This window comes from Eptatretus burgeri, chromosome 6, assembly GCF_056783735.1.
Source record: "Eptatretus burgeri isolate ZD-2024b chromosome 6, Ebu_testis_v1, whole genome shotgun sequence".
Classification (NCBI taxonomy): domain Eukaryota; kingdom Metazoa; phylum Chordata; class Myxini; order Myxiniformes; family Myxinidae; genus Eptatretus; species Eptatretus burgeri.
In genome coordinates this window covers 104,047,006-104,191,184 of record NC_140966.1, presented here as the reverse complement: position 1 = coordinate 104,191,184, position 144,179 = coordinate 104,047,006, and the positions used below count along the sequence as shown (strand labels likewise).

At 43.4% G+C, this 144,179-nt stretch overlaps 3 protein-coding genes and 1 long non-coding RNA gene across 9 annotated transcripts in view; 1 reads left to right on the top strand and 3 right to left on the bottom strand.

Annotated features, from left to right (window-relative positions):
• The window catches only part of ACTR6 (actin related protein 6), a 59,763-nt gene extending 35,548 nt beyond the window's left edge, over positions 1–24,215 (bottom strand). For both annotated transcript variants that reach the window (XM_085886530.1, XM_085886531.1), the window contains exons 1-5: positions 24,051–24,215; positions 11,756–11,873; positions 11,505–11,573; positions 4,879–5,002; positions 3,904–4,039 (exon numbers count right to left, since the gene is read on the bottom strand). In XM_085886530.1, the coding sequence (XP_085742656.1) occupies positions 3,904–4,039; positions 4,879–5,002; positions 11,505–11,573; positions 11,756–11,873; positions 24,051–24,118 (515 nt within the window). In that variant the 5' untranslated portion in view covers positions 24,119–24,215. The remainder of the gene's footprint in view (positions 1–3,903; positions 4,040–4,878; positions 5,003–11,504; positions 11,574–11,755; positions 11,874–24,050) is intronic.
• A 7,809-nt stretch (positions 24,216–32,024) lies between these two features.
• SULT4A1 (sulfotransferase family 4A member 1) lies at positions 32,025–92,580 on the bottom strand. 5 transcript variants are annotated; one of them, XM_085887016.1, is made up of 9 exons: positions 92,256–92,552; positions 74,445–74,618; positions 54,033–54,163; positions 41,928–42,008; positions 41,501–41,627; positions 40,478–40,572; positions 39,893–40,031; positions 33,456–33,473; positions 32,025–33,168 (listed from the first exon to the last, which is right to left on the bottom strand). In XM_085887016.1, the coding sequence occupies exons 1-9, from the start codon at positions 92,296–92,298 to the stop codon at positions 33,056–33,058; spliced, it is 921 nt and encodes a 306-aa protein (XP_085743142.1). In that variant the 5' UTR covers positions 92,299–92,552; the 3' UTR covers positions 32,025–33,055. The 5 variants fall into 5 exon arrangements, with proteins under 5 accessions (XP_085743142.1, XP_085743144.1, XP_085743145.1 ...); XM_085887018.1 differs by having other exon boundaries at positions 92,260–92,551; XM_085887019.1 differs by lacking the exon at positions 54,033–54,163 and having other exon boundaries at positions 92,260–92,580.
• LOC147025516 (uncharacterized) lies at positions 42,034–48,541 on the bottom strand. Its single transcript, XR_015059651.1, has 3 exons — positions 46,570–48,541; positions 46,374–46,442; positions 42,034–46,248 (listed from the first exon to the last, which is right to left on the bottom strand). It is a non-coding gene; the product is annotated as an uncharacterized LOC147025516 (long non-coding RNA).
• Positions 92,581–92,982: 402 nt separating the features above from the next.
• On the top strand, positions 92,983–122,124 carry TTLL12 (tubulin tyrosine ligase like 12). The gene is made up of 14 exons (XM_085886966.1): positions 92,983–93,202; positions 93,340–93,701; positions 94,406–94,604; positions 95,965–96,124; positions 98,409–98,542; positions 98,789–98,865; positions 100,666–100,782; positions 106,238–106,438; positions 106,777–106,888; positions 117,905–118,056; positions 118,144–118,225; positions 118,418–118,486; positions 118,592–118,730; positions 121,329–122,124. Exons 1-14 carry the CDS (start codon positions 93,014–93,016, stop codon positions 121,478–121,480), a joined length of 2,145 nt encoding a protein of 714 aa, XP_085743092.1. The 5' UTR covers positions 92,983–93,013; the 3' UTR covers positions 121,481–122,124.
• Positions 122,125–144,179: the final 22,055 nt, after the last annotated feature.

Sequence of the window (144,179 nt, the reverse complement as noted above, 5' to 3'; positions counted from 1 at the left end):
ATGAAGAATTCAAAAGGGCACGTGGTCAGGGAAGAGTATTGATTATGGGGGATTTTAACTTGCCAGGGATAGATTGGGTCCAGCAACAGGGAAAGGGCAGAGTAGGTGAGGATTTCCTAGTTTTAGTCCAGGATTGCTTTTTAACCCAGTTTGTAGATAAGCCCACGAGGGGGAGTGCAGCGTTAGACCTCCTTTTAAGTAACGATCCCAATATGGTGGAGGAAGCAGAGGTTGGGGAGCATTTCAGAGCAAGTGACCATAACATTGTGTGCGCAAAGATTCTGTTGAGGGTTAGAGTTCAGGATAGTAGGGTGAGGCTATTAGATTTCAGGAAGGCAAACTTTGAGGGTATGAGGAGAGAATTGGGTGATGTAGATTGGGTGACTCCAACAACAGGACAATCAGCATCAGAGAAATGGGAAACCTTCAAGGAGCAAATGTGTCGAGTGCAGATCAAGTACATTCCAATGAGGTGTAAAACTAGAAACAGACAGACATCAAGGTGGTTGAGCAGTGAGATAAGGAATACTATAAAAGGAGAAGCAAAAGGCATTTATTAGGTTTAAAATAACAGGACTGGAGTTAGATATATATCACTATCGAAGTAAACAGGCAAGTGAAGAAAATAACTCAGCAAGCCAAAAGAGAGTACGAGGACATGGCTAAGAATATTAAACATAATAGCAAGGCTTTCTTTAAGTATATCAGGGGGAACGAAAAGGTTAGGACCAGTGTGGGCCCATTGAGGAATTAGCACCGGGAGAGTGGTTCGTGATGAAAGTGAGATGGCAGGCTTCTTAAACAGGTATTTTTCTTCAACTTTTACCCAAGAAGTCAGGAGAATTGCCAATAGCTGAGAGTATCTATCAAGGTGAGGAAGGGCTTTTACAGAAGATCCATTGTTGGAGTGGAGGAAGTAAAGGAACAGTTAGGTAATCTAAGAGTAGATGAGGCTCCGGGTCCAGATAATGTGCACCCAAGAGTATTGAGGGAGGTGGCTGTGCAGGAAAGCGAGATGTTAACGGATATTTTCAATAGCTCACTGGAGTCAGGACAGGTACTGGAGGATTGAAGAGTAGCAAATGTGACACCATTATTTAAGAAAGGATCCAGAGAAGAATTGAGAAACTTTAGACCTGTTAGTTTGACTTCAGTTGTGGGGAAGGTGTTGGAGACATTAATTAAAGACCGGATGAGGAACCATTTAGACAAATACAAACTAATTAAAGGTAGTCACTGCATGGGTTTACCAAATCTTTTAGATTTCTATGAAGCCGTGTCTGATTGGGTGGATGAGGGAAAGGCAGTGGACATAGTATATCGAGACTTGAAGAAGGCATTTGATAAGGTACCACATTGGAAGTTGTTAGCCAAAGTGAGGGCTTGTGGAGTGTCTGGTCAGGTAGCTAATTGGATTGCAAACTTGCTTCGTGGTAGGAAGTGAAGAGTGGCTGTGAGTGGGAGGATGTCTTGCTGGGAGACTGTAAGTAGCGATCAGGTACCTCAGGGATCAGTACTCGGACCATTACTATTCATTATTTACATCAACAATTTGGACAGCGGGGTGAAGAGTAAACTTTCCAAATTTGCGGATGAGACAAAGCTTGGAGGTAAGGTGGATAGCAAAGGGGGTGGTGATCAGATTCAGGAAAGTATTGATACTTGCACAGATTGGGAAAAAGATTGGCAGATGGAATTTAACCTGAGCAAGTGTAAAGTGTTGGGGATGGGAAAGAACCATGAAATTAGAGATTACAGGATGCAAGGGGTAATTTTGGAGCGTGTCACACAGGAGAAGGATCTGGAGGTGGCAATAGATACGGGAGGTAAGCAGGTAGCACAGTGACAGGCAGCTATAGGTAAAGTAAATCGGGTTGTTGGTTACATTCGGAAGGGGATAAATTATAAATCAAAAGAGGAGGTGTTAACATTGTACAGGAGTTTAGTGAGGGCCACATCTAGAATAGTGTGTGCAGTTTTGGTCACCACAACTCAGGAAAGCCATCGATGCCATAGAGAAGGTTCAGCGCAGGGCTACTAGATTGATTCTGGGCCGAGCTAGACTCAGCTATGAGGAGCGGCTGAAGGAGACGGCTTTATTCACGAGAAAGGAGGCGGTTACGAGGAGATATGATGGAGATGTTTAAGATAATCAAAGGTGGAGATAAAATAAGTGCAGATGAATTATTCAACAGAGTGGACAGTGATAGGACCAGGGGCCATTGCCTGAGAGTAAAGAGGAGGAGAGTTAAGACGGTGGTAAGACAGGGGACTTTCACTCAGAGAGTAGTTAATACATGGAATGGTCTCCCGAGAAAGGCAGTGGATACAGAAAAAGTAGATAAGTTTAGATAGGTATCTGGAAGTTATGGAGATAGAGAGGTATAGGGATGTTGATCAGACTTCTCGGTAGTTTCAGTATTGATGGGTGATTGTGTACGGAGTGCTGATGGTGGGGGTCTTGTTAAGGGGGTTGTGTGGAAGATGTGTGTTTTTAACCAAGCCCATGCCCCCTCCCTGAGGGGAAGAAAAGGCAAAGAAAAAAAATTCCAGATATTTACTTTCTTCTCGATTACATATTTTGTGGGTCATCCACGCCACCCAGTGGTTCCCCGGTTATCTTGTCCGGCCGCCACCAGGTGAGCACCCAGGGGTATTGCCCTTATGTTTTTCAAAAAGCGTGGGGATAAAAATTATCTCGCTCCTCTCTGCGCATGTGTGATCGGGACGAATTCAGAGGCAAAGTACTCCGAACCTCCAGGTTCTTTTTGAGAGTCATGTTCAAATGAAATCAAGGTGTTCCTCAATCATAACGTGATGTTTGTAAACAGACAGAGACAGACAGACAGACACAGACAAAGTGAACCAACTGCTTAATCCCGCTTTTTGCATCGTGCACACGAGGTAATAACTGAGATGTTGGCAGTAGGTGGCAATGGCGGAAATGGAGATGGAGAAAATTAAAGACGAAGTGACCTGTTCCGTACCGTCAACGCCAGTGAAAAAAAAAATGTTCAGATTCCTCCTTCAGCCATGACATCTCAGTTGCTTCAATCATTTCCTTGTCATCGGCGAATTGGCAGCCAAGCAGGTGGGACTTGAAATGTCAAAATGAATTAATGTCACCGTAGGCTAGATTTTAGGTGTATTGGGGGTGGGGGGGGTGGAGGGTGTGGGGCACGATGGTGAGAGGGGTGTTGATTCAGCTGTTCGAGGCCACAAGCATGAATGGCGTTCAGCTGCGCAACAAGGGCCTTGCATAAATCGGGAGCACGCCTTTGTTCAACGTCCCTCAGCAGACTCAATACCCGTCACGTCTGTCACGTGTGAAGGCAGCTGTGGCCAATTACTCCCACTACCTAATCTACCCACTACTGTTTTGTGGCTGGGAACAATTGTATGAAATATTCCTTGGCAGAAGAGCACGGGACAAGAGAAATAGCCTTCAGGCCGCACCACCGGGGGGTGGTTTTAAAGGATAAAAACAAATTCGCCAACAACAACTACAAATGGAAGCTGTCTGGACGATCATCGAGAGAACCTTTGGAGTAAAGATGCAATGCGAAACATCTTAAACATGTTCAGCTGCTCAAGCTCGAAAACGCCGCAAACAACAAAATGGAAGAAGCAACAAACATGGATAACTTGTGCTCTGGTGGGACTTTGTCGAACCTTCGGACACCAAAACCCACACGATAAACACCATATTAGTCCTTCCCCGCACTGATGCAATGTTTCTTTCTCTCAAGTTATCTACAAGCGATCGTTGAAAGCGTCGCTCCGAACGTTGTCGTCCAGGATCGCACAAACTCCTTACGCTTCTTGTGAGGAAACCATCGTAGTTTGGTGATAATTTGATACAAACAGAGAATTCGACATTCTCTGATCATTGGAATAGCTTACCTCCTGATGCCACTCTTGATCGCCCGGCCCTTGTAAAAGGGCACGATGTGTGTGAAGGAGAAACCAGAATCTACGACCAGGCAGCACAGCTCCGATGGGTGTTCATGTAGGTACTTGTGCGCACTTAATGTTCCGCCTGTAAATGGCAGAGAGCACCGATAACATTGCCGCCGCGACAACCGCCAAAAGGCATACAACGAGCATGACCTCTGCCCTCTCAAAATAAAAATAAAAATTAAATAAATAAAAATTCCAAACAAATGGAGTAAACGCACCACATGCTAAACAAACCGACCAAATAAGCTCACCGGGGATCCCGAAAGGCTATCGCCCATCGTCGCCAAACATTGAAAATGTACCGACGAGAATTCACAGGCTCAAAATACACGTCATTACAAGTTTGGTCAACACTCACCGACGTAAATTATTCAGCTAGTAGTGGGGGCGGGAGGAGGTGTGAATGGCAGTAAAAGAAAGGTGTCTACTGGGCTGGCAGGACGGCTGGAGGTATGCACGTTCACCTCTGATCTGTCTCGCATGGGTTCGAATGAAACGGACACCCCGCTGAAAAACCGTCATCCTGGTATTTCACGGGGAGGTCGAGGGTGTGTGTGCGCCGGACCTCTGGAGCGACGTTAAACGAGGCGTCCCGTTTGCCGGCATTCAATGATGCACGTTAAAGAAACCATGATGTCTCTCAAGAAGAGTAGGCGAGCTATCTCAGGCACTCTGAACACCAAAAAAAAAAAATCCTGTTCTAATCTATAGGGGGCATTAGATCAGCAGTAGAGTTGCACCCCAAGCAAATAACGTTCCCCACAGCAATGTGCTGCTTATGAAAAGAAACAGGGGAGAAAGAAAGGGACAAAGAAAGTGAGAGAGAGAGAGAGAGAGAGAGAGAGAGAGAGAGAGAAGAATAATAATACTAATAATAATAATAATAATAATAATACTAATAATAAGATTTCTACCCACCATTGATTCGACAAATAGCATGAAATTGATATTCCTCGAACAAGATCTCGTTCATCGACTCTTGGATGGAGCGAAAATTAAAATATGGTTCAGTCATGATGATGTTGGTCTCCGCAAAGTCCACCTACACGCACACGTCAATCGCAGCTTGCTTGAGACATCTCCAAGACTAACAGGATCAGAAAAAGGATCGATGATCCGCGGATATTAGCAAAAAAAAAAAATATATATATATATATATATATATATATATATATATATATATATATATATATATATATATATATATATATATATATATATATATATACATATATATTAAACATTTTGAGTTTGTCCGTCCAAAACGCTTTATTCTAAACACTTTCTACCATCATACGATAATACAAATTGTACCATTGGAAAGGAAATAATACATTTGCTGGAAACAAAAATTTGTTCCTTCACAAACTTGCTCATTTTAAAAGGCCGCGCTTCCACGATTGAGGACGAAGAAGCGGAAACTCGAGCGTTAATGAAGCCCGTTCCAATGGTAACATTTATTACAAGTGTTATACCACAGCAGGAACCCCTTCACAAAGAGGAGCACACAAAACACGATCATAGTAATACTTCTCAAAGCAATAGAAGATTATATGAAAGTACGCAGAAGGAGCACACAAACAACAACAGCAACCACAATTACGTGTTGGAAAAGATGCTCTGCCACACGTTTCACTTGATTTCAGATCCTCATTGGCACTCGCAGGTAAACATGCAATACGTTTGTCAAGCACAACATGCCGTCTTTTGATCATTTGAAAACATGAGCCGCCATTGGTCGTTTAGCCCGAAGATATGGTCCTGGAGATAAGCATACGTCCCTTTGCTGCTCCAAACACAACAGCCCAAGATGTGACCGCGATGTAGTTTGCCATCTGTCATGTCAAGTCAAATTGCAACTTTACAATCACAGGCACTGTCGTCAATTTAAAAATCAACAGACGGATGTACTCAGATGATTTGCAAGCATGGAGAATTCTAATTTCCCATCATCGATAAGGCACTAAGCACTCGACATTATAAACTAGAAGGGCACTCGGTCGAGAGTGCATACCTCCGCCACGCAACGCATGATCCACGAGAACATATCGGGCCAAATACATTTTTGACGCATCGCGCTACATATCGTTATTGGCCCTTTCTCTCAATGGTGAAGAATCAGTTTAAAAATTAAATAATTCTCATGTCTGGATCCAGCTATGAGGATCTTCAACAAAATCGAATCAACTTGTCAATGTCACACACCCAACCTGTACACCAAGTTTCAACCGAATCCACCCACAACTTTTTGTGACATCGTGCTATAAATCGTTTTTGGCCCGATCTCTCAATGATAAAGAATCACTTGAAAAATTCCGGTCGCCAGATCTGGATCCGGATCCAGATCTTCAGCAAAATCGCATCAGTTTGTCCTCGTCACACACCCAACCTGTCCACAACATTTTGGATATCCTGCACGCAAACAGACAAACAAGAAGAAAACGTCGTGTCGAGCATGAAACTTGCAAAATCCATAAAACAATTGGTGGTTCTATTCAGTGACCTGAAATATATAAATCCTTTTCAAATTTCGAGTCAATCAGAAGAAAACTGAGGATTTCAGAAATTGGACAAATTTGTTGTCCTTTTGGTCAATGTTGACCTCAAAAAAATAATTGGTGGTTGAATTCGGTGATCTGATCGGCAAATCCTCTTCAAATTTCGAGTCAAATCGGATGAAAATTGAGGATTTTAGAAATCCCACGTTAGTTGTTGACCTTCGGCCGAAGTTGACCTCAAAAATAATTGGTGGTTGAATTCGGTGACCTGATCTGCAAATTGAGTCAAATCGGATGAAAATTGAGGATTTTAGAAATCCCACCTTAGTTGTTGACCTTTGGCCGAAGTTGACCTCAAAAAAATAATTGGTGCTTCAATTCAATGACGTGAAATGAAAATCCTGTTCAAATTTCGAGTCAATCGGATGAAAATTGAGGATTTTAGAAATCCCACCTAAGTTGTTGATCCTTCCGCCGAAGTTGACCTCAAAAAAATAATTGGTGCTTGAATTCAGTGACGTGAAATAAAAATCAATCGGATGAAAATTGAGGATTTTAGAAATCCCACGTTAGTTGTTGACCTTCGGCCGAAGTTGACCTCAAAAAATAATTGGTGGTTGAATTCGGTGACCTGATCTGCAAATTGAGTCAAATCGGATGAAAATTGAGGATTTTAGAAATCCCACCTTAGTTGTTGACCTTTGGCCGAAGTTGACCTCAAAAAAATAATTGGTGCTTGAATTCAATGACGTGAAATGAAAATCCTGTTCAAATTTCGAGTCAAATCGGATGAAAATTGAGGATTTTAGAAATCCCACCTTAGTTGTTGACCTTCGGCCGAAGATGACCTCAAAAACATAATTAGTGCTTGAATTCAATGACGTGAAATGAAAATCCTGCTCAAATTTCGAGTCAAATCGGATGAAAATCGAGGATTTTAGAAATCCCACCTAAGTTGTTGACCCTTCCGCCGAAGTTGACCTCAAAAAAATAATTGGTGCTTGAATTCAGTGACGTGAAATAAAAATCAATCGGATGAAAATTGAGGATTTTAGAAACCCCACCTTAGTTGTTGATCTTCGGCCGAAGTTGACCTCAAAAAATAATTGGTGGTTGAATTTGGTGACCTGATCTGCAAATCCTGTTCAAATTGAGTCAAATCGGATGAAAATTGAGGATTTTAGAAATCCCACCTTTGTTGTTGACCTTCGGCCGAAGTTGACCTCAAAAAATAATTGGTGGTTGAATTTGGTGACCTGATCTGCAAATCCTGTTCAAATTGAGTCAAATCGGATGAAAATTGAGGATTTTAGAAATCCCACCTTAGTTGTTGACCTTCGGCCTAAGTTGACCTCAAAAAAATAATTGGTGCTTGAATTCAATGACGTGAAATGAAAATCCTGTTCAAATTTCGAGTCAATCGGATGAAAATTGAGGATTTTAGAAATCCCACCTAAGTTGTTGACCCTTCCGCCGAAGTTGACCTCAAAAAAATAAATGGTGCTTGAATTCAGTGACGTGAAATAAAAATCAATCGGATGAAAATTGAGGATTTTAGAAATCCCACCTTAGTTGTTGACCTTCGGCCTAAGTTGACCTCAAAAAAATAATTGGTGGATGAATTCGGTGACCTGATCTGCAAATCCTCTTCAAATTGAGTCAAATCGGATGAAAATTGAGGATTTTAGAAATCCCACCTTAGTTGTTGACCTTTGGCTGAAGTTGCCTCAAAAAAATAATTGGTGCTTGAATTCAGTGACGTGAAATGAAAATACTGTTCAAATTTCGAGTCAATCGGATGCAAATTGAAGATTTTAGAAATCCCACCTTAGTTGTTGACCTTCGGCCTCAGTTGACCTCAAAAAAAATAATTGGTGGATGAATTTGGTGACCTGATCTGCAGATCCTCTTCAAATTGAGTCAAATCGGATGAAAATTGAGGATTTTAGAAATCCCACCTTAGTTGTTGACCTTCGGCCGAAGTTGACCTCAAAAAAATAATTGGTGGTTGAATTCGGTGACCTGATCTGCAAATCCTCTTCAAATTGAGGCAAATCCGATGAAAATTGAAGATTTTAGAAATCCCACCTTAGTTGTTGACCTTCGGCCGAAGTTGACCTCAAAAAACAATTGGTGGTTCAATTTGGTGACCTGATCTGCAAATCCTGTTCAAATTTCGAGTCAAATCGGATGAAAATTGAGGATTTTAGAAATTCCACCTTAGTTGTTGACCTTTGGCCGAAGTTGACCTCAAACAAATAATTGGTGCTTGAATTCAGTGATGTGAAATGAAAATCCTGTTCAAATTTGAGTCAATCGGATGAAAATTGAAGATTTTAGAAATCCCACCTTAGTTGTTGACCTTCGGTCTAAGTTGACCTCAAAAAAATAATTGGTGCTTGAATTCAGTGACGTGAAATGTAAATCAATCGGATGAAAACTGAGGATTTTAGAAATCCCATCTTAGTTGTTGACCTTCGGCCTAAGTTGACCTCAAAAAAATAATTGGTGGATGAATTCGGTGAACTGATCTGTAAATCCTCTTCAAATTGAGTCAAATCGGATGAAAATTGAGGATTTTAGAAATCCCACCTTAGTTGTTGACCTTTGGCCGAAGTTGACCTGAAACAAATAATTGGTGCTTGAATTCAGTGATGTGAAATGAAAATCCTATTCAAATTGAGTCAATCGGATGAAAACTGAGGATTTTAGAAATCCCATCTTAGTTGTTGACCTTCGGCCGAAGTTGACCTCAAAAAATAATTGGTGGTTGAATTCGGTGACCTGATCTGAAAATCCTGTTCAAATTTCGAGTCAAATCGGATGAAAATTGAGGATTTTAGAAATCCCACCTTAGTTGTTGACCTTCAGCCTAAGTTGACCTCAAAAAAATAATTGGCGGTTGAATTCGGTGACCTGATCTGCAAATTTCAAGTCAAATCGGATGAAAATTGAGGATTTTAGAAATCCCACCTTAGTTGTTGACCTTCGGCCGAAGATGACCTCAAAAACATAATTAGTGCTTGAATTCAATGACGTGAAATGAAAATCCTGCTCAAATTTCGAGTCAAATCGGATGAAAATCGAGGATTTTAGAAATCCCACCTAAGTTGTTGACCCTTCCGCCGAAGTTGACCTCAAAAAAATAATTGGTGCTTGAATTCAGTGACGTGAAATAAAAATCAATCGGATGAAAATTGAGGATTTTAGAAATCCCACCTTAGTTGTTGATCTTCGGCCTAAGTTGACCTCAAAAAAATAATTGGTGGTTGAATTTGGTGACCTGATCTGCAAACCCTCTTGAAATTGAGTCAAATCGGATGAAAATTGAGGATTTTAGAAATCCCACCTTTGTTGTTGACCTTCGGCCGAAGTTGACCTCAAAAAATAATTGGTGGTTGAATTTGGTGACCTGATCTGCAAATCCTGCTCAAATCGAGTCAAATCGGATGAAAATTGAGGATTTTAGAAATCCCACCTTAGTTGTTGACCTTCGGCCGAAGTTGACCTCAAAAAAATAATTGGTGCTTGAATTCAGTGATGTGAAATGAAAATCAATCGGATGAAAATTGAGGATTTTAGAAATCCCGCCTTAGTTGTTGACCTTCGGCCGAAGTTGACCTCAAAAAATAATTGGTGGTTGAATTCGGTGACCTGATCTGCAAATCCTGTTCAAATTTCGAGTCAAATCAGATGAAAATTGAGGATTTTAGAAATCCCACCTTAGTTGTTGACCTTCAGCCTAAGTTGACCTCAAAAAAATAATTGGCGGTTGAATTCGGTGACCTGATCTGCAAATTGAGTCAGATCGGATGAAAATTGAGGATTTTAGAAATCCCACCTTAGTTGTTGACCTTCAGCCTAAGTTGACCTCAAAAAAATAATTGGTGGTTGAATTCGGTGACCTGATCTGCAAATCCTCTTCAAATTTCGAGTCAAATCGGATGAAAATTGAGGATTTTAGAAATCCCACCTTCGTTGTTGACCTTCGGCCGAAGTTGACCTCAAAAAAATAATTGGTGCTTGAATTCGGTGATGTGAAATGAAAATCAATCGGATGAAAATTGAAGATTTTAGAAATCCCACCTTAGTTGTTAACCTTCGGCCGAAGTTGACCTCAAAAAATAATTGGTGGTTGAATTCGGTGACCTGATCTGCAAATCCTCTTCAAATTGAGTCAAATCAGATGAAAATTGAGGATTTTAAAAATCCCACTTTAGTTGTTGACCTTCAGCCTAAGTTGACCTCAAAAAAATAATTGGCGATTGAATTCGGTGACCTGATCTGTAAATCCTCTTCAAATTGAGTCAAATCGGATAAAAATTGAGGATTTTATAAATCCCACCTTAGTTGTTGACCTTCGGCCAAAGTTGACCTCAAAAAAATAATTGGTGGTTGAATTTGGTGACCTGATCTGCAAATCCTCTTCAAATTTCGAGTCAAACCGGATGAAAATTGAGGATTTTAGAAATCCCACCTTAGTTGTTAACCTCAAAAAAATAATTGGTGCTTGAATTCAGTGACGTGAAATGAAAATCAATTGGATGAAAATTGAGGATTTTTGAAATTTGATAAATTTGTTGACTTATAGCCTATGTCGACCTCAAAAACAATTGGCTTCTTGTTTATGACAAACTCTGCCATGGCGTGAAGATTCGTGAAGATCGGTTTTAAATTGTGACCTGCAGGCGATTGACAAACACAATAACAGAATCGACTGACCAATGTGCTTGAAAAAACAATCCTCGATTTTGTAAGTAACAAACAGATAGAAAGGGGCGAAAACATAACCTCCTTCACCTTTGGTGGTGGACGTAACAACAATAATTAAATAAATCAACTCAACCCAAGTCAAAGCAACAACAGATACATAAACGTGTACAGATACACACACACAGACAGACAGACAGACAGACAGGACAGACAGACAGGACAGACAGACAGACAGACAGACAGACAGACAGACAGACAGACAGACAGACAGACAGACAGACAGACAGACAGACAGAGAGAGAGAGAGAGAGAGATCAAGACAAGTCGACGTACCTTAAACATTTCCTTGCCAAATAAGTGATCCCAAACTTGCCGTTGCACATCCCAATTCACCAAATAGCCCTGAAAGATAAGAAAATTAACAAGGGTGGGCTCTCGCTCCATCGGCGCATGCAAGCAACGTCCGTCGTCGAAATCACACGGGTCAGTTACATCAGGAGCACCTCAACAACAATACGGTCGAACGTTCTTCCGGCATTTTTAACCTTTTCATCAACTTACCTGTGCAAGCTTCACATTCATACCTTTTGAAACGGAAGGATGTAGTATAGACCCGACGGGTCTTTAACCTCGTCCACCTGGCTTGCCGTGAACGTTTTCAGTCTGGCCGTTTTGGAACGGAACTGGCAGTTGGGAATGATACTGTGAAGACAAAAAGAAAAGAGCAGTTGTCTTTGTTGTTGGAAGTCCAAACACCACAATGGTCTTCGAGCTGGAGAGTACTTTGAGGATTACAAAACAGAATTTGCCAAATAAAAATATACTGCTTTCTTTTTATCCCCCATTTACCCACAGAAGAGTTTTTTTTTTGTATACCTTGTCGAGGCTTGTGTGAGAGCTAACACACAACGCACAGCAAGGGGGGCATGAGACGAGGGGGGAGGGAGTGGGAGGGACAAAACAGCGAGGAACAGAGACATTAGGAGATCTGTGGAAGGGAGAGGGATGGGGGCGGGGAACACGGGATATACAAGATGGACATTACAGGGACTTTCAGGAAGGAAAGCAGGGAATTTGAAGGAGGTGGGTTTGGGGTGGATTAACGGGGGTAGAAAATATCGAGGATTTGGATGGGGGATGATAAGAGGTGGTGGTGAACAGCTGTTTTCAAGGCCTGGAGGGAAGAATGCGATTGAACAGAGTGAGGGAGTTTATTCCAAAGGCAGGAAAAAAGAGGAATAAAAGAGTGAAGGTGAGCAGTGGTTCGTGATTTTGGTACTTTTACCAGAAAAGGGGTTGTTGGCGGACCTTGAGCGCCCTGCAGAAATATGGTGGGGACATATTGCAGACAGCAGGGGAGGGGGGAGGGGGGCGAGGGTGGAAAGGAGACGGTAGAAGACAGAAAGACCACCAACCTACCTGCGGTGAGAGAGTGAGAGGCTCAAAGATTCAGCCTCATTGCGGAACATGCCAATGATCCGAAATGCCTTGGTTTACACAGTGTGAAGCCGAGAAAGGTGGGAGGCAGGAGCACCAGCCCAGAGGGGAGAGCAGTACTCCATCAGGCTGCGGCCAAAAGCTTTGTAAGTGGTCAGGAGCTCAGGTGAGTCGGGCAAGGACTTTGCACGATGGAGGATTCCCAGTCGGCAACTGGCTTTGGAAGTGAGGTTTGAAATGTGACTTTCCCAGGAAAGGTCATGGCAGATCGAGACACCCAGAAGCTTGAAGGAAAGGACTTCTTCCAGAGGATTCTTGCGAAAGTGGATGGGGGGGGGGGGTTCCAAACGGTCCTTTCAGAGAGACATAGTGAGAGTGTGAGATTTGTCCGGATCGAAAGACATGTTCCACGTGTTGGACCAGTTTGTGATTTTATCCAGATCTGCAGTGAGCGAAGAAGCTGCTGCTTGCCGGTCTGAAGGATGACAGATGGTACGGCAGAGGGTGGAGTCATCAGCAATGGGATATAGAGGATTTTCCAGAGAGTCAGAGAGATCATTGATGAAAACCAGAAAAAGAACAGGGCCCAGAACGCTACCTTGAGGAACTCCAGCCTGCACAGGAAGAGGGGATGAAAGAACTCCATTTAGGGCCACACGTTGACTGCGACAGGAGAGGAAGTCTGCGAGCCATGAGAGGAGATGGCCTTGAATACCATGGGAAGAGAGTTTGGTGAGTAGGGCAGGGTGCCAGACTGTGTCAAAAGCACGTGATATGTCCAGGGATACGGCTCGGATTTCATGTCGCGCATTGAGGACCTCCATCCATTGATGGGAGAGCAGAAGCAGCATATCCAGGGTGGAGTGAGCTGGTCTGAAACCAAATTGATGATTGGAAATCAAGCCATTGGAGAAGAGGAAGGATTTAATTCCTGAAGCGATGATGGATTCCATAACCTTGCTGATGATTGGGAGAAGGCTGATTGGTCTGCAGTTTCAGGGATCTATTGTTGGCTGCTCTTACAGCACTCTTATTGTGGACATTTCCATCTGTCTGTCTGTCTGTCCGCGAAACTTTGGTCAAGCCTAGGGACTAAACCACTCAACCGATTCCAATGAAATTCGGTAGGTTGGACCAATATTTCTGGGAATCGTGTGCTTTCGAATATGGGACCCCGGGCCCGAGCAACGACCCCTTAAAGTGGTCAAAAAATCGAAAGAAAAAAAAAATTGAACAATCGAAGCTGAGAGTTCTGTGTGCAATCTATCTGGCTCCCTTCATGCCAATTTGCAGCCGCAACAAAAAATATTTGTAGGAGGAGATAGGTTTTGGGCGAGTACACGTCGAACATTTCAGAAACGGTTAATCGCGAATATCTCTAAGAGAAAGAGTGTGATTTTGATGAAACTTGGGTGAAATGTGTACAATGTGGCGAGCATGTACACAAAAATGAATGGTTGCTATGCACACCTCCGTTGCTTAGCAACAGCTAAAATACTTTATCGTACATCGTACACTTATTGTGGACTGTACAAAACAATCAATACCTCTGAGGGGCCTGTTTTTTTTTTTTGTGCCCAAGGAGAATGTCTTACAGCATCATGTAAAAAAATAAAATCTTTAGCGAATAGATAAATGGAATTACCAGGGCTGCCATTTGTTAGAGTCTCTTTAGAAGCATGCCTGAAATTCCACAAGGCGGTTTCTGGGCGCAAACCAAGAGGGCTGCGATAATCATATTTATTGTGCTAAATTGATTGATAGCATGTACATGAATATCGGCGAGTCGCGTCGGCCAGCTTTCCGTCTAGAGGGAGCAGCCATGTCGCCTACCGGCTTGTTGCACCTTTTTTGTGCAGGGCAGTAATGTTTGCTGATTTCCAAGCAGATGGCAGATGACCTTGAGCAAATGAGAAGGTGACTAGAACAGAGAGAGGGTGAGCAAGAGCAGAGGAGCAGGTTTTTAGGACACGTGGGCTGATGCCGTCTGGACCGGTTGCAGAATCCGAGTCGAGGTTTAGCAGCAAGCTCTCCACTTTGTCACTTTCATGTTATTTTCCATAATAAATGCTTTTGATTTATATTACTAAGCTTACTGATAGCATTGATGCAGTATTTCATTCAGGTTGTCATTTATGGACAATTTTGGGTTTTTGACCCTTCGAATGACAGTCATCGATGAGCTGACAGTCATTTTAAACAATGGTTCACATAGCATTATGAAACGATGGTACAAGCTATAAAACCCCGAAACTACAATGTTTTTGTCCTGGACCAATCATTAGAGCTGACTTTGCTGTTGTTCGAGCTGAAAACTTGCGTGTCAGCCTGACCAAATCAAAAAATCCTCCCCTAATTTGAAAATGATGACATTTTGTGATGACCGATCCTTTTTATAAACTTTTTTTTTTGCAAAATGTTCAGTGAATCTTGGATTTTTTTTTATGCTGCAACAACTTCATTGTGCATGAAAATCGATTTTTTTTTTCACGACTTCTGAAACAATTGGGCGCACACTTCGCTGCTTTGACCCTAACGACAAATCAGTTGATAAAAAAAAAAAATAATGGCTACCATCGAGTACAGGGTTTAGGAATTCGAAAACAAGACGTTGGTCTCCAAACCTCGAAGACTTCTTGCAACGGTCTCAATGAATCACACCTTACCGTGGGGTCGGTCAGGAAAGTTTTTGGCCAAAGGGTTTTGCCTCACAAAACAATGATAGAGTGTGAGCTTTGACGGGAACTTACAATTTGTACAGGGTGCCGGCGATAAATCACCTGCTCTTCGTGAAGGACACCGTGGGATCTTCAATGTCGACAAACCAATGCTAACCAGCCTCGCGGCCATCTGCCTGATTGTGATGGAACACCCTGCCTTTGAAGTACCAATCCGACACTTTATAGTCGGTGGAGCCGGGAATCAAACCCAGACCAGACACCTGTGTACCAGCCTGTCAGAACTTCCCTCCCACATCGAAACATGAATAACTGGAACGGCACTCGGTCGAGCGCGTCCCTCCGCCACGCAATGCCTCATCCACAGCAACATATCGGGCGCTATACATTTTTGAAATATCATGCTATGCAGGACTGTATCATTTTTGGCCCTATTTCTCAATGGTGAAGAATCACTTCAAAAATTAAATAATTCTTCTATCCAGATCTGGATCTAAACCAAAATCGAATCGATTTGTTCTCGCCACACACCCAACGTGTCCACCACTTTTTGAGATATCGTGCTATATATCGTTTTTAAGCTTGGTGTTGGCTGAATGGTGACGGGTGGTGGGCTTGAGATCTGAGGATCCCGAGTTCAAATCTCACTCGGCTGTTGAATTAATACCAGGTGGGGTTGACTCTGCCTGTCGTCCTTCCGAGGTCGGCAAAATGAGTGCCGGCATGATGGCATACTGCGTCGGAGTGGCGACCCGTCCAGGATTGTGCCCAATAGCCAAGGAGACTGTTTAGGCAGCACCAACGCTCTGTGCGGAGAATGGTCCCAATGGATGGATGGATGAATATCGTTTTTGAGCACAATCTCTCAACGGTGAAGAATCACTTTAAAAATTCTAGTACAGTCGTCAGACCAAATCCGGATCTTCACCAAAATCTAATCAGTTCGTCCTCGTCACACACTGAACCTGTACACAGAATTTCATCTGGATCCAGACAACTTTTTGAGATATCCTGCACACAAACGGACAGAAAGGGATGAAAACATAACCTCTTTCATCTTATGTGGTGGAGGTAGAAAGAAAGAAAATGAAAGAGTGGTTTCGGTACTTTAAAGTTAAACCCAAACAGAGTGTTGGCCACCAGTTGGAAAAAGAAAGTGAAAGGCTGCATTCGGGCCGATCTACTTATTACCTCCACCACCAAAGGTGAAGGAGGTGACGTTTCCACCCCTCTACGTCTGTCTGTGTGCAGGATATCTCAAAAAGTTGTGAACAGATTCGGATGAATCTTTTGTGAACACGTCGACTCGATTTTGGAGAAGATCCAAATCCGGATCTGGATAGGATATTTATTTAATTCTTAAAAAGTGATTCTTCACCGTTGAGAGGGACAAAAACGATATAGGACTGTATGGCATGATATTTCAGAAATATATTGGACCCGACATGTTCTCGTGGATCAGGCGGTATGCGCTCCACCGAGTGCCCGTTTAGTTATATACTGTATGCACCATGGGATGGAGCATTTAAAGAGAGGTGTGGGTCATGGGGGGAAGGGCCAAATTCCCCCCCCCCCTATTTAAATCTCCCCCACTTCCCCTCATGCCACCTTCCCCTCCCACTTACACTGCCTTACCTTCCCCTCCCCTCCCACCGCCCCCCCCCAGGCTATCCTCCTCCCAAGCTGGCTCCACACCCATACATCTCTCTAGAGGTCGAGGAGAGGAAGGTGTGTCAAAAATTATGCGAATTGGACAAATGAAAACTTTTTTTTTAGCAGTCACAACTGCTGCTAGCATCAATTCCGCAACTCGTCTCAGGTTAAGAAGTTCTGGAGCTTATCATACAATGTGGAAATTAAATAAAAGCACGAACAGTGGCACGGCATTTTTCACCGATTCAAGGAAAATGTCCTTCCTTCCTCCTCTTCCCTCATGCTTACCTCCTCCCTCCATCGTAATATTACCATCAGCGAAGCTACGGGTTGTATTTGCCAGTGCATAATGGAGACCATTATGACGATTCTCACAAACAATGACACAATGGAAGACAAATCTACAAGACGGTGCAACATCGTACACAAGGAAATCAAAGGCCTTTCCACGGATTGCTTCGACTCCACAACCCTCACCCTCCGGTCTGGACCTTCTTCGAGCCGAGAGTCTTGAACTTCATTCGCTTTGCTCTTTGAAGGACGTTCTTCGTGGACATCTTGCCGACCGACGCTGATCACACACGCTGCAGTGCATGATGTGAATACATCTTGGATTTTCACAACCCAACCATGGCGGCGGAGCGCCTTGTAACACGCTGGTGTCAGTGGAGAGAGTAAAATACAAAAGAACATGTTTGTGTATCAAAGGCTGCAGGTTCCTGAAAAATAGTTAATTAAAAGGTAATTGCTGAAAAAAAAAACATATATATATATATTGTTACGGTTGTGGAAATTCACAGAGCACCATATAGGTCCTGAGATCAGTTATGTCCATAAGTCTGTGTTCAGATAGATTTCCCCACCGATGTCTAAGGGTTTTATTCGTGTGCCGGGCTGTGATCTTTGAGGTAGCCGGTTTTCTTTTGCTATCGTTATTTGGGACCAACCCCATTTCAACCACCACAACCACCTTCTCCACAATCGCCAACATCCCCATAGACAATGTACAACCACCTTCTCCACAGCCGCCTTCACAACAACCACCTTCTCCACAACCGCCTTCACACAACCACCTTCTCTACAACACCAACGAACAACTACATTCTCCACAGCCGCCTTCACAACAAACAACCACCTTCTCCACAATGCCAACCACAGCCACCATCTCCTAAACCACATCTCCTCGGATAACCAACAACGAACACCAACACCTCACCTTCAACCCTGCAAACGCCGCCATCTTTGGTCTGGGTTTGGGTGGTGTTAAGATCAAGGTTCAAGTCCAGTGGAGGGCAGTGGAGGTCTGGGTTCGCCGAGGAGACGGGAGCTGGGAGCGCAGCCAAGCCTGCCGTGCAGAACTGCGCGTTCGTGTGCGGGACGTGAGGAGAGCCGGAGAGAGGTCGCCAGCCAGCACCGAACGGTCAAGGTGATCGGGCTTCGGGACAGTCCGAGCGGTGCTGAGGGACGGACGAGCTCTTAAAGAGAGCATCAACTCTAAGAGAGCAAAAGACCCGTTCGTTCCTCTGAGGCGTTGCCGGCTGGGCCCGAATCAGCAGGCCGCCCGAGGAGGCCTGGGCCGAACCGCGGTCACGCCAGCTGCCGTGAGGACGGGATGTCGAGGGTCGCCCCAGCGAGGCACCATGAAGGTGAAGGTAACCAGCCCGACCTCTCGGAGCTTCTGCGGTCATCACAGCTCCGTGCTCATAAAGACCCAAGAGGTCCAGTCTACCCCTCGTCTTTCCTGGGGTTTTTCCTTGTTTCTTTGCATGAACGTTGTGGCGCCATGTCCGTAGGTAGAACTGTATAAGTGTACGTAATTAATAGAATGGTGGTAGTTCTTCTTCTTGCTCACGTCTTGTCCCTACCCCCATTCATTCAGGTCAGGTATGGGAGCATGTGTCAGAACAGCACGTCGCTGCGTCCACTTTCCGCCGGTACTCCAGGGGCCTCCGTCTGGCCATCCCCCAGGCAGATGCCAAGCCCATCCCCATCTCCTTGAGATGATGGTCAACCTGCTGCAACCACGAGGCACGTGGTCGGCCCACTGGCCTCCTCCACTCATGAGAATCCCTCGCTGAGAGAATCTGGTGAGCAGGATCAGCGTCAGGAAAACGAGCCACATGTCCATACAGCCACAACTGATGCTCACGGACTATGCAGGTAACAAATCTCATCCGAGTCTCTCTCAGCAACCGCTCGTTGGACACAAAATCCGACCAGCGATAGCCAAGGATTCTCCGAAGAGACCTGGTACCAAAGGAATTAAGTCTCCGTCTCAGATCCTTGGTCAGAGTCCAAGTCTCGCATCCATAGAGCAAGACTGGAAGTACCAAGGACCTGAAGACTCGGACTTTCGTCCTCCCACACAGGTACCGGTAGCGCCACACCCCATGATCCAGTGAATCCATGACTCCCCAGGCCCGACCCAGACGACTATTGACCTCTGACTCGCAGCCAGCAGAGACATGAATATCACTGCCAAGGTAAGTGAATCTCTCCACGACCTCAACATCCTCACCACAAACAGACACAGACAGGACAGCAGCATCCAAGATGTCACCGAAAGCCTGGATCTTAGTTTTGACCCAAGAAACCCGTAATCCCAACGGCTCAGACTCCTCATTCAGCACCTCGAGGGCCCCCAAGAGGATGTCTAAAGTCTCCGCAAAGATGACTGCATCATCTGCAAAATCAAGGTCCGAGATCTTGACATTCCCAAACGATGCACCGCAACTTGATCTCTCCGACATCCTCCCTAAAATCCAGTCCACACAAGTGCTGAAAAGTGTGGGGGCAAGTACACATCCCTGACGAACTCCAGTAACAACTGGAAATAAGTCAGAGATGGTACCACCACACTTCACAGCACTCTCAGTACCAGAGTAGAGTTCAGACATCAGATCGATCAGTTTTGGTGGCACCCCACGAAGACCAAGAATCCTCCAGAGGACATCCCGATTCACTGAATCGAACACTTTACAGAGATCAACATAGGCTGCAAGCAGCCCCTGCCGAAACTCTCGTCTGCGTTCAGTGAGGACACGAAGTGCAAGGATACGGTCAATCGTTGACCTCTTTGGTGTAAAGCCTGACTGCTCTGGACGCTGGTGCTCAAGCAGATGGTGGCGAACCCTATCAAGAATTATCCGAGCAAAGACCTTGCCCGGCACTGAGAGCAGCGTCACCCCTCGGTAGTTGTTGCAGTCTTGGCGATCACCCTTCCCTTTCCAGAGAGGGACAACAAGGCCCCTCTTCCAGTCAGTTGGGATGATGCCTGTGTTCCAGGCAGAGCACAAAACTGCATGCAACGACACGAGTGCAGCATTTCCACCAGCCTTGAGAAGTTCAGCATGGATGCCACAGATCCCTGGAGCTTTGCCCCGTTTCAACTGGTTCACCGCAGCCCGTGTTTCCACAAGCGAAGGTGGACCAGAGTTGATTCGAGGGTCAGCAACAGGGATTGTAACACCCTTGACGTCCAACTCGACAGTTGGGGGATCAGCCTGGAACAACCGCTCAAAGTAGCCGGCCCAGCGGGCCTTCACTTCAGACTCCTCTTTCAAGAGCCTACCACTCTCTGCTCGAACTGCAGTGCTCCGAGGGATGGGCTTGGATGAACGTAACGCGCGAATTCCCCTGTAAGCGGGACGAGAATCACCTGTCCACAGGGGATGCTCTACCCCTTCACAGATTCCTCGCACATAGGCCTCCTTGTCCACCCTCAGTGCACATGCAGTTTTACGCCTCAGCTCCCTGAACAGCTCAGCTCTGCCATTCAGCCTGGCCCTGCGACTCTGGTCAATGGTATCCAGTGTCCCTTGAGAGACAAAATTCTTCTTTGCCCTGCGGTGAGCTCCAAGGCATCCACTGGCAACATCAAGGACGGTGGTCTTGAAGGCGCTCCACAACTCTTCAGGACCCCCCAAAGCACCCAGACCCCCCCAAGTGTCCACTCAGCCTGTTCGCAAACTCCTCAGCTCCACTCTCATCCCTGAGCTTGGCAACATCTAGCCTCGGCTGGGATGGTACCATTCTCCAGGATTTAAGGTTCAGCTTTAGAGTTGCTACAACAAGCCTGTGGTCAGTATTGAGGAACTGAGCACTCCGGTAGACCCTGCAGTTCTGGATCATCCTCCAATGACCATCAATGAGGACATGGTCAATCTCCTTTGCCACACCGCCAGCGTTGGAATACCAAGTCCAGCGATGAGCTTGTGGGCGCTGAAACCATGAACCAGCCACCCTAAGTCCATGACTTCTTGCAAAGTCAAGGAACTTAGTGCCATTCTGGTTCATAGTTCCTGACCCATGGGGACCAACACACACCTCATAACCGTCCCTATCAGTTCCAGTCGATGCATTGAAATCCCCCAAGACTAGAAGTGTATCTCGTCTGGGGCACTGATCAACCACAGACTCGAGTGTGGCGTAGAATGCATCCTTCACGGTGAGATCACTCGCCTCAGTCGGAGCATAAACAGAGACCAGGGAAATGACATCTAAGGAGTGGCGAATCCTTAATCTCATAATACGCTCGTTGACCGGTGTTACCTCAATTATCATTGGGGTCAGCTTATTGGACACAGCTACAGCAACTCCTTGGGTATGGTAACCATCAGAGCGACCAGACCAATAGTAGGTGTAACCACCCACCATTATCTCGCCGCAATCCGGTCTCCGAACCTCAGAGAGAGCTGCAATCCCAATGTCCAAACGCTTGAGCTCAGATGATAACAGAGACAGGTGATCATCCTCTCTTAGGGATAGGACATTCCAGGCACCCACCCGAAGGGACAGCCTCAGGTTAACCCAAGGAGACCGCCGTCTGGTGGACGACATCTCAGCACCACTCCGACACACTCTCCCGCAATCTGACCCAGGGATGTTACCCCATGGTTTCCCTCCTATCAAAGATTGGGGGTCCCGAAGGCTTTGCCCCAATCCTGTCATCCGGTGAGCTGCCCTGCGAAGGGAAGCTGCGCAGGAGGTACTCCCACGGAGTGGGTTTTCAGATTTTTTTGCGTTTTGCGGAATGAAGGGTTTTACGGTAGCCGGAGTGCAAATCCTGTCACCAACCTCCTAATAAGAAGTGACCCAACTGCAGGAGGACGTCCGCAGACACAGTTGGGCACTAGATATGGATGGCCGTTGGCTCACAAGGAGCTCCTCCGCCCTTTGGCAGGTTTTGTTTTTAATCCTGCTGGGTGTCCATATCCAAACACCCCCCTCACCAGAAAACCTGGTGGGGGAGACGGTTTAGTCGCCGCCAACCCGACCATGGAACAGGTTAGTACAGGTTTACATGGTACCTGTAGCAGGTCACAGATCGAACCTGACCTGACATAAGGTCACCTGACCTGACCATTCATTGCATGCTTGTATATCCCTGCATTGCTGCAATGACCGTATATGTGTGCAAATAAATGTGCTTGTGTGAATGTTAACCCGTTTGTCGCGTCCTTTTCCTTCATTGAACTGCCTTATTGAGTTCGGAGTAATAGCCGATAAAGTGATCTGGTCCCACGGGGCTTCACGATAATACTCCACTCGGTTATCCCAAAACGAAGCAAGCTGCTTAAGCGGCTCGTTTCAAGCGGGCCCCGTTGAGGTACAGTCTCTCCATAGTCTGCCCGCGCGATTAATCAGGTAAATCGACAATTCGGCGATTGACCCTGTAGCGCGGGTAGAGTGTTGACTAGGCTGTAGTGTGCTTTAAAAAATACACCTGTAGCTGGTTTCCGGCGTTTGATCCAGAAGGCTGCAACTGGATTGCTCGTCCGGTGGGCGTACGGCCGCGATTCGGCTAAAAGCGGCTGTCCGCACGCAGGCGGGCGGAAATCCACAACAATATACACACACACACACACACACACACACACACACACACACACACACACACACACACACACACACACACACACACACACACACACACACACACACACACACACACACACACACACTAGTGCGTGCCTGTACGCGCGTGGCCATACATGCAAAAAAAAAAAATTATGAAAAAACCCCCCAAAAAAACAGCGTCAATTGTGACGTCATATCAAACGAAGAAGTATTGTGACGTCAATCGTGACGTCATAGTACCGTGTCCTGTCATTGGTTTGGTAAATAAATGGCCATAACTTGGGAACCACTTGTCCGATTGATATCAAACCTTGAAAAGGCACATCCTCAGGTCCCCAGCAATATATCTGGCAAGTTTCAATTAGATCGGACCAGTGGTTATCGAGAAACAGCGGACACACACACACACACACACACACACACACACACACACACACACACACACACACACACACCTGGAATTATATATTTGTTTTTGAAGTATACCGGGCGTAGTGGCGTGCGCCTGTAATCCAGCTACTCAGAGGCTTGGGTTGGAGGATCGCTTGAGGACGGGAGCCCTGCACTGTGCTGCGTTATGAGAGGGTGTAGGGCAGCCCAGAATCATGGTGAAACTCAATCCTTATCCCTGTGTCGTAAGAGGCGACCAGGGTTGCGTCAGGAAGGGCATCCGGCGTAAACCCTGTGCCAAATCAGTATGCGGATCATAACGGATGATCCGCTGTGGCGACCCCTCACGGGAGCAGCCGAAAGAAGATATTGTTTTTGAAGTAACAATTGGGAATGACATGAGGGTACGAGCACACAGGCTTACTTAAAATTACTGGTGGCAAATGCAAGACAACCGGCTTAACATAACTCCGCCCACAATGCTTTACCACGCCCCTTTATAAAAGTGGCTCCTCCTCCTTCTCCTCCTCCGCCATTTAATATTCAAAACAACAACAGAACACTCCAATCACCAAATCGTAAGCTTTAAATTCATGGCGTCGCATTGACGAAGGAAAACACGTGCACTTAGTAAATCGTACACCAGATCGAGGGAACAAGCCTCCTTAAAAATAAGACGATTCGAACGTATACACCGCCCAGAACACTGAATAGCAAGGATTCAAGTCAAACAAACACCAGACAATCCCTACACGTGTCTTGCGACTCGTTAACACGGACAGAACCTGTCGAGTGTCGATGACACGTCAAGACAAGCTCTGTACGACTCAACAGACGATAATTATAGAAAACAACCGCAAACCTGACATCGTTGCCAACGTATCCAATCTTGGCGGTGTATGCACCGTTGTCCAACATCAAAACAACCATGACTGAGTCTCACAAGCTCGAAGCTACATGGCAAACAAATAAAATAAACTGAACGCACGAGAACGTGAAAAGGCAAGATATCGCGATATTTCGTCCTTCCTTCTTCTTCTTCTTCTATTGGGTTTTCAGAGCAGTGACGCTCTATATACGCCACCCACTTGATATTTCGTATTCTTCCTTCATCGTTCTATATCTCGTAGTAATTTAAAATATTCCTTGGAAAAATTTCACCAATGAAATGCAAACCCAGCCAGGTAAACATTGTTAAATATCAACATATCGTGATTACAGCGGATAAAGCTCTTTGGTACCTATACACCGCTTTAAATGTCACCTCTTTTTTTTTCTTTTTTCCCAACCAGATGACGGATGATCTTGAGCAAATGAGAGGGTGAATAGAACAGAGAGAGTGTGGGCAAGAGCAGAGGAGCAGGTTTTTAGGACACGTGGGCTGATGAATACCTTAACCAAACCTCAACCAGCCCTCATGCCCGACGTGGATTCCACCCTTCGCCGAATCACACAATGGAAGTACATTATTACCACGGATCTCACCAGCGAATTTTATCACATCCCGCTGTCACAAGAATCCATGAAATGCTGTGACGTCGCAACCCCGTTCTGTGGGGTACGAGTGTATATATATATATATATATATATATATATATATATATATATATATATATATATATATATATATATATATACATATATATATATACATATATATATATACATATATATATATACATATATATATACATATATATACATATATATATATACATATATATATATACATATATATATATACATATATATATATACATATATATATATATACATACATATATATATACAAGATCATCCACAAAACAATTAATGTCGCGTCCTCGGCGATCGCGTTGAAGGAGCAGTTGCCAAATTGGCTGATGACCGACATTGTGGAGGAAACACTCTTGATGAACTCTGTTTAATTGGCGAAGGTAGTGTAGTAGATATAGTAAAACAAGGACAAATGTGTTCAAGAGCCGCGTCCTAAAGGTTTTGTCTTCACCAGAAGAAGAACAAGAAGAGGAAAAAGAAAAAGAAAGGAAAAATATTTAAAAAACAACAACAACTTCCGATATTTCGTCACGTGCCTTGATTGAGCCAATAGCGAGACCCGTCGTGGACGATCGTCGTTCATGACGAGAAAATCGTGTATTTACGAAATTACAAGACATTAAATGGAATAATCTTTAAATAGTAACGTGAACTTTTCGAAACATTAAAGCAAATGTCCGAATATATTTAAAAGTTCATGATAGACGCTTTTAAAGGCACCGTCTATGTGAGGATGTGTACATGTGCTCAGTATTTAAGGAGATCCGGATATTGTATATAAAAGAGCCGAGTCCGAAAGGTAGAACAACAACAAGAAGAACAACAAGAACACCTCTGCCGCCAATACTGCTCGGTTCACTCAAGTGAACCTGATATCCTATTTATTCAATTTGACGTCAACAGTGCTCACAGAGTTATAGTTTGCAACTTTCCCTTTTACTTTTAACTTTTACATACTCAATTCATCCATCATAACTAGATTCCTTGAGAGAGAAATTGATTTTACGTGGGTATATCCACCTGAAGTTCCAAAATCAGCCGCAATTATAGTTTTGGCATGTTGTTTGTTGGAAATCACTTATAACATGTAGAAATGTAAAAAAAAAAAATCTAAATTTTGTTGAAAAAAAAGTTGCAAAATTTTCTTGTTTTTATTTTCTTTTTTTTCTCTAACAATTTTCTGATTTTTTTTTGGTTAGAAATCACTTAAAACATGTAGAAATGCAAAAACAAAAATTCAAATATTTTTTCAAAATGGCCGCCATAGCAGCCACATTGGACTTTGGACCAAGTCCAAAATCGAATGGCATGATCCTTGGACCATACCTAATCCCCCCACCAAGTTTCGTCGAAATCCGTCGAGGAGTTTTTTCCGTAATACTGTTCACAAACAAACAAACAAACAAACAAACAGACAGGGGTGAAAACAGTAACCTCCGTCCATCTTCGATGACAGAGGTTAACAAGAACAACAACAACAACGCCAAGCTCTCTTAGAACCACGTTCGCTATGTGAGACTCAGCTAAAAATCGTGCAAATTACGATACAAGCATCAAATTTGGCATTTCTGATCAAATCTGCCCGATTGGCCATTGGCCAAAGAAATTCCAACATTGGCCGAGATTCCAACACCGGAGGTTGCAAGACTCCACTCAATATCTACATCCCATCATTGAAATGTTTCCCAAACCTGAACCCAGAAGCATCCATCTTGCTGATAATTGGGCGAGATGCTCCTCGGCTGCTTAAGGTCGGATACTCTCAGAATGGACCACCTAATGCACAGACGACAAGCACAGTCATTGTCACAAAAGGAGAAGATGATTCCATTAGCAACACAAGGAAGTCACTGGATGCTGTGTCTCCATGTTGTCACGAAGAAGCTGACACTCGAATATTTGTACACGTCAAGGATGCAGCAACAATTGAAAGCTACGCAGCAGCAGATATACTTAGAACAGCTGAAGCGGTTGGAAGAGGCGACTGTGGCTAAGGCCGGTTTGGAAGCGATGTCTGACGCTCTGTGTTGGGGTGGATTCAGCAACATTTCAGCAACCAAGTTACCTAAACCTGCTGAGAATGTGGGAATGCTCTTGTCCAGGGACGCCACGTCGTTGCCGCCATCCATTCTATATGAAGACTGTATTGAAGGTATTCCACTGGATACCTGGGTACGTGCTGACACTGCTACGTCATTTCAGACAGGTCCCCTTTCACCAGCCGTTAACGCTGCAGCACCAACTTCCATGAAGAACTCGTCGACATTAAACGTGTCCAACAGGAAAGTTCTGTCTGCTCAGTATAACACGATGCCAGCTCCTGGTCTATCGTTCGCAACTCACCGGACAGCAACTATTGCCTTACGCACAGCCATTGTGTCATCCTTCTCCAATGCTACGTGTCACGGCTGCACACCAATCCCCACTGTTTTGACATGCCCCAATATGAGCTCGTGGGTCACTCGGTATCTCACGGTGTATACTAACCTTACGTCGCCGTCCAGTGGGATTACAACCGACAACCAATCATCCGGCAACAACATTACTAGTGGCTTGCCATTCACTCTTGGGTCGAGAAGTCAAGCCATCAATCATGCCAACAGTGATTGATGCCTGCCATGCAGTCATGGGATTTGGATGAAATTTGGTGGGCAGGTTGGGTGTGCCCCTAGTAAGAATTGATTCACTTTTGGTGAAGATCCGAATCCAGATCTGGATACAAGAATTATTTAATTATTTAGCTGATTCTTCACCATTGAGAGATGGGGCGAAAAACGATATTGCATGAAATCTCAAAAAGTTGTGGACGGATTTGGATTAAGCTTGGTGGACATGTTGGGTTTGTGATAATGATAAATTGATTCGATTTTTGTGAAGATCCGGATGCAAGCATTTTTCAAGTGATTCTTCACCACTGAGTGATGGAGCCAAAAACTGTATCGCATGAAATCTCGAAAAGTTGTGGACGAGTTATGACAAAAATAGGTGGAAAAGTTGGTTCGGTGACAAGAACAAGCCAATTCAATTTTTGTTGAAGGTCCAGATTCATATCCGACCTATCGGTGGGATACAAAATGTAAACTGTTCAGCCTGGCGGAGGTACGTGCTCCATGGGGCGCCGTTCCGTTTCGCCAAGTGACATGTCACTCAGTGATTTTTTTCATTTGTTTGTCTGTCTGTCTGTTTGTTTGTTTGTTTGTCCACACAAAACTTTCATGATTTTTTCCCCAACCACCAGTTGGATTGAGACTACATTTTCACCATCGGTGCGCCTACTCAAGTAGAATATTTTAATGATGATTATGACATCATAGGTCACATGGTGTGGCAGCCATTTTGGAAAACCGGAAAACTTTGGACCTCTGTTTCTCTGAAACCGCACCAAGGAAATAATTGAAACTTGGTACACGGCAAGGACTCCTCATGGGGAATAAGTGATTGTTTTATGATGTCATTGGTGCCTTCGTTATGACGTCAGAATTGCATATGTAGAACGCTACATCTGATCAATATGAAAAAAATTTGAGGGTTATCTCGGTATAAAATGGTCCACAGAAAAAAAAAATTGATGACGTTATCAGTCATGTGATTTGGCAACCATATTGTTTCTTTAAAAAAAAAATAACCTTCAAAAACCTTCTTCTCTGCAAAGGCTGAACAGATCAAGGTGAAACTTTAGATGTATGACCGCCTATCCATGAGGAACAAAAGGTTCACACAGATGATGTCATAGGTCACATGGTTTGGCAGTCATATTGGATTGAAGAAAAATATTAAATAATGTTTTTTCTGGAATCAATCAACCACTTAATCCACTTAAGTGGAAACAAACAAACCACTTAATCAATCAACATGAAACTTCACAATTATGATGTAATTGTTTTGGGGAATACATGCTTTAAATTTCAATTTGATCAGACACATGTTCTGGCAGTCAGAAATACATATATATTTTTTTATCTGGGTAAAAAAAAAAAATAACATTCACTTGGCTGTGCCTGGATGGGTTTGATGCGTGAGGAGTTGCAGCTGAAATGCAAATCCTATCCAGGTTCCTCCTGATGACTTCATCCTTGCTTTTTGCTTGTTCGGGTTCCTTCTGATTACTCCAATGCAGGACTGTACCTATTTGGTCTTCCATTTGATTTGATTTGAATTTATTTTAATCCTGTTCTAAACTCAATTGAATAAAAATGAAAAACGTCATGGATCAGGGTCAGATGTCCAATCAAAGCTGGGTTGCATAAAAGTGGGACGTCTTGGTACCCGGTCATCACTGCCAGCAGTTATCAAGTGGCAGTTCTAATTATGTCTCATTAATTACATAACACACCAGTACACAAATGCCACACAAAATGCACCACACAAAACAAGTCCTGGCGAGGGTCTGCAATCTCCGATTGTTCTTTTTCTTGTTTTCAAATAAAATTTCCGTGTTTCACGGTAAACCTGAGAAATTCAGGACATGGCATGCGGCCTTCCAGAACATGATCAGATGAATACCGCTATCATCTGATGAACAGGTTCAACTGTCATCCTGATGGTTCAACATACGACTGACGGTTCGGAATCCAAAGCACTTGCAGAGCATCTTAACCGAGTCGATATTTCTAACCATGACGCCGATTTGGAGGAGGTCTGGAATTGCCTTCATGAAAGATTTGGCAGCAGTGAAGCACTCACACAATCATTGCTAAACAAGCTGGAACTTTTGCCTCGAGTCTCTACTCATGACCGCAAAACTTTGAAGAAGTTTAGTGACACTGTCAAGGAAATAGAGGCCACTAAAAGCGATGGTTCCCTTCCCGGACTTGCAGCTTTGGATATATCTCTGTTCCTCAAACCAATCATAGCGAAGCTTCCACCTGACCTCGTGGATCGTTGGAGGATGCAGGCCTTCAAGTATAAAGAAACCCACAATGTCACCTTTCCACCATTTTCGATGCTCGCATCTTTCATTTGGTGCAATGCAATGATTCAAAATGACCTCAGTGTCATGGTTTCCTCGGGATATGATGACAGATCACGTTCTTCAGCTACTAAGGTGAAAGCTCCACTCACCATGAAGAAAAGAATGTCTGCCTTCACAAGTACCAATCATCCAAGGGTCAGAGTAAGCATAACCGAGGTCACAGGTAAATTGCCTTTGAAAGCATGGCGAGGAGCGATCCTCGGTGATTAACAGGTGTACAGACATTTGTGGTATTAGTGGATTCAGAGGAAGGTCTTGTTCCAAAATCTGTCTTGTGAAAAAGTATTCATCGCTAGTAATCCTGAAAACATTCTGAAAATATGTCGTGTTGGATGACTCGTCAAATCGCTCTCTGGGCTGCAGCGAACACTTTGACTACTTCAACGTGCCAAATAATCGAGTCAACTATGAACTCAAAACCTGCTTTTTTGGCAGTGGCAGTCAGTGGTAGGAATGTCAGGAATCTAGTCATCAAATCTTTCGATGGAATTGTCCACCTGCCTCTCCCGGAGCTAACCAAGTATAATGCTATTCCTTGTAGTTCCTCCGAGATTCCAACACTGGAGATTGCAAGACTCCACTCATATCTATATCCCATCACTGAAATGTTTCCCAAACCTGAACCCAGAAGCATCCATCTTGCTGTTAATTGGACGAGATGCTCCTCGGCTGCTTAAGGTCGGATAATCTCAGAATGGACCACCTAATGCTCAGCACAGCAAATGGACCTTGGATGAGTGATAATTGGCGATGTATGTCTGTTCGACGTTCATAGCCCTGAGCAAGTGAAGGCCTATCATACCTACATTCTCAACAATGGAGGACCATGAGTCTGTGCTCGCCATGCCCTAATCTTTTCACCGTCAAGGACGTCATCCTGCCACATCATCACGTACCTTCAGGTCAGCTCGTCGGGAGATCCTGCAACCACAGTGCCTACGACGACGGGGTCGGCAGTAACGTCTTTCAGCGAACAAGGAATGATGACAAGCCGGGTCGCTGCATAGAAGACAATTGTTTTCCCACGATCATGGAGGACGGATTCATCAGGAATGACAATGGCAATTGGGTGGCTCTGTTACCCTTCAGAGACGATGCAAAAAAACTTCCAGGCAATCGACCTCTTGCAATCAACCACTTAAAGTCCCTTTGCAAGCTTCTGGATCAGAAACCAGCCCTTAAACAGCAGTATGTGGACTTCATGGTTAAGCTCTTCCACAGGACATGCTGAGCCTCTTGAACCAGGAACAGAGGCAAAACGACCATGATGATATCTTCCTCATTTTTCTGTATTACATCCATGCAAATCTGAAAATATTTGTGTGGTGTTTGACAGCAGTGCTGCCTACCGTGATGTCTCGCTAAATAAGGTACTACTTCCTGGTCCAGACCTCGTCGATAGTCTCCTCGGGGTATTGGTATGCTTCAGACAGGAACGCATTGCTTTCATGGCCGACAAAGAACAAAGGATCCATGAGTACACCACCTTAATGGAACTACCTGACAACTGACATTAACCCGGCAGACCTGGCCACTCGCTCCGTAAAAGCAAATGACCTGATGGAGTCATTATGGCTGTCTGGGCCAATATTTATTTGGGTTAAACCCACAAACTCCTTATTACCTTCCTGGTGGAGGTGTCCACTTTTATCAACACTCGTTCACTTGTACCGGTGTCTGCAGATCCAAACGTGCCAGAAATCCTGACTCCGGCAGCACTACTTACCATGAAGACAATGCCTCTTCATGCACCACCAGGCGATTTCGGTCATCCTCCAGATATCTTTGGCTATCTTCGGCGAATACCTTCTGGTTACGATGGCGCAAAGAATATCTCCAGACTATGCAGCCCCGTACGCAGTGGAAAGTCGAGAAACACAACCTTTGTGTCTGATATCGTTCTGCTGAACGCGAATGCACATAGGAACGATTGGCCCAATGGACGCGTGATTAAGACATTGCCCAGCGCAGAAGGTCGCTTCTGAAAAGTGCAAATCCACACCATGAAGGACGGAAAACCCCATATCTACCTGCGACCCGTAACTGAAGTCGTCCTGCTTTTCCAGCAGGGGATGAGTGAATTCTTTCATTGTTTCTGTTGACTGTGAATTTCATATTGTCGTGTTATTTTACACTATCTCCCAATCCGTTAGCTGTTCTAGTTCTAAGAGTTCTAATAAACTCTGTGGTATCATTAAATATTGTGGGTGGCAGTTGCAGAAACAAATCCGACAACGTCAATAAGCCTTCCCCAATGCTATAGGGGGAGGCTTAAATAGTTGATCAGTTCACCATGACAACCACAAGAACAAACAGCCAGAGCACGTGACAAGTGAACAATAGTTTTATACCTCCGACCACAAGGCTCAGTGTTAATTCCCAGGAACTCCGCACAAAATCTGTCAAACACTGAACATGTTACAGAATAATATCACAAATCATTTACAAATTCAGAACCTCCTGCATGTTTTACTGCTTTTGTAATTACTTTATAATGATTATTAGCAGCAAAACAAAAAACAAACGCAGTGTTTGGAACATGTCCCTGAAACGGTATCAACACAAAAATGGAAACTAAAACCAGAAGGAACACGTTGACAAGAAAGCATACTGGAAAGATCTGTTCACCTTTTGAGGAATTCACTAAAACTCAGGTTACACATGTGCTGCATGTCGCCGGCATCAAACCTTTGACTCCGTGTTTGACATGTGTCCTCAATTGCCCAAGTAAGCGAGGTGCGTGGCCCTAATTTGACGACGCACATGTAAATACAGTGACCAACACCTTTGTTGGCGAATTGGTAACATCTGCGGGATGACGAGTTGTGGACAGACATGGTAACAGTGCAGTTCAAAAAGCCACATTTCCAAGCCGAAGGGAAACCGTGAAGACCGCACATTACTCGGCAGCATGTCCGTCACTATGTGAGCATAACTAGCTTGAACCATACAAACAGCAACTTTATGGGCATTTAAAATCACCAAAAAATAAAACCCTGCCCGGATCGTACTGCGAGCAAAAAACTCAATCTAGAGCCATGACACCTCAAACATAACAAGACCGTGGTGGTGAAAGAATCTCGCAAAAAAAATCTCTGAATCCACCATCTTAGCATCGACTGAAATGCCGAAATGCAACCGAACGGTCAAAACCAACGAAGAAACATTTTGTGCATTGAATGAGCTCCTACATGTGTTCCTATAATGGTGGCATTGCTTGTGATGGAGGATGAGTGCTGGAGACGATCTGTGTACAAGGCGGATTGCAGCTCGAGCGAGTGCTGACCAAGGGGTCTTTGTAAGACCCCGGTGATTGACCTCGATGGTCGTCACCACAGGGTTTTGTTGAGGAAACCAACTTAGGCCTGAAAGTCAAAACTGATATCGCACTTTCCCATTTTCTGTTTGTAGACACTGTCAAAGCGCTCGTTCATCGACACGGTGAAAATGTCCTTCCAGAGCCCGATGCGTCCTGTGGGTGAGATCCAGTGTGTGCGCGCATGAGAAACTTTGCACAATGATGGACTATATACCGTTGAGTGATGCACTGTACATACATTGTACACTATTTGCAGAAATGCAAATTATTTCATAATAACTCCATTGTATGTAAATATTAAGCATTGCCTTTAAATACACTAGCTTGTACTGTATGCGCTGTACACAGGTGCTGCACTGTAACACTGCACAATGTACACATTGTAATGCACAGTGGACCGTGTGTGGTCAAACTCAATTGATCAGTCATAGGAAGCGTACCCTGTTGCAGACTCCCAGCTACGCAAGAAGCAAGGCACGAAAAAGGAAAACATGAATCAAAAAAAAGATAACAACAACAGGAACAACATGAGCCAGAGAGTTCATAGAACACCTTACCTCGTGCATTGTTCAAGTACGTAGTTCAATTTAAATACAATAATGATTGTAAAGTTCGTATAAATGAATTAATTCCCAAAGTTTACCACCATTCATGCAGTGGCTATTACACCACCCTATCGAACAATTACATGAGGTCTTCGTGCCTGTTGTATGTGTTCTTTATGACATCCTTAAACTATGACAGCAAGTTTCCTGTTTGAAATTCAACCTTGTGTAACTTCCAGGCAGGCAGACAGAGTAAAAAAAGATTATCTTACTCTTCACTGTGCGTGTGCGAGCTTTTTTGCGAACATGTGTGAATGAATTCAGAAATAAAGTACTGCTAAACTGCAGGCTTGTTTTCTGATTCATGTTCAATTTAAATTATGTTGTTCCTCGATCATAAACTCGATCATCAATCATAAACTGACAAGCAGGTAGGCGGACATGGGTAGTCGACTACCCAATAGAACCTGACGCGATGGGCCCGTTCGATGGGGAATGTCCTGAGGATTAAGCACAAGAAAATTAATTATTCTAGCTTCAAGGGTTAATGCTGCAGATTGTTTTTTCGTTAAAATACCCCACATTTAGAGGTTTTTCGGCCGTTTCTAGGCAACAGAGGGGTCCATAGCAACGGTTCTTTCTCACACATAACTAGGACATACCATGAACTTACCATACCAGTTTCATGTATATCTGACTCATAGTCTCTGAGATATTATGAACTTCGTTTTTTTATTGTTTTCAACTAGGGTTCATTCAAAGTCTGTCTTCTCCGACAGTTTTCATAGGATCCGGCTGGAAATTTTTGACAATATGGCTGAATGGACTGCCCACAGTTGCTCGTGGCCCGATTTTTGATTTTCGAAAAAATTAATTTTTTATGATTTTTAAAAATTTCAAAGTCCCGTTGCTCGGCAATGGATGGGTCCATAGCAACGGTTCTCATTTGCACACAACTAGGTCATGGTATGAACCTACCAACCAAGTTTCATCGAAATCGCCATTGTATTAACGGAGCACTGGACCGAACAGAGGGACAGAGGGACAGACAAACATATCGAAGGAAATACTGATAATAAGGGTAGGAAAAAAAAATCTCAAAAATTTTTTTTTTTCGACTACATCGACTACCCAACATTTGTCGACAGAAGGACAGACAGACTGACAGACGTGAACCAATTGCTTAACTCTGCTTTTCGCTTCACGTGTGTGGGGTAAAAAGCAAGCCAATATGTTTTCTCAATAATGTGAGAGTAAAACCATGTGAAGCACCTAATTATTTTATGGGAACTCCATTTTATTTAAACACTACTAAATACAACCCATCACTTCGCTGACGGGAATATTAAGGGTAAGGGGGGAGTAAGATGAAGGGACAGAGGAGGGAGGGGGAGCAAGAAGGGACGGAGATCGAGGTGAGGTGGGGGAGTGAGGAAGGAGGGGGGAGTAAGGAGGGTTGCAGAAAGAGGAGGCAGCGTGAGGGGAGGGCAAGGGAAGGCAGCATAAGGGGAGGGCAAGGGAAGACAGCATGAGGGAAGGGTAAGGAAAGGCAGTGTGAGGGGAGGATCCGTCCAGACATAACCACCATCCAGACACATCCTGAGATAACCACTGTCCGGATACGTGCGGAGATAACCACCATCCAGATACATTTGGAGACAGAGAGAGGGAGGTGCTGGAGGATGCTGCACTGTATTCAGAGGGGGTGGAGCGAGGATGGGACAAAGACAGAGAGGGGTGTGATGGTAGGGGTAGGGGAGTTAGCAGAGAATATGTTATACTTTATGAACAACAACACACACACACACACACACACACACACACACACACACACACACACACACACACACACACACACACACACACACACACGCACACACACACAATCCTCATGTGACAGGTGGAAAAATTATGGTTCTGTAATTGAGAAAACACGTTCATATGGCAAACGGCTCGGAAATCGGATGTTATCACATGCATTTTGCTTTGAAACTTACAAAGAGAAACCATATAACCATTGTAAAGCACACCAAGTTATATAAAATAACCAATTGCTTTAGAAAAAGTCAGATGGACAAAGGAAAACATGATCGCTCATACGCTGCTGTGGTTAAAAATTAAAACCTCCAAGATACGGCATGAAACTTTGCTACCACGGCACCCGTGTAACCAAGAATGCAGGCATACACACAGTCCCTAAATTATAGATCCAAATAGACCCATATATGTACCTCGACCTTGAAGCAACTGCACATCCTCATTGGGACATGAACTGTACCGCCGTTCACTGTGGAGTGTTCGGCAAGCGGCTTAAGCACTCAAGCAAGTACACCAATTAAATGGTTGGCAAGCGATAGCCATTCTGAATGTCCAAACTATTTCCGAATGAGACAAGCTAGTACGTGCCTGTAAATAAATAAATAAATAAATAAATAAATAAATATTAAAACCGCGAGCAACAAACAACAACCACACAGGCCGTTTCTTTGCTCTCGCGTACCCACGCGTGCGTGGCCCGGAGGTTCGCATATTATTCACAGTTTTGATTATTCACAATGTAGTTTTAATACCCAATTATTCAATTAGCGCCAACGTATTTTACCTTATCGGAATGTCGTGGCAAGGAAAAACAAAAAGAGAAGAGAAGAGAGAGAGAGAAAAAAATTTACTTCCTGGTTCGGAGCATACCATCACTCTGATGTTACCGAAATTTATACCACCGTCTAATATGAAAACGATCATAACTTGTGGCATTGTGTTTATCTATAAATGCGCATAAGAAATCGAGAAATTATTAGAATACACGAAGTCATCACTATCCGGAAGTCCGTACGTTGTAACCCGTAATGGCGAACGCGGCTGAGCCTCCCTTCCCCATCGGCCATGCCCACGCAACAACGTGTCTTGCCATTGGTTTGGTAAATAAATGGCCATAACTTGGGAAGCACTTGTCCAATTAATATCAAACCTTGAAAAGGCACATCCTCAGGTCCCCAGCAATATACCTGGCAAGTTTCAATTAGATCGGGCCAGTGATTGTCGAGAAACAGCAGTCACACACACACACACACACACACACACACACACACACACACACACACACACACACACACACACACACACACACACACACACACACACACACACACACACACACATTGCTGGAATTATAGATAGATGAACACTTTTTTAGGAGTCGGAATTGCTTGTAAGTTTGATTCTGGAGCTTAAATTGTGTAATTCAGCTTAGTTTAAGAGATTCTCGAGGTTATGGCATGTGCAGAAATGAAATAAAGCCACAAATGCTGGCGTCTCCGTGTGTTTATAATCATTGCAATGTACCCAGTAATTCATAGCTATGACGAACAGGCATTCGATAATGAGTGAGGAAAATGGAAGAAAAAAAACTATCGTAAAGAAAAATCGTTGCGGCCTGTTCCAAGTCAAGACATGGTTGAGCAGGCTAAAAAACATGGCCGTTTCAGACCCCATCGAGGTAACCCAGGAAACGCCTTCAGACCCCATAGAGACCGAGGTGGCTGAGGATGCGCCTGATAAAGGATGTAATTAAATAAGGCCGTTAATTATCTTCAAAAGGGGTGTTTTAATTAACCCAAACACCCAATTTTTACTCATGCACTTCCTTGGAGTTCCCTTATTATGCATGCAAAGTTTTAGGCTGCTATGTTTCATGGTTGTGGAGTTATGAACTATGGAGGACACACACCCACTGACATTTATTCATATAGATGGAGGATTGTTTTGAAATAGTAAATCATTGTTGTGTAATGGTACAATATAGTTGTTTATTCGGATGAAAAATATTACTTTCTGTACACATTTTTTTACTAACAAACCTCATCTTATTGAATTAATACTACACACCACACTATCACCTTACGGAATAAGTACTACATACCACCCATAATTAGGACTACACCCCAACATTACCTCGTGAAATTAGTACTCCGCACTACCCGTCATCTTACGGAATTAGTACTGCACACGACCCATCATCTTTCGATAGACTGTACCACCGAAGCTCAAGAAAGAAAGAAACAAACCAAAATAAATAAATAAATTGTACATTTATATAAAATAGAATATAAGACCCGTCGCTTCGCTGATGGAGACACCAATCTTTGCTGTGATGGCTAATCAATAGGGCAAGAAGAAAAAGGATTCCTGGGAGTGCGGGGAGAACCGGCACCACAAGTTGTCATTTGCAGTTTTGCCACGTGTGCCCATGTACCCATCAAAAAATATATATATTTTATTATTTCGTCACAAACATTCCCAGGAGTTCCCCGAATCTGCCGTTGCTGGATTTATTGAAATCCGTTAATCTGTTCTCCAGATGTAACACGACAAACAAACAGACAGACACACACTGCTCGTTTTATAACATATACAGTGGGGAGAACAAGTATTTGATACACTGCCGATTTTGCAGGTTTTCCCACTTACAAAGCACGTAGAGGTCTGTAGTTTTCATCATAGGTACACTTCAACTGTGAAAGACGGAATCTTAAACAAAAATCCTGAAAATCACATTGTATGATTTTTAAATAATTAATTTGCATTTTATTGCATGAAATAAGTATTTGATACATCAGAAAAACAGAACTTAATATTTGATACAGAAACCTTTGTTTGCAATTACAGAGATCAGATGTTTCCTGTAGTTCTTAACCAGGTTTGCACAGACTGCAGCAGGGATTGTGGCCCACTCTTCTATACATATCTTCTCCAGATCCTTCAGGTTTCGGGGCTGTCGCTGGGCAACACAGACTTTCAGCTCCCTCCAAAGATTTTCCATTGGGTTCAGGTCTGGCGACTGGCTCGGCCACTCCAGGAGCTTGAGATGCTTCTTACGGAGCCACTCCTTAGTTGCCCTGGCTGTGTGTTTCGGGTCGTTGTCATGCTGGAAGACCCAGCCACGACCCATCCTCAATGCTCTTGTTGAGGGAAGGAGGTTGTTGGCCAAGATCTCGCGATACATGGCCCCATCCATCCTTCCCTCAATACGGTGCAGTTGTCCTGTCCCCTTTGCAGAAAAGCATCCCCAAAGAATGATGTTTCCACCTCCATGCTTCACGGTTGGGATGGTGTTCTTGGGGTTGTACTCATCCTTCTTCTTCCTCCAAACACGGCGAGTGGAGTTTAAACCAAAAACCTCTATTTTGGTCTCATCAGACCACATGACCTTCTCCCATTCCTACTCTGGATCATCCAGATGGTCATTGGCAAACTTCAGACGGGCCTGGACATTCGCTGGCTTGAGCAGAGGGACCTTGCGTGCGCTGCAGGATTTTAATCCATGACGGCGTAGTGCGTTAATTATGGTTTTCTTTGATACTGTGATCCCAGCTCTCTTCAGGTCATTGACCAGGTCCTGCCATGTAGTTCTGGGCTGATCCCTCACCTTTCTCATGATCATTGAGGCTCCACGAGGTGAGATCTTGCATGGAGCCCCAGACTGAGGGAGATTGACTGTTATCTTGAACTTTTTCCATTTTCTAATAATTGCGCCAACAGTTGTTGCCTTCTCACCAAGCTGCTTACCTATTGTCCTGTAGCCCATCCCAGCCTTGTGCAAGTCTACAATTTTGGCCCTGATGTCCTTAGACAGCTCTCTGGTCTTGCCCATTTTGGTGAGGTTGGAGTCTGATTGATTGAGTGCGGACAGCTGTCTTTTATGCAGATAACGAGTTCAAACAGGTGCAGTTAATGCAGGTAATGAGTGGAGAATGGGAGGGCTTCTTTAAGACAAAACTAGCAGGTCTGTGAGAGCCGGAATTCTTACTGGTTGGGAGGTGATCAAATACTTATTTCATGCAATAAAATGAAAATTAATTATTTAAAAATCATGCAATGTGATTTTCAGGATTTTTGTTTTAGATTCCGTCTTTCACAGTTGAAGTGTACCTATGATAAAAATTACAGACCTCTACGTGCTTTGTAAGTGGGAAAACCTGCAAAAAACGGCAGTGTATCAAATACTTGTTCTCCCCACTGTATATAAATATATATATATATATATATATATATATATATATATATATATATATATATATATATATATATATATATATATATATATATATATATATATATATATATTTGCAATTAAGAAAGACAGAAACAAAAATAAACATGCAACGTTATATTGTGCTTGAGACTGGCAAAAACGACATCACAACGGTGTCTGTTAATGGTTGCAAAATTGAGCTTTTAGACATGCTGTGATCTCCCGGCATTGTGCAAGAACTCGTAATTATTTCTACACTTATTTTGGATACAAATGCTATCAGGGAATTGCGAGAACGTGCCTCGACCGATGGGCAAAGCATCGGTGTTGCAGCGTTGATCGATGAGCTGTTGGCAGAATCCGTGAAGACCATCCATTTGCTCCTTGTTGTATTTGACCCCCAAGAAGGCCACTAAGTTTCCCAAGGCACCAGAAAGGTCCTGATGAGACAACAGGGTGGTATTAGGAAGAACAATTTTATTTTGTTTGTTTGTTTTTGCTTCTTCTCAAAAGGGGATTTTCATCCTTCTGAAAATGAACAGCATCAATGTTTGCTGTTGATCATCATCATCATCATCATCATCAACAGCATCATCAATCAATAAAAGTCGCTGTTGATCGTTTGGAGGTTGGTGTCATCTGTCGACCATGGTGGTCAGATATTAGTCAAACTTCCAGTTATATTTACATCTAACAAAGGCAATGGTTTAGTCGGATCCAATCCACAACGAGGCCTGCAATCCAATGAGCTATCCTAGTATCTTGATGATCAGCTTCAGATGCATTCCATTTACCGGTAACTCGTGTGCCAGCACATGATGGTCACAGTCGTGGGAGGTATCATGGGATGTTTTGCACATGTAATAAATAAACAGTGTAAGTATACCTTATGGAGGTCTTCATATTTGAGGAAGAGGACATTGTCATCTTTCCGGTGTGACCAGAACGCCTGAACATGTCCAAACCAGGATCCGTATCCCACTGTCAAGTTAAAAGAGAAATAGATCGTCACCGAAGTGTCAAATGGACTCGGTGTTTGTGCGGATACAGTTGTGGGATGAAAGGATGTATTCAGACCTTGGGTTTCATCGTGCTAATGCAGTGCCCTGCCAGAATAAAATGAATATACTGCTGGTCGTGAGCTCTGGTGTTTCGCATGCAGGGCGATTCACCAATCTGTGCGCCATCAGGACTCAGGGAAGGACCGGGGCTGGCAGGACAGCCTCGATGAGAGGCGTGTGCACTCGTCTCCGAGCTGTCTAGCCTGGGTTAAAATCCCGACCGAGCTATAAACTTTCATCCTGGTGTTTCGCAGGCAGGGCGATTCATCATCCTTTGGACGGATGTTAAACCGGGCGACCCATCTTCCTGCATTAGTTGCATGCTAAGCATCCCACGGTGTCCTTCGTGAAGAGTAGGCGAGCTACTGCCGGCACCCTGAACAAATTACAATTTCCTGCGCAAGTCATCTTCAGTCGAACATCAGGACTGGACAGCCGGTTGGTGAAAGACTTTGGCCAAAAACTTTGCTTGGCTGACCCCACAAGAGAGTAAAAAATAATTGGGGCCACTAAATAAGTACTAGTAATCGAAACAGTAACTATCATTGTGGACCACTAAAGTAGTAGTGGTAATGCTAGGTTAATTGCCTTGCCTCAAAATGTGGTTACATTGAAGGGGAGAAGGATAATTATGAAATGTATTTTTGAATTACACGCAGGAATGTGTCTGTGAAACGCAGCAACACAATAGTAGACATTTATAGACCACACACTTTCCCAGTGATTGCAGCAATTTGAGCCTGTTCTTACAGCTCTTCTATTATCCTCTACTTTGTAAATCGGATGACAAAAGGTGTGGAGCATCATAACGAATGAATCTCAGGTTTGCAGTTACAAGTGATACTCACATTTGTCGTATATGAAACGGCGGCAAAACTCTTGGAAGGTCCCGCGGTAGCTCATGGAGCGCAACGAGCGGTGAAACTGGTAATATGACACGACCAGATCTTTGGGGTTTCGTGCCATATAAATGACCTGTTGTTTGCGACATCACGTTAATGTGCAAAGTTTACAATTGGAAATAAAACAACAGCTGTATTCGCATTCAAAATACCAGGAGCGCTCGAAGATACTCTTACGAACGAGATACTCAGGGTGGTCCAAGTCATGCCGACTGAGAACATTTTTTTCATTGATCATTTATACTCGTCTAACGGAACATTTGAAAAAAAAAAAGGGGGACTGTCGGCATTTCTTGAACAACTGCGCGTAAATCGTTCGCCGAAGTCTTTCGAACACCTCTTTTGTATGATTTCAAACAGAGTCCTTCCTCACCCGTGCTTTACCGGCATGAAGGTCTTGCGGGAGGAACTGGAAAGGCAAATGGCTTTTGATAATTCGAGGCGATGGCATTTCCTGCACGAGGGAAACAGGAGAAACGTCAGCGTAATGGGTAAAGATTTTTGGGTTTAAATAATTCAGGAACACCAGGGAATGTTAGGATGTGCTCGCTGCTTCTGCGATCGATTGCGGTTCGCTCAGCAGATATTTGGGGGGGGGGGGGATTTGTGACTTTAACAAATACGAGCATGAAATTTGGCAGGCTTGTAGAGCATGCCTAAAGAAAACTTTTCAGCTGTAGGGCCATCACTGATTTCCCCTATAACAACAGTAGAAGCCATTTTCCAAGATGGCTGCCACCTAGTTTTATGGAGATTAAAGACACATAATATGCATTTTTTCATCAATAATTAGTCTATTCAGGCCTAATATGGCTTGAAATGCTTGTACAGATGTGAGCAATATGACGAAGTTTGTCTAATGGTAAGGGAAAGAGTTCCAAAAATGAGCAAACAGCACCGCACGACGCTGTTTTCATCAACATTTTGGTCTTTCATTTTCCAGGTTATTCGTCCAGATACTTACAAACCTCTCGAAAACTGCTCTGATGTCTCCGGAGTGGAATTATATACAACATTATCAAATAAAATGTTTCCATATTGACCTTTTTGCCACTTAACCAATCTCACCCACTGCGTTCATGAAAAGTCACAAAATGGCATGGAAGGTCATAAAAATGAGACAGTTAAGTCTCACAATATTCCTCAATTTACATGATATCTTCGAAATATTTTCAAGTGTTTGTGTGTTTGTTTGTGAATTTGTACATTATTCTTTCACGGCCATACTGTAGCACCTCGAGGCCCCGAATTTTGGGAGTATGTACTTCAGTATCTGGGTAAGGTTTTAAGCTACCACATGTTGGCCTTGACCAGTGTTCTGAGGCCACTATAAAGTGTATATTGGGATGTGGGGTCAGGCAGTGCTGCCAAAGGCAAAAGGAAACCACCATTAGGCCAATAACTCCACAGCATTTCAATGTCCAACACATCCAGAAACCACCGCAAGGAAAAGATCAACCAGCCGCGCAGCGCTGGCTATCCTCCTCTCTACCCCCTTATGTACAGGAGGAGGAGGAGGAGATTGGGACCATAATCTGTGCAGAGCGTTGGTGCTGCTTAAGCAGTCTCCTTGGCTATTGGGCACAATCTTGGACACAGTCGCCACTCCAACAATGTAGGCCACTCACAATGTCGCCACTCCGACACAGTATAGCAGCATGCTGGCACTCTTTTTACTGACCTCGGAAGGCTGACAGGTCGAGTTAACCCCACCTGGTATTAATTCAACAGCTGAGCGGGATTTGAACTCAGGACCCTCGGATCCAAAGCCCACTGCCTCAACCATTAAGCCAACACCAGGCATTATGTAGAGTGTGTTCCAAAAACACCTGGACAACTTTGGTTGTTAATATATGTAGTATCACAAATGATATAACGATACCCTTTGTTGGATATTTTACAGAAACTCATAAAGTTTTCTTTACTTCAAGGTCTGGTGGGTTAATGGAAAAGGAAATGGAGACTCCGCAGGAGAAAGCTCAGTGCGTCGAATGGTTCAGAGTCAAGATCCGACACGCAAGTTCAGCATAATTTCCGTACAAGGTATGGAAGGAATCCGCCATTGCGGACACGTATCAGAGAGTGGTACAAGACGTTTAAGGAGACTTAAAGTTATCACAAACAGAAAAGTACCGGTCAACCAAGCACAAGGGAAGAAAACGTTGAACGAGTGCATGAATTATTTCAACAAAGTCCCAGAAAATCAATTTGACATGCATCTCGAGAGAACTGGGACTCCCAACCACTACTGTACACAGGATTTTGCAGAAAAGATTGAAGCTTTATGCGCATAATGTGCAGATTCTGCAGGCACTCAAACCAAATGACTGACCCAAGCTCCATCGCATCGCATCGACAATGACTAAGATTACTTGAAAATGGTCATGTTCACAGACGAAGCTTGCTTTCTTGCATAGGGGAAGGTCAACCGGCACAATGTGAAGATCTGAGGCTCTGAAAACTCCCACCTGGTAATTGAACACATACGTGACAGTCCAAAGGTCAATGCGCGGTCGTGGCCTTCTCCATGACCACTTGGTGAGTCCGTTTTTCTTTGCGGAGGATACAGTGACCTCAGAAATTTAGATGAACATGTTGGAAGGATTCGCCTTCCCACAGATTGAAGACCTGCCACCCAATATCATTTTTCAACAGGACGGTGCTCCCCCTCATGCGCCTTAGTCGTTTGAACCGTACTGAATGAAAAATTTCCAGCTTGCTGGATTAGCCGAGAAGGACCACTCGCCTGGCCTCCACAATTATCAGACATAATCCCCCTTGATATTTTTTTCTGTGGTGTTTTGTCAAAGATGGCTGTAACATCAAGGTGGCAAACCCACTGGATCTACATTCTCGGATCGCAGCTGCATGCGCCACTAGTGGACGCAATAACTCATGTACCGCCTTGATGTCCTGCGCCGGACAAACGAAGCTCCCTTCGAAGTGTATTGATGGTGTGCACAAAACTTTATGAGTTTCTGTATCATATAAACCAAAGGGTATCACATCATTTGTGTTTCTAAACATATTAATCACCAAAGTTGTCCGAGTCTTTTTGGAACACCCTGTATAATCGTGCCAACTAAGCATGTGGTTCAGAAAAAAAAAACTACGTAATGACTTTGATATCGTCATCTTGACCTGTTAATAACATTGTTTGTCCCAGTTACATGAATGGTGATAACACAGTGCTATTAAAACCATATTTTTGTTCCATGCATGCAGTGTTCTAATATTCTTCATTTCCTTTAGTCCAGGTTTTAAGCTCCTCATATTGGAGGAATTGTTCACATTGTGATACAAGCACCAAATTTGGTGGAGTGGTAGAGTATCACTCTCTGGTCAATATAAGCTAGGGAGACATTTCCAATATTGTCTCTGGTTGCTATGGCAACCATTTTTCTCTTTTCAGCAAATCTGGCCGAAAAGCCCGGTTTGGGATTTATGTTATTGTGCTCTATACATGTTCAAAATGATCTGATATGCAAGTGTTTGGTAACAAAATGACCAGAATTACAAGGGCTACTAGATGCTAATAATCAAGTCATTTCACGAAGGTTTGTGTGAAAATATATTGAAAAACGTGATTTTTTCGTACAAAATTTGCTTCGTTTTTGCAGCGGACGTGACATTAAAAATGTAATTACTCAAAAAAGTTATTGCTTATTTTCCAATTTAAGCACATCATACTCACCCATATTATTAGTGCTAAATGAGGATGTATAAAACATTAAATTTAGCTGAGATCTCCCAATGAGATTTATCATAATGTAACATTACCCCCCAATGATGTAATTATTGTCTGCGACTGCGTATTTTTATTGGGTTTTTGCTTGTAGGTATTAGTGCACATTTATATGTGGCTTATGCATGTTATATTACATCCACAGATCATTCGTATTCACTATTTCAATTCTGTTTCAGGAAAAAGGGGACATGAATGGCGTTTTATTGTGATAGATTGCATTTTAATTTCAGGTATTATTTGAACATACATGACCTTCACGAAATTGCTTGCAAAATTGTGCACTTCTGTTTTCTGTTACACACAGCCTGGTGTTGGCTTAGTGGTTAGGGTGGCGGCTTGGGATCCCAGGGTCCTGAGTTCAAGCCCCGTTGGCTGCTGAATTAACACCAGGGGGTTGACTCAGCCTGTCATCCTTCCGAGGTCGGCGAAATGAGTGCCAGTGTACTGGTCCCGGTGTATGCCCCGGTTAGAATAGGTGTACCATATCCCTGTGTGTCGTAAGAGGCGACCAGGGTTGGCGTCAGGAAGGGCATCCGGCCATAAAACATTGCCTCAAGAAAAAGCCAAACCCCTGCACAGCAGGGAAAAATGGCTGTAAAAACGGTCATTTTTTATTTTGTTTTCTGTTACACACAGGTGACAAGTCATGCATATGGTGATGGAGGTATTTCCACAACAACTGTTGTCTTCTCGTTCTTCAGTCGTCCATCTTCGAGCTTTGTGGTGTGTGTACTAACAACTGTAGAATTCTTCGAGAACTTCTTTAACTGTAGTCAATTTTCTGCTCAGCAAATACTGTGTGCTTATATGCTTGGTTGTGGTACCAAACCTGACTATTAAACATGTCTAAGCGGTGTAAACTCATGGAGGCACACGTGGCCACGCCAACAGCAAGTACCTCTGTAGAATCTCATCACGTCGTTTCAAACTGGAAACTCTGTGTTATCTGCCAGGATGACACAAGTGGTGAATCCCTCATATGTCCCGCTACGTCTAAGCACCCAGGTGCCGGTCGAGGGTGTTCATCATTGGCCAAAAATATCGAACAATTTGCTGAAATTGGTGCGCTACCTGAGACCATCAATGTTGCGAGACTGGATGAAGGTAGCGGCATCGAGGCAACCATCAAGGAACACCAAGCTGTATGGCACAAATCTTGTGTGCTAAAGTACAACAACACCCAACTGACACGTGTGCAGAAAAGGAAATATTCTGAAGGCGACATGTTTCACTCTTCCAGCCCAGTCAAAACAAGATCAAACTTTACCAAACATGATGCTTCCAAGGGAGATGTATGCTTTTTCTGTGACCATGCTTTGAGTGCCAAAGATCTACGGAAGGTGATGACAGACGTGGACAATCGTATTCGAAGATGTGCCACAGAACTTAATGACACCTTACTTCTCGCTAAGCTAGCTGATGGTGATATGTTTGCTTGAGATGCACTTTACCACCCAAAATGCTTGGCAGCATTGTACAACCGCACCAGAGCTCATGGTAGTGGTTCCTGTGATCAACAACCGGATAATGCAGTTGAATCAATTGCACTGGCTGAGTTCGTTGCATACATAGAAGACTGCCGATCAACTGGGCTAACGTCACCAGTCTTCAAGCTGGCAGACCTTGGAAAGATGTTCAGCGCACGTCTGCAGCAGTTCGACCCAAGCCCCCGCGGCCGCGTCAACACCACTCGACTCAAAAACAGATTACTGAACCATATTCCAGATCTACGAACCCATACCCAAGGCCGAGACATTTTTGATGATGTTCGATCAGGACATAGGTAGGTACATGAAACCAAAAACATAGGTAATTATTAAATTCAAGCTCTACATACCCACGTATGTTGTAATTGAAATGTATCATTCCTTTGTTCTACTTTCCCTTTAGGTGATGCTATCAAGCAAGCCTGTATGACTGACTCCGACAATGACGCCATTCATTCAATGAGGGCTGCACAAGTGGTTCGTCGACACTTGTGTAACATGTCTAGTACGTTTGATGGATCATTCGACGCTGATTGCCAGGAGAAGTCCATTCCCAACACATTACTAGCGTTAGTGAAGATGGTTCTGGAGGGTTCTAGCATCGAAGATCAGTCGCAATGTTGTAGGAACACAGCTGCCTTAACAATTTCTCAATTGTTGGCATTCAACTTTGTAAAACGTGATCGCAAAACTTCAACATCATCTGTTCGACACAACACTGACCGTGAAACCCCACTCCCAATATACCTTGGACTGTTAATCCATGCACACACAAGAAAAAGGGAGCTCGTAGAAACACTGCATGACAGGGGCCTCAGTATCTCCTACAAGCGAATTCTTGGCATCTCAACAGCACTTGCAAACAGTGTGTGTAGAGTGTTCGAAAAAGATCATGTCGTATATCCACCAAAGCTAAGGAGCAACCTATTTACAACTGGAGCAGGAGACAACGTTGATCACAACCCTAGTTCAACAACAGCAACCGATTCATTCCATGGAACGGCAATCTCCCTCATGCAGCACCCAAGTGAATCTGAATCTGGTGGTGATCGTGGGAAACTGCTGTTAGCTGAAGACCACAAATCATCGATGAGGGTGCCTCCACTACCGTCTTTCTACACAGACATTCCACCAGCCATACTGAGGACCAATGAACCCACAGCAACCCCTGATCTCCAAGTCGCACCCATTGATCCCAATGTTGATCTAGAAGCACACCAGGATAACTATACGTGGCTCGACAACGTAGAAGAACTCGTAGTGACAGATGATGTGGACGATACAGCTAACGCTTCCTGGGCCGCACAACATGCATCAGAGTTGCCCGACAAACACCAGCCACACACCCTTATTGCCTTGCTGCCATTGTTTTGCGAAAATGCAAACTCCACAGCAATGATTCTGCATGCTATGAATGTCGTCAAGTCAGCCACAGAGCATCTCAACCCTGGACAAACACCAGTCCTCACTATGGATCAACCCCTCTATGCGAGAGCTAAACAAATCCAGTGGAACTGGCTTGATACTCATGGCGAGGACCACTATATTGTGATGTTTGGAGGACTTCACATTGAGATTGCAGCACTAAGGGCACTGGGCTGTTGGCTGGACAAAAGTGGATGGACGGCAGCTATAGTGCAAGCAAACATCACATCTTCTGGAAAGGCCAACTCATTCCTGACTGCATCTAATGTGAAGCGAACACGTGTGGCGCATGAAATCACAGCTGCTAGTCTGTACATCCTTCAAAGAATGGCGAACAATAATATGTTCGGTCGCTTGATGGGGCTGACACTCCAACAGATTTCAACACCTGGTGCTCTGAAAACTACGACCAATACCCACAGTTCAGATTTTGGGCCATGACGTTACAATTTGAACTGAAGTTGCTGCAGTTCATTAGGTCACTTCGGGAGGGAAACTTCGCTCTGTACATCGACTCATTGGAACAGCTCATGCCATGGTTCTTTGCCCTTGATCGTGTGCACTACTCGAGATGGGTCCCATTTCACATCCGAGACATGAAAGAGTTGGCTGTGAGAAATCCTGAAATCCACAGGGCATTTCTGAATGGCAGTTTCGTGGTTCACAAGACGTCAAGAAAGTTCTCCGGTATTGCTCTTGACCAGGTGCACGAGCAGCTTAATGATCTTATAAAGAGAGATGGAGGAGCTGTAGGACTGACAGAAAATCCAAGTGCACTTCTCCGTTGGGCGATTGCAGGACCCGAAATCGCCCGAGTTATCGAGGAGTTTGAAGCAAGCTCTTGGTTTACTGACACAGCTGAAGATTTCCGACACCACGAACAAGTGTCAGGAACACAACCAAAATTCATCTCTAACGTCAAAGAACTTGCTGCGACTATTGCAGAAATGGGTAATCCCTTTCAAGAAGACAGCACAGATTTGATGACCTTGGATTCAAGGGAAGTCATGAGTGGAACCGTGGTTGAAACCATGAAGAATATCGAGCAGATCGGAAAGAGCCAGTACACACAGTACAAAGAAGAACGTCTGTATCACCACACCAAAGCCATCGCTGAACCGATCAAGAAAAACAACCTACCACTCTTCAATAACCGACCAGCCAAAAATTCCAAGTCAAAGTCCCAGGTCGCATCACTGAAGAACGACTGTATCCTGTTCTCAAGGCTCTACATTGCATGTCAGTCCAGAGATGGGAACCTCGAGGAGTTTTTCAAACATGAGAACCAGGAATGTCCACCAGCCCTATCCCAAACAGGAAACCTTCGAACAGGCAGCAAGGCGGACATCTTGGAGTGCCTCAGCAAGGTTGTACCACCAGTCACAGATGCACCGACGGTCGATGCAAAGGTGCTTGATGGCTCAGTAATTGTCCACTTGCTACAGCCTGGAGCAACGAAGACCTTCCAGGAGTATGCTGACCATATCTTCAAGTCCTACATCCTCTCCCAGCTTGAAAAGGTAGAGCGACTGGATATCGTGTGGGACGTCTACCGACCAGATTCCTTGAAACAAGGAGCACGTGAAAACCGAGGTAAAGGTACGCGGAGGCGCGTCAAGGCAGGTACTGCAATACCCGGCAACTGGGAGAGCTTTTTGCGAGTCAACGACAGCAAGATCGAACTCTTCGACTACTTGGGCAAGTTTATCGTCACAGTTACAGTACCTGGTAAGGAGATCTACAGTACCAATGGTGACACAATTCTCTGTTCGGCAAGCGAAATCAACCGACAACATCTGGAACCATGCTCGCACGAAGAGGCAGATTCGAGAATCATGCTGCACGTGGCTGACCAAGTACGACAGGGACACAAGAGGATCCTCATCAGGACTGTAGACTCCAATTTTGTAGTCTTTGCAGTGGCAACAGCCCAGCAGCTACAATCCGATCTAGAAGAACTGTGGATAGCGTTTGGTACAGCACGACACTACAGATATTTATCTGCACATGCGATGTGTCAGGCACTGGGACCAGACAAATCTGGAGTGTTGCCATTGTTTCACGCATTTACAGAGGTGTGATACTGTCTCTGCATTTGCTGGAAAGGGCAAACGATCTGCTTGGGAAGCGTGGAATGTGTTCCCAGACCTAACCAAAACATTTCTCGGTTTAATGGACCTTCCTCCTGGTGGCAGCATCCCTGGTGATCTAATGACAGACATTGAGCGATTTGTGGTAATTCTCCACCACCGTTCGTCCCAAACATCCAGCGTGAATATGACCAGGAAAGATGTATTCACCAAGAATCCAAAGTCACTCGAATTACTTCCACCAACACAAGCAGCCCTGGAACAACACCTGAGGAGGACTGTGTACCAAGCTGTGTTCTGCTGCGGCCAATCCTTGTTGTCATGTCCAGTACTCCCAAGCCCAGTGGACTGGGGTTGGAAGCGTGATGTGTCCACATGGATTCCGCTGTGGACGACGCTCCCAGAGGCTACGGACACTTGTTATGAGCTTGTACATTGTTCATGCAAGAAAGGGTGCACGAACAGATGCAAATGCAAAAAGGCTAGTTTGACATGTACAGATCTGTGCGGCTGTGCTGGAGATTGCTTCCTACGTGTGTGAATGTGATACATGAATTCCATAAAGTTGTGTACATGGTGAATAACTAAAACATTGAATGCAAAGAGGTGTAAATGCAATACATGAATTGTTAAAATACTAAGGAATACATCAAATTGCAAATATAAATAAATGTACCTAAAGCTATTGCTGGTGTCTGTTTTATGAAAATGTGCAGTCACAAACTATAATGAGATATTTGAGGGCAACATTACATTATGATAAATCTCATTGGGAGATCTCAGCTAAATATAATATTTTATACATCCTCATTTAGCACTCATAATATGGGTGAGTACGATGTGCTTAAATTGGAAAAATAAGCAATAACTTTTTTGAGTAATTACATTTTTAATGTCACGTTCGCTGCAAAAACGAAGCAAATTTTGAACGAAAAAAAATCACGTTTTTCAATATATTTTCACGCAAACCTTCCTGAAATGACATGTGATTATCAGCATCTAGTAGCCCTCGTGATTCTGGTCATTTTGACATCAAACACTTGCATATCAGATCATTATGAACATGTACAGAGCACAATAACATAAATCCCAAACCGGGCTTTTCGGGCAGATTTGCTGAAAAGTGAAAAATGGTTGCCATAGCAACCAGAGACAATATTGGAAATGTCTCCCGAGCTTATATTGACCAGGGAGTGATACTCTACCACTCCACCAAATTTGGTGCTTGTATCACAATGTGAACAATTATTTTGCTTAGAACCTGGACTACTTCTCCATATACAGAACTGAGCCGCGGTTGCTTGTCTGACGATGGATAAGGTGCGTGAAGTGATGGATCCTCAGTCGCCTGGGATGTCGAGGAGTTCTACTCAGTATCATATAGACTGGGACAAATGTTTTCTTTGTTCGGAGGACACATGACAAACACTCCATTTTCTAGCTAATTCAAGATGTGGTACAGACGCGGCAGGCGACAAGAGCACAGCTGACGACCTCCTAGATTTCAGTAAGATTGATCGCTTGCCGAAAACAATCGTCGTCACAACTGAATGTGCGTGAGGGCATGGAGGCAACATTCCGGCAGCACAAAGCCACATATCCCAATTCATGCGGAGCGCAGTTTTACAAAACCAAACTACAACTGGCAGAGAAGAGGAAATATGTGGTGAAGACAACGCTGACGGTTTCAAGAAGTGCACTCGTAAGAGCGTTGGAAAAGGTACATCTTCTGCTGCAACATGTTTGTTGTTTTTTTTTTTAATCCTGAATCGGCAGCTGGAGACTCATTCGGTGAAGCATCAATGTTTGAGCTTGATGTAAATGTCAAGCAGTGTGCTCTCAATTTGCAGGATAAGCCTCGGCTCACAAAACTGAGTGTTGTTGAGTTGTGATTTACGATGGCATCGCAACCGTGGCATTGCATTTGTTGGACTGGTGATCTATATTGAAGAAACCCGAGTGGACAAGAACTTTGAACTGAAATCACCGGGTGTGTTCACTCAACCAGGTTGAAGAACCGATTCCTCGCCTGCTTTCCTGACATGGAAGCCCACAAGCAAGGCCACGATATGGTACTCATTAGCAACGGAGATGTTGCCTCTGCTCGAGAAAAAAGTAATGTGAGCATGATGTGGACAGTGATGGTGTTCATCTCACCAGGGCTGCAAAAACTGTCCGTCGAGACGCGTTCAAAATGGAAACGAGGTTCAGCTTCTCATTTCATAACCAGTGCCAATAGGAGTTGGTGCCAAAATCCCTTTTGTCACTAGTAGCTATGATCCTGAATGGCCCAAACATCATGTAACATGCAAGGAATCAGTCGGTGCTTCGGTCAGTTCTCACCCTCTCGCCATTGCTGATGTTCAACAGTTCTGTTTGCTACCAGGATACAGGTACCGCTACACATGTTGTTTGGCACAGCCAAGACCGAGAAACACCACTGTGTATCTTGGAGTGATGCTCCACATAAAGACTCACAAGCATGACATGGTGAACACTATGTTCAACCTGGGACTGTCCATCTCATATGACTGTGTACTGAACATCTCCACTGATCTTGGAAATAAAATCTCTCAACACCATGAGATGGAGTATATCGTCTGCCCTCCTCAAATCAGAGGTGGCCTCTTCACTACCGCTGCAGTGGACAATATAGACCATATTCCTATCTCTGCAAGTGCACACGACTCATTCCAAGCAATGAAAGCTTGTTGAGAACTCCTGCGAATGAGCTACAAGAAGGACTGCAAGGCACAGTGCAAATGCTTCGAGGCAGCTCTCCAGTGCACCTCCTTGTGTGGTTGTGGTGGAGAATATGCTACAACCGGCGAGAGCTCACCTGCTCTTCGTGAAGGCCACCGTGAGATCTTTAACGTCTACCAATTAGTGCCGGCAGACAGGACACCCAGTTTAACGTCCACCCGAGGGACGGCACACACATTGATGAATCACCCTGCCTGTGAAGCACACAGTTTATAGCGGGGTCGCGATTCGAGCCCGGGCGAGACAGCTTCGAGGCGAGTGTGCATGACTCTCGGCCATCCTGCCAGCTCTATAATCTACTAATTTATGGTCAAATAAGAATGGAATTGTGGCCATTTAAATAAAATAAAAAAAATAAAAAAATAGCGACCATTTCCATCACAGGAAAAATCTGCAATGGTCCTATCGCTGAAAATCTTCCATTGGACGTTTGCCCTGGCTGTGTGACAAATTTGATGCTTGTATAGCCAAGGTCACAATGCTTTCACATATCCACCGGGATAAGTCGAGACTTAACCGAAACTGCTCTCTCAGTTGGAAACAGGGAGGGCATCCCAGGATCGTGACTTTATTGTTGATTTAAATATCCCTTTGTGCAACATGCACGTTCGAATGCAGATGCTGGGGCCTGGTAGAGGCCTCCTTCTGACTGGTTAAGAGTCGCATTAAAATGGCGTGTTGTGGTTACTTGCACAAAACATCAAGTGTCATTCGAGTCTTACGTGCAAACCTCCAGAATGGAAAGACCAGAATAAAAGGGGGTGGGACAGGGGATGGGCAGTGTGTCAAGATGTAAAATACGGCGGGTGCTGAATGATTGCTGGCGTGCGGAGCGAGCCGGAATGGAGGTCCAATTTTCCCGTGTAATGAGAAATTTCCTGGGAGGAACCCCACGTCGACATTCATAACTACATTGACTTCACAATGTTCTATTATACACCGTCATGTGCATCTCTTATCAATACCTTGATAGCATCAATGCCTGGTTGAGGGTACTCAAGCACAGGGATGAAGTCATCAATGTTGATTAGTGCCGATTCGTCTGCTTCAGCACCACGACTCACCACGTAAACCACCTCCTGCAGCAGACTCGTTCCTGCGCCGCCACATACCACAACAAACAACTCAAACTGCTCAGCACAATGGCTCACCATATAGACCAGACTGTGACACCACATAAACAATTTTGTCGTCACTCCTGAACATGAGAGTAGGAGACAGAGGGAGTAGGAGGTTCATCTGAGGAACATAGGTCATTCCATGTCAAATCATCAAAGAATCTGCCGTCATCTCTCAGATTTTTGTAAAACTTTGGAAACCAATTGGGACCCATAAAAAACGGCAAGAACTCAAATATTTTTGCTAACAGCCTCTTAATTAGTGAGATACAGACTAACGAACTTTGGACTAATTATCACGACGTCGCGAATTCAAATGGCCATATCTCTAAAAGTATAACACCTAGAGAGCTGGTTTTGGTGTCATTTTAAAGGTATTTTCATGCCCTATGAATTTGTCTGGGCAACATTTTCCTACCTCCAACCACAAAAAAAGTTATCACAGAATATAAACTTCAATCGTGAATCCCCAAAAAATGTGTCCTTCAAATTTCCTCAAATTCATCCCAGAGGTACCTTATGATGTCAAGAAGCTTCCACATAAATTTTGTGATGGGCACTCCAATAGTTTCTGAGATATGAGCAATAATGTACATGTACATATGGCATATAGGTTCGAAAATCAGCATTTGTAATGTATTATACAATCATTCTAACCGAGCCATGACAGGGAACACAGGGAACGACCATCAATTGCTTTGAAGTATCATATACTTTCATTTTCAACTGGGCCTGAGGGGAAGAAACAAGTGCTGCTGTTGCTGCATTGAAGAGGAAATTGAAAGCCGAAGTCAGGTTAGTGAACACTGTGTACTTGAACTCACTTATTGATTGTATAATACATTACAAATGCTGATTTTCGAACCGAAATGCCATACGTACATGTTCATTATTGCTCATATCTCAGAAACTATTGGAGTGCCCATCACAAAATTTATGTGGAAGCTTCTTGACATCATAAGGTACCTCTGGGATGAATTTGAGGAAATTTGAAGGATATATTTTTTGGGGATTCACGATTGAAGTTTATATTTAGTGATAACTTTTTTGTGGTTGGAGGTAGGAAAATGTTGCCCAGAGAAATTCATAGGGCATGAAAATACCTTTAAAATGACACCAAAACCAGCTCTCTAGGTGTTATACTTTTAGAGATATGGCCATTTGAATTCGCGACGTCGTGCTAATTAGTCCAAAGTTCGTTAGTCTGTATCTCACAAATTAAGAGGATGTTAGCAAAAATATTTGAGTTCTTGTCGTTTTTCATGGGTCCCAATTGGTTCCCAAAGTTTTACAAAAATCTGAGAGATGACGGCAGATTCTTTGATGATTTGACATGGAATGACCCAAATGGAGGAGCTGGTAAGGTAAGCATGTGCAAAACAAGGACCTTATGAGAAATCAGTGTTCCTTTACATTAATTAGGACATTAGGCATCCTTTTGAGCATTCCCATCTGGGAGCACTCCACTCATGATGTCGGGATACAGTACCAGGTTTGAATCCCATAAACTGCGTTAATCCGAACATCTTTGTGATTCTTGCAAGTACGTAAGATGACATATCCCACTATACCTTCGTCCCACATGCGATCTGTGTCCAAGCTCATCCATGGGTCTGAGATCATACTAGCCGTCGCATCGCTGATGGATTTAATCAAAAGACAGCATGTTGCACTTCACAAACATATTGCATGTCTATCTGTGAGTCGCAATGAGGATGAAACAAACTTAAACTATGAGGGCACTCGCGAGAGCGCATACCTCCGCCACATAATGCCTCATCCACGAGAACATATCGGGCCCAATACATTTTTGACATATCGTGCTATATAATCGTTTTTGAGCCCCATCACTCAATGATGAAGAATCACTTAAAAAATAAATAATTCTCATATCCAGATCCGGATTCGGATCTTCGCCAAAATCTAATCAATTCGTCCTTGTCACACACCCAACGAGTCCACCAAGTTTCATCCGAATCCGTCCACACCTTTTTTAGATATCCTGCACACAGACAGACAAATACACACACACACACACACACACACACACACACACATACACACACACACACACACACACACACACACACACACACACACACACACACACACACACACACACACACACACACACACACACACACACACACACGTTTATCCTGTTAGTACAGTATTACATTACTGTATAAATATGAAGACAAAGGAAAACACAATATCTGCATCCCGGCATCATGAGCTCATCAGGGAACATCAAACGGATTATGAGCCATCTTGACTTGGCACAAGAGGTGATGGATAATACGTTTTATTACAGTATAATAATTGGGATGATAATTATATACTGAAGTTTAAACTTCTTAATAATTATCCCTCAGGTGTACTTCTCTCTCCGAATGATCAATAATTATCATCGACCTCCGTCTTCATGAATCAATCCCATGGAACTTAGACGTTGTGCTGTCGGTTCTCCCATTTAACCTCCAGATTCCCCAAACCAGGTAAAACGAAAACCATAGCAACGGCCCCAAGATAACCAGAGCAATGCTCCCAAGATAACCATAGCAACGGCCCCAAGATAACCATAGCAACGGCCCCAAGATAACCAGAGCAATGCTCCCAAGATAACCATAGCAACGGCCCCAAGAAAACCATAGCAACACCCGCAAGATAACCATAGCAACGCCCCCAAAATAACCATAGCAACGCCCCCAAGATAACCATAGCAACGTCCCCAAGATAACCATAATAACGTCCCCAAGATAACCATAACAACGTCCCCAAGATAACCACAGCAACACCCCCAAGATAACCATAACAACGTCCCCAAATCTCTCCACAAAGCTTTCGTTGACTGGCAATAATTACAAGTGATGTTCAGGTAAACGGGAAAAGAAAATCCCACGTCGACATCAGTGTCAAAATGTGAGTTAGTAATTGACAAGGAGCGAAATGTGTTTTCTGTTTTTACAGATTTGTCGTATTAAACGGTGGAAGAATGGACAAACTCACAGTTCGAGAGTGGATGATCACAGACTCATACTTCGAGAGTGGATGATCACAGACTCACAGTTCGAGAGTGGATGATCACAGACTAACAGTTCGAGAGTGGATGATCACAGACTCATACTTCGAGAATGGATGATCACAGACTCACAGTTCGAGAGTGGATGATCACAGACTCACAGTTCGAGAGTGGGTGATCACAGACTCACAGTTCGAGAGTGGATGATCACAGACTCACAGTTCGAGAGTGGGTGATCACAGACTCACAGTTCGAGAGTGGATGATCACAGACTCACAGTTCGAGAATGGATGATCACAGACTCACAGTTCGAGAGTGGATGATCACAGACTCACAGTCGAGAATGGATGATCACAGACTCACAGTTCGAGAGTGGATGATCACAGAGTCACAGTTCGAGAGTGGATGATCACAGACTCATAGTTCGAGAGTGGATGATCACAGACTCACAGTTCGAGAGTGGATGATCACAGACTCACAGTTCGAGAATGGATGATCACAGACTCACAGTTCGAGAGTGGATGATCACAGACTCACAGTTCGAGAGTGGGTGATCACAGACTCACAGTTCGAGAGTGGATGATCACAGACTCACAGTTCGAGAGTGGATGATCACAGACTCACAGTTCGAGAGTGGATGATCACAGACTCACAGTTCGAGAGTGAGTGATCACAGACTCACAGTTCGAGAATGGATGATCACAGACTCACAGTTCGAGAATGGATGATCACAGACTCACAGTTCGAGAATGGATGATCACAGACTCACAGTTCGAGAGTGGATGATCACAGACTCACAGTTCGAGAGTGGATGATCACAGACTCACAGTTCGAGAGTGGATGATCACAGACTCACAGTTCGAGAATGGATGATCACAGACTCACAGTTCGAGAGTGGATGATCACAGACTCATACTTCGAGAGTGGATGATCACAAACTCACAGTTCGAGAGTGGATGATCACAGACTAACAGTTCGAGAGTGGGTGATCACAGACTCACAGTTCGAGAGTAGATGATCACAGACTCATACTTCGAGAATGGATGATCACAGACTCACAGTTCGAGAGTGGATGATCACAGACTCACAGTTCGAGAGTGGGTGATCACAGACTCACAGTTCGAGAGTGGATGATCACAGACTCACAGTTCGAGAATGGATGATCACAGACTCACAGTTCGAGAGTGGATGATCACAGACTCACAGTTCGAGAGTGGGTGATCACAGACTCACAGTTCGAGAGTGGATGATCACAGACTCACAGTTCGAGAGTGGATGATCACAGACTCATACTTCGAGAGTGGATGATCACAAACTCACAGTTCGAGAGTGGATGATCACAGACTCACAGTTCGAGAATGGATGATCACAGACTCACAGTTCGAGAGTGGATGATCACAGACTCACAGTTCGAGAGTGGATGATCACAGACTCACAGTTCGAGAGTAGATGATCACAGACTCACAGTTCGAGAGTGGGTGATCACAGACTCACAGTTCGAGAGTGGATGATCACAGACTCACAGTTCGAGAATGGATGATCACAGACTCACAGTTCGAGAGTGGATGATCACAGACTCACAGTTCGAGAGTGGGTGATCACAGACTCACAGTTCGAGAATGGATGATCACAGACTCACAGTTCGAGAGTGGATGATCACAGACTCACAGTTCGAGAGTGGGTGATCACAGACTCACAGTTCGAGAGTGGATGATCACAGACTCACAGTTCGAGAGTGGATGATCACAGACTCATACTTCGAGAGTGGATGATCACAAACTCACAGTTCGAGAGTGGATGATCACAGACTCACAGTTCGAGAATGGATGATCACAGACTCACAGTTCGAGAGTGGATGATAACAGACTCACAGTTCGAGAGTGGATGATCACAGACTCACAGTTCGAGAGTGGATGATCACAGACTAACAGTTCGAGAGTGGATGATCACAGACTCACAGTTCGAGAATGGATGATCACAGACTCACAGTTCGAGAGTGGATGATCACAGACTCACAGTTCGAGAATGGATGATCACAGACTCACAGTTCGAGAGTGGATGATCACAGACTAACAGTTCGAGAGTGGATGATCACAGACTCACAGTTCGAGAATGGATGATCACAGACTCACAGTTCGAGAGTGGGTGATCACAGACTAACAGTTCGAGAGTGGATGATCACAGACTCACAGTTCGAGAGTGGATGATCACAGACTCACAGTTCGAGAGTGGATGATCACAGACTCATACTTCGAGAATGGATGATCACAGACTCACAGTTCGAGAGTAGATGATCACAGACTCACAGTTCGAGAATGGATGATCACAGACTCACAGTTCGAGAGTGGATGATCACAGACTCACAGTTCGAGAATGGATGATCACAGACTCACAGTTCGAGAGTGGATGATCACAGACTCACAGTTCGAGAGTGGATGATCACAGACTCACAGTTCGAGAGTGGATGATCACAGACTCACAGTTCGAGTGGATGATCACAGACTCACAGTTCGAGAATGGATGATCACAGACTCACAGTTCGAGAGTGGATGATCACAGACTCACAGTTCGAGAATGGATGATCACAGACTCACAGTTCGAGAGTGGATGATCACAGACTCACAGTTCGAGAGTGGATGATCACAGACTCACAGTTCGAGAGTGGATGATCACAGACTCACAGTTCGAGAGTGGATGATCACAGACTCACAGTTCGAGAATGGATGATCACAGACTCACAGTTCGAGAGTGGATGATCACAGACTCACAGTTCGAGAATGGATGATCACAGACTCACAGTTCGAGAGTGGATGATCACAGACTCACAGTTCCAGAGTGGATGATCACAGACTCACAGTTCGAGAGTGGATGATCACAGACTCACAGTTTGAGAATGGATGATCACAGACTCACAGTTCGAGAGTGGATGATCACAGACTCACAGTTCGAGAGTGGATGATCACAGACTCACAGTTCGAGAATGGATGATCACAGACTCACAGTTCGAGAATGGATGATCACAGACTCACAGTACGAGAGTGGATGATCACAGACTCACAGTTCGAGAATGGATGATCACAGACTCACAGTTCGAGAGTGGATGATCACAGACTCACACTTCGAGAATGGATGATCACAGACTCATACTTCGAGAATAGATGATCACAGACTCATACTTCGAGAATAGATGATCACAGACTCACAGTTCGAGAGTGGATTATCACAGACTCACAGTTCGAGAATGGATGATCACAGACTCACAGTTCGAGAATGGATGATCACAGACTCACAGTTCGAGAGTAGATGATCACAGACTCACAGTTCGAGAGTAGATGATCACAGACTCACAGTTCGAGAATGGATGATCACAGACTCACAGTTCGAGAATGGATGATCACAGACTCACAGTTCGAGAGTGGATGATCACAGACTCACAGTTCGAGAGTGGATGATCACAGACTCACAGTTCGAGAGTGGATGATCACAGACTCACAGTTCGAGATGGATGATCACAGACTCACAGTTCGAGAGTGGATGATCACAGACTCACAGTTCGAGAGTGGATGATCACAGACTAACAGTTCGAGAGTGGATGATCACAGACTCCAGTTCGAGAATGGATGATCACAGACTCACAGTTCGAGAGTGGGTGATCACAGACTAACAGTTCGAGAGTGGATGATCACAGACTCACAGTTCGAGAGTGGATGATCACAGACTCATACTTCGAGAATGGATGATCACAGACTCACAGTTCGAGAGTGGATGATCACAGACTCACAGTTCGAGAGTGGATGATCACAGACTAACAGTTCGAGAGTGGATGATCACAGACTCCAGTTCGAGAATGGATGATCAGAGACTCACAGTTCGAGAGTGGGTGATCACAGACTAACAGTTCGAGAGTGGATGATCACAGACTCACAGTTCGAGAGTGGATGATCACAGACTCATACTTCGAGAATGGATGATCACAGACTCACAGTTCGAGAGTAGATGATCACAGACTCACAGTTCAAGAATGGATGATCACAGACTCACAGTTCGAGAGTGGATGATCACAGACTCACAGTTCGAGAATGGATGATCACAGACTCACAGTTCGAGAGTGGATGATCACAGACTCACAGTTCGAGAGTAGATGATCACAGACTCACAGTTCGAGAATGGATGATCACAGACTCACAGTTCGAGAATGGATGATCACAGACTCACAGTTCGAGAGTGGATGATCACAGACTCACAGTTCGAGAATGGATGATCACAGACTCACAGTTCGAGAGTGGATGATCACAGACTCACAGTTCGAGAGTGGATGATCACAGACTCACAGTTCGAGAGTAGATGATCACAGACTCACAGTTCGAGAATGGATGATCACAGACTCACAGTTCGAGAGTGGATGATCACAGACTCACAGTTCGAGAATGGATGATCACAGACTCACAGTTCGAGAGTGGATGATCACAGACTCACAGTTCGAGAGTGGATGATCACAGACTCACAGTTCGAGAATGGATGATCACAGACTCACAGTTCGAGAGTGGATGATCACAGACTCACAGTTCGAGAATGGATGATCACAGACTCACAGTTCGAGAATGGATGATCACAGACTCACAGTTCGAGAGTGGATGATCACAGACTCACAGTTCGAGAATGGATGATCACAGACTCACAGTTCGAGAGTGGATGATCACAGACTCACAGTTCGAGAGTGGATGATCACAGACTCATACTTCGAGAATGGATGATCACAGACTCACAGTTCGAGAGTAGATGATCACAGACTCACAGTTCGAGAATGGATGATCACAGACTCACAGTTCGAGAGTGGATGATCACAGACTCACAGTTCGAGAATGGATGATCACAGACTAACAGTTCGAGATGGATGATCACAGACTCACAGTTCGAGAGTGGATGATCACAGACTCACAGTTCGAGAGTGGATGATCACAGACTCACAGTTCGAGAATGGATGATCACAGACTCACAGTTCGAGAGTGGATGATCACAGACTAACAGTTCGAGAGTGGATGATCACAGACTCACAGTTCGAGAATGGATGATCACAGACTCACAGTTCGAGAGTGGGTGATCACAGACTAACAGTTCGAGAGTGGATGATCACAGACTCACAGTTCGAGAGTGGATGATCACAGACTCACAGTTCGAGAGTGGATGATCACAGACTCACAGTTCGAGAGTGGATGATCACAGACTCACAGTTCGAGAGTGGATGATCACAGACTCACAGTTCGAGAATGGATGATCACAGACTCACAGTTCGAGAGTGGATGATCACAGACTCACAGTTCGAGAATGGATGATCACAGACTCACAGTTCGAGAGTGGATGATCACAGACTCACAGTTCGAGAGTGGGTGATCACAGACTCACAGTTCGAGAGTGGATGATCACAGACTCACAGTTCGAGAGTGGATGATCACAGACTCACAGTTCGAGAATGGATGATCACAGACTCACAGTTCGAGAGTGGATGATAACAGACTCACAGTTCGAGAGTGGATGATCACAGACTCACAGTTCGAGAGTGGATGATCACAGACTCACAGTTCGAGAGTGGATGATCACAGACTCACAGTTCGAGAGTGGATGATCACAGACTCACAGTTCGAGAGTGGATGATCACAGACTCACAGTTCGAGAATGGATGATCACAGACTCACAGTTCGAGAGTAGATGATCACAGACTCACAGTTCGAGAGTGGATGATCACAGACTCATACTTCGAGAATGGATGATCACAGACTCACAGTTCGAGAATGGATGATCACAGACTCACAGTTCGAGAATGGATGATCACAGACTCACAGTTCGAGAATGGATGATCACAGACTCACAGTTCGAGAGTGGATGATCACAGACTCACAGTTCGAGAGTGGATGATCACAGACTCACAGTTCGAGAGTGGATGATCACAGACTCACAGTTCGAGAATGGATGATCACAGACTCACAGTTCGAGAGTGGATGATCACAGACTCACAGTTCGAGAGTGGGTGATCACAGACTCACAGTTCGAGAGTGGATGATCACAGACTCACAGTTCGAGAGTGGATGATCACAGACTCACAGTTCGAGAGTGGATGATCACAGACTCACAGTTCGAGAGTGGATGATCACAGACTCACAGTTCGAGAATGGATGATCACAGACTCACAGTTCGAGAGTGGATGATCACAGACTCACAGTTCGAGAGTGGATGATCACAGACTCACAGTTCGAGAATGGATGATCACAGACTCACAGTTCGAGAATGGATGATCACAGACTCACAGTTCGAGATGGATGATCACAGACTCACAGTTCGAGAGTGGATGATCACAGACTCACAGTTCGAGAGTGGATGATCACAGACTCCAGTTCGAGAATGGATGATCACAGACTCACAGTTCGAGAGTGGGTGATCACAGACTAACAGTTCGAGAGTGGATGATCACAGACTCACAGTTCGAGAGTGGATGATCACAGACTCATACTTCGAGAATGGATGATCACAGACTCACAGTTCGAGAGTAGATGATCACAGACTCACAGTTCAAGAATGGATGATCACAGACTCACAGTTCGAGAGTGGATGATCACAGACTCACAGTTCGAGAATGGATGATCACAGACTCACAGTTCGAGAGTGGATGATCACAGACTCACAGTTCGAGAGTAGATGATCACAGACTCACAGTTCGAGAATGGATGATCACAGACTAACAGTTCGAGAATGGATGATCACAGACTCACAGTTCGAGAGTGGATGATCACAGACTCACAGTTCGAGAGTGGATGATCACAGACTCATACTTCGAGAATAGATGATCACAGACTCACAATTCGAGAATGGATGATCACAGACTCACAGTTCGAGAATGGATGATCACAGACTCACAGTTCGAGAGTGGATGATCACAGACTCACAGTTCGAGAATGGATTATCACAGACTCACAGTTCGAGAGTGGATGATCACAGGCTCACAGTTCGAGAGTGGATGATCACAAACTCATAGTTCGAGAAGGGATGATCACAGACTCACAGTTCGAGAGTGGATGATCACAGACTCACAGTTCGAGAGTGGATGATCACAGACTCACAGTTCGAGAATGGATGATCACAGACTCACAGTTCGAGAGTGGGTGATCACAGACTAACAGTTCGAGAGTGGATGATCACAGACTCACAGTTCGAGAGTGGATGATCACAGACTCACAGTTCGAGAGTGGATGATCACAGACTCACAGTTCGAGAGTGGATGATCACAGACTCACAGTTCGAGAGTGGATGATCACAGACTCACAGTTCGAGAATGGATGATCACAGACTCACAGTTCGAGAGTGGATGATCACAGACTCACAGTTCGAGAATGGATGATCACAGACTCACAGTTCGAGAGTGGATGATCACAGACTCACAGTTCGAGAGTGGGTGATCACAGACTCACAGTTCGAGAGTGGATGATCACAGACTCACAGTTCGAGAATGGATGATCACAGACTCACAGTTCGAGAATGGATGATCACAGACTCACAGTTCGAGAGTGGATGATAACAGACTCACAGTTCGAGAGTGGATGATCACAGACTCACAGTTCGAGAGTGGATGATCACAGACTCACAGTTCGAGAGTGGATGATCACAGACTCACAGTTCGAGAGTGGATGATCACAGACTCACAGTTCGAGAGTGGATGATCACAGACTCACAGTTCGAGAATGGATGATCACAGACTCACAGTTCGAGAGTAGATGATCACAGACTCACAGTTCGAGAGTGGATGATCACAGACTCATACTTCGAGAATGGATGATCACAGACTCACAGTTCGAGAATGGATGATCACAGACTCACAGTTCGAGAATGGATGATCACAGACTCACAGTTCGAGAATGGATGATCACAGACTCACAGTTCGAGAGTGGATGATCACAGACTCACAGTTCGAGAGTGGATGATCACAGACTCACAGTTCGAGAGTGGATGATCACAGACTCACAGTTCGAGAATGGATGATCACAGACTCACAGTTCGAGAGTGGATGATCACAGACTCACAGTTCGAGAGTGGGTGATCACAGACTCACAGTTCGAGAGTGGATGATCACAGACTCACAGTTCGAGAGTGGATGATCACAGACTCACAGTTCGAGAGTGGATGATCACAGACTCACAGTTCGAGAGTGGATGATCACAGACTCACAGTTCGAGAATGGATGATCACAGACTCACAGTTCGAGAGTGGATGATCACAGACTCACAGTTCGAGAGTGGATGATCACAGACTCACAGTTCGAGAGTGGATGATCACAGACTCACAGTTCGAGAATGGATGATCACAGACTCACAGTTCGAGAGTGGATGATCACAGACTCACAGTTCGAGAGTGGGTGATCACAGACTCACAGTTCGAGAGTGGATGATCACAGACTCACAGTTCGAGAGTGGGTGATCACAGACTCACAGTTCGAGAGTGGATGATCACAGACTCACAGTTCGAGAGTGGATGATCACAGACTCACAGTTCGAGAGTGGATGATCACAGACTCCAGTTCGAGAATGGATGATCACAGACTCATACTTCGAGAATGGATGATCACAGACTCACAGTTCGAGAGTAGATGATCACAGACTCACAGTTCAAGAATGGATGATCACAGACTCACAGTTCGAGAGTGGATGATCACAGACTCACAGTTCGAGAATGGATGATCACAGACTCACAGTTCGAGAGTGGATGATCACAGACTCACAGTTCGAGAGTGGATGATCACAGACTCACAGTTCGAGAGTGGATGATCACAGACTCACAGTTCGAGAATGGATGATCACAGACTCACAGTTCGAGAATGGATGATCACAGACTCACAGTTCGAGAATGGATGATCACAGACTCACAGTTCGAGAGTGGATGATCACAGACTCACAGTTCGAGAGTGGATGATCACAGACTCACAGTTCGAGAGTAGATGATCACAGACTCACAGTTCGAGAATGGATGATCACAGACTCACAGTTCGAGAGTGGATGATCACAGACTCACAGTTCGAGAATGGATGATCACAGACTCACAGTTCGAGAGTGGATGATCACAGACTCACAGTTCGAGAGTGGATGATCACAGACTCACAGTTCGAGAGTGGATGATCACAGACTCACAGTTCGAGAGTGGATGATCACAGACTCACAGTTCGAGAATGGATGATCACAGACTCACAGTTCGAGAGTGGATGATCACAGACTCACAGTTCGAGAGTGGATGATCACAGACTCACAGTTCGAGAGTGGATGATCACAGACTCACAGTTCGAGAATGGATGATCACAGACTCACAGTTCGAGAGTGGATGATCACAGACTCACAGTTCGAGAGTGGGTGATCACAGACTCACAGTTCGAGAGTGGATGATCACAGACTCACAGTTCGAGAGTGGGTGATCACAGACTCACAGTTCGAGAGTGGATGATCACAGACTCACAGTTCGAGAGTGGATGATCACAGACTCACAGTTCGAGAGTGGATGATCACAGACTCCAGTTCGAGAATGGATGATCACAGACTCATACTTCGAGAATGGATGATCACAGACTCACAGTTCGAGAGTAGATGATCACAGACTCACAGTTCAAGAATGGATGATCACAGACTCACAGTTCGAGAGTGGATGATCACAGACTCACAGTTCGAGAATGGATGATCACAGACTCACAGTTCGAGAGTGGATGATCACAGACTCACAGTTCGAGAGTGGATGATCACAGACTCACAGTTCGAGAGTGGATGATCACAGACTCACAGTTCGAGAATGGATGATCACAGACTCACAGTTCGAGAATGGATGATCACAGACTCACAGTTCGAGAATGGATGATCACAGACTCACAGTTCGAGAGTGGATGATCACAGACTCACAGTTCGAGAGTGGATGATCACAGACTCACAGTTCGAGAGTAGATGATCACAGACTCACAGTTCGAGAATGGATGATCACAGACTCACAGTTCGAGAGTGGATGATCACAGACTCACAGTTCGAGAATGGATGATCACAGACTCACAGTTCGAGAGTGGATGATCACAGACTCACAGTTCGAGAGTGGATGATCACAGACTCACAGTTCGAGAGTGGATGATCACAGACTCACAGTTCGAGAGTGGATGATCACAGACTCACAGTTCGAGAATGGATGATCACAGACTCACAGTTCGAGAATGGATGATCACAGACTCACAGTTCGAGAGTGGATGATCACAGACTCACAGTTCGAGAATGGATGATCACAGACTCACAGTTCGAGAGTAGATGATCACAGACTCACAGTTCGAGAGTGGATGATCACAGACTCATACTTCGAGAATGGATGATCACAGACTCACAGTTCGAGAGTAGATGATCACAGACTCACAGTTCGAGAATGGATGATCACAGACTCACAGTTCGAGAGTGGATGATCACAGACTCACAGTTCGAGAATGGATGATCACAGACTAACAGTTCGAGATGGATGATCACAGACTCACAGTTCGAGAGTGGATGATCACAGACTCACAGTTCGAGAGTGGATGATCACAGACTCACAGTTCGAGAATGGATGATCACAGACTCACAGTTCGAGAGTGGATGATCACAGACTAACAGTTCGAGAGTGGATGATCACAGACTCACAGTTCGAGAATGGATGATCACAGACTCACAGTTCGAGAGTGGGTGATCACAGACTAACAGTTCGAGAGTGGATGATCACAGACTCACAGTTCGAGAGTGGATGATCACAGACTCATACTTCGAGAATGGATGATCACAGACTCACAGTTCGAGAGTAGATGATCACAGACTCACAGTTCGAGAATGGATGATCACAGACTCACAGTTCGAGAGTGGATGATCACAGACTCACAGTTCGAGAATGGATGATCACAGACTCACAGTTCGAGAGTGGATGATCACAGACTCACAGTTCGAGAATGGATGATCACAGACTCACAGTTCGAGAGTAGATGATCACAGACTCACAGTTCGAGAATGGATGATCACAGACTCACAGTTCGAGAGTGGATGATCACAGACTCACAGTTCGAGAATGGATGATCACAGACTCACAGTTCGAGAGTGGATGATCACAGACTCACAGTTCGAGAGTGGATGATCACAGACACACAGTTCGAGAGTAGATGATCACAGACTCACAGGTCGAGAATGGATGATCACAGACTCACAGTTCGAGAGTGGATGATCACAGACTCACAGTTCGAGAATGGATGATCACAGACTCACAGTTCGAGAGTGGATGATCACAGACTCACAGTTCCAGAGTGGATGATCACAGACTCACAGTTCGAGAGTGGATGATCACAGACTCACAGTTTGAGAATGGATGATCACAGACTCACAGTTCGAGAGTGGATGATCACAGACTCACAGTTCGAGAATGGATGATCACAGACTCACAGTTCGAGAATGGATGATCACAGACTCACAGTACGAGAGTGGATGATCACAGACTCACAGTTCGAGAATGGATGATCACAGACTCACAGTTCGAGAGTGGATGATCACAGACTCACACTTCGAGAATGGATGATCACAGACTCATACTTCGAGAATAGATGATCACAGACTCATACTTCGAGAATAGATGATCACAGACTCACAGTTCGAGAGTGGATTATCACAGACTCACAGTTCGAGAATGGATGATCACAGACTCACAGTTCGAGAGTAGATGATCACAGACTAACAGTTCGAGAGTAGATGATCACAGACTCACAGTTCGAGAATGGATGATCACAGACTCACAGTTCGAGAGTGGATGATCACAGACTCACAGTTCGAGAGTGGATGATCACAGACTCACAGTTCGAGAGTGGATGATCACAGACTCACAGTTCGAGATGGATGATCACAGACTCACAGTTCGAGAGTGGATGATCACAGACTCACAGTTCGAGAATGGATGATCACAGACTCACAGTTCGAGAGTGGATGATCACAGACTCACAGTTCGAGAGTGGATGATCACAGACTCACAGTTCGAGAGTGGATGATCACAGACTCACACTTCGAGAATGGATGATCACAGACTCACACTTCGAGAATAGATGATCACAGACTCACAGTTCGAGAGTGGATGATCACAGACTCACAGTTCGAGAATGGATGATCACAGACTCACAGTTCGAGAGTGGATGATCACAGACTCACAGTTCGAGAGTGGATGATCACAGACTCATACTTCGAGAATAGATGATCACAGACTCACAATTCGAGAATGGATGATCACAGACTCACAGTTCGAGAATGGATGATCACAGACTCACAGTTCGAGAGTGGATGATCACAGACTCACAGTTCGAGAATGGATTATCACAGACTCACAGTTCGAGAGTGGATGATCACAGGCTCACAGTTCGAGAGTGGATGATCACAAACTCATAGTTCGAGAAGGGATGATCACAGACTCACAGTTCGAGAGTGGATGATCACAGACTCACAGTTCGAGAGTGGATGATCACAGACTCACAGTTCGAGAGTGGACGATCACAGACTCATAGTTCGAGAGTGGACGATCACAGACTCACAGTTCGAGAGTGGACGATCACAGACTCACAGTTCGAGAATGGATGATCACAGACTCACAGTTCGAGAGTGGATGATCACAGACTCACAGTTCGAGAGTGGATGATCACAGACTCACAGTTCGAGAGTGGATGATCACAGACTCACAGTTCGAGAGTGGATGATCACAGACTCACAGTTCGAGAGTGGATGATCACAGACTCACAGTTCGAGAGTGGATGATCACAGACTCACAGTTCGAGAATGGATGATCACAGACTCACAGTTCGAGAATGGATGATCACAGACTCACAGTTCGAGAATGGATGATCACAGACTCACAGTTCGAGAATGGATGATCACAGACTCACAGTTCGAGAATGGATGATCACAGACTCACAGTTCGAGAATGAATGATCACAGACTCATACTTCGAGAATGGATGATCACAGACTCACAGTTCGAGAATGGATGATCACAAACTAATACTTCGAGAATGGATGATCACAGACTAACAGTTCGAGAATGGATGATCACAAACTCATACTTCGAGAATGGATGATCACAAACTCGTACTTCGAGAATGGATGATCACAGACTCACAGTTCGAGAGTCAATCATCACAAACTCACAGTTCGAGAGTGGATGATCACAGACTCACAGTTCGAGAGTGGATGATCACAAACTCATACTTCGAGAATGGATGATCACAGACTCACAATTCAAGAGTGGATGATCACAGACTCACAGTTCGAGAGTGGGTGATCATAAACTCACAGTTCGAGAGTGGATGATCACAGACTAACAGTTCGAGAGTGGGTGATCACAAACTAACAGTTCGAGAGTGGGTTATCACAGACTAACAGTTCGAGAGTGGGTGATCACAGACTAACAGTTCGAGAGTGGGTGATCACAGACTAACAGTTCGACAATGGGTGAGCACAGACTCACAGTTCGAGAGTGGATGATCACAGACTCACAGTTCGAGAATGGATGATCACAAACTAATACTTCGAGAATGGATGATCACATACTAACAGTTCGAGAATGGATGATCACAAACTCATACTTCGAGAATGGATGATCACAAACTCGAACTTCGAGAATGGATGATCACAGACTCACAGTTCGAGAGTCAATCATCACAAACTCACAGTTCGAGAGTGAATGATCACAGACTCACAGTTCGAGAATGGATGATCACAAACTCATACTTCGAGAATGGATGATCACAGACTCACAATTCAAGAGTGGATGATCACAGACTCACAGTTCGAGAGTGGGTGATCATAAACTCACAGTTCGAGAGTGGATGATCACAGACTAACAGTTCGAGAGTGGGTGATCACAAACTAACAGTTCGAGAGTGGGTTATCACAGACTAACAGTTCGAGAGTGGGTGATCACAGACCAACAGTTCGAGAGTGGGTGATCACAGACTAACAGTTCGAGAATGGGTGATCACAGACTCACAGTTCGAGAGTGGATGATCACAGACTCACAGTTCGAGAGTGGATGATCACAGACTCATACTTCGAGAGTGGATGATCACAGACTCACAGTTCGAGAGTGGATGATCACAGACTCACAGTTTGAGAGTGGATGATCACAGACTCGTACTTCGAGAGTGGATGATCACAGACTCATACTTCGAGAGTGGATGATCACACACTCACAGTTCGAGAATGGATGATCACAAACTCATACTTCGAGAATGGATGATCACAGACTCACAATTCAAGAGTGGATGATCACAGACTCACAGTTCGAGAGTGGGTGATCATAAACTCACAGTTCGAGAGTGGATGATCACAGACTAACAGTTCGAGAGTGGGTGATCACAGACTTACTGTTCGAGAGTGGATGATCACAGACTAACAGTTCGAGAATGGATGATCACAGACTCACAGTTCGAGAGTGGATGATCACAGACTCACAGTTCGAGAGTGGATGATCACAGACTCACAGTTCGAGAATGGATGATCACAGACTCACAGTTCGAGAATGGATGATCACAAACTCATACTTCGAGAATGGATGATCACAGACTCACAATTCAAGAGTGGATGATCACAGACTCACAGTTCGAGAGTGGGTGATCATAAACTCACAGTTCGAGAGTGGATGATCACAGACTAACAGTTCGAGAGTGGGTGATCACAGACTTACTGTTCGAGAGTGGATGATCACAGACTAACAGTTCGAGAATGGATGATCACAGACTCACAGTTCGAGAGTGGATGATCACAGACTCACAGTTCGAGAGTGGATGATCACAGACTCACAGTTCGAGAATGGATGATCACAGACTCACAGTTCGAGAATGGATGATCACAAACTAATACTTCGAGAATGGATGATCACAGACTAACAGTTCGAGAATGGATGATCACAAACTCATACTTCGAGAATGGATGATCACAAACTCGTACTTCGAGAATGGATGATCACAAACTCATACTTCGAGAATGGATGATCACAAACTCGTACTTCGAGAATGGATGATCACAGACTCACAGTTCGAGAGTGAATGATCACAGACTCACAGTTCGAGAATGGATGATCACAAACTCATACTTCGAGAATGGATGATCACAGACTCACAATTCAAGAGTGGATGATCACAGACTCACAGTTCGAGAGTGGGTGATCATAAACTCACAGTTCGAGAGTGGATGATCACAGACTAACAGTTCGAGAGTGGGTGATCACAGACTAACAGTTCGAGAATGGGTGATCACAGACTAACAGTTCGAGAATGGGTGATCACAGACTCACAGTTCGAGAGTGGATGATCACAGACTCACAGTTCGAGAGTGGATGATCACAGACTCATACTTTGAGAGTGGATGATCACAGACTCACAGTTCGAGAGTGGATGATCACAGACTCACAGTTCGAGAGTGGATGATCACAGACTCGTACTTCGAGAGTGGATGATCACAGACTCATACTTCGAGAGTGGATGATCACACACTCACAGTTCGAGAATGGATGATCACAAACTCATACTTCGAGAATGGATGATCACAGACTCACAATTCAAGAGTGGATGATCACAGACTCACAGTTCGAGAGTGGGTGATCATAAACTCACAGTTCGAGAGTGGATGATCACAGACTAACAGTTCGAGAGTGGGTGATCACAGACTTACTGTTCGAGAGTGGATGATCACAGACTAACAGTTCGAGAATGGATGATCACAGACTCACAGTTCGAGAGTGGATGATCACAGACTCACAGTTCGAGAGTGGATGATCACAGACTCACAGTTCGAGAATGGATGATCACAGACTCACAGTTCGAGAGTGGATGATCACAGACTTACAGTTCGAGAGTGGATGATCACAGACTAACAGTTCGAGAATGGATGATCACAGACTCACAGTTCGAGAGTGGATGATCACAGACTCACAGTTCGAGAGTGGATGATCACAGACTCACAGTTCGAGAATGGATGATCACAGACTCATACTTCGAGAGTGGATGATCACAGACTAACAGTTCGAGAATGGATGATCACAGACTCACAGTTCGAGAGTGGGTGATCATAAACTCACAGTTCGAGAGTGGATGATCACAGACTAACAGTTCGCGAGTGGGTGATCATAAACTCACAGTTCGAGAGTGGATGATCACAGACTAACAGTTCGCGAGTGGGTTATCACAGACTAACAGTTCGAGAGTGGGTGATCAAAAACTAACAGTTCGAGAGTGGGTGATCACAGACTAACAGTTCGAGAATGGGTGAGCACAGACTCACAGTTCGAGAGTGGATGATCACAGACTCATACTTCGAGAATGGATGATCTCAGACTCACAGTTCGAGAGTGGATGATCACAGACTCACAGTTCGAGAGTGGATGATCACAGACTCACAGTTCGAGAGTGGATGATCACAGACTCATACTTCGAGAGTGGATGATCACAGACTCATACTTTGAATGGATGATCACAGACTCACAGTTCGAGAATGGATGATCACAAAGTCACAGTTCGAGAATGGATGATCACTGACTCACAGTTCGATAGTGGATGATCACAGACTCACAGTTCGAGGAGCAGGTTTATTGGAGAGGGAAAGGGAGGAGGTGAGGATGAGAGAGAGGAACCTTGTGCTTCATGAACTTGATTGAGGTGAATCTGGATGTGTTTGTGATTTTAACGAAATCCATTTGTTTGAACGAATCACCTTGCAGCACGAAGGTCCCTGTATGTGCACATCGCCGCGTTTTTTGAGAGACGAGATGACGTCATGTGGACCGCTCTGCTGCACTGACGTCATATCAAGAGAATGCGCGTGAATCCAGCAGAAAAGGCGGGACCGATGAGATGAATTAATAAAACAGATTGCGATGAACGAATGTAATGAGCATAACTAATTATTATTGGGATAAATATAACGAATGTGGTCGCGGATGCATTGATTCAATGAGAGATGTCTCGGATGTAAAATGAATGTAAAAACACTAATGACAACATTGTCAATGAACACACTCACACTCACACGTTATACAATATATATACATATATATATATATATATATATATATATATATATATATATATATATATATATATATATATATATGGATTGTGTGCGCACAGCACCGAGGATGACAGACTGTGCTCGACGATGAGTGTGTGTCGGTGTTGAACGCGCCCAGTACCGGACTTGGGGTACGTGACGAGCCACACATCGTCCCTCCGCACGGGGAACTCGCCCACGTCGTCCATGGCTCCGCGGCAGAACGGAGGCAAGCGCACATTGTGGAACTCAAAGTATCGGTTTTCCAACAGCTCGCTCGGCGTGCTCGGGGTGTCCGCTTCGCTCTCGGCCATGGCTGCGAGAGGGAGGGTGGGAGGGGAGGGGGGCAAAGGGAGTCGGATGATGAGTATGATGATGGGGGTAGCGGGAGGATGTACCAGGAGGGGAGGGATAAAAAAACTGCGCCTCTGGGAGGGGCAGAGTGTGTATGACGAGGTGAGCTGTGTACGTGGCGTGGCGACTCGTCGTGAGGGTTGAGGACCCTGGACTGGAAGTCCCCCAGAAGTTCGGGAGATTCGACGAGTCCATGTCACTATTTGATTGGTGGTAAAAAGCCCCAAAAAACCCAGTTGGCTCATTAATGACCTTCAGCGTGGAGACGACCCACGTGCCCCACCTCCTCCGGTCTACAAGTGATACTTGTCCACTCTTTGTGGCTTGACTTTGATCGTCTTGCATTGTCACAGTCGGGAGGTTGTCCGACACGACTATGGGTCCTTCCTTACGTACAACGTAAAAAAAAGCTCAAATGAGCTTAGATCCTCGTCCTTTTAATGATGACATCATAAAAACGAATATGACGTCATTGTGATGTATCAGGTTTGCGATAAATTATCTGTGCTAATGCCCGGCTTGACTCCCGCAAACAAAATTCAAACAGCTTGCCTAGTTTCGGAGATAATGGTATTGGCGATTTCCATTAGCGGCGATATTATGACGTCAACTTTTTTTCTCAGAAGAATTTCCAAAATCAGAGATGGTTTACTGCCTTCACGTGGCCTTTCTGCATATACATGGCAAGTTTCACGAAGATCCGATGAAAACTCTGGGTCGTGAAACAAAAAATGTCAAAAAATAGGAATGACGTCATAAAAATTGATATGACGTCATAGTGATGTATCATATGTGTGGTAATTCATCTCTGCTTATGCCCTGTTCGATTCCCGCAAACAGAATTCAAAAAGCTTGCCTAGTTTCAGAGATAATTTTTTAGGCGATTTCCATTAGCGGAGATATTTTGACGTCATAACTTTTTTTTCTAGGATGAATTTTCAAAATCGGAGATGGTTACTGTCTGCGCAGGGAATGTCTACATATATATGCCAAGTTTCAGGAAGTTTCGATGAAAACTGTAGGCTGTGAAATAAAAAAAGTTCACAAGAAGAAGATGAAGAACAACAACGTGAGTAAGACTTAGAGATCCTCCACGAGGATCTAAAGACTTCAAGAGGTAGAGTGGGCGTAGGTTCAATCAAGGGAGGAGGGGAAAGATCTGCACAGGACATCACCATGGACCACCATCCAAAAGTGGCAGTGTGCAACCCTATTGTGGAATCGACCAGACTCCGTGCTGTCATGATTGGAGTCTGCGACGGCGATGCTGGACCATGTCCTTTTGTCTACCTATCCCATTGTTTTTGTCTTTTGTACGAAATTCCCCCTTATAACCATAAAAGTTTGTTTCGATGGGTTTCTCTGGACGTCTGGACCATTCGTCCTTGTCACACACAACTTTTTGAGATATTGTGCTGCACATCGTTTTTGGCCCTCTCTCTCAATGGTGAAGAATCACCGAACAAAATCACTGATCGAATCTGGATCTTCACAAAATTCGAATCAATTCGTCCTTGTTCCACATCCAACTTCTCCACCAAGTTTAGTCCGAATCCATCCACAACTTTTTGAGATTTTTTTCTTTAATACAATGTCGAGGCTCATGAGAGCTAACGCACAGAATGAACAACAAGGACAGAAAGGACATGGTAGTAGACAGAAGAATCACCGACCTGCCTGTGGTGACGTGAGAGACCTTCATCGTGGGAGATACCAATGATCCTAAATGCCTCGGTTTCCACAGCGTGAATCCGAGAAGGGTGAGATATGGGAGCACCAGCCCAGAGGAGAGAGCAGGACTCCATCAGGCTGTGGACGAAAGCTTTGTATGGGGTCAGGAGCTCAGGTGTGCCAAGGAAGGACTTTGCACGGTGGAGGATGCCCAGTCGGTGACTGGCTTGGGAGGCCAGTTTGGAAATGTGGCTTTCCCAGGAAAGATCATGGCATATAGTGAAACCCAGAAGCTTGAATGAAAGGACTTCTTCAAGAGGATTGTTGAAAAAGTAGATGGGGGGGGGAGGGGGTGTTCCAGATGGTCCTTTCAGAGAGACATGGTGAGAGTGTGGGATTTGTCAGGGTTGAAAGTCATGTTTCACATGTTGAACCAGTTTGTGATTTTTTTTCCAGATCTGCAGAGAGCGAAGAAGCTGCTGCTTGCTGATCTGAGGGATAACAGATGGTACAACAAAGGGTGGAGTCATCAGCAAAGAGATGAAGAGGATGTTCTTGAGAGTCAGAGAGATCATTGATGAAAACCAGCAAAAGAACAGGGCCCAGAACGCTACCTTGAGGAACTCCAGCCTGGACAGGAAGAGGGGATGAAAGAACTCCATTTCGGGCCACACGTAGACTGCGACAGGAGAGGAAGTCTGCGAGCCATGAGTGGAAATGTCCTTGCATACCATAGGAAGAGAGTTTAGTGAGCAGGGCAGGTGCCAGACAGTATCGAAGACACGCGGTACGTCGAGGGAGATGGCTCTGATTTCCTGTCCGGCATCGAGGACCTCCATCCATTGTTGGGAGAGCAGAAGCAGCATATCCAGGGTAGAGTGACCTGGTCTGAATCCAAATTAATGATTGGAAATTCAAGTCATTGGAGAAGAGATCTGAGGGATTACTAGATATCATTATTATTTGATATCAAGCCATTATATATCAAACTATGTATCGTTTTTGGCCCTATCTCTCAATGGTGAAGAATCCCTGACAGTGAGTGGCCTGCAGAAAGCATGTGTAAAACATAGGGGCAATACCCCTGGGAGCTCACCTGGTAGCAGCTGGATAAGATAACCAGGGAACCACTGGTAGGCATGAATGACTCACAAAATATGGAATGGAGAAGAAAGTAAATACCTCTGGATTTTTTTTTTTTCATGCCATGAACAAACATTGGTACATCACAGGTGATGAAGGTTGTGGTCAAGTTTCATCGAAATTGTGTGTCTGTGGCTGTGATGACATGTGATGACACGTAACAACTTAAGCTCACAGTTTTCCCGACTTAATTTACATCAAGATGTCTCCTACTCGTCCACGGTCCATACCATACTATAAAATCCTATCTTTACTATGAAATTCCTCCATCTACCCTACAAACATAATAATATTTGGGGGACAACCCCCACATACAATCCCTGAGACACCAATTTTTTTAACATCATGAACAAACTTTCGTACATCATGGGTGATGAAGTAATGGTCAAGTTTCATTGCAATGGTGTGTGTAGTTTCTGAGAAGAAAGAAAGCAAACACCTATTTTGGGGGGCAACCCCCCCTCTCTGTAAACACCCTTAGACTTGAATTTTTTTTAATGGCATGAACAAATTTTGGTACATCATCACAGGTGATGAAGGTTCTGGTCAAGTTTCATCGAAATTGTGTGTGTAGTTTCAGAGAAGAAAGAAAATACATATTTTGGGGGGGCAACCTCCTGTAGACCCCCTCAGACCCCGATTTTTTTAATGCTGTGAACAAACTTTGGTACATCATGGGTGATGAAGAGATCCTTCATCAAGTTTCATCGAAATTGTGTGGAGTTTCGGCGAAGAAAGGATGCACGTATTTGGGGAGGGAGGGGGGACAACCCCCGTAGACCAACTTAGGGCCGATTTTTTTTTTATGCCATGAAAAAACTTTGGTCCACATGGTGATGAACGTTGTATTAAAGTTTCATCGAAATCCTTTGTGTGTCTCAGAGAAGAAGTTGAATGTATTTGTGGACGGACGGACAGACCGACGGATGGACGGACGGACGGACGGACGGAGTGACGGATGGACAATGCACCATCCCATAAGCTCCCCGGAACTACGTTCCAGGTGAGCTAAGAATTAAAAAAGGAAAAGTATTCAACCCCTACCAATAATTCCACATTTAGATGAATTATGAATTATATAGAAACGATTTTTCCAAATGAACTTTCTTATTCAGAATTGAAAATATCAAAGTAAACACTGAATGAGGTTACATGTCAGGAATACCTGCAAAAAACACATGTACAAATCAAAATTCACTGGTTACAAAAGTATTCAGCCAGTTCGGTGAGTACTTGGTGTAAGCACCTTTTACAGCGATGACTGGTGTGAGTCATTTTGGGTAGATCTCTACCAGCTTCGCACAGTGAGATGGTGAAATATTTACCCATTCTTCACGTGAAAATTGCTCTCGTTCTGCAAAGTTTGGGGATTGGAGATGGACTGAAATCTTCAAGTCTCACCAAAAATGTTCAATTTGGTTCAAGTCAGGACTTTGACTGGGACACTCAAGAACATTTATTATCTTCTTATTCAGCCACTCCATTGTAGGTTGAGCTTTGTGTTTCGTGTCATTGTCCAGCTGAAATGTGAATCTCCTACCCAGTTTCAGATTCATGGCTGACTCGGGCAGGTTTTCATGAAAGGATTCTCCTGTACTTTACACCGTCCATTGTCCCTTCTATCCTGACATGCTTGACAGTCCCTGCTGATGAAAAGCAGCTCCATAACATGATGCTACCACCACCATGCTTGACAGTAGGGATGGTGTTGACTGGGTGATGTGCAGTGTTAGGCCTGCGCCAGACGTAACACTGAATTTAGACCAAAAAGCTCAATTTTGTCTCATCTGACCACAAAACGTTTCTCTCCACACCTGCGGTATCATTAAGATGCTTTTTCACAAACTGAATCTGTCCACAACTTTTTGAGACCGAGTTTTTAGATGTGTCTTTTTCAGTAATGGCTTCCTTCTTGCCACTTGTCCAAAGAGGCTGGCATTGTAAAGGGAATGGGATATTGTTGATTGATCAACACTGACCCCTATCTTCGACATAGAGTTGAACAGATCGTTCAGCCATTGTTGGATTCACAGTGACATCCCAAACCAGTTTCCTGCTTGTCCGGCTGTTGAGTATGGATGTGCGACCTGATCTGGGGAGAGTCTGGGTGGTATGATGCGTCTTCCAGTTCTTAATGATGGATGACTCGGTACTCAAAGGGATAATGAGTGACTTTGAAATCTTCTTATAACCCTCTCCTGAACGGTGCTTCTCCACCACTTTATGTCTGACTTCTTTGGAAAGCTCATTGGTCTTCATGTTTGCTCACCAAGTGAGTTGCACCTTAAAACTCCTTCGATAAGTGGGATAGCTTAATGTTTAAGTTAAACCACTGATTACTTCTTCTTCCTCTTTCGGCTTGCTTCCGTTAGGGGTCGCCACAGCGGATCAACCGTCTCTATTTCACTCTATCCTCCACATCTTCCATTGACACTCCAACCACCCGCATGTCCGCCCTCACCGCATTCATGAACCTCTTCTTTGGCCTTCCTCTTCTCCTCCTGCCTGGCGGCTCCATCATCAACATCCTTCTCCCGATATACTCCGTTTCCCTCCTGTGCAAGTTAAACCACTGATTACATACAGGTGAAACTTATTGTACACCGCTCCTTCCGAATTCCATATCTAGGCCATGTATAACATCATCGCTGGGCGCCGAAGGAAGGGAGTACTCAGTTTTCACTCAATTTGTTTTCTTGTGTACACCGCTCCTTTCCAATTCCATATCCAGGCGATGACGTCATCTGGGGCGCTGAAGGGAGGACTCGGTTTTCACTCTGTTTTCTTGTTTGTTTTCTTTCTTCCCTGCTTGGGAGATATCTCAGCTATCTTTTGAGCTCGGAAGCTGAAATTTGGGGACAAGTGTGAAGATGTGCTTTGGCAAAATTATTTTTTTATTTTTTGATCAATTAATTGATTAATTACTTTATTATTATCAATTTATTAATTACTTATTTATTTTATTTCTCATTCTGGCAATATCTCAGGCATATTTTGAGCTCGGAACCTGAAATTTCGACATGACAGTGACCACGAGATTTGGGTATAAAGGTAGTTTTGATTTATTGATTAATCAATTAATCGATTAATTTTTCATTTTTCCATTGATTAATTTTCAAAAAGTTACAGATTCGGTTGAAACAGTAGTGGTTTACGTATGCTATTCGGGAATTGATTGAGAAATTAATTATTTTTATTTTTATTTATTTACTTTAATTCTGGACTTGATGAATCAATAAATTATTCTACACCGCTCCCTCCCAATTACCACTCTATGTGTTGAAAGGCAGGATCACCGGGCACCGAAGGCACCCTGGTGATGTTGCACACTGGAGGATTGTTATTTATTTATTTGTCATGGGGATGTTGCACTTTGAATGTATTGCTACTTGTTTGTTTGTTTGTTTTGTTGTTTGTCTGGGTGATATCTCAGCCATCCTTTGAAGTAGGAACCTTAAATTTGGGGACAAAAGTGAAGATGTGCTTTTCCAAAAAGGGGATTTTTTTTATTTTGATTAATCAGTTAATTGATTAATTACTTAATTATTGTAAATTTATTTTCTTTCTCATCTGGGCAATATCTCAGGCAACTTTTGAGGTGGGAAGATAATATTTGGACACAACAGTGAACAACTGATTTGGCTATAAAGGGTATTTTTGATTTATTGATTCATCAATTAATCGATTAATTTTTCATTTTTCGATTAATTACTTAATTTTCAAAAATTTACAGATTCGGATGAAACAGTGGTGGTTTAAGTATGCTATTAGCCAATTGATGAATAAATTATTGGTTCACGAGTCAGTAAGTGACCACTATATTCGTTTTGGGTGTGTGTGTGTGTGTGTGTGTGTGTGTGTGTGTGTGTGTGTGTGTGTGTGTGTGTGTGTGTGTGTGTGTGTGTCTGTCTGTCTGTCTGTCTGTCTGTCTGTCTGTCCCGAGCAAAGCTCCGTGGGGTTTGATCCGATCTTGATAAAATTAGGGTGCGAGGTTTGTATCATGATCTAGTTGTGTTTTCCGGAGAATGGGCGTGCTGCGCCCATTATGGGCGGAGCCACGCCCAAAAAACATGTGTTTTTAGGGGGTAGCCGGTTTCAAGTTACATCTTCTCCGAGGGGGTTTGTCGAATCTGGCAGGGGTTTCAGTATTTTGTTAGCCCAATGGCACCTGCATAGCCCCACGGAGCTCTATTTTTCATTGTTGACCCAAGGTCAAGGTCACAAGGTCAAAAACTTAGAAAATTTCGAATTTTGACATAAAAATGATACGACCGCCCAAACTTTGAGAGCTAGGATGACAATATTTTTTATGCATAATCTTGAGGTCATTCCCCACCTAAAGTCTTGAAACCATTTTGCTCTATCTCGAACACCTTGCCCGTGGCGCCCCCTTCAAGTTTGTTTTTACGCTGATTTCATCAAAGTATGGATAATCCGAGGAGTGTGAAATGCCATATAGCCCTATATGATGTTATATTGTTGCTGGAATGTTCCAGAGGAAGTTTTGCACCAAAGGTCATAATCCTTGACCTTTGACCTTTAAAGGCCACAAAAGTCAAATTTTCAGAGTTGTGGGAATCGAACCGGGTTTTTGACCTTCTTCGACGAACTAACTCCATTAAGCTATAGCACGTATCCTGTTTCCTTATTTTAATGTCCACAACATTGTTTTGTGACCTTTAAAGGTTATGCAAACTTTAAAGGTTAAAGGTTATCCTTGACTTCTGAAACAATCTACATCGTCAAATACCGCTCATGAACCATTGTCGTCTTCAGACTTGTTATTCTTATTTTCTAACCTTTCAAAGAAATAATTTCCTCCTGAAGTGATTTTGGGTTACATAGGCAAAGGGTTCATTACTTATGTAAACTAAGAATCTGATGATCTCTGATCATCTAAATTTTTTACATTTTATCTGAATTATTTTGCTTTATCACTTTGGAGTAGTTTATGAAGACAATCCATATATATATATATATATATATATATATATATATATATATATATATATATATATATATATATATATATATATATATATATATATATATATATATATATACACACATACACTGAAGGACCCCGACACTCGCGGTTCCTCTATGCATGGACCTCGTGTATTCACAGATCATAAAATGTGATCCGCTTCTACATTTGCGGACCTGTACTTCACATATTTGTCTTTTTTCTCGGCGTTTTCGCAGATTTTCTGTGCTGTTTCTACATTTGTGACACTGTGCCTCACGTATTGGTTTAATGCATTACTCCGCAGAGTGAAACAGATCCGATTTGTTTCTGTTTCATGTATTACTCCGCAGAGTGAAACAGATCCGATTTGTTTAGGTTTAATGTATTACTCCGTAGAGTGAAACAGATCCGATTTGTTTAGGTTTGATGTATTACTCTGCAGAGTGAAACAGATCGGATTAGTTTTGGTTTAATGTATTACTCCACAGAGTGAAACAGATCCGATTAGTTTTGGTTTAATGTATTACTCCGCAGAGTGAAATAGATCTGATTAGTTTAGGTTTAATGTATTACTCCGCAGAGTGAAATAGATCTGATTAGTTTAGGTTTAATGTATTACTCCGTAGAGTGAAACAGATCCGATTAGTTTTGGTTTAATGTATTACTCCGCAGAGTGAAACATATCTGATTAGTTTAGGTTTAATTTATTACTCCGCAGAGTGAAACAGATCCGATTTGTTGAGGTTTAATGTATTACTCCGCAGAGTGAAACATATCTGATTAGTTTAGGTTTAATTTATTACTCCGCAGAGTGAAACAGATCCGATTTGTTTAGGTTTCATATATTACTCCACAGAGTGAAACAGATCCGATTAGTTTTGGTTTAATGTATTACTCCGCAGAGTGAAACATATCTGATTAGTTTAGGTTTAATTTATTACTCCGCAGAGTGAAACAGATCCGATTTGTTGAGGTTTAATGTATTACTCCGCAGAGTGAAACATATCTGATTAGTTTAGGTTTAATTTATTACTCCGCAGAGTGAAACAGATCCGATTTGTTTAGGTTTCATATATTACTCCACAGAGTGAAACAGATCCGATTTGTTTCGATTTGATGTATTACTCTGCAGAGTGAAACAGATCGGATTAGCTTTGGTTTAATGTATTACTCCGCAGAGTGAAACAGATCCGATTAGTTTTGGTTTGATGTATTACTCCGCAGAGTGAAACAGATCGGATTAGTTTTGGTATAATGTATTACTCCGTAGAGTGAAACAGATCTGATAAGTGTAGGTTTAATGTATTACTCCGTAGAGTGAAACAGATCGGATTAGTTTTGGTATAATGTATTACTCCGTAGAGTGAAACAGATCCGATAAGTGTAGGTTTGATGTATTACTCCGCAGAGTGAAACAGATCCGATTAGTTTTGGTATAATGTATTACTCCGTAGAGTGAAACAGATCCGATAAGTTTAGGTTTAATGTATTACTCCGCAGAGTGAAACAGATCCGATTAGTTTTGGTTTAATGTATTACTCCGTCGAGTGAAACAGATCCGATAAGTTTAGGTTTAATGTATTACTCCGAAGAGTGAAACAGATCCGATTAGTTTTGATTTAATGTATTACTCCGCAGAGTGAAACAGATCCGATTAGTTTTGGTATAATGTATTACTCCGTAGAGTGAAACAGATCCGATAAGTTGAGGTTTAATGTATTACTCCGCAGAGTGAAACAGATCCGATAAGTTGAGGTTTAATGTATTACTCCGCAGAGTGAAACAGATCCGATTTGTTGAGGTTTAATGTATTACTCCACAGAGTGAAACAGATGCGATAAGTTTAGGTTTAATGTATTACTCCGTAGAGTGAAACAGATCCAATTAGTTTTGATTTAATGTATTACTCCGCAGAGTGAAACAGATCCGATTTGTTTCTGTTTCATGTATTACTCCGCAGAGTGAAACAGATCCGATTTGTTTCTGTTTCATGTATTACTCCGCAGAGTGAAACAGATCCGATTAGTTTTGGGTTTGTGTATTACTCCACAGAGTGAAACAGATCCGATAAGTGTAGGTTTAATGTATTACTCCGTCGAGTGAAACAGATCGGATTAGTTTTGGTTTAATGTATTACTCCGCAGAGTGAAACAGATCCGATTAGTTTAGGTTTGATGTATTACTCCACAGAGTGAAACAGATCTGATTTGTTGAGGTTTAATGTATTACTCCACAGAGTGAAACAGATCCGATTTGTTTAGGTTTGATGTATTATTCCGTAGAGTGAAACAGATCCGATTAGTTTAGGTTTAATGTATTACTCCGTAGAGTGTAAAAAATCCGATTAGTTTTGATTTAATGTATTACTCCGCAGAGTGAAACAGATCCGATTTGTTTCTGTTTCATGTATTACTCCGCAGAGTGAAACAGATCCGATTTGTTGAGGTTTAATGTATTACTCCGTAGAGTAAAACAGATCCGATTAGTTTAGGTTTAATGTATTACTCCGTAGAGTGAAACAGATCCAATTAGTTTTGATTTAATGTATTACTCCGCAGAGTGAAACAGATCCGATTTGTTTCTGTTTCATGTATTACTCCGCAGAGTGAAACAGATCCGATTAGTTTTGGGTTTGTGTATAACTCCACAGAGTGAAACAGATCCGACAAGTGTAGGTTTAATGTATTACTCCGCAGAGTGAAACAGATCGGATTAGTTTTGGTTTAATGTATTACTCCGCAGAGTGAAACAGATCCGATTTGTTTCTGTTTCATGTATTACTCCGTCGAGTGAAACAGATCGGATTAGTTTTGGTTTAATGTATTACTCCGCAGAGTGAAACAGATCCGATTAGTTTAGGTTTGATGTATTACTCCACAGAGTGAAACAGATCTGATTTGTTGAGGTTTAATGTATTACTCCACAGAGTGAAACAGATCCGATTTGTTTAGGTTTGATGTATTATTCCGTAGAGTGAAACAGATCCGATTAGTTTAGGTTTAATGTATTACTCCGTAGAGTGTAAAAAATCCGATTAGTTTTGATTTAATGTATTACTCCGCAGAGTGAAACAGATCCGATTTGTTTCTGTTTCATGTATTACTCCGCAGAGTGAAACAGGACCGATTTGTTGAGGTTTAATGTATTACTCCGTAGAGTAAAACAGATCCGATTAGTTTTGATTTAATGTATTACTTCGCAGAGTGAAACAGATCCGATTTGTTTTGGTTTCATGTATTACTCCGCAGAGTGAAACAGATCCGATTTGTTTCTGTTTCATGTATTACTCCGCAGAGTGAAACAGATCCGATTAGTTTTGGGTTTGTGTATAACTCCACAGAGTGAAACAGATCCGACAAGTGTAGGTTTAATGTATTACTCCGCAGAGTGAAACAGATCGGATTCGTTTTGGTTTAATGTATTACTCCGCAGAGTGAAACAGATCCGATTTGTTTCTGTTTCATGTATTACTCCGTCGAGTGAAACAGATCGGATTAGTTTTGGTTTAATGTATTACTCCGCAGAGTGAAACAGATCCGATTAGTTTAGGTTTGATGTATTACTCCGTAGAGTGAAACAGATCCGATTTGTTTAGGTTTAATGTATTACTCCGTAGAGTGAAACAGATCCGATTAGTTTAGATTTGATGTATTACTCCGTAGAGTGAAACAGATCCGATTTGTTTAGGTTTAATGTATTACTCCGCAGAGTGAAACATCCGATTAGTTTAGGTTTGATGTATTACTCCGCAGAGTGAAACAGATCCGATTAGTTTTGGGTTTGTGTATTACTCCATAGAATGAAACAGATCCGGTTTGTTTAGATTTAATGTATTACTCCGCAGAGTGAAACAGATTCGATTAGTTTTGGTTTCATGTATTACTCCGCAGAGTGAAACATATCTGATTAGTTTAGGTTTAATGTATTACTCCGCAGAGTGAAACAGATCCGATTTGTTGAGGTTTGATGTATTACTCTTGCAGAGTGAAACAGATCCGATTAGTTTTGGTTTCATGTATTACTCCGCAGAGTGAAACAGATCCGATTCGTTTTGGTTTGATGTATTACTCCGCAGAGTGAAACAGATCCGATTAGTTTTGGGTTTGTGTATTACTCCGTAGAGTGAAACATCCGATTTGTTTAGGTTTAATGTATTACTCCGCAGAGTGAAACAGATCCGATTTGTTTAGGTTTCATGTATTACTCCGCAGAGTGAAACAGATCTGATTTGTTGAGGTTTGATGTATTACTCCGCAGAGTGAAACAGATCCGATTAGTTTTGGTTTAATGTATTACTCCGCAGAGTGAAACAGATCCGATTTGTTTAGGTTTCATGTATTACTCCGCAGAGTGAAACAGATCTGATTTGTTGAGGTTTGATGTATTACTCCGCAGAGTGAAACAGATCCGATTAGTTTTGGTTTCATGTATTACTCCGCAGAGTGAAACATCCGATTAGTTTTGGGTTTGTGTATTACTCCACAGAGTGAAACAGATCCGATAAGTGTAGGTTTAATGTATTACTCCGTCGAGTGAAACAGATCGGATTAGTTTTGGTTTAATGTATTACTCCGTCGAGTGAAACAGATCGGATTAGTTTTGGTTTCATGTATTACTCCGCAGAGTGAAACAGATCCGATAAGTTTAGGTTTAATGTATTACTCCGTTGAGTGAAACAGATCCGATTAGTTTAGGTTTAATGTATTACTCCGTAGAGTGAAACAGATCCGATTAGTTTTGGTTTCATGTATTACTCCGCAGAGTGAAACAGATCCGATTTGTTTAGGTTTGATGTATTACTCCGCAGAGTGAAACAGATCCGATTCGTTTTGGGTTTGTGTATTACTCCATAGAGTGAAACAGATCCGATTTGTTTTGGTTTGATGTATTACTCCGCAGAGTGAAACAGATCCGATTAGTTTTGGGTTTGTGTATTACTCCATAGAGTGAAACAGATCCGGTTTGTTTAGGTTTAATGTATTACTCCGCAGAGTGAAACAGATTCGATTTGTTTTGGTTTAATGTATTACTCCGCAGAGTGAAACATATCTGATTAGTTTAGGTTTAATGTATTACTCCGCAGAGTGAAACAGATCCGATTTGTTTAGGTTTCATGTATTACTCCGCAGAGTGAAACAGATCCGATTTGTTGAGGTTTGATGTATTACTCCGCAGAGTGAAACAGATCCGATTAGTTTTGGTTTCATGTATTACTCCGCAGAGTGAAACAGATCCGATTCGTTTTGGTTTGATGTATTACTCCGCAGAGTGAAACAGATCCGATTAGTTTTGGGTTTGTGTATTACTCCGTAGAGTGAAACAGATCTGATTTGTTTAGGTTTAATGTATTACTCCGCAGAGTGAAACAGATCCGATTAGTTTTGGTTTCATGTATTACTCCGCAGAGTGAAACAGATCCGATTAGTTATGGTTTGATGTATTACTCCGCAGAGTGAAACAGATCCGATTAGTTTAGGTTTGATGTATTACTCCGCAGAGTGAAACAGATCCGATTAGTTTTGGTATAATGTATTACTCCGCAGAGTGAAACATCCGATTAGTTTAGGTTTGATGTATCACTACGCAGAGTGAAACAGATCCGATTAGTTTTGGGTTTGTGTATTACTCCATAGAATGAAACAGATCTGGTTTGTTTAGGTTTAATGTATTACTCCGCAGAGTGAAACATCCGATTAGTTTAGGTTTGATGTATTACTCCGCAGAGTGAAACAGATCCGATTAGTTTTGGGTTTGTGTATTACTCCATAAAATGAAACAGATCCGGTTTGTTTAGGTTTAATGTATTACTCCGCAGAGTGAAACAGATTCGATTAGTTTTGGTTTCATGTATTATTCCGCAGAGTGAAACAGATCCGATTTGTTTCGGTTTGATGTATTACTCTGCAGAGTGAAACAGATCGGATTAGCTTTGGTTTAATGTATTACTCCGCAGAGTGAAACAGATCCGATTAGTTTTGGTTTGATGTATTACTCCGCAGAGTGAAACAGATCGGATTAGTTTTGGTATAATGTATTACTCCGTAGAGTGAAACAGATCTGATAAGTGTAGGTTTAATGTATTACTCCGTAGAGTGAAACAGATCGGATTAGTTTTGGTATAATGTATTACTCCGTAGAGTGAAACAGATCCGATAAGTGTAGGTTTGATGTATTACTCCGCAGAGTGAAACAGATCCGATTAGTTTTGGTTTCATGTATTACTCCGCAGAGTGAAACAGATCCGATAAGTGTAGGTTTAATGTATTACTCCGTCGAGTGAAACAGATCGGATTAGTTTTGGTTTAATGTATTACTCCGCAGAGTGAAACAGATCCGATTAGTTTAGGTTTGATGTATTACTGCACAGAGTGAAACAGATCCGATTTGTTGAGGTTTAATGTATTACTCCACAGAGTGAAACAGATCCGATTTGTTTAGGTTTGATGTATTACTCCGCAGAGTGAAACAGATCCGATTTGTTTCTGTTTCATGTATTACTCCGCAGAGTGAAACAGGACCGATTTGTTGAGGTTTAATGTATTACTCCGTAGAGTGAAACAGATCCGATTTGTTGAGGTTTAATGTATTACTCCACAGAGTGAAACAGATCCGATTTGTTTAGGTTTAATGTATTACTCCGCAGAGTGAAACAGATCCGATTTGTTTAGGTTTAATGTATTACTCCACAGAGTGAAACAGATCCGATTAGTTTAGGTTTAATGTATTACTCCGCAGAGTGAAACAGATCCGATTTGTTTAGGTTTAATGTATTACTCCGCAGAGTGAAACAGATCCGATTAGTTTTGGTTTGATGTATTACTCTGTAGAGTGAAACAGATCCGATAAGTTTAGGTTTAATGTAATACTCCGTTGAGTGAAACAGATCCGATTAGTTTAGGTTTAATGTATTACTCCGTAGAGTGAAACAGATCCGATTAGTTTTGGTTTCATGTATTACTCCGCAGAGTGAAACAGATCCGATTTGTTTAGGTTTGATGTATTACTCCGCAGAGTGAAACAGATCTGATTCGTTTTGGGTTTGTGTATTACTCCATAGAGTGAAACAGATCCGATTTGTTTTGGTTTGATGTATTACTCCGCAGAGTGAAACAGATCCGATTAGTTTTGGGTTTGTGTATTACTCCATAGAGTGAAACAGATCCGGTTTGTTTAGGTTTAATGTATTACTCCGCAGAGTGAAACAGATTCGATTTGTTTTGGTTTAATGTATTACTCCGCAGAGTGAAACATATCTGATTAGTTTAGGTTTAATGTATTACTCCGCAGAGTGAAACAGATCCGATTTGTTTAGGTTTCATGTATTACTCCGCAGAGTGAAACAGATCCGATTTGTTGAGGTTTGATGTATTACTCCGCAGAGTGAAACAGATCCGATTAGTTTTGGGTTTGTGTATTACTCCATAGAGTGAAACAGATCCGGTTTGTTTAGGTTTAATGTATTACTCCGCAGAGTGAAACAGATTCGATTTGTTTTGGTTTAATGTATTACTCCGCAGAGTGAAACATATCTGATTAGTTTAGGTTTAATGTATTACTCCGCAGAGTGAAACAGATCCGATTTGTTTAGGTTTCATGTATTACTCCGCAGAGTGAAACAGATCCGATTTGTTGAGGTTTGATGTATTACTCCGCAGAGTGAAACAGATCCGATTAGTTTTGGTTTCATGTATTACTCCGCAGAGTGAAACAGATCCGATTCGTTTTGGTTTGATGTATTACTCCGCAGAGTGAAACAGATCCGATTAGTTTTGGGTTTGTGTATTACTCCGTAGAGTGAAACAGATCCGATTTGTTTAGGTTTAATGTATTACTCCGCAGAGTGAAACAGATCCGATTAGTTTTGGTTTCATGTATTACTCCGCAGAGTGAAACAGATCCGATTAGTTTTGGTTTCATGTATTACTCCGCAGAGTGAAACAGATCCGATTAGTTATGGTTTGATGTATTACTCCGCAGAGTGAAACAGATCCGATTAGTTTTGGTTTGATGTATTACTACGCAGAGTGAAACAGATCCGATTAGTTTTGGGTTTGTGTATTACTCCATAGAATGAAACAGATCCGGTTTGTTTAGGTTTAATGTATTACTCCGCAGAGTGAAACAGATTCGATTAGTTTTGGTTTCATGTATTACTCCGCAGAGTGAAACATATCTGATTAGTTTAGGTTTAATGTATTACTCCATAGAATGAAACAGATCTGGTTTGTTTAGGTTTAATGTATTACTCCGCAGAGTGAAACATCCGATTAGTTTAGGTTTGATGTATTACTCCGCAGAGTGAAACAGATCCGATTAGTTTTGGGTTTGTGTATTACTCCATAGAATGAAACAGATCCGGTTTGTTTAGGTTTAATGTATTACTCCGCAGAGTGAAACAGATTCGATTAGTTTTGGTTTCATGTATTACTCCGCAGAGTGAAACATATCTGATTAGTTTAGGTTTAATGTATTACTCCGCAGAGTGAAACAGATCCGATTTGTTTAGGTTTCATGTATTACTCCGCAGAGTGAAACAGATCCGATTTGTTGAGGTTTGATGTATTACTCCGCAGAGTGAAACAGATCCGATTAGTTTTGGTTTCATGTATTACTCCGCAGAGTGAAACAGATCCGATTCGTTTTGGTTTGATGTATTACTCCGCAGAGTGAAACAGATCCGATTAGTTTTGGGTTTGTGTATTACTCCGTAGAGTGAAACATCCGATTTGTTTAGGTTTAATGTATTACTCCGCTGAGTGAAACAGATCCGATTTGTTTAGGTTTCATGTATTACTCCGCAGAGTGAAACAGATCTGATTTGTTGAGGTTTGATGTATTACTCCGCAGAGTGAAACAGATCCGATTAGTTTTGGTTTCATGTATTACTCCGCAGAGTGAAACAGATCCGATTAGTTATGGTTTGATGTATTACTCCGCAGAGTGAAACAGATCCGATTAGTTTTGGTATAATGTATTACTCCACAGAGTGAAACATCCTATTAGTTTAGGTTTGATGTACTACTCCGCAGAGTGAAACAGATCCGATTAGTTTTGGTATAATGTATTACTCCGCAGAGTGAAACATCCGATTAGTTTAGGTTTGATGTATTACTCCGTTGAGTGAAACAGATCCGATTAGTTTCGGTTTCAAGTGGTAAAACTAATTTCGGATTTCCAAATTTTGGAATGTGAAGCGGGGGCGGGGTCACTTTGCCATTCTGTGGTCCAATCTTCTTTTCCGCTTCTTCTTCCTGTTATTAATTTGTCATCCATGACTGAGGGAGTCATTTTCCTGACTGCTGCGCAGCTGATGCAGTGCCGCCCTGTAGGTTGGAGCACGAATTTTTAATTTGTTCATGGTGCTGGAGGTGGCTCGCCGACTCTTCACAAAGGACACTGTGGGATTTTTAAAAACTATTACGTGCTCATGAGTGCGTGCCCTAGGTGTGGAGTCGTATGTGCAAAAAAAAAAAAAAAAAACTTTCAAACCGCGTTCCAGAAACAACCACACAGGCTGTTCCTTCGCTCTCGCATGGCCGTACATGCAAACCAAAAAAAAAACTTTCAAACAACCACACAGGCCGTTCCTTCGCTCTCGTAAACGACGACTGGATTGGGGCATTGTGTTTTTCGATAAATGCGCAGAAGAAATCGAGAAATTATTAGAATACAGTAAGTCATCACTATCCAAAAGTAGTGCGTGCCCGTACGGAATGTTCACATCATTCCACGAATTATCGCTTGCATTGAAGTAACAACTGCTGTGATACTTACACACAGAGAGTTAATTAAAATCCAAATTAAAATCAAGTTTACCTACCTGTCTTTGCTTGCCATGACATTCGCTGCCATTGACCATTGCCACTCTGACGCCACGGTAACTATGGCGCCCTTTCCCCCATCGTCACCAGCACGCCACGTGACGTCATCGTCGGCCGGCCGCGCACCCGCCGACGCAGCCACGCCCACGCAGCAACGTGTCCTGTCATTGGTTTGATAAATAAATGGTCGCAGCAATGTGTCCTGTCATTGGTTGGTAAATAAATAGCCATAACTTGGGAAGCACTTGTCCGATTAATATCAAACCTTGGAAAGGCACATCCTCAGGTCCCCAGTAATATACCTGGCAAGTTTCAATTAGATCGGACCAGTGGTTGTCGAGAAACAGCGGTCACACACACACACACACACACACACACACACACACACACACACACACACACACACACACACACACACACACATTGCTGGAATTATAGATAGATGTCCACCAACAAACACCGACAGACAGCACGCCAGTCGAACTTCCATCGGAGATGCGCCACACATCGATGAATCTAGATATGCCACTAGCGCGTTTCCTCGCGAAAAGCCTCTTTCCACAGCTTCCTGTGAATAAAATATCGTCCATAAATTAAATTAAAGTCTTTACACATGCAAACGGTTAATGAAAATCAGAACAACGAGCTGTAATTGGTGGGAAAAAGAACAACGAAGAAAAGCGTCTCCAAAAAGAAGGAAATAAACGAACAACGGAAACGGAAACGCGTCACGTTGATGTGTGGATTTCCAAGATGGCGGCTTCCGATGAACACGCTCCTGGTGTTTCCCGATCCGAGGCGCGCTCTCAAACCTGCAAAAAGGACGATTGGCACGACGACGAGGCCTTCCGTCACTTCGTCGCTCTCCACGGCCCATCGCTCCGTCTTTCCGGTCTCCCTGAGGTGTACTGGCCGCGGCTCCACCACAAGCTGCGTAACGAGGTTTGTGACGTCGTCTGGGGATTATGACGCGCCATTGTTGTTGAACAAAGGGTCCATTGTCTCGTCACGCCGCTCGTTCCTGCTGTTGTTGAAGTTATGTAACGTTGATTTGATGTACTTTTACTGCCTTTTGTCAGGTGTTTGACGCTGGAGACGTTTTTGGAATCATGATCGTCCAACAACCAGACGACGACGACGACGACGACGACGAGGAAGGAGGAGGGAAGGAAGATGAGGGGGCTGCAGGGTTAGAGTGTGAAGAACACGTGAAAGGAGGGAAAGACGAGGAGAGCGTGCCTGTCGAGGAGAAACAAGACATGAAACGAGGAGAGAGAATGATGGAGGCTGAGGAGGAAGAGGAGGTGAAGGTTTTGATCGAAGAAGAAATGGAAGAAGGGGAAGAAAAAGAACGATCGGCCAAGGGGATGTCCGAATGGGAATCCGAGTACAAAGTGTTGGTTACTCAAGAAGGTGGCTTGAGCACGTCTGATCCGGACAGGTAAATGCACGACCAGGTGATCACGGGAACGGGTGATCAGACTCGTTTTAATTGTTTGTTTTTGTTTCTGGCTCGGTTCACCTGCATTCGAATTTCATTTCTCTGTCTCTCTCTCTCTCTCTCTCTCTCTCTCTCTCTCTCTCTCTCTCTCTCTCTCTCTCTCTCTCTCTCTCTCTCTCTCTCCCTCCCTCTCTCTCTCTCTCTCTCTCTCTCTCTCCTCTCTCTCTCTCTCTCTCTCTCTCTCTGTCCTGTCCTGTCCTGTCCTGTCCTGTCCTGTCCTGTCCTGTCTCTCTCTCTCATCTTTGCATTTTCCTTCAAAAAAAAAAATATTTAAATATATAACATTGACGATTCAAGGTATTAAAGGTGAGCCCGTGCCTGGTGTTGGCTTGATGGTTCGGGTGGCAGGCTTTGGATCCTCGGGTCCTGAGTTCAAATTCCGCTTGGCTGTTCAATTAATACCAGGTGGGGTTGACTCTACCTGTCATCCTTCCGAGGTCGGCAAAATGAGTGCCAGCTTGCTGGTATCCTGTGTCGGAGTGACGACCCGCCCATGGTTGTGCCCAATAGCCAAGGAGACTGATTATGCAACACCAATGTTCTGCTCAGAGTGTGGTCCCAATCCGCTCCTCCTTTTAAATATGATGGATGTGCTGCTTTTCGTAGGTCTACGATGTCTCATTGAGGTCTTCCTCTACCCGTAGCATCTTCCTCATCGACCACGCGTGGACATTCCGTCGATCGAACATGCAGCGCGACCTTGTGGGCATACCCGGTCTGGCACATCGGATGGCCGAGATGATGGGCATCGGTTTCCACGGGGAGATTCCAGACGCCGACCTCATTGGTCAGATAATGTCTGGATCTTGGTACTACAGTCAGACGTACAGCCCAAGCTTGGCGGTGAGTGAATGCTGCACGTGGTGGATTTTTTTTAATCCTCATCCATTCCTGAAGGGATCAGGAGAATATATACCCGTAATTACCTGTGTATACTACGCAGGGCATTTTTTAGGTAACATTCTCAGGAACATACCAGTTTCTGTGGATAACCCACACCGAACAACTTCGCGCTTCTCGTGACGATCTTCGCTTGACGTCTGTTGTGGACTGTCTTGACTACAATCCCAAGAGATCGGCACTCAGTTATGCACTCTATCAGGAACTCTAGCTCTGGGAAATGAAGAGTGGAGAAATGGTTGGTCTTCTTGGTATTGGGTACATCATCTCTATAACTCCTCTCTGTTTGCGCCAGGCTCTGACATTACTCCATCAAGACGTTCTTGTGACCAGCTGCTCTGTTCCCACATAATTCGGCATAACGATGACGTGTAACGACTATGAAACACAATGTGGTGAATGACGTGGCATGTTGTGTAGCGAACAACTTTAACTGAGTGAAGTGTGCCATCCCATCAGATTAGCACGGTAAGAGCTCGATGGTAACTCAAGTCTTTAGCAAGTCGTTAGCTTTTGTTAATTCTCAGGCAGTCGCCTATTGTGCTGCAATGCACGTGTTGATCCCCGCCCTTGTTTTGCTGCGATGACGGTGTATATTTACCTCCGCGGTGTATAAACGACCCGCCGGCTCGCAGAGTTATCCGAGCGACGGCCTACAATTCCGGGGAGTTTGGTGGGAGACGACGCAAGCTTTCCCTACTTGGTGGTCGTTCTCGCCACCGACCCCCGGCCCACAACAATATATATATATATATATATATATATATATATATATATATATATATATATATATATATATATATATATATATATATATATATATATATATATATATATATATATATATATATATATATATATATATATATATACACAGATATGATCTTCCCTTTGGTTCATCAAAGTGCAACTTGGCACCATCTTGGTATCCCTCGTACCTGCCTATGATCATCTATACTTTCAATAATGCTGTTCACACACGTGTTTCCATGACTATCTGTTTCCCCATCAATGTTCTCCTGCTGCTGTTTATTTTTTTTTTTTTGCTCAACTCCTCCGTGCTCTTTATGTCATGCCATCCCATCATTTTTATTTTTATTTTTTTTTCCTTTCTGCCCTCTCTCTTCTTCCTTCTCTCCCCTCCCTTTCGTGAAATTATTTTTATTATTTTTTTTTTTTGAAATGCCCTCCTTCCATCCCGACTTGTGTGACTAACATACGGACAGCCACTTCTGAGAAATAACTCAAGATCGAGGTATTTCGGGTTGGAGCAAAAAAAATGTTTTCACAATGGATGTTTCAGTCGGCAGAGCAAAGGGTTCCTGTTTGGTACATCATGGATGAGTTTGGTTCAAGGATCCAGCATGCAGACAAACCAACCTGCCGTACTGCACCCCTCTACTATATCCCCGGTCAACAGGCCTTCACCTTACTTTGGCCGTTGAAGGATCTGGCCCATGGAGGTGAACCTGTTTTTGTGCTACACTGTTATAAAACGTCTCCACGTTATTTACTCGCAGACCTGTATCTCTCGATTTATGAAAGGGATGCGTTCCTGCGAACGGACATAAATCGAAAATGGTTTTCTCATTACTTTTAAAGGTAAAGAATTAGGGGATCCTGACGTCAAAGTTTCAGCCTCCTGAATGTAACATTTTCTTTCTCGACAACATAATTAAACAAATACCGTTGCAAATAACACCAACAAAAGCCTGAAATGAAAAGACATTTGCATTAATAAATCTTACTTGATGCTGAAGAAATACGAAATCATTAACCTTTTCAAGGTGTATGTACTCACCGAGAAGTAGTGGAAGCTTTGCGTGTCGAGGAGAGGGGAGAGACCTAACAAACGGGCAATGGCGGTGAGATTCGCTCGATGCTTATTACCTCTGCCACCGAAGGTGGATGGAGGTTGTTTTCACCTCGTCTGTCTGTGAGTAGGATGTCTCAAAAAGTTGCGGACGGATTCGGATAAAACTAAGTGAATGAGTTGGTTAGGTGACGAGAACAAGTCGATGAGATTTTGGTTAAAGTCTGGATGCAGATCCGACCTATCGGTTGGGTACATAACATAAACTCTTCAGCCTGAGGGAGGTATGTGTTCTACCGAGTGCCCTTTTAGTTACGTTTTATCATACCAGTCATCATGTCGAGCATTATAGCCTGTCAAGAACGTTTTGCTGGGGCAGCAGTTGAGCTTGAGGAAGGTCCCTTGCTCAACATGTTGAGGGATGAGCGAGATTACGGTTGATTTTTTTTAAATGATTGAGCACTTCACAAGATGGCAAACAAAGTAGAACGATGCTTGATTCTGCACAGGATGCATTGTATGCGTGTACATCTGGCTGTTACTTGGACCACTGTGAAATTTTGTCCATTGTACTGCACTTTACAGGATTTGAATTTCGTTATGGGAAAAATGCGAATGCAAGTCGAACTAGAAGGGAGCACATCCATCCACCATGTAATGCCTGATCCACGAGAACATATCGGTCCCAATACATTTTTGAAATATCATGCTATATATCATTTTAGCCCCATCTCTCAATGGTGAAGAACCACTTAAAAGGAAAAAATATATATATCGTATCCAGATCTTCACCAAAATCAAATCAATTTGTCGTGGTCACACACCCAACCTGTCCACCAAGTTTCATCCGAATGAAAGATTGACACCACGCACAAGCAGCGGGCGGCCAATCATGCGACCCATCGCCCACGGAGGTTGCCATAGAGTTTGCGAGGGCTGTGGCCCCGCTGTTCGTGACGGTTGGAGCTGCACCACCGGGACAATTGCTTCATTTCACGACAGGAAATAAAACACCACCAACAACCTCCAAATGTAAAATGAGTGAGTGTACAGTTAACTCAAGAAAAATTGGCTCGTTTTTTAAAATTGATTTTGGCCATATTCCCCCCCTTCCCCTCTCCTCCCCTTATAATGGGTCTTCTGCTATTTGGTTGTCCGGATAAACAAGGTTCCACTGTACTTGTAGGATGCTTTATAGGGTGCCAGGCGTGAGGGAAGAGTATCGACTATGGGAGATTTTGATTTGCTAGGAATACGTTGTATCCATGAACAAGGAAAGGAGAGAGAGCAGATGAGGATTTTCTCAATCTCATCCAGGTTGTAAGCCACATTGTAGATAAGCCCATGGGGATCAGTGCAGTTTTAGACCTCTTTACCAATAAATATCCCAATATGGTAGGGGAGGTAGAGGTAGAAAAGCATTTAGGGACAAGCAACCATAACAGAGTTTGCAGGAATTCTGTTAATAGTTAGTTTGGGATGGTAGAGTGAGGCTATTAGGTTTCAGGAGGAGAGAGTTCGGTGAACTCGATTCAGACAAACGAACATAAAGATAATGGTGTCGGAGAAATGGGCAACCTTTTAAGGAGCAAATGTATGTAGAGCAAAGATAATACATCGAAGAGTCCCGAGGGAGGTGGCGAGGTGGCGGAGCATTTCCGCATGGTGTTAACGGGCAAGGTCCGCATGGTGTAAACGTGGCGGATGAGTGTGGTGTTGAGAACAGCCAAGTGAGATTGCGACCGATTATCGTTAACAGCTTATCGGAGTGATGCATTAATTGAAGGGATTTTACATTTTTAATGAGTCACTTTGGCTCTTGATACCGTTATTCTTCATCTGTAGTTATAGAATAGGAGTCCGTTACAAACGTGAGTCCACAATTGGCAGTGTTGCGTGTGACCTTGGTTGAACTGATCATACCTGTGTGGCAGATGAGGTGACAAGAGACTTTGCATACGGGGAGCTCGACCCACTAGTTCGGACGTGCCGGCTCATGCCATGGCAACCGGCAGATATCAGTCACATCTCTGCAGAAGTTTCCGAGCCACCGATTGGCTACTTCGAGGTAAATAGGCTGACCGCTGTAATATCCTTATTGTTTGTTTGTGTTCTACAACATGGGGATGCAGTTAATGATAAGTTTTGGAAAAGCCGAAATGAAGAGCATTTTGGTTGAAATGTCATTGTCATTGTTGTCATCGTTGTTGTTGTTTTTTTTTACAATGCATAAACTTGTGGCATTGGATAAGGAAACGTGTTTCTTTTTTTTTTTTTTTCCATCTCACTAATTACTTAATTGACACTCGCGCAGGCAATTTTTGCTGAAAATAAACAGATCCTCCCCGTTCCCATCGAGCCCACCGTCTTCTCGAAGGATAAAGTTTTTAGGTATGGTCTTTGGGCGCTACTTTTCCAAATATTCTGCCCTTGCATTGTAATAACTTTGACGGAGCAGTTTTCTTTGGCATTGTTTGTATCCACAAATTGCTTCCGAGTGAAAAATGACAATCCAACCAAGATGGCGCATGGGCTTTGTAGGCTTGGCTGAAAGCCGCCATCATGGGACGGTTAATTGCATGAATGTGAAAAATGCTCGATTTGAGAGGTACATCTACGAGGGTGAATCTCAAAGTATCCGCAATGATTTGTTCAAAACTGTGTTGCATTGACTAGGTTGCTTATTGTACTGGCAGGTACAAGCACAAACTGTCTGTGCCATCGTGAAGCAGTTTCAACCTCAAGCAGTCAGTAGTTGCATCATTGTAAGGGACTTAACATGACTGCTCCGCTGTCCGTTAGCTGTTAGGGTTAGGGTTAGCTTGGTTTGCACCAAGCAAGATCAGCGTGCAGTGATGTTGTTTTTGTGTGCTGAAGGTGTCCCAGGGGAAGAAATCCACCGCAGACTTTCAGCACAATATGGAAACGGTGCTTTACCGCGGCGGAGATTACCGTGTTCAAAAACGGTCACACAAGTGTCACTAATGATGAATGATCTGGACGCCCAACCACGTCCACGACAGAAGAAAACATTGAACAAGTCCGCGCTATGATTCTGGATAACCAACGGTCGACTAGTGACAAAGTGGCACAACTTCTGAGCATCAGTCATGGTTCTTCACATGAAATCGCCAACAACTGACTTGGCTTTCATAAAGCTTCTGCAAGATGGGTTCCAAAACAACTCGCAGAAGAGCACAAGTGCAACCGTGTGACAATCTGCCAAAGCCTTTTGACCTGCTTTCATCATGAAGGGAATGCTTTTTGAGATCCATTGTCATTGGAGACGAGATGTGGATCCACCATTACGAGACAGAGAGCAAATGCCAGAGTATGGAGTGGAAACATCCGACGTCACCAGTCAAAAAGAAGTTCAAATGTCAACCATTGGCTGGAAAAGTGATGTTCACACTTTTCTGGGACTCACAAGGCCCAATTTTGGAACACTATCAAGAGGGGGGCGCACCGGTAAACGGTGTCCGTTATTGTGAAATGTTTCCAGGACCAGTTGAAACCAACAATTCGATGGAAATGCTGAAGGCCATTGTCAAAAGGTGTTGCATTGTTGCATGACAATACCCGTCCACATACTGCTGCCCATACTGCGGAAACCCTCCGGCAATTGAACTTTGAGGTGTTGGAGCATCCTCCGTGCAGTCCTGACCCTGGCCCCTTCAGACTTTCACCTGTTTGGTCCACTCAAAGAGACCCCCACTTTTCTAGTGACTAACAAGTGAAAGAAGCTGTGCATGTGTAGCTTGTCACTCAGCCAAAACTTTTTTTTTTCTGAAAACACACAGAAGCTTGTGAACCGATGGATTAAGTGTGTTGGAAAGGAGGGGGACTATGTGGAGAAATCATTCTCTTGTACATGCTCAATTGTAGTTATATTATTTAAATAAAAAATATATTGCGGATACATTTTGACTCACCCTCGTACATCTAAAGAAGGGGAGCGGGGGGTATTATATCTGTTTTGTAACTGTGAACCTCTTGCTTGCAATGTTGTGGCTCTAAAAATGGGAGTGCAGGTTGAGTGGTTGAGGTTCCTGCCATTTTTGCATCCATCATGTTATATGGAAATGGTCCCTTGTACGGATGAGATGCAACTTCTAGCGCAGTATTGCGAACCTTTGACGAGTCGTTTGAAGGCCTTGCACGTAAATTTGTAAGGGTGAGTTTTGTCTCCAGGGTATTTACTGACAATCCGCAAGTTGCCGGCAACCTGCATCATCCACGTTTTGTATTGGTCGATGCAGAGGAAGATGCCGACATCCTCTTCTTGAACTCTGAAACAAAGGATTACAGGTATTTGATGGTCAACAAGCTCCAATACCAATCGTCGATGTGGTGGGGGTTGAGGGGGAAGAACGATGGACATGCATAACGTAGAAAAACATTGGAGGGAGTATGTCAGGATTCATATGGAGCCTGAAAATCCTTGCATGGAATATAATATTGTTATCTCAAACTCAAGATCTTGAAAGCATGGATTTTTGTTGTTCTTGAAGCGACACTGAAAACTAAATGGAGACGTAGTCGTGACTTATTAATGCGTTAAATTCTAGAAGCAATGAATTTGAGCGATCACACAAAAAGGATGGAAACAGAACTCATTCTGATGGGACAAATCGCGGAACTCATCACTCAAGTTTGCTGCAGAGGAAGGGGGGTGGAGAGACTCAGCCGGTCGAGGCATGCTGGGGCCCACCCGCTCTTCCTACAAGAATTATGTCCCGCTAGCAGAGTACCCACCCTATGGGTGGTCTTTCTCCAAACATGCAACACGTTCTTCTGACACATACTTTTTATTTGGTTGGTGTATAGACAACTGACAACTGCTTCAATCGCTCACAAAAATAAAATAAAAAATAACCCGGGTTACATGCACGAAGCAAAAACATACCTACTGCTTATAATTCAAAAACACCTCACTGCACTGGAAAATGTGGGGGCAGGAATACTGTACTGTAAATGGTGGGGACTTGTAATACCCTCCCCCACCTAGAGCGGCACTACACGATATACATTTACAGAGAGAATTTGCTCCCCCCCCCCTTTCCCCGCTAACCTCATCCCCTCCACCTCCCCACCCCATTAAAAAAAAAACACCCCTATACACGAAGTGGGGTCATACTGATCCTATGTCGCAAGTCTGGATGTAATCGGCCCAGAACTGCAGGAGTAGTAGCACGACAAACAAACACACCAGTCCATGAATTATAGTAAGGATTGCATTTGTCTTCATAATAAATGAAAGGGACGTAATACCGTCTGCAGAATACCTGACTTTCAAAATGACGTACGAATGTTAAATGAGGCCTATTGCGCATGCCCTGTGTGTGTGTTTTCATTAAATCGTTCTGCACGCTCGGCACTTTTAACCTGATGTTGCTCGCGTGAAATCTGTAATTCAAATAACCTTTTTTATATAATTTTCAGCATTGAGACAAAAGAGTGACTTTTTTTTTTCAAAATGCTTTTAACCATAATTGTTTTGATCTTGAATGCAAATCAGACTCGCACAAATATAAGAAATATCCGTGGATGAGAGGTGTCAAGTTGGTACTATTTTATGTAAATACAATTAGGTCGTAGTGACACACACACACACACACACACACACACACACACACACACACACACACACACACACACACACACACACACAAAAAACTTCGCAGCTTGGTACATGTATTGTGCATCCTCCCTTCCCCCCCCTTTACCGAAATTCAGGTGGATACTTCAAGGCTTCGGAGGGCTCCGTTCCACCTTCTGAAACCCGCATATGGAGATAACAATCAACACACACACATACACACACACACTTCTCCTTTCACCAATAGATGCAAAATTTTAGTATAATTTATGTTGTGGCCTGTGTAAGACATTCAGTTTTTCTCTGTTGGAGTCTGAGACCATTTATTAACAGCAAACAACAACAACAAATTACAACAAACATGCACATGGTAAAGAAGGAAATACAAGATAAGCAATATCAAACATGATCCTCTTTCTGGTCAAAATGCACATAGCAATGCTCTCTATACTATTTTGATAGCCAAAACACAGGAGGGTGAAACATTTGGCAATTCAACTATGGGAAGGGCTGATAAGCAGAAGGCAAAATAACTCAGAACTGCAATACGTGGTCACTTTGAGTGAGAGGGAAAGAATAACACACTCATGGCAAAAGTTTCCAGTGTTAACCTTGAAGAAAGAATGCTAAGTTTGGGGAGGAAAGGCAGAGAGAGGGTGGAGGGATTATACTGCTAGCAAGGCCTTTGCCATCAAAAGCCAATGGAGTTATTTAATTCTTGTGGACAGCATTGGGCAATTCCATTTAAACATCGGAGATACTAGGCTTGGTTATATGTATTTCAGTGAGATAAAAGCACATAATAATTAGTAAGATACAATTCTACTTTACTTGAAAATTCATTTATATCACTATGGAGGTCAAAAGACTGTCAGAGAAAGGGAAATTTTAGTGACAGTCAATTGACTCCATTACAAAAGTAAGACCTTATTTTATATAGTGTTCAATTCAGAAAAGTACCAACAACAACAAGTGAATACAACTGCAACAAGTGAATGTAATTGAGAATAAATGAATATAATTTAAAAAAAATTCCACATTTCCCAGAACCAAACAAATCGTATATATTTATAACGGCACTTACAGCCCGTACGGTTCCATCCCCCTTTTCTACCAAACCTGATTAATAGTAAATATCATTATTTTAAACTTATCCTGTGCATTGAGAAGCCCCAGCTGTAACCTTCCCATTGGTGTGAAGAAGCACGAAGGTAGGGTTAGAGCGCACTCGTCTACGAACCTTTGGGCCTTTCACGGGCCCACATGGTCGGGAGTTTTTGAAGTACAGGCTGCAAGACGATCAACTTTTTGGATGAGTTGATCAGAAAGTTCTTCAAATCTTTTGTTGTGGAGAGGCACACCCCTTTCTCACAGGTATGTCACCAAGTATTTTTGGCTTCTTTAAAAGTTTGGTGAGCCGCTTCATGCGACAATCATTATCTGGCACATATGATATGCATCCAGGCCACCCTGATAGGCTTCATTACCAAGGGTTTCTGTACATCTTCTTCTTCTTCTTTCGGCTGCTCCCGTTAGGGGTCGCCACAGCGGATCGTCCGTATGATCCGCATAGTGATTTGGCACATGTTTTATGCTGGATGCCCTTCCTGACGCAACCCTGGTCGCCTCTTACGACACAGGGATATGGTACACCTATTTTAACCGGGGTATACACTGGCCCAGTATACTGGTACTCGTTTCGCCGACCTCGGAAGGATGACTGGTTGAGTCAACCCCCTAGTGTATTAATTCAGTGGCCCAACAGGGCTTGAACTCAGGACCTTTTGGATCCCAAGCCGCTGCCCTAACCACTGCGCCAACACCAGGCTCAAGCGTTTCTGTACATGAGGGTTGAGTATTCTGGGGCGGATGCCATCATTTCGAAAGCGCCATAGTGGTTACGCATGCAGGCGAGGTGGTGAGTGCAGTCATTGGACAATTAATGTTTCCAGTGGTGCAAACACAAAAATAGGTTGTCTGTTGGTCTTCTTTTGTGTGTAGCACATGGCTGCAGGTTGCATCGTTTTCTGAGCGTGAAGTTGTGCCGTTGATGCAGTGCCACCTGTAGGTTCCATTTGAGCAGGAATTTTGCAAGGGTGCTGGCAATAACTCACCTCCTTTTGGTGAAGGAGTCTGGCAGTCGTTGGATTAGAATAGCCAAAGCTGTTTTCATAACAATGGGGAAATCCGGTTTCTCAGATCTTGGCTGGGTCGAGTTGATTACAAACTTATTGACTAGATAAGAAAGACACTCACTGAGCATACTGCTGAGTGTGCAAACGTGGGTTTGACATAGAGAATATGGGAGAAGCGGCTGCAAAGAGCCACATTGGTGGAACTTGTTGGAAACTTGCGGAAAGTGAATTCCGTGAGATCCCATGATATTGTTGTTGGGCCGAGTGTCGGTGGCGAGCATGACCACTAGATGGAGCAGTAGCGTCGGCTCCACCGAACACCCAGAATTTATAGGTCGTCACCCCAGATAACTCCGGAGCCGACGAGTCCCTTATCGGACCGAAGAACGCCAATAGGTCGACCGCGTGGGATCGGGTCGATTGCCAATTTCAATTTACCTAAATACCCACGTCGTCCAAACTACCGGGGAAATTCACCCTCGGCGAAGCTCGAGCAGAACGAGCCGTTAGCGTGCTCGAACCGTGCGTAACCTGAGTGGATGGTTACCGAGGTCCATCGGTCCAAATGCACAATTTGCCGCTTCCCAATTTCCCAACACGCACTGTGCTAAACCAATGAAAGAAACGAGCTGAAACATTTAACAGGGGATTTATTTATAATGGGGGGGGGGAGAGGGAGGGAACACACAAAAAGCAGAGTTATCCGACTATAAGAAATGCAGGCAATGTACAAGACACTTAAACAATTCTACTTGAAGACTGGGCCCAAGGACACACGCACACACAAATACCCAAAAGAAGATGGACCCCAATGGTCTTTATTGAAGGTTCCCAGCTGGAGGGAAGATGAGCTGGAAACCAGAGCTATCGTGGACCTTCCCGCATCGTGTGGCCCTTGACGATCCGGCTTGGCGGGACTTGAACCCGCAACTCGATGCCGCTGCAAGCACCAGGTACGGAGGGCAATGTCGGGGTCCAGCACGCTCCTCCAGCACGAGACGAGACCAGAAGCCAGCGACGAGACGAGACCAGAAGCCAGCGACGAGACGAGACCAGAAGCCAGCGACGAGACGAGACGAGACCAGAAGCCAGCGACGAGACGAGACGAGACCAGAAGCCAGCGACGAGACGAGACGAGACCAGAAGCCAGCGACGAGACGAGACGAGACGAGACCAGAAACCAGCGACGAGACGAGACGAGATGAGACCAGAAACCAGCGACGAGACGAGACGAGACGAGACCAGAAACCAGCGACGAGACGAGACCAGAAAAACCAGATGACCGTGCCGTCCCGTCTATTTCTTCCCCTCCCTGGCATGGGGGGGGGGCGTGTCTCACCTCTCCGCACCCCTCATTCGTTGGGGGAAATCGGTCGTCTCTCCACGATTGATCAGGGCGTTTCGATCCCCCGTCCCCCGAAGAGGATCTGCTTCTCTTGGAGCTCGCTCTGCGCCCATTGGCTGAAAAATGACGCATGCCCTTATTTGGCGCCAGGCCAGAACGAAACGCTTCGTAAGCGCTTGAAGAGCGCGGACAATGCTGCGAGCAGTGTCAGGATGGAGCGAAGGTGTTGTTGTTATAAGTGTAAAAATCCTATCTTAAAAAATAACTTCGCAGCGCATGCACACTTAATTCCCATTCGACATCGGGGAAAAGGAGCTATCTATCCACATTTACTTATCGAAATAACTGAGCTATGGGGACCTGAATGTTGAGTGCTCATGGCTGCCAGATCCGTAACAATATATCTTATCCCATGATATATCCCATCCCAAGGGAAGTTACCAAAAACTTGTCTGGTAATTAGTTGTATTTTTAGGTTAAACTGGCCTTGATATAGTCTGGAATTGTAGAGATGCCAAGGTGTATATATCCTAGTATGCACATATGGCCACCCAAAGTTACAGGTGGACAGAGGAAAGGTAAGTGAGAATAGATAATATCGTGGATTTTACAAAGGAAGACCACTTGATGTTGCAGAGACATTTTCCCCTCTCCAACCTTTAATTCCAATGCTTGATACCACAGGCAGATGAGCAAAGAACGGCCAACGGTGATGTTGAGCCAATTTCCTGGCGAGAACCTGGTCACAGTGAAGGACTGCCTGGCCGCGATAGGGCGTCGATCGGCAAAAGACAACGTGAAAGGCTCCTCGTGGTTGCCCATCACTTTCAACCTGCGCACTGAGCTGCCCCAGTTTGTGAGATACTTTCTTCAACGACAGAGCAGGTCTCTGTCTATCGGTCATTCATCTGTAATATATTTGATACAGTGTGGTAATATCCTTTATGGAATGGTGACTTACATCACCATTACTTTGAAGGTTGGTTCTATCAGCTTGCCATTTATAGAACAGAATGATGCAGTGACTATTTTCATAACAATGGGGAAATCTATTTTCTAAGATTGGCTGGGTAGACGTGATTACAAACTCATTGACTGTAGATAAGAAAGACACTCACTGAGCGCACTGACCACCTGACTATAGAAGACTGCAGCAGGGAACTCTGGGTAAGGTGGGGAAAAAAAATAATGGCTAGTGATTAAACGTTCACACCTTCCCACAGGGGAGAAGACAATCATTGGATCTGCAAGCCATGGAACCTGGCTCGTGGTTTGGACACGCATGTCTGCAACAACCTGCACGAGATCATCAGGCATCGTGAGAGCACACCCAAGGCATGTGTGTTTTGAATGGATGGATGGAAGGGAGGAAGGATGGCTGGAGAGAGAAAGGAGGGTATGGAGATGTAGTGGGAAGGTGCAGGTCTGAAATGGGAGCAGAAACTTTAAAATACTCTACAATTGTAAATATTATACACTTGGATCTGCTCACTGCACTCGCCTCTCCACACATCGTTAGAGATTTATGTTACAGATTTTCTGTGTTGTCATGATTTACACCAATCGTAATACAAACATTTATTTTGTACAAATTTATTTGTAATATTGTGATGTGATATATTTATTTGTAAGGTCCAAGTGATCTGAAGCTCAAAATGGTCAGGGGTCCAAGCTGTCTCATGGGTCTTCAGGGACTTCAAGGGCTGTAAAAGTCTAAAGGGTATAAAAGGTCTAAATGGTGAAGGGATCTAAAGGTGTCAAAAGGTTCTTAGAGGTAAACGGGGTCTTCAGAGTCTTGATGGATTTGAAAGGGTCTTTTGGGACCTTTGAGTCTTTTGGGTCTTCAGGGTGTTTGGGATGTCAGCGGTCTTCAGGTTCTTGGAGGTCTTAAAGGGTTTTCAACGGTCGAAAGGTACATTCCAATAGTATGTAATTAATAGACATGTAGTCACACTGCTTCATTACTTCACTGCTTCACGGACAGTGTTTTTCATTTTTAGCTCACCTGGACTTTTGTCCGGTGAGCTTATGCGATTGAGCAGTGTTCGTAGGTCAATCAGTCACCCAGTCATTCTGTAAACACTTCAATCATTATCCATTGCTTGAACCAAACACACAATTTTGATGAAACTTGGCCACAAGTTTCATATCTGATGCCAAACGAAGGTGAATTGAGAGCATCAAAATCTGCACTCATTAAGGGGGTCCATGGCAGGTTTGACCCCCCCCCCAAATAGGTATTTTCTCTCTTCTCCGAAACGACACAATTTAGATGAAACTTGACCAACCTCCATCACTCGTGATGTACCAAAGATTGTTCATGGCATAAAAAAAAAATCAGGGTGTATGGGGTGTCTGCAGGGGTTTGACTCCCCCCCCCACCCCCTTCCCAATCCTCCCGAAATAGGTATTTGCTCTTCTCTGAAACTACACACATGATTTCAATGAAACCTCACCACAACCTTCATCACATGTGACTTACCAAAGTTTGTTCATGGCATTAATATATATATATATATATACAATGCCTGGTGTTGGCGCAGTGGTTAGGGCAGCGGCTTGGGATCCAAAAGGTCCTGAGTTCAAGCCCCGTTGGACCACTGAATTAATACACCAGGGGGTTTACTCAGCCTGCCATCCTTCCGAGGTCGGCGAAATGAGTACCAGTATACTGGGCCGGTGTATACCCCGGTTAAAATAGGATACCATATCCCTGTGTCGTAAGAGGCGACCAGGGTTGCGTCAGGAAGGGCATCCGGCGTAAAACATGTGCCAAATCACTATGCGGATCATACGGATGATCTGCTGTGGCGACCCCTAACGGGAGCAGCCGAAAGAAGAAGAAGATATATATATATATATATATATATATATATATATATATATATATATATATATATATATATATATATATATATATATATATATATATATATATATACAGATCTCACCTGGTCACCTGGATCAGGTGAAGCTCACCTGGATCAGGAGCAACAGTTACCAATCACTCAAACCCCGAGACCCTGATTGATATATATATATATATATATATATATATATATATATATATATATATATATATATATATATATATATATATATATATATATATATATATATATATATATATCAATTTTGTTACGGCTGTGGAAATTCGCATTACACCATAAAGGGCCCAGAGGTGAGATATCTCGAAGTACATGTGTAGTTAGCCCAAACCCGTTGTATGGAGGGAATTTATGTGATCCATTCGGGCTGCGATCCTTTGAGTTCGGCGTTTTTCTGTTCTATCTTTATTTTGAACCAACCACGTCTCAACCGCCATCACACAACAACCACACCACCACCACCACCATCTACGCTCCCACATCATCGGATCATTGCCATTCCCAAACGGCACCATAACCATCAAACCACCACCGAAAACCCTTCACCACCAACAACGGCACCACCTGTGAACACTGAACGTCGGGCTGTCTCGGGCCCGTTTGGCGATTGGTGCCGAGCGCACCGAGCCGCGAGCGCAAATAGCGGCCTTTCCGAGGGAAAATTCGGATCAAAAACGCTATACGCCCACTTTTCCTCCATCCAATTAGCGAGCGCGGGGCAGCTTGGCCCCGCCTCCAGGCGCGTGTGTGTGAAGTCGATATATGCAAATTCTAGGATCAGGGGAGGTTCACGCCCCCGTTTCCTCCGACCAATGGACAAGCGTGGCTCCGCCCCCGAGGTCAATCTGATACGAATATTTGCATACTGGCTTCTCCTGCCCACCTATGAAAAGGCGAGCGCAAGGAAAAAAGAGTGGCAGAGTCGAGTCGGGTGAGGCGAGTGCGCGGTGGAACTGCAGGCATAGGAGCTCGGGTCCGAGGCGAGAAGGACGGCGGTCGGCGACGAGGCTACGGTGTGGGGAATCGCTCGTCTCGTCGCGGGACCCAAGCCAGCCAGCCATTCTCCTCCCCCAGGGCATCAACAATTCCCCCTTTCCCCCCGCACTGAGATACTGCAAAAGGGGGCCCCGTTCCCACCCCACTCCAAACGTCGTTCCAACGAAACCCGCCAAGGAGCACGGAGTCGGGGCACAGCCGCGCGGCCACATTTGCCGCTCGCCCGCCAACGCGTCACGAGGACGCGGGTCGGACCCCCCCGGTCTCGTGGACCTGGCCGCTCCTCCAGGTCACGCGCACATTTGGCCTACAGGCCTGTCTGCCTCCTTGTCTATGAGGGTGGCTTCTTTCCTTTGCTTTTGTGTAAATGTGTGTTGGCACCGTCTGTGAGGTAGAACTGCATTAGTGTTGCCGTGTGTGCGCATAGTCGGTATTAACATAGTATTGGAACTATAATTAAAAACACATTAAGTGAAATGAAAACTTTACTGTTTTATATGGCAGTGAAATTGAATATGGTAAGAGAAGGTGATGAAACTACTCCCTATATGAGGACAAACCCTCACTTTATCTCATCATTTCAAGATTTTTTAAGATGTGATGTTTACGATGAACTCCAGAGACAAGAACAAGATGTTGATAACACTGTAGTAGGTAGTGGATTTGCTATTACAAAAATAATCTTTTTAGATATACACGTCTTAAAATCAGATCCTATTCAAGCTTCTTCTTATATTGATTTACCAAAAGAGGTAAAACTTAAGAAAGCGGTTGTTAATATTCAAAACAAAGATAATAAATGTTTCTATGGTCTGTTCTTGCTCACTTACATCCTCCACAATGGAAACTTGAAAGCGTTGAACATTATAAGAAATACGAGATTTAAAGTTTCCAATGTCATTGAGTGATATTCCTAAATTTGAGAAAATTAATAATCTATGTGTTAATGTATATGGATTAATGGATACAAACAAAGTTCAGATATAAAAAATTTCAAACAACTATAAAATTGATGAAACACATTGACCTTCTCTACTTTACTTCAAAGGAAAAATCACATTATGCTTTCATCAAAAATTTATCAAGATTAACCAAATCACAACTATACAATAGAAGATGTAAAACGTATCCTTGTAAGAGATGTCTCAACTGCCTTCACACAAAAGAACGATTAAATCAACATTCGAAATATTGCAGTAATCATAAATCAACCGTAATCAATTTACCAAAAGCAGGTTAAAACATATTCAAAGATTTTAAGAAATCTATGAAACATCCGTTTGTGATAAATGCTGATTTTGAAAGTACCCTTGAAAAGATAGATACTGTTTCTCCAAATACAAATAAATCAAAAACATACTCCTTGTGGTTTCTGTTATGATATAAAATCATCTGTTGGTGATGAATACAAGAAGTTCGAACTTTATAGAGGAGAAGATGTTTGTAAGACGATTGGAAAAAGACTTTTCAAGACTGAGAGAAATAATGGTTAAAACCTATAAACCAATGTCATGAACAAAGGGAGAGAAAAAGGAATTTAGAAAGAACAGTATCTGTCATATCTGTGAGGAGAAAATTGAGGGAGAAGTCAAAGTTTGGGATCATTGTCATCTGACTGGAAAATATAGAGGTCCAGCTCATTCCTGTTGTAAATTTAATTACAAGCCCCCAAATTTTATTCCTGTCTTTCTTCACAACAACGCTCACTATGATACGCATCTATTTATAAATGAACTTTCAAAGACATCTCGAGATATTTCTGCCATTCCTAACAGATCAAAAATACATCTCATTCACAAAAATAATTCATACATCCCCCATAACCCATATCAGATTTCTTGACACATATAAGTTTATGGCAAGTCCATTATCTAACTAAGCATCAAATATTAAAAACTTACCGAATCTTAAATCACATTTCTCAAATCAAGAAGAGCTTGATCTCTTATCAATAAAGGGAATATATCTGTATGACTACATGGATTCATTTGAGAAGTTTAAAGAAACACAACTTCCTTCAAGGGAAAGTTTCAATAGCAAGTTGAATAAAACTCATATTTCCGATAGAGATTATACACAAGCTAAAAAGGTTTGGGAGAAGTTTAAAATAAAGAATCTTGGAGAATATCATGATTTGTATCTTAAAACTGATGTATTGTTATTGGCTGATGTGTTTGAAACTTTAAAACATTGTCATAATAAAAATTCTTATGGATTAGACCCTGCTCACTATTACACAGCCCTGGGTTTGGCTTGGAGTGCTTTGTTAAAAATGACAAAACAGAATTTGGAATTAATCAGTGATATAGATATGCTTTTAATGATAGAAAAGGCTAAAAGAGGAGGAATATCTCAAGTATGTTCCAAGAAATATGCTAAAGCAAATAACAAATATCTTCCTGATTATAATAAGAATGAGGACAACTCTTACCTGATGTATTATGATGCTAACAATTTGTATGGGTGGGCTATGTCTCAATCTTTGCCTTATGGAAAACTTAAATGGGTTAAAGAAAAACATTACGAAAAAGTTTTGCAAGACATTGTTGTCTTCTTCTTCTTCTTCTTCCTCTTTCGGCTTGCTCCCGTTAGGGGTCGCCACAGCGGATCAACCGTCTCCATTTCGCTCTATCCTCCACATCTTCCATTGACACTCCAACCACCCGCATGTCCGCCCTCACCGCATCCATGAACCTCTTCTTTGGCCTTCCTCTTCTCCTCCTGCCTGGCGGCTCCATCTTCAACATCCTTCTCCCGATATACTCCGTTTCCCTCCTGTGCACATGCCCAAACCATCTCAATCTCGCCTCTCTCACTTTGTCTCCAAACCGTCCTACCTGCGCTGTCCCTCTAATATACTCGTTTCTTATCCTGTCCATCCTCGTTACTCCCAACAAGAATCGCAGCATCTTTAACTCTGCCACCTCCAGCTCCGCTTCCTGTCTTATTGTTAGTGCCACCGCCTCCAAACCATACAACATAGCTGGTCTCACTACCGTCTTATATACTTTCCCCTTCACTCTTGCAGCTACCCTTCTGTCACAAATCACTCCTGCAACTCTTCTCCACCCACTCCATCCTGCCTGCACTCTCTTTTTCACTTCTCTCCCACACTCTCCGTTACTTTGGACAGTTAATCTCAAGTATTTAAACCAATCCACCTTCCCCACCTCAACTCCTTGCAACCGCACCATACCACCACCTTCCCTCTCATTTACGCACATGTACTCCGTCTTACTCCGACTGACTATCATTCCCCTTCTCTCCAGTGCGTACCTCCACCTCTCAAGGCTCGCTTCAGCCTGCTCCCTACTCTCCCTACAGATCATGATGTCATCCGCGAACATCATAGTCCATGGAGACTCCAGTCTGATCTCGTCCATCAACCTGTCCATCACCATTGCAAACAGGAAAGGGCTCAGAGTCGATCCTTGGTGCAATCCCACTTTAACCTTAAACCGGTCCGTCATTCCTACCGCACACCTCACCGCTGTCACACTGTCCTCATACATATCCTGCACGATCCTCACATACTTCTCCACCACTCCCGACTTCCTCATACAATACCACAGCTCCTCTCTTGGCACCCTATCATAAGCTTTCTCTAAATCCACAAACACACAATGTAACTCCTTCTGGCCTTCCCTATACTTCTCCATCAACATTCTCAAAGCAAACATCACATCAGTGGTGCTCTTTCCTGGCATAAACCCATATTGCTGCTCACAGATCGTCACCTCTCCTCTCAACCTCGCTTCCACTACTCTTTCCCACAACTTCATGGTGTGGCTTAACAACTTTATCCCTCTGTAATTTCCACAGCTCTGCACATCACCCTTATTCTTGAAAATCGGAACCAGTACACTTAATCTCCACTCCTCCGGCATCCTCTCACTTTCCAAGACTTTATTAAACAATGTGGTTAACAACCCCACTGCCATCTCTCCTAAGCATCTCCATGCCTCCACTGGTATACCATCTGGGCCAACCGCCTTTCCACTTTTCATCTTCTTCATAGCAGTCCTCACTTCATCCTTACTGATCCACCCCACTTCCAGATTCACTATCTCCACCTCTTCCAACCTTCTCTCTCTCTCTCATTTTCTTCATTCATCAGCTCCTCAAAGTACTCCATCCACCTTCTCAACACACTCTCCTCGCTCGTCAGCACATTCCCATTTGCGTCCTTTATCACCCGAATCTGCAGCACATCCTTCCCAGCTCGGTCCCTCTGTCTTGCCAATCGGTATAAATCCTTTTCCCCTTCTTTTGTATCCAACTTCTCATACAGCTCGTCATATGCCTTTTCCTTAGCCTTTGCCACCTCTTTTTGCCTTTCGACGCCACTCCTTGAACTCCTGCCTACTTTCTTCATCTCTCTGACTATCCCACTTCTTTTTCGCCAACCCCTTCTTCCTTATACTTTCCTGTACTTCCTCATTCCACCACCAAGTCTCCTTATCTTCCTTCCTCTGTCCAGATGTCACACCAAGTACCTTCCTAGCTATCTCCCTCACAACTTCTACTGTTGTTGCCCAATCATCCCACCCATCTTTACCACCATCCAATGCCTGTCTCACCTCCTCCCAAAATTTCACGCAACAGTCTTCCTCCTTCAGCTTCCACCATCTGGTCCTTGGTTCAGCCCTCACTCTCTTCCTCAACCTCACCTCTAAAGTCATCCTACAGACCACCAATCGATGCTGTCGAGGTACACTCTCCCCTGCCACAACCTTACAGTCACTAATCTCTTTCAGGTTGCATCTCCTACTTAAGATGTAATCCACCTGTGTGCACTTTCCTCCACTCTTGTGTGTCACCCTGTGTTCCTCCTTCTTCTTGAAATACGTATTTACCACTGCCATTTCCATTCTTTTTGCAAACTCGACCACCATTTGCCCTTCCACATTTCTCTTGTTGAGACCGTACCTCCCCATCACCTCCTCATCCTCTTTATTCACTTCCCCAACATGTCCATTGAAATCTGCTCCAATCACCACTCTTTCATCCTTGGATACACTCTCCACCACTTCATCTTACTCACTCCAGAAATCTTCTTTATATTCCATCTCACACCCCATATGTGGGGCATATGCACTGATGACATTCATCATCACCCCTTCAATTTCCAACTTCACACTCATCACTCGGTCAGACACTCTCCTCACCTCCAATACCCTCTTGACATAATCTTCCTTCAGGATTACCCCGACACCATTTCTCCTCCCATCCACACCATGGTAGAACAGTTTGAAACCACCTCCAATGCTCCTCGCCTTACTCCCCATCCACTTGGTCTCTTGTACACACAGTATGTCCACCTTTCTTCTCTCCATCATATCAGCCAACTCTCGCCCTTTGCCAGTCATCGTCCCAACATTCAGAGTTCCAACTCTCACCTCCACACTTCTACCCTTCCCCCTCTCCCACTGCCTCCGGACTCGCCTTCCCCGTCTCCTTCTCCTCGTTCGCCCAGCAGTAGCACAATTTCCACTGGTACCCTGCTGACCACCGGTACCGGTGGCGGTCGTTGGTAACCCGGGCCTCGACTGATCCGGTATGGAAATTCGTTTTGTTGTCCGCATTATGATTTGGCATAGGTTTTTTTACGCCGGATGCCCTTCCTGACGCAACCCTGGTCGCCTCTTACGACACACAGAGATATGGTACACCTATTCTAACCGGGGCATACACCGGGCCCAGTACAACTGGTGCTCATTTCGCCGACCTCGGAAGGATGGCAGGCTGAGTCAACCCCCTGGTGTTTTCGACTTGGTATATATATATATATATATATATATATATATATATATATATATATATATATATATATATATATATATATATATATATATATATATATATATATATACCAAGCTGTTTGATATTGATATATACATATTATATATACATATACATATATTAATTCAGTGTCCCAACGGGGCTTGAACTCAGGACCTTGTGGGTCCCAAGCCACTGCCCTAACCACTGCGCCAACACCAGGGCGCATGTAACAACATGTTACAAGACATTGTTGTCTCCTCTCAAAAAGAATTGGATGAAGCTGAAGTTGGATATTATTTTGAGGTTGATTTAAAATATCCAGAACTTCATAACAAACATAAAGACCTACCTTATGCCCCTGATAAAGAAAGTCCAAGAAAATAATGGTTAAGTGATTACCAAGTCATTTAATATAAAAGGTAAATCTTCAGAAAAACTACTTACTACATTAAATGATAACGAAAGTTATGTTTTGCATCAAAGGAACTTGAGACAATATTTATCTGCTGGGTTGAGAGTGAGGAAAATTCATAGGATTTTGAAATTTAATCAGTCATTGGTTAAAGAAGTATATTGATTTTAATACAAAAAGGAGAAAAGAAGCAAAAACAGATTTTGAGAAGGACTTTTATCAATTAATAAATAATGCTGTATTTGGAAAGACTATGGAAAATGTTAGGAATCGACAAAACATAAGACTTGCGACATCTTGGAAACAGGCTTCAAAATTAATTAATACACCAAGTTTTGAGCGAGCGGAGGTGTTTTCAGAGAACTTTGATGCTATTCATTTGAAAAAAGAGAATATTGAAATGGATAAACCTATTTATATCGGAACATCAATTCTTGACTTGTCAAAGTCGTTAATGTATGACTATTACTATAATAATTTAAAATCAAAGTACAAGTATAATGTGTCATTGTTATATATGGATACAGATAGTTTATATTAGAAATTAAGACAAGTGGTGTATATGAGGATATGATTGATAATATTGATATATATGATACAAGTAATTATAAGTCATGTGATGTGTTGTTTTCATCAAAGAATAAAAAGTTTATTGGTAAGTTTAAAGATGAATTGGGTGGGAAGGTCATGAGTGAATTTATAGGATTGAGATCAAAGTCTTATGCTTTCATGTATATTGATAATAATAACATTGAAAGGTGTGATAAGAAGCTAAAGGGAATAAAGAAAAATATAATCAAGGAAACAATAAATTTTAAGCATTATTACAACTGTTTAACGTTAAAGAAGGAAGAGTACAGAAAATGAATACAATAAGAAGTTATAAACATCAATTATATACAGAAGAGATAAATAACAAAGCATTCTGAGCTTTTGATGATAAATATATTTTCGAGAATGGAATCAGTAGTCTCCCTTATGATTATAAGCATGTGTTAAGATATTGGGTTGGGAATTCTAACTGGCTTGCGCTGTCTTTTTACTGATTTATAAATGATAGAACCAAGCAATAACCAAACCAAAGAGTGGAGATGTAATCACCCTTGGTATTTAAATGGGAAACATAAACAATGTGAGAAATATCAAATCAGTCTTATTGAAGAAATAACCGGGGTAAAAGTAGATGAAACAAATAGGCAGATAACTTTAATTACAAATAAGTTGGAGGATGTAAAGAAAAACAAAATATCCTTGAATGGACTGAAAACTTTGGTTGTCAAGTGAACAATGGAAAAACAATTTACTACAATCTCAAAATGATATGTGGCTCAGGAGGTGGTCAAACAAGAGCATTGAGAGAAGTTTATCATTTCATTTCTGCTCAACAAAGACACTTAAACCAAGAACCAAGTTCCAAGTTATTCTTTGTGAATATACTCGATGGAAATGAATGTTATAAGAAAATTCAGTTATTCCCTAAAGTAGAACATGGGAAAATATTCGTTGGTTCGCTCTGTGAGTGGAATGAAAATATGAAGGGAAGAAGTGCTTTAATCAGTAAGTCTCAATCTTTCATAGTCTCACTTTTACATTTGCTTGTATGGGATGGAAGGGGATAGGTGGGGAGAAAATGAGTCTCCTATTGTGAGCTTTTGCTTGTATGGGAGGGAAGGGGATAGGTGGGGAGAAAATGAGTCTCCAATTTTGAGCTTTTGGGGCTTGGGTCAGAAAGTTTTCCCCTTTTCCCCCATTCATTTGAATGGGAGTCCGAGAAACCCCATTTATCATCTACTCATACCTGATGCTCCACCTTGTTGCCTGCTAAGTATTTTCCAACTGAGTCTTTTGGTAACCCCTTTCATTTATAATTTCCATCCACCAGCGTTGGCATGAAATCTCATGATTTTTGTTTTTTTATTTTTCAAACCTTTGATTTGTGAAATTTTTGAATTTGTAATGAAAGGTGACTTTTGTCAAATTTAAAGCTTATTTTGTCAAATTAAAGCTTATAGAGAATCTTGAATAGACATGTCTACAATGTGATGAGTAATTGTCCTTCGTAGGACATGTTTTCTCTTTGTTCTTATCCATTGTATCCACCACGTGGGGGTGAGCAGCCGTAGTCACTTTGTTCTGCAGGACTTCCATTTATACGTCTGTTTCTCAAATTTTATTTTTATTATAATAATAAGTTCGATTTTATTGTCAAATGCCAAACAAAAATCTGAAGACTAAGGATTTTTTTTTCTATCCAATTGTTTTCATGCACAGGTTGTTTGCAAGTACATAGAGCAGCCCGTGCTCTTCCATCGTGAGGATGTAGGCAAAGTGAAGTTTGATATTCGATATGTTGTCCTGCTGCGTTCTGTTCAACCGCTCTCCCTCTATGTCTACGATGTATTCTGGTTGCGATTCGCAAACAGGTAAAAACATGTTCGGTTCTGGTGCCATGTCACCCCGCGTGGTAATTTGGCTTTGTGATTATCTCGAGCGATTCTCTGCCTTTCCAGGCCGTTCTCCCTGGATGATTTGGATGACTTCGAGAAGCATTTCACAGTCATGAACTACACAGACGGAGTGCAGCTCAAACAGGTGTGCCAATGTATCACAACCTTACCTGCATTTGCTTGAGTACACCAAAACCTATGTGAGAGATGGTCTTTGCTCTGATCCAAATTGGATTGGAGGAGAGATGCTAATTGCGAGCACTTGCTTTTGAAAGAAGCAGAGAAGTCCGACCTGAATGTACAATTTTGTTTGTTTGGATTTGTTTTGTATTTACAGATCAACTGCGATGAATTCATTCCTCAGTTTGAAGCTCAGTATCCCAAATTCAAATGGCGGGATATCCAGGTCTGTTTAGCAGTGTATAAATGACCCGCGGTTTCGGGTTTATCGGATAATGTTTTGCCACGGATTTATGGTGCAGTTGATGCTGAAGTTTTGTTCCATTGGCAGGAAAAAATATTTCAGGCTATTGTGGAGCTCTTTCGTGCTGCCACGTCCAAACCACCTCCAATGGGTATCTGTCCATATCCTCAGTCAAGAGCAGTATATGCTGTCGATCTCATGCTCAAGTGGGAATCAGATGCTGAGGGTAAGGCGAGTTTGACTGTGTTCTGACGATCATGTATTTTTCATCCTACAGTTCTCTGATGATGTTTGCTCTGCGTGAATGAATGATGGACTGGCAGGATGGCCTGGAGCTATGTGCACCTGTCTTTAAGCTGTCGAGCCTGGGTTAGAAGCTCGAGCCAGCTATCTACAATCATCCGGTGTTTCACAGCTGGGATGATGAATTATTGTGTGCAACATCATTTGGGAAGATGTTAAGCCGGAAGTCTTGTCTGCCGGCATTTGTCGTTGATGGATGTTAAAAGATCCCATGGTATCCTTTGCGAAGAGGAGGCGGGTTATCGCCAGCACTCTGGCCATATTCCAAATTCCTGCCATAACTACTTAGTCCAGCATCAGGTCTGGCCAGCCGATTCGTGCAAGACTTGGGCCAAAAACTTCCCACGAGAACGTGGAAATAATTGTGGCTATTAAAGAAGAAGGAGGAGAGTGTTTGTTTATTTTTTTGTAGATCGACTGTCATGGAAGTGCAAGACAATGGGGAAGGCATTGCATGCCCACTGCTATCGGTATGGTGGGGAACAGCTCATTGAGAGGGCAAGTAAAATCGTATACGTAGATAACATATGAGAAATGATAAGGGAGGCGGTGGGAGAGTGGGGGGGGGGGGGTATTGGAACGAGATGGCGAGTGGGGAGACTGCAGGAAGAGGGATTGGCTGGATATTGTGAATATTTTCCCCAGACACGACAAAAGATGAACAAAAGAAACTGGAACAGCACTCGTTAGTCTTCTGTCAGTGTGAAGGGTTTACGTTTTGTATCCCAATGATGGGCCAGATCTGGATTCGGACCTGTACCAAAATCTAATCGGCTTGTTCTTGTCACGTATCTAACTCATCCCACCAAGTTTTGTCGTAATGTGTCCACAACTTTTTGAAACATTATGCTGTACAAGTCTTTGATCCCATCTCTCAATGAAGAATCACTCAGAAAAATTAAATATTTCTCGGATCCAGATCTTCACCAAAATCGAATCAATTCATCCTTGTCACACACGCAACCTGTCCAGCAAATTTCGTCCGTATCTGTCCATAACTTTGAGATATCCTGCTCAAAAACAGACGGGTGCAAATATTTGTATGGTTTTGGTTGGGATCGGGGAAGAGGGAGGAAAACTCCACTGGGGAAAAGAACGAGCTTGTGGAAGATGGGCTTCCCTTGGTTTGTTTTGTGGTAGGGGAAGGGGTAGGCCCTGGATCTTGGCATTTTGTTGGCTCGTAATTGAAAGTTGATTCCATCACGTCCAGGACTTGCAAGATGAGATGCTGGTACGCTGACTCTCAACAGGATGGCCGATTACATCACACCACATGCAAATACCTTGGACAAAGTAAACAGTAGTTTGATTTAGCACAGTGTAGAATACCCAAGCGGAGCACAACTCCAGTTATTGCAAATATACTCTACGCTTGCTCAGTCGTAACTGATAATGTCAAACCTACGAGTTCAAGGCATTCGTGTCGTGACGAGAGTTGTTGGGTGATTGGAGGGAAAGATGAACGGTGCTTGAGGGGGGTGAAAGAAGAGAAGGGAAAGTAGGAAAGAATGTTTTGCCATAGTCCGTGTTTGGGAGTAGTTGTTAAGGTCAACATTTAGCCTCCTTAGTCTCTCTGTTCAGTATAGTGAACATATAACCAGGACCAAGGAGTTGTTGGCGACTGTATTCTTCCAGATTGAGTGACTATCCAGAAGATCAGGGGTTCCCAAACCGAATCCCGGTTTTTGAGGGGGGGTTTTCGCGTTGAAAGAGTTTTCTCCGACAATTTTCATTGTGGGTACAGGTACCATTTGGGTCACGAGGCAAACATGACTTCAAATTTTGGGACGTGGGCAAAAAATTTGGAACCACTGCAGTAGATGGTCGAATTGTCATTTTATTTTTGAGGGGAAACAGGACCTTTTTATGAGAATTATTGCAAGGGTCGGCGTTTGTGTTCCGGTTGCCCGTTCAAATTCAAAGTTGCAACCTGCGACTCAAATTGGTGACCGAAACCTGATCCAATATGCAGTCACGAGTCGACGCCGTAATTTGTAGGATGAAAAGAGCTGGAGATGAAATGGGATCTTCATGCATGGGCCACACCATCAGGTCCACTCCAGTGCCACCGTGAGGTAGCGCTGAGCCGTCCCCGTCCCATTCCCGCAAGGAGGTGGAGCACTCCCGTCTCCCTCGACATACTGGCACCTAGTTTGGGCCTGGCTCATACCACTGCATGGGTCTCCAGGCAGCAAAGGTGGTCCAGAACTCAGAGGATTGGTGCCCGGGGATCAATTCCCCTGGCTGATTTCTACCGAATCCAAAGACGCTGACGCTTCCTCGAGATGCGCCCTGCAACGGTTCCTGGCAACATTATGATTTTTTTATTCCATATGGTGACATGTTGCTGAATGTCGAGTTCGGTAGTGAAATGCCGAAGGGCGTCTTGAAAGGCGATATGCGTTTGGTATCCCCACGCTTTTATTGTAATCACCTCCCTCTGTCTGTTCATCTTCGCTCTCGTTATATTTACCAAGCGTAACTGAGAGTAACGTTTTTTTTTTCTGCCCTCATTTTGCAGGCAAGGAAACGATGCAGCAGCAGATCCTCGAGGTGAACTTCAACCCCGACTGCGAGCGTGCTTGCCGATTCCATCCGAGCTTCTTTGACGACATCTTCAGCACGCTGTTTCTCGACGTGCCCGAAGGGAGGCACGTCACTCGCCTCTGTTGACTCGGATGAGTGTGAAGTTTGAGTTGCTTTTTTTTTGTTCTCTTTGTTTCTCTTTCAAATGATATATTTCTCTGCCTTGCCTGGGCCTCTTCGGCTGTGAGCTGCTTCCTGTATTGAAGGAGGAGGTGGTGCTTCTTGATCTCGTCAAGAAAACTAAGAATGCTCAGTTTGTTGTAACCCTCGTCGTGTCTGGATACTCCCATTGTTCGAGAGATTAATTTGGTGTTTCGCTTTGTTCCATATCACTAAAGAAGAAACGTAAATCCTCGTCACAGACTGCTGTTGTTGCCATTCTGAATTAGCATCTTTGAGTTTGTTATCACTTGTCTTTGTGCCTCCCTCCCCTACCCCACCTCTCATTTGTTATCTGCTTTCATTCCTGAAAATGAATTTCTCGCATACCTGCTGCAGGTGGGTTGTTTTATTTGTTTACAGGTGTGTTTTGAATGCCGTGCCTTTTCGCAAATTGCCGCGGGGATGTTTTCCTTGCTTTGACCTCCCAGTTTAGATCGCAGCGTATCCGGGTGCTTTGACGCTGTTTTTGAAATGTATGGAACCGGTTCATGGATATGTTCCGTCGTTTAATTGGGCACGTTTCAAATCCAATAAAGTGTGCTCTTTGTGGGGCAGCTATTTGTTGTTAATCGATTTACTCATTTTGTAACTTGCATATGGAAATTAAGCTGCGGCTTCTGTCGTATGCAGCTCAAAGCCGTGGGGCAGCATCATCGGATGAGGGTGCAGTCATGCCAGTAATGCGATGCCCTCTGCAGGTTAGGGGAGGAATTTGTTCATGTTGCCGGCATAAGCTCGCGGACTCTTCACAGAGACCGTGGAGTTGGCACACACTCTGCTTGTGAAACACCGGGATGGGAGTTTATAGCTGGGTCGGATTCGAACCTAGGCTAGACAGCTAGGCGAGTGTGCTTACCTTTAGGCCATCCTCCCAAGCAAAAATAAGTCATGTTGGAGTAACAAAGCTGTTCATGATAAATGTCTTGTAGATCTTTTGGAATGTTTGGTGGTGAAGACTGCAAAAGTGGTAAGAGATTCACAGGACTCATTTAATATGGTGTCAGAAAGTCAGGTTGCACTCTGATTCTGCATTTATTAGCTCCGCCACCGAAGGTGGATGGAGGTTTTTTTCACCCCTGTCTGTCTGTCTGTCCGTTTATGAATAGTCTATCTGAAATGGTTGTCAACGCATTCGGACGAAACTTGGTGGATGAGTTGGCTTGGTGACGAGAAGAAACCAGTTAAATTTTAGTCCAGGTCTGAATCCAGGTCCTGCCTATCAGTGGGATACAAAACGTAAACGAATCAGCTTGGCCGAGATATGCATATTGCTCGGTGCCCTTCTAGTTTCTTGTTTAAAATGGAGCCAGACTGTTTAAAATCCTGTGGTTATGACATATACAAAGCTTTAGAATTATAAATGTTTGGTGCTAGAAAGTCGAAAGTTTGTACACTGATATGAAATGGCAGGCTGGCCTGTGAAGCTTGGACTGTGCTGGTGGTACGTCACTAACCTCAGCTGGAAGAGGGGCAGAACTTGGACTGTGGTTGTGCATCACTTCCTCATCTGGGAGAGGGGTGGAGCTTGGATTGTGGTGGTGCGTCACTTCCTCAGCTGGGAGAGGGGTGGAGCTTGGACCACACATCAATATATTGAGCTGGTCCTGTTCATCATATATATATATATATATATATATATATATATATATATATATATATATATATATATATATATATATATATATATATATATATACATACATATATATTGTGGTTCTGGGAACCGCATCCCTCCAAAGCAATAGCAACCATCATACAGCGGTCCCTAGACAGTTATTCCATTAATATACGTTCAGATAGTCCTTTCCCTTTTGTCTGGCGGAACAACGGAACAGTGTGTTGTGTAAACTTCATAGCTTGGTCTGATTAAATCTCTGCACTCATTCCTATTCTTTTTTTCTACTCTTATTCCTGATGTAAATCCCAGCCACGCACGCCATTTGCTGTGAGATGGGTCCTCAGCGAAGGCCAAGCAGGCATTACGCCGGACACCCCTCTGCAGAAATCGCAGCCTGCCAAACTTACGTGCAGCGGTAATTTCCACCCACTGAACAGAAAACGCACCCAACAAGATGCCCACGCTGCACAGAACACGCACCGAGGAGATGGAAGAAACGCCACCTTAAATGCTGGCAACTTTCAATACACACTCTGCGAACACTTTTCCACCCATTTCTACATTTAATAATTATATCTATCTTCTTCTTCAAATCAACCCTACATACATAATTATATCCAATCCTTTCCCACAATTCCCTGACAGATCAGGGCTGGCACCGTGCATCCCACCACCTCTGATAACCGTGAACACCATGCTCGATGGCGGGCGGACCCGCACGCTGACCACGTGCTTAATGGTGGAGTCTCGCGCAGGCCGTGATACTTTATCATCGTGCAGAACGAGGCACGAATAACACATCTTTGGTCGGGTCTGCGCATTGGGTTACAATGACATCTTACCGTCGGTCTTCGCTCACCACGATGGCAACAAATGTCTCCCGCGGACGGCAGACATGTTCCCGCACCTCCGCCTTGATGCAGCTGCTATCAAGTAGAGGCATGCTGTGCAGCCGGATCGCTCGGGCCGCGTGGTCACCATTTAGCAGGCACATTGACCAGCGTCAACCACGGGTCGCCGGGGCACGGCACGGAGTTTGGTGCAAGGCGATTCATATCACGGAGTTCGGAGCGATACGTTTCCGCAGCTTGGAACCATCTGGCCGGAAGTGAAGTGGAGCCGCTTCCGGTCATGGTGGCCGGCCCGTGTGCTGGCTGGGGTCCAACCAGAGCGCCCGATTTGAGTGACGACACATCGCTTCGGGTCATCGCCCCGTTCTGCACTACCGGATATATAAAAGGATGGGTCACGGGGCGGTGGGAGGGGAGTAGTCGTCATTCGAGAGTCGTCATCGTTCCTGCTCATCGTTCCTGGTGTGTCGTTCCTGCCCATCGTTCCTTTCTTCTTTCCTGATGGCTTGTTCTGTCTGGCTTGGGATCGCCAACCTATCCATTCGCCTACTGGCTCCACCCTTCTTTACCAATTCGCCTGCTGGCTCTGCCTCTCTCTCCACCCATTGGCTTTTGGCTCCGGCAAGAGACGACGCGCCAGCTGTCAGGGAGGTATCACCCAGCGGAGCATCCCTCCCAAAACTTGTGGTGGTGCGACCAGGCAATCGTGCAAGATATTGAGAGACCATTAGCCACATCTCCTCTCCTTTTTCTCTTCATCGGTGTGTGTGTGTGTGTGTATGTGTTTGTCCTGGCGCCTGTCCTCGTTTAAGTTAAGATTGTATGATAATTATATCGGGATAACTCTGCTCTGTGTCTGCTTTTGTAAGTTGCTTGTGAATTGCCGCACCTTTCATTTCTTCCTATTCCTCCTACAGACAACAATCAACGCTATATTCACAGTGCCACATATCTTTCCTCCCCTGCTTATTAATAAATCCCTTTGTAGAAATGTTCCCAGCTCGTTTTGGTCTTTTCTTTCATTGATCCAGCATGGTCCATATCCTAACTTATCTGGGACTTTGTTATCAATGATCCGTTCCTTTTAGCCGGTACGTCCTTGGCAGTGTCGCTCGGCTGCATCCGGTCCGGTAAAGTGATCCGGTTCCGACAAGGCGTACCGAGGGCGTGTTCCCCGGTAATTAAATCACGTGATTAATTAGGTAACCCGGTTAACCCATAGACGGGAGGACCCTACGTCACGCGGTTGAGTTATTGGCATTCGTGGTCGGTTAGCGACCCGCCACGTCACGGAATTATCCGTGCACGACGGCCTGCAATTCCGGGGAGTCTGGTATGAACCCGGGATAGCTGCCCCCCCCCCCGGTGGTCTTCTCACTCGACCCCCGGCCCGTGACAATATATATATATATATATACATATACATACATATACATACATATACATACATATACATACATACATACATAATATAGATGTATATTTAAATGAATTATTTATTTGCTTCTAGAATGCAAGCACAATCTGCTCGTATAATTATATAATTTTAGGCTTTCTGCATTTGCCGTCAAGTAAGACCATCAGGTTGCACATCATGCCAGAGAAAGGATCGCAAGTCCCGTGTCGACTGTTTCATTTCGACCGTAAAAGTAGAATCAGCGATGCCTTGTTGCTCCAGAGTGGGAACGGCAGGACTGACTGCTCACGTGATTGTCACGTGTGACTTCAGCATTCTCCTGAAAGTTTATTATTGCATCATCGAGCTAGTGCAACCCCACACATCGTGCTCTAAAGTGAATTCCATCAAAGTAAAGTTTTATTATTCGTATTATTATTATTACTAGTACGGGCCCGTAGGTGAGTGCCAGTATCTGCAGCCTCTCTCTCTCAAACCTCGAAAAGGCACATCCGCGGGTCCCCAGCAATATTCCTGGCAAGTTTCAATCGTGCAAAAGAAATAATAAAAAATAAATAAATAACCATTAATTGTGATGTCATAGCACCGTGTCCTGTCATTGGTCGACAGATAAATGGCCGTAACTTGGGAACCGCTCATCCGATTAATATCAAACCTTGAAAAGCACATCTGCGGGGCCCCAGCAATATTCCTGGCAAGTTTCAATCAGATCGGACCGTCAATTGTGCAAAAAAAAAAAAATCAATGAATAAATAAACATTGTGACGTAATTCGTGATGTCATAGCACCGTGTCTTGTCATTGGTCGACAGATAAATGGCCGTAACTTGGGAACCGCTCGTCCGATCGATATCAAACCTCGAAAAGGCACATCCGCGGGTCCCCGGCAATATTCCTGGCAAGTTTCAATGAGATCGGACCGACGGTCGTCGAGAAACGACGGTCGTCGAGAAACGGCGGTCGCAGACAGACAGATAGACACACAGAGATTGCTGGAATTATAGATAGATTGCATGAGAAAAATTTTTATTTCGATCCATTTTCACCATTTTGTATTTTTCTTTATCGGTGCCGAAGGTCGTGCACTTGATCCCTTGTCATCGTGAACACGTCATTTGGAGAAACGTGTGCCACCCCTTCACTCCGCAATGGTGGCCCACGTGACTCCTGCCTGAATGTCCCTTGTTTATTTTCACACAATAGACAAGCCCACCGGCCGGAGATCGAACGATCCACTCACTACGGTCTTCGCACACCCGCTGTGACACTTGACTCGGAACTCCTTCACAACACACCTTAGGACGCTGCAGGTGAAGGATTGTACCTGTATTATCGAATGCTGTTCAGCACCTCCGATCGTCACTGCAGGTACAACCACGGATGCTTGTGCCACCGGGTCAGCGTTGAAGAACGAGATGGTGCGACTGCAAATTCCTTATTTTCCGTTTTGTTTGAAGATTAATTAGGTTTGAGGACTAGTTTGGTTTAGTGGGTTAAATAGTATGTGGTTGATGTGAGGGCTGTAAAGGTTCCTGACTCACATTCCACAAACAGGAGGGTCCGTGTGAATCCCAAGTCCAGGACAGGAGGGATGGAGGGAAATGGGAATATCGGGAGTGTTGATGCGTGTCGTGTGGGGTGAGTTTTTAGCAGGCAGGAATGGTTGCGGCTTTCTTGGTCCAGATAGGCAATGCAGAGGTTCGAGCATCTCCTCTCAGCTTTGCGGGATGCTCATGAAGATGCGTGCAGCTCGTGGTGCACCAGCTGCCCCCTTGGCAGCTCTCACGGTCCGAAAAGGCAGACGTCAACACAGGTTTGGCCAAAGGACTCATGGTAAGGAAAGCTTGGAAGACGAGAATGCTGTGTGGACGAGAATATTATGTAGATGTGAGAGCTAATGGACGAGAGCGAGCTGGTGGATGCGAAAAATGCCGTTGTACCTGAGAGAGCCGGTGGACGCAAGAGTCGGTGGATGCGAGAGAGCCGGTGGACTAGAGAGCCTATAGATGAGAGAGTCGGTGGATGACAGAGCTGGTGGACGCGAGCTTTGGTGGACGAGAGGGCTGGTGGTTGAGGGAGCTTGTGGATTTGAGAGAGCTGGTGGGCTAAAGCGCTGGTGGACGAGCGTACCGGTGGGCGAGAGGGAGTGCGTCGACGAGAGAGAGTACAAACATGTTTGTACTCTGTGTATATATATATATATATATATATATATATATATATATATATATATATATATATATATATATATATATATATATGTGTATATATATGTATATATGTGTATACAGTCAAAGCTCGTTACTATGCCACCTCGCTTCTATGCCACTCTCGCTATTATACCACTTTTGCTCGGTCCCGACAAAATTCAATACAAAATAAATTTACTATGCCACCCCCTACTCTCGCTACCACGCCACTACTGTGTGACTGTTAAAAGGCACGAGTCGTGAAAAAGTCTGTATTGCACAGTGCTCGATTATCACACTCACGTCCAAAGGCGAAGCGACGAACTACAGTCCAGCTGCGCACAACATAACTCAATACGTACGCGCATAGTCAGACTGTGTCAAAACAAGCGATTCTTCTCCCCGATGCCAGCCACAACAAGCCAATCACAACACGCACAACGAGACACAAAAAAGCGCGAGCACACACACAGACACGCAGGCACACGTACAACAGTGACATCATTTTTTTTCAAATTCAGCCCATAATGTCAGCTCAGAAACGCAAGCGAACCGACTTTACGCTGAAGGAGAAGAAGGAGATCATCGATGCCGCGAAGAAGGAGCCGAATCAGTCCAAGTTGGCCAGGGAGATTAGCAAGAAATGGGGCGTCGAAGTTAAGAGAACCACCGTGAAGGGCATTCTCAGCAAGAAGGATGCAATCGAGGCTGCAATCAAAGCTGGATTTCCATCGAAGCGCAAGAAGTTGACGCAGGCTCACGACCCGAAGCTTGATGAGGGAGTGCTTATGTGGCTGAAGCAATCAAGAGGACAGAATGTGCCTGTCAGCGGCGATCTGATCAAGGAGAAGGCGATGAAACTGGCCGAGCTGATGCACATCCCAGACTTCATGGCGAGCGACGGTTGGTTGGGCAATTTCAAGAAGCGCCATGGCATCACGTTCAAGACAGTGCAGGGCGAAGCTGGAGCGGTGGATTCGCAATCCCTTCTTGAGTGGCAACAACAGGTTCTCCGGCCCTTACTCGGGCAGTTCTCCGCAGACGACGTCTTCAACCTGGACGAGACTGGACTCTTCTGGCAGCTGCTTCCGAACAAGACCATGGCTTTCAGGGGAGAGCGGTGTACTGGAGGAAAGAAAAGCAAGCAAAGGATCACTCTTCTGGTTGGGGCAAACATGAGCGGCAGCGAGAAGTTCCCTCTTCTGGTGATTGGCAATTCCAAGAAACTCCGTGCCTTCAAGAACAAAGAGATCCCAGTCAAGTACAAGGCGAACTCGAAGGCGTGGATGACGGCGGAGCTTTTCGAGGAGATGTTGCGTGCGTGGGACGGACGACTCGGCCAGCAGGGACGCAGAGTGCTGGTCTGTCTCGATAACTTCTCTGGCCACCCTCCCGAGCTCGAGCTGAACAACATCCAACTGGTCTTCTTCCCACCCAACACGACAGCCAATTCGCAACCAATGGATCAGGGAATCATAGAGAACCTCAAGCGCCACTACAAGAAGCTCCTGCTATGCCGCCGGCTTGAGGCCATAGACGAGGGAAAGGAGTTCAAGTTCACGTTCCTCGACGCTCTTCACGTTGCCCGGCGTGCTTGGGAGCAGATCGGCAAGTCGACGATCAGGAACTGTTTCGCGAAGGCCAAGTTCATCGAAGAGGAGATCCAAACTGAGCCACAGGATGCGGAGCTGCCCGACATCTGGGAAGCTCTGCCTGCCGAGGAAAAGATGCACGAGAACGAGGAGATCGAGCTGTCTGACTTTCTCGAAGCCGACGAGCGCCTCGCGACTGGCGGGTATTTCACGCTGGAGGAGATTGCGGAGGAGATTCTGTGCAGTGAGGAGCCGGTGGAAAGCGAAGATGACGAGGTAACTGTCGAGGAGGAAATCGTTCCGTTCGAGGAAGCCCAGCGCGCTTGTAGCACCGTCCGGAAGTTCATGCAGCAGAGAAGCGGGAAGCCCGGTGTGATGCAAGCGTGCGATCGGCTAAACAACTAGATGCACGAGATCCGCCGAAAGAAGATGCGCCAGCCGACGATTCTTGAAAGCTTTGTGTGTCGTGAATTTCTCACCATGCCATATGTTAGTGTGTGAACTCTGTTAGTGTGTGTATGTTCTCCGTTCGCTTAGCTTATACAACAGTCGTGCCTTTTACTTGCTGGAATAAATTTTGTCTAAAAATTAACTACAGATGGGTAACTTGAGAAAATAAGGCCGTTTTTACAAAATCTCGTTACTATGCCACTCTCGCTACTATGCCACTTTTGCTCGGTCCCGACGGGTGGCATAGTAACGAGCTTTGACTGTATATGTGTATATATGTGTATATATATGTATATATGTGTATATATGTGTATATATATGTATATATGTGTATATATATATATATATATATATATATATATATATATATGTATATATATATATATATGTATATATATATATATATATATATATATATATATGTATATATATATATATATATATATATATATATATATATATATGTATATATATATATATATATATATATATATATATATATATATATATATATATATATATATATGTATATATGTATATATATATGTATATATGTATATATATATATATATATGTATATATATATATATATATATATATGTATATATGTATATGTATATGTATATGTGTATATGTATATATATATATATGTGTATATGTATATGTATATATATGTATATATATATATATATATATATATGTATATGTATATATATATATGTATATGTATATGTATATATATATATATATATATATATATATATATATATGTATATATATATATGTATGTATGTATATGTATATGTATATGTATATATGTATATATATATGTATATATATATGTATATATATATATATATATGTATGTGTATATATATATATATATATATATATATATATATATATATATATGTATACGTATATATATATATATGTGTATATATATATATATATGTATGTGTATATATATATATATATATATATATATATATATATATGTATACATATATATATATATATATATGTATACATATATATTGTATTTACTGGTCAGGGTTCAAGTAGAGACGAGGTCTATGGAGTGGTTTCCGGCTCCGCCTCCTTGGCCTCCAACCCTGAGGCCACCGGTCATGGATAACTTCACGGCCTGACGAGATGTTAAACAACCATGGATTCCAGATGAACCAATTAAATCGGAACAGGGTCCTCCCATCCTCAAGTCGTGTTACCTTATTTTATTAACTTAATTATTTCAGCAAGGGACTGTGTCCTCAACCTGCACTCGTATTATAGCTGAGCAGAATCGAGTGTGCAGCATTGGCGAACCCACATAGCCAATCAGTGGGGCAAAAACTTCCCATCTATCGATTATGAACACGAGAAGCACCCGCTCCCTCCGGTAGCCGTTGAGGGGGTCATGTTATTATATTTAACCTCCGCCATCGAAGATCGGAGGTTACAGTTTTCACCCCTTTCTGTTTGTTTGTTTGTTTGTGTTTGTTTGTTTGTGAACAGTATTACGGAAAAACTCCTCGACCAATTTCGACGAAACTTGGTGGGGGGATTAGGTATGGTCCAAGGATCATGCCATTAGATTTTGGACTTGGTCCAAAATCCAATATGGCCACTATGGCGGCCAATTTGAAAAAATATTTGAATTTTTTTTTTTTTGCATTTCTACATGTTTTAAGTGATTTCCAACCCCCCGCCCAAAAAAAAATTGTTAGAGAAAAAAAAATTTTTTGCAACTTTTTTCAACAAAATTTCGATTTTTTTTTTTTGCATTTCTACATGTTATAAGTGATTTCCAACAAAAAACATGCCAAAATTATAATTGCGGCTGATTTTGGAACTTCAGGTGGATATACCCACGTAAAATTAATTTCTGTCTCAAGGAATCTAGTTATGATGAATTATTTGAGTATGTAAAAGTTAAAAGTAAAAGGGAAAGTTGCAAACTATAACTCTGTGAGCACTGTTGACATCAAATTGAATGAATAGGATATCAGGTTCATTTGAGTGACCGAGCAGTATTGGTGGCGGAGGTTTTGCACTCTACCGAGTGCTCCCCCTCTAGTTATGCCTATTTTACTCCAAGGGGTCCCAGGATTACACACCCAAAAGATGGTTGTGATCGGTTCAGCCATTTTTGCGGTACCTGGGAACAGACAGACAGACAGATGGAGGGACAGTGAATTATAGTAAGATGCTTTGCTAGACCAATGTAGGAAAGGACAACTGAGGCATATTTGAAAATAATCTTTTATTCAAACAAGCAAGGCAATCATCAAAGCATGGATTAATAAGCAAGCAAAGTCAAAAAGATACAAATGAGCATATTTACCCCGAGCATGAATTTCATTTCTTATGCAGTCTTACTTACAAAGGACATGGCGCCATCATTCATACCCGGAAAAATAGACGAGAATATGCGAGTAGAAAGACATGGGATGGAGTATAGGTAGGGTTGGGTAAATAGTGAAGTTTTTTTCGGTTAAGTGTTCGCATAGCATTTTCTATGCCATTTTTGATGCTGAATCTGAAAACGTTGGATTTTTTTTTTTTACCTCCGATGACTTTTGACCCCTTGGAACTTTAATTCAAAATGGCGACAAAAAAAACATTTTTATGAATTTCTGACCAACTAAGAGAAAATAAGGCTTGTAATATATCAATTTATAGGTTTTTTCCGATCAGGAAATACGAAAATGACACTTATGCAACGATTTGATGGTTTTTAAAACACAATTTTTGAAAACCGCACAATATTTTGCTAAAATTGAACTGTTTTTGTCATTCTCAGATCAACATAAGACCGAGATCATACCAGTGCCGCCAACAAAAGTTCATTAATGTTATCCTGCACAGATTAATCGGGTTTGATAGCATTCTTTATAGAGTTGTGTAGCTCGGTCAAACTGAATTTTTGAGTGCGGAATTTCCCTGCTCCATCCTTCACACGTCTTTGTCGGCGTATGTCTGGGGCTACAGTTAAGTGTAAATATGTCACTTCCGCTAGAAGTTCTTTCTCCGATAGTGTACTCAGTAAATATAGAGTCTGGGGGCAAAGGTCCTTTGTGCTTTTTGCAAGTTTGTATAGTATTCAATAGCCGAGTATTTTTCTTTTTCTTCAAGTCTTCCTTTTTCCTAAATTACTTGATTTCGGTCCTATGCAACATCCAATCAATTTGAAAATGTGATTAGCGTATTCCTTGACCTGAAAAACATATGAGATGATATATTACAAGCCTTAGTCACATTAGAGAAGGAAAACATGAAAAAGGTCAATTTTTGGCCACCATTTTGAATAAATTAAGGTTGCGGGGGTCACAGGTCATCGGAGGTAAAAAAAAAAAATTCGACCAGATTCGGATTCAGCATGGAAAACGGCCGTAGAAAATGCTATGCACAAAATTTCAATCATATTTACCCAACCCTAGTACAGGGGCATCTCCTCCCTCACCTCACAGCCTGGCAGGGCTGCGCCATTCCAGGTACGTGGGGTGGGGAGGATAAAAGATGAGCAGTGGAGTGTTGATGAGAGTGTAGCAACAGCAGAGGCTTAGAGGAAAAGGTGTGAGGTGCAAATCAGTATCTTGCCCCCAGTGGGATATTAATTTTTGGAATTCTGAAACCTTTTGTGCATTCTAAGTAAGCGATTTGCGGTTTGTAGGGATAGCAAAAAAGATAGTGTTCGTGTTTGTGCAGCTGTACGGCGCACCAGGTACCTCGGCGTAACTGTGCTCTTGCCTCGCATTCCCCTCGCTTCGCTCCTGGACCCAGCGCAGTTCGTCCTTGACCCAACGCAGTTTGTCCAGCAGGTGATTCCTTGAGCAGGCAGTTTTCTTCCTGACACGTACCCAGTATGCACACTTCAGCCGCGAATGCTCTTGTGTTCCGCCTCTTAAAGCTGCTTGGGCTGGGCATGATTGTGACAGAGAAAAGTTCATATGAGCATCCTTCAACCCACTGCGGCCCTTTCCCATTGGTGCGCAGAAAGGGCCGACGGTGGCAGTTGCAGTGAGTAGGCAGTGGAAAAACCCTGCATCATGATGCTCTGACGGCCGTGGGTGCCCCTTGCGCACAAACCACTAGATTGTCATGATATTCTGGTGGCGACGGGTGGCACCACCCTACTCCTTGCACGTGAGCACAAGAATGGTTCGTCCCCGTGCACTGCACATATGTGAGAAGCGTTGTCCCGCGTGACGAATGTGGAAGTGCGGGAAGGAAGAATGGGGGAACGTAATTTGACCGGTCTGAAGGAATTTTTAGTTCCAACAGTGAGGGACTCCTTAGTGCGTATGAGGTTTAACGGAGGTTGATAGCGACTTGGAGACCGAGGAGTACGGACGGATACGCAGATGGGCGAATGTGCTGCGAGTACAAGAGTGAGTTTCGGGGATCACCTGCTTCGCGCTCCCTGGTAGTCATCTCCATTGAGAGATACCTTTTTATATGTATAAAAAAAATACAAATAACGCAAACAATGTAACAAAGCTAAGTATGCGTACGTTGGTCCCAAGACCAAAGTACTATTCGGTCAAGCAAAACTTGACAAACTAATATACATACACCTTGGCCCAAAGACTACAAGGCTCATGGTCATACGAAAACCCATACACCCTTACCCACCGAGCCACAATGCATGGTCATACCAACACATGCATCCTCACCCTCATTGCCAGAAAGCATGGTCACACCACAAACGTTAAGAACCACTTGCCATCATCAGTGGAGAGTGGATGCCTGACCCTCAAGCGAGCTGGCCGTGCCTTGTAAAGATCTCGTATCAAATATGAACCATTTCATTGTTGTGGGTGCAAGAGGATCCTGGACCCACAACAGTGAAGTTTTTTTGGTGTTTTTAAATCACAAAGGTTGGTGTTTTGTTTTGGCAGTTAGAGTTGAACAGATTAGAGCACACTGTTAACAAAGCATCAACATGCCTCGCAGGTCAGACAATGGGATACTGTGATGATTGTGATTGTGACATGTCGAAGTGGCACATTGCTGATTCGACCCAAAAGCCAATTTTAAATAAAAGGATTAAAAATAATTTTTAAAAAACTTCCAACAAAGGGCCTTGTAATCTATTTTCAAATTACTGACTGCAGTCCCACACACAAGAGTGGGCGAGCAGAGGGAACAAGTGAGGGTAGTCTCATTACGAGTACTTGCTTCTCCAATGAGAAAGGTAAGTTTACCTACAAGCTGTGCATGTATTGAAATGAAATGAAATTTTTTAACCACAGACCTGATTTTCTTACAACCTAGGCACAGCCACCCTCGCTTCGGGTTTTTTTTTTTAATCCTAGGCATTTTTGGTGGAATTTCTGAATGGAGCAAGAGGCTGAACTGCACTTCAGCATTGCCCTTGCGTTCTCTGGCTCTTTACAGTAACACCACAGCATTTCAGCAGAGGTGTCTGTTATTGGTATACAAGTCTGAAAACCAGCCCTGGTGGACCATCTGCCAAGCAGCTCTGGGAGCACTCCTAAAACGAAGAACGATGCAACCTGTTCCACATAAGGTTTGAAAAAGCGATTGTTCGCTTTTATCCTCTCCACGTATGGCTGTGCTTGATTCTTCTCGAGAATCATAACAAAGTCACAGTACTCCCTCCCAGTAATGAATAGTTCTGCTTGAACCTGGGCATAGTACTGATGATCTTTCCGAAGTGACACCACACCATCAGCATTAATTTCCATGCACCAACAACCATCTGCACAATCGTCGTCGACAGCAGAGCATTCCTGGCAGAAGGGGCACTTGGTCTCAATGATCCCTTTGCCACAACAAGTACACTGCACAAGCCCATCCGGTGATGCACTTAGGTGTGGGAAGTATGGATGAATGTGAAGGCCTGAATCCTCGACATGCAGCTCAGTGTGATGATGCTTGGCTCTCTCATCGTATGACATCCTTGCCATTTCCTGGTGCTGGCACGTCCATCTATAATTATTAAAACATTCTTTTTTTTATCCTGTGATGGATTTCGGTTTGCAATTTCCATCGCTGTATATATCAGCAAGTGATGTCAACAGTCATCGAGTCTCTTGTTTCTGATGTCACAATGCTCTGAAAAGAGAAACTTTTTAAGATGTGTAAAGTTGATGCTCAACCATCATGCTCTCACACACACGGCGACGAGTCCAGCGAGTAACTTCCTTGCATTTATTAACCTCTGCCATCTTCGAAGATGGATGGAGGTTACTGTTTTCACCCCTTTCTGTTTGTTTGTTTGTTTGTTTGTTTGTTTGTTTGTGAACAGTATTACGGAAAAACTCATCGATAGATTTCGACGAAATTTGGTGGGGGGTTAGGTATGGTCCAAGGATCATGCCATTAAATTGCATTTCTACATGTTTTAAGTGATTTCCAACCCCCCCCCCAAAATTTTTTTTTTACCCCCCCCCAAAAAATAGAGAATTTTTTTTTTGCATTTCTACATGTTTTAAGTGATTTCCAACCCCCCCCCCCACAAAAAATTGTTACCCCCCACCCAAAAAATTGTTAGAGAATTATTTTTTTGCATTTCTGCATGTTTTAAGTGATTTCCAACCCCCCCAAAAAAAATTGTTACCCCCCCCAAAAAAGAGAAAAATTTGTTTTCTTTGCATTTCTACATGTTTTAAGTGATTTCCACCCCCCCCCCAAAAAAAATTGTTACCCCCCCCAAAAAAAAGAATTTGTTTTTGCATTTCTACATGTTTTAAGTGATTTCCAACCCCCCCAAAAAAAAATAGAGAAAAAATTTTTCTTTGCATTTCTACATGTTTTAAGTGATTTCCACCCCCCAAAAAAATTGTTACCCCCACCCCCCAAAAAAAATTAGAGAAAATTTTTTTTTTTTGCATTTCTACATATTTTGAGTGATTTCCAACCCCCCCCCCAAAAAAAATTGAGGAAAAAATATTTTTTGCATTTTTACATGTTTAAAGTGATTGCGAACCCCCCCCCGAAAAAAATTGTTACCCCCCCAAAAAGAAAGACTTTTTTTTTGCATTTTTACATGTTTTAAGTGATTTCCAACCCCCCCCAAAAAAAAATTGTTGGAGAAAAAAAATTTTTGCAACTTTTTTTTCAACAAAATTTTGATATATATATTTTTTTGCATTTTTACATGTTTTAAGTGATTTCCAATCCCCCCCCCCCCCCAAAAAAAAAGTTGGAGAAAAGAACTATATCTCTGTCAGCACTGTTGACATCATATATAATGAATAAGATAAAAGGTTCACTTGAGTGACCCAGCAGTATTGGCGGCGGAGGTTTTGCACTCTCCCGAGTGCTCCCCCTCTAGTTAAAGCTGTCTTACAACTGGGTTGCAATACCATGAAATATATTGTTGTGGTCGCATGGTCTTTAACGATGAAAATGGGACGAAAATGTCTCCGTGTCTGCCGGCTTAATTTGGCATGAATCGGTGTCTGTGAACGCAATGACTGCGGCAAAATATCTGCCAAGAATAGTGAAGCGCAGCTCGTCGACTTCTTGCGTTGAGGTGCGTAAGCGTGGACCTAATTAGCCCATCATGGGTTAATAAGCCAATTTCGAATGACGAAGAAAATGAAAAAGCTGAGCCGCGATCACAATTAAATAAATGAACAAGAACGGCACTCGGTAGAGCACATCGTCTTGCCTTGCGTGCTCATTCTGAACAAAAATACCATCGTTAACTGAACATGCTACTATTATGGCCCATGTACCCATGTCATCCGTGCAGCTCATCACGTTACATGCATTGCCATTATCCGTAGCTTTATTGATTAATTATTAGGAGATTTAACAACCATTTTTGTGCACGTTTAGTCTAAATTGCATCAATGAAGGTGAATATGAAAAAAAAAAAAAATGAAAAAAAAAAACACTTCAAACTATGTTCCCCATGGCCAATCGATCACATAATATGAAGTTTCACATCGATCTGTTAAGCAGTTCTGGAGAAGAAGATTCTTTCGGTTTTTATTTTCAATCCAATGTTGAATATTGTATACCTGCCTCACCCCACCACTCCCATCCACCTGTGTCCAAACCTTAACAACATCTCCGAAGGGACAGCGTTCAGGCTCACATTTTAAAACTTCAGTCTTGTGTGTTTAGCCTTATGGGCCTGAGCAACAAGACAAAACAGGTTTCAAAATGGATGCCTTTTAGCTGTTTGTAGAGAAACACACGAGCGAACGCTATTCAGTGTAACACAAGTCTAGCGCTATCAAGTCATTCATTAAAACTTCTAGTAACAACACACTTCATCTTATGGCATTCAACTTAATGCAAATATATTAAAAACGCTGTTCAGGCTATCATGGTTTGTTATTTTCCATGTTCGTCTTCATGGGACTGCACTCGAAATAGAAAACATGTTAAAAACATTACTAACCTTGTGGCTGATGTTGAGAGGTTGAAAGTTCCCGGATAGCAAATCTGTTTGATCAATGACAGGGATGGGTCGGTTGGGTCTGCCCGTGATGCTGCTTTGAAGCAAGATGCGGTGATCCTGCCGGACTTGTACTCAAACCACGAATTGCACATCCTCTGGTTCTTGGTCTCCCGTTCAATAGCTCATGACTAGAAACAAGGTTTACCATAATGAAAATTAAGTGATTAATTAAATTTCATCCAAACAAATGTAGTGGGACAACAAAGTGAAATTGAAACGTAGGGGCAATACCCCCAGGCGCTCACCTGGTAGCATGAAAATGGGACATGAAAATGGGACATGAAAATGGGACATGAAAATGAGACATGAAAATGGGACATGAAAATGAGACATGAAAATGAGACATGAAAATGAGACATGAAAATGAGACATGAAAATGGGACATGAAAATGGGACATGAAAATGAGACATGAAAATGAGACATGAAAATGGGACATGAAAATGAGACATGAAAATGGGACATGAAAATGAGACATGAAAATGAGACATGAAAATGGGACATGAAAATGGGACATGAAAATGAGACATGAAAATGAGACATGAAAATGGGACATGAAAATGGGACATGAAAATGGGACATGAAAATGAGACATGAAAATGAGACATGAAAATGGGACATGAAAATGGGACATGAAAATGGGACATGAAAATGAGACATGAAAATGGGACATGAAAATGGGACATGAAAATGAGACATGAAAATGGGACATGAAAATGAGACATGAAAATGAGACATGAAAATGAGACATGAAAATGGGACATGAAAATGGGACATGAAAATGGGACATGAAAATGAGACATGAAAATGAGACATGAAAATGGGACATGAAAATGGGACATGAAAATGAGACATGAAAATGAGACATGAAAATGGGACATGAAAATGAGACATGAAAATGGGACATGAAAATGAGACATGAAAATGGGACATGAAAATGAGACATGAAAATGGGACATGAAAATGGGACATGAAAATGGGACATGAAAATGAGACATGAAAATGGGACATGAAAATGAGACATGAAAATGGGACATGAAAATGGGACATGAAAATGGGACATGAAAATGAGACATGAAAATGGGACATGAAAATGAGACATGAAAATGGGACATGAAAATGAGACATGAAAATGAGACATGAAAATGAGACATGAAAATGGGACATGAAAATGGGACATGAAAATGAGACATGAAAATGGGACATGAAAATGAGACATGAAAATGAGACATGAAAATGAGACATGAAAATGAGACATGAAAATGGGACATGAAAATGAGACATGAAAATGAGACATGAAAATGGGACATGAAAATGAGACATGAAAATGAGACATGAAAATGAGACATGAAAATGAAGAATTTCAGGCCAAACGAGGAATTGTTCTCTGTTCGTTCAAAAACGTTACAGCTCTTACGTACTGATGTGATTTAGTCGTCGTCGTCATCATTAGTGTGCAGCACGAGACTTCTGGTTAGCATCAGTTATTGCAGTGGTGCAGCAAAGCTGCTGGTGCAGTGCCCCCTTGTAGGTTGGAGTAGGAATTTGTAATTTGGTGAGGGTGCTGGTGATAGGTCACCTACTCTTCGCAAACGACACCATGGGATATTTAGCGTCCTGCGACTAGTGACGGCCAGTTTAACATCCATCCGAGGGATGGCGCAAACATTGATGCCTTGCCTTACCTGCGAAACGTCAGGAGGAAGTGAATGTGAGCTAAACCCTGAGATTGGTGCATTTAATGAAGACCAGGTCTACCAATGCCACGCACCTCTGACTTCACAGCTATTTTATGGTGTAGCGACAGTATTTCTGGGGTATTCATAATCATTCTGTAACACCATTAAATTGCATGGAAGTTCGTGAGGCCTGTTAGTTATAGCTAGCCAATGAACACGAGCTTTATGGTTTGGGTTTGGTACCCAGAACCGATCATTCGTCATCCAATATCGTGTGTTATTTATGCATACCACTGATTGATATGACATGCACCTGTCAAACATCAAAGTACACATAACATTCAAATGGCAATTTCATTGGATAGTGGATGCCAGAAATTATGGATTTTAGGGGAAAAAAATTCACAGTCTGGCAAATCACACAGTCTCACCCTGTCGCTCCCAAGGATTGCCAAGCGAATCGACATCCATTTCCATGGTCAGACACAGGAAGGGGTTCAGCATCTTGAACCTCGAGGCCTAACCATCACCAGTGGCCTCTCCTGGGCCGACCACGTCGTACAGCTAGCATCCAAAGCCAGCAGCAAACCAAGGGGCTTCCACTGTCATTCCTTGATACACTTGATGTACATCAAAGGCTCTGTATGGCAGCACTGGTTACACAAGGATATACGTACAAGAAACTTCAGCACATCAGGAGACCTTTTGGCCCATCACCAGAAATCATCACTCATCCACACACAAAGCTACCAACAAGTCCTGCCAATAACCCCATATCCATTCATCTCCAGTGCAACCAAGCACCTATCTCATTCCAATTTAAACTTATTTGCTCTTTCTTCTGCCACTACCTATTCAGGGAGTCCATTCCATGCGTTAACTACTCTCTCAATGAACTAGACCCTTGCCATAATGCTGTCCCAACTCTCCTCTTATTCACTCTCAAGCTTTAGCCCCTGGTCACATCACCATCTCTTCTGCACTTATTTTGTCTATACCATTGGTCCCCAACCTACGGCCCGGGGGCCGCATGTGGCCCGCAGAGCCCTATACTGCGGCCCGCAAGCACTTTCCAATCAAAACATTTCCACGTAGCAATTTTAAAGGGGTTTACACAATGTCGCTGCCGGCCACTGCCGCTTACCGCCGGGAGGAATCAAATCAATTTGCATCAATAAAACTTAATAAAATGAATCAATTTTTTTCTGGCTCCCAACATCCTTGGGAGTAGTGAATGCGGCCCGTGGGATCAAAAGGTTGGGGACCACCGGTCTATACCATTGATAATCTTAAACATCTCAATCATATCCTCCCATAACCATCTCCTTTCTAATGTTAATTTCCAATATTAAACCAAATGCTTAAAACCAAGCTGTTGGCCACAAAGAGCAGTTGAGGCTCAGAATTTGATATTGAAAACAGTTTTCTAGCTTTAACTACCGGTGACCTTGGTGACCGCTGTCATGTTTCAAGGCATGAACTACACTCAGCTGGAAAAGAGTGTGCGTGCGTGCGTCCCATGCTTCATTCTCAAGGGTTCCTGCTGTCGGAGAATAACAAAAATGGTACCTTTTGGAAAACTAATAACATATTTAATGGGAATAAAAATTGCTGTCCGTTTAATCACAGAGATGCCTGTTTTAAAAGCCCTCGATCCAGGGCAGAAGGAGAAGCAGAAGAAGACATGGAGTTTCATGTAACAATTCCAACGATAACATATATTATTCCACAACAGCAGGAACCTTTTAGAAGGACACACAAACACACAAAGTCATATATAGTAATATTTCTTGCAGCAATCGAAAAAATTATATGAAAGTACAGGGAAGGATCACGACAACCACAGCCACGACAACAACCACGTGTTATAAAATATCCTTTTTCGCATGATTTACCTCATTTTACATCCTCGTTGAGACGCCCAGATGGACATGCAATATCTATGTTTGTGAAGTACAACATGGTGTAGTTTGATCAAGCCCATCAGCGAAGCAATGGGTCGGCACGCCTCGTAACACCCATTAGGCCCATCTAGCCTGCACAATGGTCGCCAAACTGCGGTTGTTTGTCTATGCTCTATCCTTTTAAAATTCTGAGCATCAGGTAAGGAGAGCAGAAAACTTTAAGAAGTTTTTTGTACGACTCGGTCGGGGTCACGTTCCAACCGCCGACCTCCCAGACTCAGAGCAGATGCTCTCACCTTTTTCTCCACGACCCAAAATTTGAAATCGCATTCGCCTCGTGACCCAAGTTTGGGCCACGACCCTGGGTGTGCCATCGAATGTCTTTCACCCATTCTTCTGTAAAATATTGCATATCTCTTTGTGTGTCTGCAAACTCTTCCAATGTGTAAAACTAGTCAAGTACTGTCATGGGGCAACTTAGCATAACAATTGTGCATTTTGTTAGGAAAGCACCAAATTTGGCACACTAGTAGCCTGTCATATTATGAACAGATTTGGATATTGGGCCATCTCAAAATTTTTGATGGCGGTGGAAAATGGCTGCCACAGCCATCAGCGGCTGAATTTGAGATGGCCCAATATCCAAATCTGTTCATAATATGATCGGCTACTAGTGTGCCAAATTTGGTGCTTTCCTAACAAAATGCACAATTGTTATGCTATATTTAGCTAAGTTGCCCCAATACTGAGCATAAGAGCATCTTAAACTCTAGGTTGGTGGCCTTTCTCATCTCTCTGCTCCTTCACATCCGAGGTCAGGTCCAGCAATCCAACAGGATGCGAGGAAGCAATGTGGTCGAAAGGCTCGTCAAGTACATGAATGAGACTCGCACAGAGCACAACGAACGACCAGGCAAGATCTCACTCCCCTACACGATACTTGTTTGTTCGTTATTTTAATATCAACTGTCCCAATACGCATTGTTGTCCTTGTGAATATATATATATATATATATATATATATATATATATATATATATATATATATATATATATATATATATATATATATATATATATATACTGTATACACCATCTCAAACACCAGACAACACAGGCTAAATTCCTTACACACGTGCTGCTTCGGGGAAAATGCCCTTTTCGATGAGATGATACTCAGAAAAAAGTTCTCCAAGGAAGTTCAATCAATGTCAGATGCATCCATCCAATCATGTGGGCTTCTCTTATTTACCCTTAATCTGCTTTTTCAGTCTGCTGAACGTTTGGCCTCCATTATGCTTCTTCACAAGCCTCAACAGCACTTTAAAGCCTAACTTGCAGGTTAATAATACGACTTCCGTTACAAGTAACGTCAGTGTTGGAAGCGGCCATCAGGCACATCAAGCCTGTGCAATGTTTGCTTGCCTGTGCTTCTTTGTCCGTACTCTCTCCTATTTAAATGCTGATCGTCGAGCAAGGAACCGTTGTTAAAGTCTTTGGTATGACTTGGCCGGGATTCGACACGCTGACATGCCAGACTCAAAGTGGACAACTCGAACCATTACACCGTCGAGTCTGGTTTTTGAACATTCTGTGCGCAACATTTGGAAAAAGGGTCGGTACGAAAGTAATGCCTCTTAACTTTTCACTTCGTAGCCAAAGCGTCACGATGAAAAATTTGGACTTCCGACTCATTTTAAGTTGAGCGGCCACGTGACAACATCAAACTACCCTTTCAAAATGGCTTCCCAGCCAGATGTGCGTATCAAGCAGAGAACAGTTAATGAATTTTTTCCTGCGGAGGAGGTTTCTCCAGTGGATATCCATAGCCGTTTAAAGAACGTGTATGGTGACTCTACTGTTGATGTGAGCACCGTTAGACGCTGGGCAAAGCGTTTCAAGAGAGGGGAAACTGATATCGACGACGAGCCTCAAAGTGGTCAGCCTGCAACCGCAGCAACACAGGGAAAACAAGTCGGATTGATGCGCTCATTTAAGTGCATTGCGGTTGACGGAGACAACGTGGAAAAATAAGTTAATATTAGCCACGTATGTTTAAATATTGCCTTTAGTTTTCATCATAAATGGAATTATATTGAATGAGAAATAAAACAAGAGGCATCACTTTCGTACCGACCCCGACTCTGAATCTTTCTGCTGTGATACTGAGGTTATGGAAAGTTATACTTCGGGTGGGGGTTGAGGTGAAAGGCTCTCTGTACGGGTGTCTGCCTGCCATCAGAGATACTCCACTAACTGTATCGCATTCAAAAACGGTGATGGAGAGGAAAATGCAGATGTTTGTCACCTAAAACCTTATCGATTTATCCAAATAAACTTACATCTCCAAGTGTATTCGGACCAAAACGGGACACACAGCACACGTACTTGGAATCAAGTGCAGAAATTCTCAAGCGTAATGGCCACCAAAGCCGCAACCTACCTGCTCGTGATCAATCCTGAGTTCAGCAAACACATTCTTGC

Excerpts from the sequence above, each read along its gene's own strand:
- SULT4A1 (XM_085887016.1), bottom strand. The coding sequence starts at position 92,298 with ATGGTCAATGGCAGCGAATGTCATGGCAAGCAAAGACAGGTAG. Across the intron at positions 54,164-74,444 it reads CGTCACGTACCCCAAGTCCG|GAACGAGTCTGCTGCAGGAG; the intron begins GTACTGGGCGCG and ends GTGGCGGCGCAG. Across the intron at positions 40,032-40,477 it reads AATATGAAGACCTCCATAAG|GACCTTTCTGGTGCCTTGGG; the intron begins GTATACTTACAC and ends TTGTCTCATCAG.
- TTLL12 (XM_085886966.1), top strand. The coding sequence starts at position 93,014 with ATGGCGGCTTCCGATGAACACGCTCCTGGTGTTTCCCGATCCGAGGCG. Across the intron at positions 93,702-94,405 it reads AGCACGTCTGATCCGGACAG|CATCTTCCTCATCGACCACG; the intron begins GTAAATGCACGA and ends CTCTACCCGTAG. Across the intron at positions 98,866-100,665 it reads TCGAAGGATAAAGTTTTTAG|GGTATTTACTGACAATCCGC; the intron begins GTATGGTCTTTG and ends TTTTGTCTCCAG.